The sequence below is a fragment of the Dendropsophus ebraccatus genome, chromosome 4 (genome assembly GCF_027789765.1).
Source record: "Dendropsophus ebraccatus isolate aDenEbr1 chromosome 4, aDenEbr1.pat, whole genome shotgun sequence".
Taxonomy (NCBI): Eukaryota; Metazoa; Chordata; class Amphibia; order Anura; family Hylidae; genus Dendropsophus; species Dendropsophus ebraccatus.
Genome location: NC_091457.1, coordinates 53,024,884 through 53,169,062, shown reverse-complemented (window position 1 = coordinate 53,169,062; position 144,179 = coordinate 53,024,884). Strand labels below are relative to the sequence as shown.

Below are 144,179 nucleotides of genomic sequence, written 5' to 3'. Positions count from 1 at the left end.
CAATAGATGCTGCGGTTGTATTGACCGTGTCGTTTATGGGGTTAACTGCCCGCGGGGAGCGCGGCTCCCCTCCGGGCAGAGGCAGCGGGAGGATGCTGTGTGACACAGCCTCCTCCCGCTGCCCGATCTCACCTAGGGTCAGCGGGGGGAGGCAGAAAAGACATGACGTTTGGGGAACGTCATGTTGCGGGAACTACTTGTCTCCTCTTACCTTCATCTTTGGCCCTGTTCTCATGCACTTAGTCATTTGCTCCTCGGTCCAGTAAGAACATTAGGAGCACTGCTCACCCCCATAGCGACAATCTAGACCACCCCCGGGTGGCCCACTCCAATTAATATAATTAAAAGGGCCGGGCTGGCTGGAAGCGGATCAGCTCTATGGGGGTGGGGCAGTGCTCCTAACAGTTCTCCAGTGCACCTAACTGTCTTATCAACCATAGAGTAAATGACAAAGTGCACAGGTACAGCACCAAGGATGATGGTAAGAGTCATACTTGTGCAGTCCTCTACACAATCAGGGACTATGAATAGGTTAGATTTGTGTAACCTGATGATAGTTCCCTTTTAAACAGTGCACTGACATAGCGAGTAACCATTATCTCCTCACTGTGACAGTACCTGTGACAGGCCACAGGAGGACACTTTCTCCTCCCAGCGTGTGGCGTCACTCGTACAGAGCGAGGAGATCATTGGAGGACTGTAAGAGTGCTGCAGGCAGGTGAATATGGCTTTGTTTTCATTTTATTACACATGGGAGATGCCTACATGGCTAGGGGGGCTAACAGGGGGATTCCTACAGTGGGGTCCTAACTACATTACATACAATGGGGTGGATAAGTGCCAGGGTATTTACCTACTCGGGATGCCTACTGAGGAGGGGGACTAAATTGGGGAGGTAACTAACAGGGAATTCCTACAGTGGGTCCCATCTACATTACATACTATGGGAGGCTTAGTGCCAGGGGAACTACTACAAGGGATGCCTGATGTCTGTAATATGCTAGGGGCCTGATACTGTGGTGAGTAATATGCTGGGGGCTTGATAGTCAGGTCTGTAATATGCTAAAGGCCTGATAGTGGAGTCTGTAATATGCTAGGGGCCTGATACTAGGGTGTGTCATGTGCTGGGGCCTGATTCTGGTGTCTGTAATATGCTAGGGGGCCTAATACTGGTGTCTGTAATATGCTGGAGGCCTAATACTGGTGTCTGTAATATGCTGGAGGCCTAATACTGGTGTCTGTAATATGCTGGAGGCCTAATACTGGGGTCTGTAATATGCTGGTGGCTGATAGTGGGGTATGTAATATACTGGGGGGCTGATATTGGGGTCTGTAATATGCTGGGGGCCTGATACTGGGGTGTGTAATATGCTGGGGGCCTGATACTGGAGTCTGTAATATGCTGGAGGCCTGATACTGGGGTCTGTAATATGCTGGGGGCCTGATACTAGAGTCTGTAATATGCTGGAGGCCTGACACTGGGGTCTGTAATATGCTGGACGCCTAATACTGGGGTCTGAGATATGCTGAGAGGAGAGTCTGTAATATCTTCTTTTGGTACTATCTACCTGTAAGGTCCATATAATGGGCAAAATATTGGGAAAAAATAACAAAAGATCCAACGGTGACAAGCTACACACATAATATGCCACAAACCACACCCACTATAAGCAACTCCCGCTGTTGTCAAAGCTGAAGTGTCCCTAGAAAAAGATTTCAAAGGTTGGCAATTATGCATGTGCCATTCTATGTTTGTGTAATGGAAAGATGACTTCACTACACCAGCTTTGCAAGCACATGTAACCAGATCCATGTGCCTTGGCTCTTCGGCCAAGTGCCCCAGGTCTCTTGGCACCAGCCATCACTTTATTAATTTCCCTTCACCAGCATTGCCGCATGGCACCCAAGGTATATGGCCGTGAGGATATGACATCATACACTGGCACTGGAATTGTCTCTGCTACATGCTGGCATTTCTCTATAGCAAAAGCCTTGTTCATCACAAAATGACCGCAGCTATGCCAGACTTCTTCCCTTCCTTGTATGACAAGTATGTCCTTGATTCTCTAGAGAGTAATTTTGACATCTGGAATAAACTTTGGATAACTTACAATGAAAACTGCAACAGCCACAGAGGAGAAGTCTCACGCTGGCCCCCTGGTCTCGCAGATCTTAGCTATAACCCAATCTCCTTCTTCTCAACACATATCCAGGAAGATCTCAGACCCCGGACTAGTTTGGATGACAAGTTATGTGAGCTGGAGATCCAACTCAAGGAGATGGAGCTCCTTGATATAACAGGAGATTGGTTTGATGTTCGAAAATGTGAGTAATCTTGCTGGGTTTCTATGTTTAGTTCAGTTTGATTTAGGGTGTGTTTTCTTAATGGTCGAGTTTAGAGGGGAGTTACATAGAGAAGCATTGCTGGCTAACTGCCATTTTACTACAAACTGCCAGACTTAAATTACTGCCTGAAACCCATAGAGGAGACTGATAGTGACAATTAGTCCCTTATACTGATATAGGGCTGTTTTTTGTGTAAAACATAACTGCACGTCATACCTTCAATTCCATGGTGTTAACCAGATCAGTTTCACTCATCTCTAGTGTTAACTTTCCACCCACTGGCAGTTGTTTGTTGGGTGGAAAGATGTCCGTTGAAGCATTTACCCTGAATATATACATGAATGTATACCCTTACTTTTGTGTTTATACATGTCTTTGATATATATCTTATACCATCTTAAGAAGTCCACAGACTCCAATAAGGGGCACCTTTGGCTTTTGGTAAGATATAGTTATGTTATAGGCAGTTGCAACCACTCTGGTGCTAGGTTCCCAGTTTCACAGTTTGCTTTAAGGTTTTTACATGAATGGAACGGCACCAGCGCAGGGATGGTGGTGCCGCAGTCTTTTTTTTTAAACTGCCGCCCAGTTCTCACTCAAGGCACCGGTCTATTTTCAGGCACCCCCTTCCCTCTGTGATGCGGCATTATTGATTCGCCGATACATTCATGTAAAAAGCTTAAAGCGATGTACCTGATGGTATATTAGCTTTAAGAGAATACATGCAAATGTGCTCGTTAGGAGGGGCGTTTCTTGAGCACCACAGAGCAAAATTGCTCCTTTTACAGGGGTCCATAATCGGACGGCCAAGGCTGCACAAACATCACTAGCTATGTTAATGCAAACCTTTGCTTAAAACACCTGTCAGCCGTGCATCTTTTAGGGTCCTTTTACACCAGCCAATCATGGGCCAGGAGTGTCACTAGAGACGCTTCTGCGGCCAATAATCGCCCAGTGTAAAAGGGGCAGCGATCAGCCGCAGACCAATTATCGGCTTATAGCAACTTTTGTGCCTGCTCAAGAATCTATCTCGCCAGATATGTATATGTTTGTGTCAGTTTACAGATAAGGCCCTGTTCCCACTGAGCAAAACTAGCGGAATTCCGCGGCGGAATTGTCCACCGCGGAATGCCGTTAGCCTCCCGCTCATAATGGGAGTCTATGGGAGGCGCGCGCTCCTGCTCTGTCCGCGCTGAAGAATGAACATGTTCATTCTTCAGCGCGGACAGGGCAGGAGCGCGCCTCCCATAGACTCCCATTATGAGCAGGAGACAAACGGCATTCCGCGGTGGACAATTCCGCTGCGGAATTCCGCTAGTTTTGTTCAGTGGGAACGGGGCCTAACATGTAGCAGTCTATACATACCAGCCACGCTGCTTGTTATCTGGCATTTGGAACGGAGCGCCATCCGCAGCGTGGTGTCGCGTGACCCCACCCCACCTATCACATTACCCCACTCCACACATACTTAGGCCGGGAGCTCAGTAAGCCACACTCAACCGGACCACACTCCTTCCCTCAATATGACGCAGAGGTCCGGGTAGGACTGAAACTTTGCTACATATCCCATAGGACTTATAGTCTCATTATCTGTACTCACAATTCTGGTTGGAGTAAAGACCTTATTGTTCTACCTGCATTGTAAAAAAAAATTTCACCTGCATATTTGAAGTGTGCCGTGGCTTATCTACCGTTCCATGATTGATGGCTGAAGAACCAGATGCTAAAGAGCACGTTTACTCTGGAATACATTTTACTTCAGAATGATTGACAGCCAGAGGAGGTGGGGCATGAAGATACAGTCGACACAAGGACTGGAGAGCCAGAGAGCATGATCACAAGCAGCATGGCCGATCTGTATAGACTGCTGCTTGTGATCTGGAAACTATATATACATATCCTGTATACATATCTGTGCTGTCAGTTTCCAGAACTGCATGAGTGATACAAGGATCGTTCATGCAGCCCATCTGCTACATTTCTCATGCAGTGTAAAGGCACAGCAAACGAGCCGCTGATCTTGCTGATCGGCGAGCGGTTGTGGTCCCCACAGCCAAGAAATCTCCTAGTCTAAAAGGGCCCTTAGTATACAAATAGACATGCTGCAGATATCAGATTATCTTTCAATAAAATAAAAGTTTAAAAATACAAACACACAATGGGTAAAAAATATTTGTCCTGCTACAAGCATCAAACCACTTGAGCACAGGACCAAAAAACACACAGTGAGAAGGGCTTTGCTAACTTTTACAGTAGTGGAGCAACAATTCATTAGTTAATTATTATATTAAATAGGGATGATCCGAACCTGCTGAGGTTCGGGTTCGTATGAACCCGAACGCCCGGCAGCAGATTCCCGCTGTCTGCCCGCACCGTGGAGCGGGCGGATACAGCGGGAGGAACGCCTGGAAAACTGGGATAGAGCCTATGGCTATGGCTGTATCCCAGTTTTCCAGGCGGTCCTCCAGCTGGATCCGCCCGCTCCACGGAGCGGGCAGACAGCGGGAATCATTACCGAGGGTTCGGGTTCGTACGAACCCGAACCGAACTCTGTTCGGACCATCCCTAATATTAAATATCCCATCTGTCATAGAAACATAGAAGATTGCCACTAGAAAAAAAACTCTTGTTCCATCTAGTCTGCCCTTTTAGTATTTCCCTTCTTATTATCTAAGGGTAGATATATGTTTACATTCAGTTATTGTAGATTTACCAACCACATCTGCTGGAAGTTTGTCCCAGGTATCTACTACTCTTTCAGTAAAGCAATGTTGCTTCAGATTTTTTTTTACTAACTTGTGTTCCCCCAACCCCCTTCCCCCAGTTTCTTGTGTTTAGTTTCTTAAATGCCCAAATGCCCTCTCCTGCTAGTATACAGGGGCAGATATACCTCAAGCTAAATATCCTGATCTTGCAACCTAACAGAATCAAAAATGTAGTTAAAAAAATAAGATGGAAAACTGGTCTAATGTTTTAAAATGATTTACTAGAAAAGAAAAAACTGGAACTATACTTACATTTCTCCAGTTGCCAATTATGTCTTCACATCCACCACTGAGAAATTAGTTTAACAAGTACTCTTTGTCTCAGAAGAAAGATGATCTTTGAGGATGTCAAAAAGGATTTCCGAGAGTCTGGCCCAGTATATTACATTGTACAATAGGGAGTAGTTACAGGAAGTTTAAGCAATCGAGGTATAATTTATTAAATTACCTAAAAAGGTCTTTGTAGCAATAGTGCAATTTTCATTATATTTTATTTTTTTCCCCAGATTATTTTTTTAAAGCTTTGAAGGATCAGATAATCCATGAAATGAAGGACACACAGGCTCACAGGAAACCTAAACAGACTTCTATACCAAGAAAAGTTATTTAATATATTTTACTCTATTTGATTGTAAAAATAAAATGTAATTTGTTGAATTCCATCTTTCTTAAATTATTTCTTCCTTAATACATGTACCATACATTTGGAATGTGTATGATTATTTTGAGCATTCTCTGTACAGCAAGTGAGAGTGGGGTGTCTTGTGGGTTGACATTACCATATGCATGAATATGTAGTGTCTCAGTATGGATGGTCCACTAAGTCATATGTCACCCAGGTAAAGGTAACTTTGTCAGGTGTCACACTCTGGGATGATGGGTGCCTTTAGCACTGTTACCACTTGGTGCGTCGCTCTCCTCTGTCTGTTGAAAGCACAGCTGAAGGGTTAACTACTGTGTTTTCTGTGTTCACTGTTTGACCAATTACAGGTGCAGGTACTACACACACCAGTCTACCAACTACACTTCTTTTCTCTCTTTTTTTTTACACTGCCCCACCAATAGTAGGTTAGACCCACTCACCCCTATAAAAAGCTGGTTAGTTCCTGGTGGGAGGTCTTCTTTAGTGGATGGTGGAGATACGGTCACAGACAGAGAGTTCCTGTTGCAGAAGATAACCAAACCTTGTCTATGCCAGGGATCCTTCTTCACACATCCGAATAGTCTGCAAAAGAGAGTAGGGGTGTCAAACTCAAATACACAGTGGGCCAAAATTAAAAAATTGGACAAAGTCGCGGGCCAACCTTCATAATTATTGAAGCGCGAATGCGTTGTTCCTGGCACTGTCAGTGGTAAGCGTCTCCCAGCACTGTGCACTATGATGAATGACATGATAAATTGCTATGATATAATTAAACTTCAACCCATGTAGTAGCCAACCCCCCCCCCCAATATTGCCCCATGTAGTAGCCAACCCAACCAAAATTGCCCAACATATTAGCCAGCCCTCCCAATAGTGGCCAAATAGTAGCCAGCCCCCCAAGTGTCCCATATAGTAGCCAGCGCTCCCCAATAGTCTTATATAGTAGCCAGCCCTCCGCAATAGTCTTATATAGTAGCCAGCCCTTCCCATAGTCTCATATAGTAGCCAGCCTTCACCAATACTCTCTTATATAGTAGCCAGCCCTCCCCAATAGTCATATATAGTAGCCAGCCCTCCCCAATAGTCTTATATAGTAGCCAGCCCTCCCCCATAGTCTCATATAGTAGCCAGTCCTCCCCAATAGTCTCTTTTATATAGTAGCCAGCCCTCCCCTATAGTCTTATATAGTAGCCAGCCCTCCCCCATAGTCTCATATAGTAGCCAGCCCTCACCAATACTCTATTATATAGTAGCCAGCCCTCCCCAATAGTCATATATAGTAGCCAGCCCTCCCCAATAGTCTTATATAGTAGCTAGCCCTCCCCCATAGTCTCATATATTAGCCAGTCCTCCCCAATAGTCTCTTATATAGTAGCCAGCCCTCCCCAATAGTCTTATATAGTAGCCAGCCCTCCCCAATAGTCTCTTATAGTAGCCAGCCCTTCCCCATAGTCTCATATAGTAGCCAGCCCTCCCCAATAGTCCCATATAGTAGCCAGCCCTCCCCAATAGTCTCATATAGTAGCCAGCCCTCCCCAATAGTCTCATATAGTAGCCAGCCAGGCTCTTCTCTTCTTCTTGACTCCTCTTTTGATTCACTGCCTCAGTCGCTGCTGTCAACCACACCTGACCTGGTGAACTGTCAGATACTTTACCCTGTATTGCACTGAAGTTGTTCAGTAAAGGTTACTACTGTACCTGGTTAAGAGCTGGTCTCATTTATCCGCCACACCAATACCCTCACATTGTGCTACCCCTTCAAATGCTAGTGCCCGTGTGGTGATTATTAGGGACTGGTGTTTGTCAGCTCAGCCAAAGGTGTTAGTTGTCGTGACACCAGTGTTAGTCCAGCACACAGGTGTGATGTTGATATCTGCTTGCTTTGCATGGCTAGCTGTATTCCCCAAATGGTCGGTAACGTGCCAGGTTGTTGCAGGTCCCTTGGGCTCTTGTCACAGCAGTCCTGAGTGGCAACTGACCCACCCGGACTGTTGGTACTGCCACCCACAGAAGGGGGAAAAATAACCCAAAGTGTGCGGTGGTGTGTGTATAGGTGCAGAAAAAGATGAAAGAGTTCCGTCCATTGGTATAAAAATATAACAGCTTTACTTTAAAACCCTGCAGGTTACAGTTCACGTTTTCATAGAAAATAATCTTTACACACACTTAAGTGCTTGACCTTATTGCTAGAGGTAGGTGCTTGAGAGGAGTTGCAGCAGTGCTTGTAGAATAGAGAGGAGAGGATTTTGCCAGAGGAGCCCTAACCCAATGTAGCCTTGTACTCCGCCGGAACCTTGAGAGATATCTTGAGTGAAGTGATACTGGCACTCACGTTTAGACACTGTCTTACCCCCTTTTGCCCTCTAGTAGCTTAGAACTAGCCCCAACTAGTCCCAGTAGTACGAGCCCAAGCCCTGGTTATCTGGGTGTCCGAATCTTCCCAGTTACGTGCACTGCGCAGTAAGATATGTAGACCTCTGCATACTGGTTGCTTTGTCCTACTAAGGCCAGTTCCAGGATACTGCCCTGCACTTTTAAATTGTGTTCCTGGTGTGGGTCAGGGTGTTCCTTCATGACTACTCTCCCTTGTGTGCCTAGCACTGCATAGTATAAGTGGCTGTTTGTATAGAGGAACTGTTGGTCTCAAGTTGCATCTGTTTACACTGTTGGCTAGACTCAACTGACTAGTGTCCCTGACAGTGGTCCTGTCATCAGCCAAGCCATGGTTAAACCTACGCAGGAACCAGTGAAAACTCCAGTGAAACTCCTCCTACAGGGGCCTTCTGTGTGCCTGACTGTGAGTGGTGGGGATGAATACACAGGAGAAAGAATGAAGAGGGGTGTCCAGGGGTGGGTAACACCACTCCTGACCACCGTGACAAGTGCTCCAGAGTAAATATCAAATGTCCACCTGCTGTATACCACCTCAGCACCCTGGGCCATGGTGAATATCCTTGGAATCATCCTGGGCCCCAATGCAAAATCTGAATTAGGACCAGTACCTATTATATATCATTTATGCTACTGGTGTCTTGCTATGTGGAAATGTGGCTGATTAACTTTGGCACTTGGTGTAAGATTACAGAGGCTGAGATTAGTGGTTTTTCCAAAGGAACACTATGTTAGAGCTTCTGACTTACAGAAAGCATGGATGAGTGCCAAAGAGGCTGACGGACATTACACCATACCATAGCCTTGCATTATTGTAGTCATCATGGACCTTAGCTTACACCTGTATCTTCTCATACTCTTTGGCGATACATTATTAGATTTTTTTTAAAATTCAAGATAAGATTTTTTTTTTAATTGTAAATGTTTGCTTTGAGATGATCCTTTGACTTTTAACCAAATGCACTGCAAATACACTCCTAGCAGTAGTAATAGAAGTAGCAGTGGTCTGCAAATTTCAACCAACTAGCTACAATCTGTGGCATGTGGGTGAGGTTTCAATGGTATAAAAGCCAGATAAAAGTACATTTTTACAGCCACATGAAATCTTAGAAATCAGATATAGTCAACACAGTATGATTGTGCGATGCTTCCTACTCATCCACATTTATCCAGTTATCGCCACTCATCGCAAGCTGAGAGGGACAGAATCCTTGAACCTGTTCAACGTGGCATATCCCAGTGTTCAGAAGACCAACAACAATGGAATGTGCAATAGGTGCACATAGACAAAACTGCACAGATTGTCAAATTCTAAGAATGGATGTAGTGATTTATTCTGTACTGCAAGGTAAAGGGGATGCCAAGCCTAGTGCATTGAATGGTGTCCAAACAAACCATTAGAAGGCACAACTTTTAAGTGACTCTGTACCCACAATCTGACCCCCCCCCCCCCCCCCCAAACCGCTTGTACCTTCGGATAGCTGCTTTTAATCCAAGATCTGTCCTGTGGTCCGTTTGGCAGGTGATGCAGTTATTGTCCTAAAAAACAAATTTTAAACTTGCAGCCCGTGCCAAACGGGAGTATCTGTGCCCTAACTTCGCTTCACCCCTTCGTCCCTCCTCCCCACCCTCTTCATCATTAGGAATTACACTGGAACATTTTCTCCATGCTGAACATGTGCTTAATGATCCAGCCCATGTGCTGGGCTGACACAGCTGATGAATAGGAGACAATCTGCCTGGAGCATTCCTAATGATGAGGAGGGCAGGGAGGAGGGACAGAGAGGTTGTGCCAGCCTAATGCATACGAAATGTAAGCCCCGACCGTTGGGCACAGGGCTGCCATTTTTTTGTTAGGACAATAACTGTATCACCTGCCGAATGGACCCCAGGACAGATCTTGGATTAAAAGCAGCTATCCGAAGGTACAAGTGGTTTGGGGGGGGGGGGGGTCAGATTGTGGGTACAGAGTCACTTTAAGCCAGATGTCCAGCTACAGGTGTGCCATTAACCTTGTGCCACCACTCTCTTCCCAAGCAACATGTACCCTGGAATGGAAGCTTTTCAGTAATGAGTCCATGGAGACCATGCAGGCAATCTTATGAAGAGACCTTCACAAGGGAATGTCACACCACTTCTACTCCTTGGATTAGGTGTGTAGCGACATAATAAGTGGTAGTAAGACTCCTCTTGTCTTCATTCCTGGCACACCAACAGCTTGGCCTTTTGATTTGGTCCTGGAACAAGTAGCATGGCTATTTCACCAAAGTGTCACAGGAGCAGTTTTTGGCTATGCTATGCTAGGCCACACATTGCAAATGCTCTACAATGTCTAAACATGCTACCAGGGCCTCCAGGTGCATCCACATCTGGGATGTCATTGGTTGGCAATGGCAACCAAAGCTGCCTGCAGCTGATCTTGATGATTCGCAAGTCATAGAGTATTCAGTGTGGCAGATCATTCCTTAGACAACTATTAATAACTTAATTGATAATAAAGCATGTAAGTGGGTGTATTTGTGCAAGTGGTGCTCATACTCGATATTAAATCAAGATGTTTTGAATATTTAGTTTCCTTTTTATTGTTGTATATCATTAACATGTCTATCAATCCTGTGATTTCCATAATTCTCCAACCTTTTCTTTGTGATAATTTCAGGAGTTTGAAATACACAACACCAAGTTACTATGGGACATTACCGCTGTGGCCAGAGGCTGGCTGTAGGATAAGCATAATGAAGAGGTAACATGCTACAAAAGAAGAGGGTGTGAGGGAACATGCAACACAGGACCACAATAAATCATCTTCAGGGTATATAAATCCCATTGTGTTGCACAAAATGCCCTGGTATAAATTTATTCAAAAGGGACTTCAATTATAGCATTGTATTCTGCAATTATTGTCTAAGCAATTTTCTAATATATTCTTGATGTGGATCTCCATGGCCTAAGATTGCCATACACAATGGTCCAGATTTATCAATCTGTTCTGCTCAAATTGCTTCAAAAAAACAAAAGTTGAGTTGCGATTGGTTGCTAGGGAAAAACAGACAGTTCTTAGGCTTCAACTAAGCAAAGTGTGCAGGTTTATGTGGTAGTTGGGATAGATACCTTTATGCTGAACAGCTTTCATTAGGCAACTATCTGTTGTGTGTGGCCAACTAAATATTAGGCTAGCCAGTTTACCAAAGATAAAGTTGAGGGACCATAGGTGGACAACCCCTTTAAGTATAGGCTCAGCCTGGTAATTAACTGTAATCTATGCTTCTAGGGATCGATTTCTACCATTATATTTCAGGCATGGAGGAGGCCACACCTCCTCCCCACATTACCACACCCCCTGCCCACCCATTAGTTGTGTTGGGCGTACATCTGATTTTTGCACCTCTTCGCTGGCATAAACCAGGTTTATTATTCATAAATCCCATCTATTGTTCTTGGATATTTTATTTGTTGTTTAGTTATTGGTGTATATGGTATAATCTCGAAATACCGTACATTGTATTATAACATTTAATAACTGAAAACCTGATATAGTGTGCGTGACTTTTTGTCCAAGCACCTTCACTTTTAGAGTTTCTCATATAAGTATTACATTGTTTTCTGACTTGACTGACTTTTTAAGGAATACCTGATACCCATAGTAGATTCTTGGAGCAGAAATACACCGTAAGAGCATGAAATTGCCTTGAGCTAGGCCTCCTGTCACTTGTGTTCCAGCACTTCTCAGGATATAACAATCTGAGTCTTAAAAGTACTTTTTTAAATTAGTTTGCAAACGGATAGCAGGGGCTAGCTCAGGATGCAAGAAGATAGCAGATAATATACTCTGGTTTCACTTAGACTACTGCATTCCTTCCAGACTCTCTACAATATACAACACAGGGCCACGTCCCAGCATCCATAGAGTTGTTTTAAAGGGATCAATATCCCATTAAGAGTTCAGATGTTTTACCCAGACAGATGAACAGTTAACTGGGATTTGGAATCCGCACAGCTGGTTTGGAGGAATGGGGAGGCAATCCTATTAAACAATCCCAGCTTTCATTATCAAGAGAGCTGATGATAGAAAATGCACTTAGGTATTAGTAAAGTTCCTTTACCGTGGCAAACTGAGATATACAACGGTGTAATCTCTTTACAATTAATTAGCTACAAATATTTTGTAGAGATGAAAATGAAAGTCTGTGCTGCACCAACAGAGCGGACTCCGAGCCTTATCTGTATTATTATTAAAGGGCAGACATGAGAAGAAAATTCAGCCCTGGCATTTATAAAGCATACAGGGGCACTTGCTGTATCATAAATGTAAAAAAATGTCTGTGCACATGTGGATTATGGCTGATCTGCCAAGAACTGCAAAGGACTAGGCTTGATTGAATACGGAATCAAATACGGAAGGTCCGACAAGGTTTGAGTTCGCTCGAACCTAGCTTTTTCAGATGTTCGATAAAGCCTACAGAGGAAAACACCACATGGAATATGAATTTCCCTCTGGTAAATTTTAATTGCTTTTGTTTGGAGGCAGGTGATAATATGTAACAGAGAACACCATATTCTTTATTATACACAAAGAACAATCAGGAACAAGCTTATGAACCAGTAGTGCGGTGTAGCAGCGTGGGGCCTGTTGGCCGGGGTAGCTCTGGTGGTGTTGTGGCTGCTAGGTGGGTGTGGGTCACTTGAGCCCTTGTCACGATAGCCTGGAGTGGCGTTGGTACCCACCCCCAGTCAGACAGGTACTGCTTCCGCAGGTTTGGATAACCGAAGTGTAACCTGGTGTGTAGGTGCAAAATGACTGACAGAGTCCAACCTTTCAGAAGAGCCATGTGTCCTACTGTATTCAGTACTATACTCAGGTATACTGCCCTGTGTAGTGTTGAGTGTATTCCTGGCGTGGACAAAGTGATCCTCAGAGGATGTCTTTTCCTCCTGAGGGGTTCTAGCACTGCATGCTAGCTGATGTTACTGACTCGGAACACTCTCTCACACACTGTCTCCCTCTCCAACTCCTGACTAGAAGAAGACCCTCCCACCAGGAACTAACCTCCTTTTGTAGGGGCAACTAAGTATCCCAGTGATTGGTGGGGCTGTGCATGCAAAAGAGAAAACAAAGGTGATGGGACAGAAAAGGAGGGGAAACAGGCCTGCCCCTGTGATTGGACATGAGAATAGTATGTTACATACAACAGTTAACCCAGTTCATTCCTTCAGCTGTGCATTAGAGAATACAGAAAAACATAGAATTGACACCTAGTGCGGAAAACACAGAATACACTCAGACTATATCCCACTGTGCAATAGAAAGCTTAGTGGCACACCTGTGCTGGGAGATTACAGTAGAACCATTATTGTGCAGAACATTTAATGAGCAGCAAGGTTGGCTACCATGACTGACATGGCAGTGACGCTCCAAAGTGACTGTGGACTCCATGGTTCCTGCCTACACGTGCCACCATGGGACACTGAGGAGCGACTTTGTATCAAGTAGTTCTGTTACTATAGTAGAGCCTCTAATGTAAATAGGCACCTGTCTCTTTAAGGGATGCTCAGGAAACATAGTAGCAAGTTAATAAATGCCAACTCTGTAGTGAAACCCTCAGATTTTATTAAACTGATTTTCTTATCATATGTAGTGAATTTTCACTACACTACATAGATTTCTTATCATATGTAGTGAAGTTTTGGATGCTGATTCCTGCATTCATCAGGTTCATGTCCTGGCTACCTGACAAGGTTTGGGCATGGAAAGCACATCAGTAAGCGACATGCCACCCTATAGAAGAAAATTTATGAAAGTTGCACCCTTGGTGTACATCAAATAGAAGGCGCAGATTTGCCCCTTCTCCCTGGCCTATGCTAGCTGTATCCCCCACTCACCCAATGGGGGAGGGGTGGCCAAATTTACCATGATTTACACCTGTTTGCAGATGTAAATCATGGCAGGAATCTACACCTGCTCAGGAACAGGAGTAGATTTTTGAGCCCACCGTACAGCAGGTGCAGGTCAAAGCAATTTCACTAAGAGGCGTGCGCCGGTCTTAGTAAAGGTCCCCCCTGTGTGCATATTATATGATAAAAGGTCCACAGAAATAACTTCTAAATGTCTACTGGAAAGCTTCTCCTAAAGAAAACCTGTCAGGTCCCCAGGTGAGCAGAGCAGTGTTTCAGGGCTGTTCTTCTCTATTCTATGCAATGATGCACAGAGTTTAAAAAATAACTTTAAATGCCACATGCCATGACTGCAATCCAGTCAAGGAGAAAGGGATGTGGTGGTGTCCAGTCACACCACACCCACCTCCTGCACAGACTAGCTTGATTGACAGCCTAAGTTCAGGGAAAAGCCCTAAGTGGCAATACATTTTCAACTCTTTGCTGTTCTCCTCACCTGTTATGTCCTGGGATCTTTGTGTGAGGCTCAGACAACCTGAAAAGTTCTTTTTAACAAAATATATTTCCATATAAAAAATAAAAATGTGATCGCCTGTGACAGTAATGTCAAGAAAAGCTATTTTAAATGAGATTCTATATAGGTCATAGTCATTGCATAAAAAAGAGATCCCAGAGGAGGCACAAAGCTAAAGATTTCCTATATCCTTCAATCTCACTCAAAGATCCAAGGTGGACATCATTGGCCTAAGTCAGGGGTGTCAAAACAAATTCCTCCTATGCAGACCTATATGTCTCCATGATCCAAGACTACAGCAATCTCTGTGTAGTCAGATACTGCATTTATCTTCCCTTGTATTTCTTTCCTAGTTCTTGATAACATACATTCAGAAGTATTTGCAAAGTGGCTTCATTTTTTCTTTTGCAGAAAGGAATCACAGAGGACAGGCTCTTCTCTCCTGGTTTAGCAATGCTCAGATTCAGCCATCTGCTTCCTTCATGATGTTAATCTCATCTAAAAAAACAGACCATTTAAAATAGCGAATTTCCCTAAACTTTGTCGCAGAGCTTCCCACGTGCTCTGTGTTCTCGTCTGTTGCCAGGCAACACTATGTAGAAGAAATTGATTTCCAGGCTCCCAGGCAGGTTACTAACCTTTTGTTACTGACTTGACAGGATCTAATTGTTCTACAGATGCTTCATGCTCATTCACATCCTTCAAAGAAGGAAATGCATAAAATAAGCAACTTAATTATCACCTATTAGGTGTAAATGTGCCAGTGTGAAGCAGCGCAGGCCCTCCAAGGGTGTTTTTATCGAAAGTATATCTAGGAAAATGGTAATATTTTGACACCAGGAAGAGAACAAACCACCCTCCTATTTAAAGAGAGTTCTCCACTTTGGACAATTGGGGTCCTTGGGGCCAGACTGTTCTCCTCTGTGGACTGTGGGGGTACCTATACTTATACCTGTACAGATACCCTTCTGGGCTCATGTCTCCTGGAGTCTGTATTCACCGGTACACAGCACTTGCTGTGTTTGTGATCGTTTCCTGCAATCTCCACTCAGCCAAACAGCTGATTGGCTGAATGGAGACTGCAGAAGACAAAGTCTGGTGCTGGTAAAGACTTGAGCCCTGGAGGGTAAGTACAGTATAACTACCCCTCCACTCACCCAACAGAGGAGAACAGTCTGGTCCCCAGGAGGTTAAGTGGAGATGCTATGCATCCTCACCTAACCCCCTAGGAGCCAGAGTGTTCTTGCCTTGCTGTGCTGAGCGTATTGCACATGACCCAGCAAGTAAAGAATTAAGTCGCTTAACTGTGCTGGGCCCCAGCAAATAAGGTGTCCAAGTACCTTGCTTACTGTGACACCATTTTAGTTACAGTGATTGGAGCTGCTCTGTTCCCTGACAGCACAGCCCGATCTCACTGACAGTTATAAGAAGATCAGAGCTGTGCCGTCAGGGGACAGAACAGCTTCCGATCACTGTAACAAAACCTGGAAACCTAGTTACTTTAGTGAGAATCTAGTGATTCTCTTCGGTAAAGTATTTTGTTTTCCTACAGCACCACCACAGGAGCAATAAAACATTACATTGTTGCTATTAGTTGCCAGTAGGCTGTGTGACATGATGATTGTAGAGCTCTTTGTTGCATCTCTCTACTATGGTCGTTTGATGAGGCTCCAGAACAGAGCACCCCACACTATTAACTCCTCTATTAGGGCATGTGTTTACCTGTGTATTCTCTGGCATGCAAATGGCTATCATTGTCCTGTACTTTGTTTTTGTTTTTTTGGTGTGGAATCTGCAACAAATCTAATATAGCTGAGCAATGCATGAGCCTCATTTATTTGACTGATCAACAAAATCTAATTCATTTCAATGAGTTCCAAACACAGAAATCAATTTCTTTCCACTGAATTCGGACCTGTGATAGCTAAGATTTATTATTGATTAATCTCAGAGCTATTTCACTGTAGCAATGACCCTGATTTTATGTTCATCAATCCTTTTTTAATTGTATTCAAACTGCACGCACAGGAACAGCAATTTCTCTAACAAATAGCGTCGTCTGGAAGATTCAGGCAATTAAATCTCATCATCGCTGGAGGTCACCTCTAATCAAACCATCAGGTGCATAAGAAGACACAAGCGCATTGTTACACCATCTAGTCTCATTTATTGCTGGTATATAGCGTGTGTACTGATCATTCAGTAAATCATATTATACAATCCCACATCGCACACAAATTTATATGCATTTGCAGTTCTCCATCTCAGATTTATAGCTATTAATCCATCCTCTTCATACGTACATACTATGGCCTGGTAATTGAATTTATTCCACAGAATATATAATGTTTTGCATGAATCCTTGCTTGAACTGAATTTCTACCCTTATATACCAGTTTATTACTTTTTTTGTCTTTTAATAAAAAGATGCAAAGCTCTGTGCAGATTAATTTCTTAATACATCTTTCTGTCAACCGCAATCTAATTTTATTGACGTAGTGCTCCGAATTCCTGACCCAAAGAAAGAGTAAAATGCATCCTTGAAAATATACTGATGTATGAATGTGGCCTAAAATAGTAGTATTCTACTAAGGTGCTATGGAGCTTACTGCAATACATTTATCACTTGTACTCTAAGGCTATGTTCACACTATGTAAAACTACGGCCGTAGTTTTGCGGGGTGGAACATAACCTTACTTTCAATGGGATCCCGGCCAGAGCGTACACACATCGTATACGCTCCGGCCGGGATCTATGCGGCGCCGCAAATAACTGACAGGTCAGTTTTCTGCGTCCGGAATTCAGTGAATTCCGGACGCAGAAAGACCTGTCAGTTCACATAGTGAAGCGAGCGGCTCCGGCCGCTTGCTTCACTGTGTGCTATGGCAAGCTCTGATGCGGGCGCGCGCTGATGCGCCCGCATCAGAGCTCCGCGGCCTAAAGATCATCCGGCCGGTACTTAACAGTATTCCATAAACTTCTATGCACTCACTTAGTAGTGGCTGCAGTCTGCATTTTAATATATACAGGGATTTATTGGGAATTTTGCACTGATGGCCTAGACTTAGGGCCCTATTACACTGGACGATTATCGTGCGAAAAATCGTTATATCATTCGAATTTAAACAATAATCGTTCTGTGTAATTGCAGGCAACGATCAAAAAATTGTTCGTATGTCGTTCATCGTTGATTTAGATCTGAACCTAAGGGTCCTATTACACGGAGCGATTTTTAACGATTAACGACTAACGATAAATGATCGCAAACGAGATTGTTTATCGTTAACCTGAAATCGCTCACCATATTACACAGAACGATGGTCGTTATTACGATCCTTATTGCAATAACGCAATATCACAATAATGACCATCGTTCTGTGTAATATGGTGAACGATTTTAGGTTAACGATAATCAATCTCGTTTGCGATAGTTTATCGTTAGTCGTTAATTGTTAAAAATCGCTCCGTGTAATAGGACCCTTAGGGTAGGGCATCAATATATCTGTGAATATCCGACTGCTTTCATCCCCACCATTTAGTTAAAGGGGTAAATGTTTTATTTTCAAATAAACTGGTGTCAGAAAGTTATACAGATTTGTAATTTACTTTTATTTAGAAATCTCCAGTACTTACAAACTGCTGTATGTCTTGCAGGAAGAAGTGTATTCTTTCCAATCTGACACATTGCTATCTGCTGCCACCTTTGAGTATGACAGGCAGTGGCGTAGTTACCATAGAGGCAGGGTAGGAAGCTGCTATGGGGCCTGTGGGGGAGGGGGGCCCAGGGATGCACAGGGAAGATAAAGAGTCCCCTGTGTCCTTCTGCATTGAGTTGCATGTCCTTTTTTGTGTTGCAGCATGTAATTGAGGTTAGTGTCATTTACACACTTCAGTATATAAGGGGTTAAGCAGAAGGTAGTACCCCTGCACCTATTTATTTAACCATAAGGGCTCCTAATGGGCCTTATAGTTAAATACAGTGGACTGACAGAGCAAGCAGCCATTTTCTCTCTACCATTCAAGTCACCTTTGTAGCTGTAGGCAGGATTCTGTCTCTGGGCACAAGAGATTTTATTTTTTGGTACCAAGCCTATATGTATAGATAGATAGATAGACAGACAGACAGACAGACATACAGACAGGTAGATAGATGATTTGAAAAGAAAAGAAAAAAAAAATCACCCAAGTACCCCTTTAATTGTAGGGATTGCATTGCTTGGGTGAGAGCTAAAGCCTCTTCACCAGTGATGTACATTCTGTAATGGCCGTGCTTGGTACTGCATCTCTCAGCTTAGTCCTTAGTCCTATACCTAAAAAGGTATAGCAATATAACTAAATTAGTTGCTGGGACTAAAAAATGAAAATATTAGACCTACCTATCCAGGTTCCTGACTCCAATTCAATTGCCTTCCAGTCCCACACTGCTCACTGCTTCTCCCTGCTTCTAAGAGATGTCAAAGCAGGACCTGTGTAGTAGGCCAAACGCAGGTATAATTTGGCCCAAAGTATACCACAGGGGATTAACTCTATACTAGGGGGTGTAAAACAACCTAGGCCAGACTATATGCCTTTGGGCCATAATGTTATTACTTCACTGGTTTTCTCACCTCTGGCCCAGACAACAATATACTCCAGGGGATATATTCTATACCTGGGGGTGTAAATCAGACTACGCCAGACTATATCCCCCGGCTATAAAGTTTTCACTTCACTGGTTCTCAACCTGTCTCTAATTTGTTGGAAAGTGCTCAGATCTTACTTATCATGCTTAAGGACCTTTTACATGGGCAGAGTATCATGCAAAAAATTGTTAAATTATTCAAATTTAATCTTGTGGTGTAAAAGCGGCAACCATCAAACTATGAATGAAAATTTGTTTGTATGTTGTTGACCACCGGTACCATGTTGTACAGGTCCCCACGCTGTGCCCGTTTTGGGGGTTGGTCTCTCTCCCAGTGCCAGTGCCCTAGGCCTGCAGCGCCTCTCTCCCCACCTCTCTTCATTTTTAGCACGTCCCCTGGCTGAATGTTGAAAAATTAAGTAATTCTTGTGTATATGACTTAATGATACTGATTTCATGGGGGTATAATGTGGCCTAAGGGGTATGAATTGGCCTAGGACAAAATATAACCAGGGTATAATTTAACCAGCAGGTTCTGCTGAGAAGCAGTGAGGATTTGGGGATCAGGAACTACTACTAAAACTGGAGTGGTGGGGTCCCAAGGTAGGTAAGGAGCCCTTTTGTTATTATTGTAAACCAGCCGCAGCAACTTATAAGAACGCATACGTTGTTATAACAGACTGAGAAACATATTACCAGACACAGCCACTACAGAATATACAGCTCTGTGACCTTTAATGAAGAGGCTGCAGCACTCACTCAAGTGCCCGCACCATTGGATATTGATGTCTATGCAGGGTATTAAGAGCTCTAAAACAGAATAACCAGGCATAACCACCTCCCTATTATAATATACAATATAGAGCATAATTCTTTCAAAAAAAGACATGTCATTGTCCTGAAGCAGAATAAAAATGTGGAGCCAATAAGACACTCCACTGATAGAAGACATCTTATTTTGGAGCTTTTTTTTTCCACACCTGCCTAAAATGTTAGTAATGGCCGTACAGAAGCAGAATGCTCAGGGGAGGCCAGCATGACTGTGGCTTATTGGGACAGTGGTGAGAGGTTCTGGAAGAGGTGGGGGGAGGACTTATGAGGGGGTGGTAGGGTATGTGGGTCGTGATGGCAACAAGGGAACAGGGGGTGGGGGGTTAGAGGGGGTAAACCCCAGGCATTGGTCCAGTAAAGGTGGGGAGAGGAAAAAAGGGGGGGGGTTTGATAAGGGGGGAGGATTGATATATAAAAGAAGGTAGAAGGGGGTGTGATTACTCACTTTTAGTCAGTACCTAGAAGAGCTGACAACCCGTTGCCTTGCTGCTGCATCATGGAGGCTGTGGAGGAGTTATGGGATCGTCTCAAGAGGGCAGCTGAGGGGAGAGATCCAGAGTGGCTGCAGGCTCAGCTTCAAAGCCTGCTTGGGGGGTCGGAGTCGCCTGCTGCTGAGGCGTCTTCATCCCGTCACCGGCCGAGGAGGACCAGGCCTCCTGCGCGCCTAAGTCCTGAAGAGACCCCCAGGGCCAGGCGCCGTATAGGGAGCCCCTCTAGGGACCCTCCGGGCCCGGCCGCAGCCGGAACTTCCTCCGTGCGCCGGTCGCGGCCCGGAAGGAATCCTGTTGGCAGGCGTGGCTTAAACCCAGGGGAGTAGTCCCCCTCCCCTGCGACACTACGATCGGCGGTGGTGGCGGGACCAGGAACGGTCGCGGGCCGCGGTGGCCGGACCCGGCAACGTGAGGTGGTGAATCGGAGGTCGCAGGAGCGACCGTTGGAGCCAGCGAGAACCGGGCAGGATGGCGCTGGCCCCGCCTCCTTTGGCCTCGGCCCGGCTTTCCCTGGAGGACGCGTCACTTCCGGGTCCGCCGGAAGTGGACGTCATGGCGTCGCGTACGCCGCTGATCCCGGAAGTGAACGAGGGAGAGGAGGACTTCCGGCCCGGCCTGCCGAGGAGGCCCGACGTGAGACGGGAGAGGACCGGCTGGAGTCAGGACCGTCGGCTGCTGGGGACACAGCACCCAGGCAGCCAGGTGAGCTAACTACATACCCTGGGGTGGCCAGCGGGGGGCTGGGGCTGCTTGGGCCACCGGAGGGTGGGGGAGCCGGGAATCAGCAGGGGTCGCTGGGGGCATTGCTAGTGGGGTTACAGGGCTTGGTTAAAGGGCTAGAGGCTTCCTTAGGGGTGCGGAATCCGTCACCGGCGGCAGCTTGGGTCCCTGGGGGGGGGCGGGCCGGTAGTGTCTGTCACACGGGGGGGGGTCGCTGGGGGTACCTCAGTGGTGAGTGGGGGTGCGGTTGCTGGTACCAGTGAGTCGGGGGTTGCTACGCCGGTGGGGGAGGGGGAGGTAGTCAGGTTGGACGACACGGCTAAGTCTGAAGTATACGTGTGCTTCGAGGGGCCCTTGGGGGCCCACCTGAAGAAGGAGGTTAGGGAGCAGATATGGCGGGGGGACTATGTAGAAATATTCTCCCTGTTGCCGCTGGAGAAGTTCAATCTGGATAGGGGAAAGAGGGTGGAGGAGAAGATTGAAAAGGAGAAGAGGCGGCGGTATAAATTGATCCCGCGGACGTTTGCCAATTGGCTGCAAGCGTTCGCTATCTTAGCCAGTGTGATTGGGGAAAAGGCTGTTCTGCTACCTCGACGCAATAGGGGAGGCATATCGGGTGTACGGGGGGCAAAGGTGGCTCCGCTATGACGAGCAATTAGTCTTTGGTTGAGGGTCACGGCGCCGGCGCGCCCTGGAGGGAGTTATCAGTTCTTTCCCGGGAGCGCCGGTGGCTCTTCACAGTCAGGGCAATCGGCGGCACTGCAGAAGGGGCTGTGCTTCATGTTTAATGATGGGTCCTGTAAATTTGGGTCAAAATGTAAATTTAAGCATGAATGCTCAGTGTGTGGTGGGGGGTCCCACGGGGCTTCCCGGTGTTTCAAGGCAGGACGGGGGAGGGGTGGCGGTGACGGTGTTGCTAAAGGGGGAGACGCCGGTTCGAGTGGAAGAGATGGTCCCCTTTCTAAATAGATATGCGGATAGGGCGGCAACTGAGTTGTTGGAGAAGGGGTTTCGGGAGGGGTTCCGTATTCCTGGTGTTAAAGGGGCGACGGGGGGTGTTAGGCGTAACTTGCGGTCGGCAGTTCAAAATGCGGCGGTGGTGTCTGCGAAGTTGAGCAAAGAGGTTTCGTTGGGCAGGATGGCGGGCCCGTTCCCTAGTCCGCCAGTACCGGATTTGCAGGTATCCCCGCTAGGGGTGGTACCAAAAAAAGAGCTGAATAAATTCCGGCTCATCCACCATTTGTCTTTTCCAAAGGGGGCGTCGGTCAACGATGGGATCGACCCTGAGCTTTACTCGGTGAGGTATACATCGTTTGATGCGGCGGTTGAGTGGGTTTGGGGCGGGTGCTCTTTTGGCTAAGACAGATGTGGAGGCGGCATTTAGATTACTGCCAGTTCATCCGGAGAGCCAGCCGTTGTTGGGTTGTTTTTGGGAAGGGGGTTATTTCGTTGACAGATGCTTGCCAATGGGGTGTTCCCTGTCTTGCTCATACTTTGAAGCGTTTAGCACGTTTCTGGAATGGGTAATCAGGGACACGGCTGGGTCAAAGGCAGTCATTCATTACTTGGATGACTTTCTTTGCATCGGGCCCGCTGATTCGAACGGCTGTTCGGTTCTGCTACACACTGTGCGCCAGGTTATGGGGCGTTTTTGGGGTACCGTTGGCTGAAGAGAAGACTGAGGGGTCGTGCACAGAACTATGTTTCTTGGGGATTGTACTGGACACGGTTAGAATGGAATGCCGATTGCCGGTGGGCAAGCTAGAGGATCTGAGGGCGACTGTGAAGTCGGTTAGACGGTCTCGGAAGGTCACCTTACGTGACCTGCAGTCGTTGTTGGGGAAGCTCAACTTCGCCTGCCGTATTATGCCCACGGGTAGGGTGTTCAGTCGGAGGTTGGCAATGGCGACGGCTGGGGTTCGGACGCAGCATCATTTTATCCGGTTGTCGGCGGATCTGAAAGATGATCTGGCTGTGTGGGAGGAGTTCCTAGACCGATACAATGGCAGGTCATTGTTTGTGGAGCCGGGGTGGGATGTGGCGGACTTTGAATTGTTTACGGACGCGGCGGGCAGTGGGGGTTTCGGCGTCTATTGTCAGCGGCGTTGGTGTGGGGAGTTGTGGCCGGAGGCTTGGAAGGAGGCGGGGTTAGTCAGGAATCTGGTATGAGTTGTTCCCCATAGTGGTGGCGCTGGCATTGTGGGGGGAAAGGTTCAGGAACAAGAAGTTGCTGTTTCACTGTGACAATTTGGGGGTGGTGTCAGCGATCAATCAGGTGTCAGCTTCGTCCCCCCCTGTAGTGCGCCTGCTGCAGCACTTGGTGCTGCTGTGTCTGTTTGCAAACATCTGGGTGGTGGCGGTGCATGTTCCGGAGGTGCAGAATTGTATTGCTGACGCCATTTCTCGTTCACAGTGGCAGCGATTTCGGGAGCTGGCGCCAACGGGCGAGAAGGTGGGAGAGCACTGTCCGGCGGAGTTGTGGGATCTGCCCTTCAATCGGCGCAGCTCCTAGTTCAGCGGTCTCTGGTGGAAGGTACCTGGGTAGCGTATGGGGCGGCTTGGGAGGAATGGGTTGGCTGGCAGCGCACTGTGGGGGAAGTAGGGGACGGAGGGTCTTTGTTTTTATTGCTGTTGGGTCACTGTGCAGAGCGAGGGTGGTCTGTGGCGAGAATTAACAAGTTGGTGGCAGGTGTGTCGTTTGGATGCAAGGCCAGAGGGGTGATGGATGTGACGAAAACCTTCCTAGTGCGCCAGGCGCTGAAGGTCTATAGGAGGGGGGGAAAAAGGGTTGATAAGAGGAGGCCTGTGTCCTTTGGTTTGTTGCAGCAGCTTGGGGAGCAGTTGCGGTTGGTTTGTTTTTCGCACACTGAAGTGGTTTTGTTTCAACTGGCTTTTTCATTGGCCTTTTTTGGTGCCATGCGGCTAGGTGAGCTGGTGTGTGCTTCTTCCAGGTGTGTGGGGGGGGGGGATTGTTGGCCGAGGACGTGAGTTTGTATCAGGACAGGGTTGAGTTTCGGCTGCGGAGGTCCAAGGCGGATCAGCAAGGGAGAGGGAGAATGGTTGTTTTGTTTGAGGTTCCTGGAGTGGTCATGTGTCCGGTTTCTTGCCTCCGTGCGTACTGGCAGCCTGGTGTAGCGTTGGGAGGGCCGTTGTTGGTGCATGGGGATGGGCCTTTCTTGTCCCGGTATCAATTCGTGGCTGTCTTTAAGAAATGTTTACTGGGCCTGGGCCTTGATCCGGGGGTGTTCGGGGGGCATTCCTTCCGTATAGGGGCCGCCACCGAAGCCTTGCGTCTGGGTCTGGGAGAGGAGGTCATCCGTAGAATTGGGCGCTGGGAGTCAGTGCGTTTCCGGTCCTATGTTCGGTTGGACGGTTAACCCAGGATAGGGTAAGGGGTCGGGGTGTTGTACGGGCATGATGTTAGGGAGTAGGGCTTTGCTTTTCTTGGGCACGGTGTTGGTTATTGTTCCTTGTGTTTTTCAGATGGCTCGCCCTGTTTGGTGTGGATTGTCGGCCACTCCTACGTAGCCTGGGGAGCGGTGAGGGCCGATGTGCGGCCGAATGGTCGTCAGCTTGGATTTGACAGGCGTCGGGCGTTGGTCCGGTGGATCGGAAAGGGGGGGATGGTTTGGCATCAGTTGCTGCCGGAAGTACACAAGTTTGTAAGGTATGATCGCCCCCCGGATGTGTTACTTCTGCATTTAGGGGGTAACGATTTGGGTGCCAGGCCTTTTAGAGAGCTGATCAGAGATATTAAATTTGACTTGCTACGCCTCTGGTCTCTATTTCCCAACATGGTGACGGTGTGGTCGGACATAGTTCCCAGGAAGAAATGGAATGGGGCCAGGTCAGTGTCCCGTATTAATAGGGCTCGCATTAAAGTAAACAGGGCGATCTCCCGGTTTATGGTGAGGAATGGTGCGATTGCAGTGCGGCATGTGGAGTTGGAAAAAGGCCAGGGAGCATACTGGCGCAAGGATGGAGTGCACCTTATGCAGTGGGAATAGATATGTGGTGTCTAGCATTGCAGGATGGCCTGGAGGTGGCAGTCAATATGTGGGGGGACGCAAACGCGTAGGTTTTCTGCGTTTGCTCTGTGGCGTGGGGGGGTCCTCGGAGTCGGTTGAAGATAATTCGGATTGGAGGGAGTTCTGGAATGGAACCAACGGTGGGTTCCCTAGTTAAGCACTTAGGGCCACATATATCATCTAAAGGATGATTTTCGGCGGAAAGTGCCGATTTGCGTATTTTTTTATACGCAAATGGCCGATCTGCGAATAAAATATTCGCAAATCCGCACTTTCTGCCGAGTACGCCAGGGGGGCGGAAAGGGGGCGTGTAGTGGGCGGAACGGAGGGCGCGGACTCAGAGTCCGCGCGATTTACCATCCGTTCCGCCCAAATGTACGCCGAAAACCTACTACAGTCCTCAGCTGGCGTAGGTTTTCGGCGGTGCGCACCGGCGCGCACGGGATTTATGTAGAGGCAGTCCGCCTCTACATAAATCCCCGTAGCCCGGAGCTGCGGGCGCATTTATAAGTCCGGCGTAAAAAACGCTGGACTTAATAAATGCCCCCCTTAGAGTGCGGGTTGGCGGTCACAGGGAATCTCTGGTGGCTTGTGGAATGTAACCCCGGATGGGGTAAAAAGGGATTTTGGGGCCCGCAGGTGTTAATGTTATGCCTCCGAGCAGGTGTTTACCGGCTGGAGGTCCAACCTGTGGGTGGGTGTATTTGGAGGTGACCGCCAATGGCAATTTTGGGGCTTCGAGGACCACCCCGCCGTAGAGTATTATTGTGAATGTTATACAGTTATTTATGGTTATGCATTCTTTGATGTCTTGTTTGTAATAAAGATTCGGCTGCTGTGGCCGATTAAAATCCATATGGTGGCTGGTAGGGGCTGGTATATTATAAGGACTCAATAATACACAGTCATGTATAGTACAATAATATGCCTGCCCCATGTCTCCCATTGTACCTTACTTATTGATTGCAGTAAGGAAGAGTATAAAAGGAGCAACATTTAATGCCTATGGGGTCTAAACTACCGTGTTTCCCTGAAAAAAAAGACAGTGCCTTATATTTTTTTCCCCTCAAAACTATGTCTTATTATTGGGTATCAATGACCTGATGACCCAATTACTTATTTTCTCTCTCGGAGGTCCACAAGAGGATTAGGTGAGTCCTGGACGGCAGCGGGTGGCAACGGGCGGCCTTACTTTCGGGGGGGGGGGGGCTTACTTTTGGGGGTTTCTCTAGTTTAGAGTAGGGGGTGCCTTATTTTCAGGGGGAGAAATACTTACTTTAGGCTAGACGGTAGAGTAGTTGGGGTGTTTTTTGGGGGGGAAACATGGTATGATTAGGTGATAAATGTTGAACAGGGAAAACCTCTTTGAAACTATATCATGTTCAGTTAGGTACATCCAGCTATACAGTATATAGATAAAACTCTGTATCTATCTGACTTTACGGAACTTGTCACTAAATAAGGGTGAAAGAACCAGTCCCAGGGTCATGGAGGCCTTTTTTCTTGCAATTGTCAAAGAGAGTTGGTTCATGACCAGAATGGCACCCTGTTTTCTACATCTCCACATTTCTCTTTTCCTATTTTATTCCTATTCTCCTGGTCCCGATCATTGCAAAAATGGTTGTGAAACAATGTGTATACAATAAGTGTTTTAATATATAGATTAACAAGATCATTATCACAAGCAATGCAGCAAAAGTGGCATGACAACGAAATGAAAGAAAACCAAAAGTACTCGTGTTCCAAGGCAGCTAATACAGAAAGCATCCTCATATCCTGGGTAGACATTGTTCTTTTTGGGTAAATTTCCAAGGTAAATGTCCTTGTGGCTTCTTATAAACCTTGCCCTGAACGGTTCTTTATTCAAGTTAATCATTGGATCAATCCATTGCAGCCTGACAGTTTGCATATATCTGTAATATATGTACAATATATATAGAGAGAGATATTTACAAAGATTAAAAAAATACATTTCAGGTATATACATATAGAGTATAAGACTTGCTTACATGACAAAATATGTCCTTAAAGGAAAAATCAAAAATTAAAGGAAACTTGTTCTAAACACGTGACATAAATGTAATGTCATTGATACCCAAAATTCTGTTTGCAGTCATTTGGTAATATTGTCTGTGAGACTGAAGTCTGCATTGTTGCATGCAAAAAATATACACTGAAAATTAGAGGGGGTGGGGGGCTAATTTTGCAAAGCAATGGTGGTAAAACATTGGGGGCATGTGTAACAATATGAGGCACAGCAGGCTGAAAAATAGTTGTTAGGAATTTGATATATATGGGTGTCAGATATGCAGTCAATGTGGGTGTTCTGCTATGGCTGAATGCTCACGCACATGATATTGACTCATTTGGTGTGACTCTGTTAGAGAACCCATAGACTGCCATATGCCTATTTCTTATCTAAAAATGGCAGAATGCTCCATGACATGCCATATTAGTAGCATTGCCCCTTCCTCATTGCCTGCATGTCTTTAAGGCGGACCCGAAAAGCCCCATAAGCTACTGTACAGGGTCTCTACATCAAGGGACTCCAGATTGAAAATTGTTAAAATAATTCCTCAAAATGTCAAAACAAACCAGAAACTGTATTTATGGCTTATTGCTCATAGAAGCGACAAGAGTAACATATATACATAATAGGGAGACAGCCCACGTGGTTCCTATGGTGCCACTGGAGATAGCTGCCAAGATGGCCTCTCTTTAACAGATAAGAAAACAAGACTTGGCAGAATAGATATCAGAAGCAAATTCATATGTCATAGTTGGTTTGATGTGTGGCAATATCATCCATAAATGTGATACCAGCTCAGCGACCAGCGGTAAAATGAATGGAATAATAACTAACTCAAGATTGTATGACAAACACAAACAACTCTAGAAACACTAGATAGATATTAAAGTATTGCCACAAACTTGAAATGAATTGTGACTATGCCATGTAAGAATGCAGATGAAGCCATAAATGCAGTTTCACTAGTTATGAGCAATGGACTATATGCTGTATATCTGGCACATATCTTCATTATGATACCAGGAGGCTGAACAGAAAAATGGTCATATATACCAAATGCAATATATCCAGATTGCATAAAGGTTGGTTTACATGACAGAATGGTTTCTTACTGTATGTACACCTTAAACGAAGAGAGAAAGCTTTATATATAATAGGGTTCTATCTCCATGCATTCCTGGGCTGGAAAGTAGGCTTTATTAGTTCTGTCGGCTCTGTGGCTCTCTGTTTCATGGCTTAGCATTATTTCTTACTAAATAATAGAAATCTCGGCCGGCAGACAGAGGCTTGTTTGTACAGCCAGCAAGAGATCATGTTCTAAGCCAAATTTACTCAAGGTTCTCAATTTACCTGCTTCGGCCCAGTGCCAGTCTGAAAGACCTTTCAATGTTGAGAGGAATGGGTGCTCACTCAATGCAACTTTTCACCAACTGGACCTCAAGTTAGGATTGCATTGCTATTTATTTATTTTTCATTTTTTAGAAGGAGGTTGAATAATCTTTTGTTTGGTTATCACAGCCTTATATAACCTCAGACCTTCTACCTGACAAAAAACTGCTACTATTATAAGCAGGTGGCAGGAAACGATGGCATACATTAAACTGGTGGTCTTGCACAGAATACTTTATATGGAAATCATTGGGTGGGGGGGGGGCTGTCACTTCTCAGGAATCCTCTCTATGAGTCAAAGTGGAGAGCAACTAACAAAGAGCTACTCTCATTCTTGTGGACCTGGCTCATCCATATGTATATTCGACGAAGTGGACCAAACCTTCTTTACAGCCGTTCACTAGGGGATTCTTCAGTCTGACCTATGGCAATTAACAGTTGACCTCTTTAACTTTGTATATTGGCCATGACAGAGATAGCATAATTATTGGTTTTACAAGTAATAATAAAAATCATGCCACTTTTTTAAAAGCGGTCCTTTTTTAAATGAACTACAATGGATAGAAATTTTACATATAAAAAAAATGAAATAAAGTACATTATCCAGATATGCATTTATGATGTCCATGGATGCCTCAAACAAACAGAAGAAGCAGGCTTGAGGTTGCTTTATACTATATTCATTTTTGAATAACTTGTACTGCTGTGTTTAAAGATAATTACACAAAGCCATCAGCATTGTAAAACACTGTAAGTATGTGCATAAATTATGCATTGGCAACTGGACAACTAACACCATCATCAGCAGTGACTGTAGAGATAGTGGGAGGACAAGGATCTTTAGAGCTGTCAATCACCTTAACTGGAATACAGTCCCGCCCACGAGGAGTTGTGAGTTGCTCAGAAGTGTAAACAGTGGGAGCAACACAGAAATAGTCCGCAGTACAATTGCTCGGCCCATCTTAAATAATCCACACTGACATGGCTAAAGGTTAAGTTCATCGTTTATGAGTATTCAACATAACAAAAAGTAGTTGATCAGTTTGGTGTTGAGGTCAATAGAAAAATGATTTAATAATTTACATTTATAAATAAAAATCAAAATATTAGTAACAGATCATCGTTTGTCTTCATCCATTTCAATAAAAATATCATAAAATCCCATGTAGGTTCTTATTTATTTAGGCACTGTTACCATAACTGAACAACATAGCATTAGGTTCACTGGAGCACATGAGATGTATCCATGGTGTCTTCAGACCTGGAACTCAAACATATCTGTCTGTTTTTTTGCCAGTTTAGCAACTTCTTCCCTTATGGCTTTAACCAGTGCGGCTGTGGATAGGTTTGTGATAGAGGCATCCGGAGTGTCAGTGTCTGCTAGACTTTGTTGAGAAGCTCCAATGGATGGTCCAGTAGCATGGTCTAGACTAGGATGTAAATTAGCTTGCTGGCCAAACTGCCTGGGAAGTCGGGAAGGAGAGTTCTGTGGGTATCTTGACCTTGGATATGCCTCAATGTATCCTGGAAGAGGAACCTAAGGCAACAAAAAACATTAAGATGTTCAGTATTTTAGGCAAGACAAAAACCGGCATGTACTGAAAGATTTTTTTTTAACAAATTAGCAATTGGAGAACAAGGAGCACAAGTACTTTGTGCCAGAGGGTCATCAATTGTCTGTATCTGCCACTGATTTTCACTGATCCTGTAGAATAATGCATGAAAAGGCACACAACAACCAGCTGAATGAGATTATGTTACACTAGCGTTGGACTCTTTTGATGAGTGGGCCTTACTACACAGTATCATGACTTACTATAGTTTTCTTTTTGATATCAAGAGTAATAACAAAATCTTACCGAGTCTGCCCACTGCCCCGGTAAATCATTCTCTCCTGAGTACGACATCCAGGCCTGGTTCCGGTATGAAGCCGGTGGTTGTGGAATGTAATAACCGGAGTATGCAGCTCGGTTCCCTGGTATGGCGAATACAGCAGGCATTGAGTTACCTGACAAAGCAATGCATTGATTGAGATAGAATATGACCTAAAACATTTATGAAATTACAATGACAAAATGGAACCACTGAGAGAAGGAGCTGTGTCTCGGGAACCGGGGAATGATTAGTTGCTATTTAATACATGGTATTACCTTCCTGAGATCTGAACAGAGATCATAAGGACATACTTTAAGCTCCATTGATCTAAATTAACCATAAGGACACGTTTAGCATATATATTGGGAGTTTTCCCAGTGTACATGAAGCTTGTAGTTGTAACAGTCTACTCACTGACTTCAATGGAGCGTATTATTGTATTGAAAATACGGACGTATTTTTACCTCAACATTACGGACGTATTTTTACCTCAATATTATGGATGTGTTTTGATATTATTTTACTGTGTGTGAACATAGCCGAATACTAATGGCCTATATTCAGGACAGGCCATTAATATTAGATTGGTAAAGGTCTGACTTCAAGCCTCCACCAGACTGAAGAGGGTCACAGTACTTCAGCGAGTGCTGCAGCCTCTTCATTGTAATGAATGGGACTGAGCTGCAGTAACAGTCACAGCCAGTGCAAAATGTATGGAGCTATACCTGGTATTGAAGCTCAGTCGCAATCACTGAAATACTACTACTAAATATACAGAGTTTTGCCTAGCAAAGAAGTAAGAGGCCACTGAGCTTGGCGGAGCTCTGAAGTTCATCAATAATTTAATTAATTAAGGTGGAGAAGGACCCTCACGGATCTGATATATGCTAAGGATAGGTCATAAATATTAAAGGGGTTATCCAGCGCTACAAAAACATGGCCACTTTTCCCCTTACTTTTGTCTCCAGTTCAGGTGCAGTTTGCAATTAAGCTCCATTTACTTCAATGGAACTGAGTTTCAAAACCCCACCCAAACTGGAGACAACAATAGGGGGAAAGTGGCCATGTTTTTGTAGTGCTGGATAACCCGTTTAAAGGGGTTATCCAGTGCTACAACAACATGACCACTTTCTTTCAGAAACAACACGACTCTTGTCTCCAGTTCAGGTGTGGTTTGCAGTTAAGCTCCATTCACTTCAATGAAACTGAGCAGCAAAACCCTGCCCAAGCTGGAGACAAGAGTGGAGCTATCTCTGGAAGAAAGTGGCCATGTTTTTGTAGCGCTGGATAACCCCTTTAAAGTCCCTAGGAAAACCCTTTTAATATTCCTAACTCATCAAAAATCTAACAGCTTTGATATAAGAAACCAGTCTGGTCTGACTGATGCCAAGTATTACTCGATCATCTGGTAGAAAACCCAATATTATGTACGCCGGATACTTCCTATAATTGATTGGCCTTTGGTTACACACAGTGGATGGTGGCTTGTTTATAGCTACATCCCATTGTGTCATATGGGTCATGCTGTAATTGTTTCATCTAGGTTACTATTAGCATCTGCTACAAATGGTAACACAGATAATGAACAGTTGCGCGAGAGCTATAGAGCAGACTGTGTATATCTCTTGGAGAGAACTTGGGAATGGTACAAACATAAAATTAAAATAGCAGGCATGCCACAGAGGCCTCCGCATAATACAGGTATTGGCCTGACAGCATAAACATAAACTTAGATACCATAACTATTACTAACAGGTAAGACATTTCATAGGTGACCTTCACCGTATAGGAACTATAAAACTGGTTGACAATATAGGTGGCCAATAAGGCTTCAGTCAATTAAACTGTTGGTAATTTAGGGCAAAACCATTTTAGCAATCATACGCATTGGTTGGAAGAAGCTAGTTATTAACCATATCTGATCATACATGTTGTTTTATATGCCACTATACAGTATCCCATGAATCCCAACCCAAGATTTGGATGGTCAACAGCATGGAGATATGATCAATAGGGAAGAGCATAGAGAATAGCGAGCATAGAGAAGACAGTACTAATGCTGGGACACTTGGTGAAACCATCATTCATCTGACATTTCTATTAACCCTGCATATCATACAAGTAACTATAATCGTAATAGCCACAGCAGCTGTTGTGCGGCCCCGCTCCGATTCATAAACAATATACCTTTGTAGGAAATAAAAAGTTGAGAACTTTGTATGGAAAAATACTTTTCTGCTATCTAGAACTATTACGTGGGTTCTCAGATTTATGGCAATATTATGTATACTTTAGGCCCACCTTCATATAAGGCCCTAAGAAATCTAGCTACAACCATGTCATATATTAATGGGGTTATCCAGCATTAGAAAAACATGGCCATTTTCTTCCAGAGACAGTACGACTCTTGTCTCCAGTCTGGGTGGAGATTTTGAAATGTAGTTCCATTGAAGTAAATGGAGTTTAGTTGCAAACCGCACCTGAACTGGAGACAAGAGTGGTGCTGTCTTTGGAAGAAAGTGCCCATGTTTTTCTAACGCTGGATAATCCCTTAAAATTGAGTGGGAACTGCAGCACTGCTTCATTTAAGTGAACGGGGCTGCACTAATACATTAGTTGCTCTCCATTTATTTAACAGCCTATAACAGTACTGCAATATGCACTGCACAACACCAGAGCTGACTCAGGAATCACAAACCGCCCAAGAAGCCAATATTGAAGGTAACGATTACTACTATAAGAGTTATAGCATACTACTATAATAGTTACTATAACATAATACTATATGACATACTGTTATATTAGTTATTACTAGTGTTGAGTGGACTTGCTGAACTGTTTGGCAATTGACTTCTGATGGCTGGAGTCAGTTCTAGGGAGCCCTGGAAAACATGGATACAGCCAAAAGCATCAAACTTCTCCAGGAGTCAAATGCTGAGCATTCGGGTTCAAAGAACAAGGCCGAAGACGAACAGTTTGGCAAGTCCGCTCAACACAAGGTATGGCATACAATAATGCTTCAATCATTGATTGCCCCCAGATGTAGCATCTTAAAACGTATTCACGATGACATGGTCTCACCTGAATAATTCGATACAGACTGATCCGTTTGGGCCACAGGGACAGGCCCCCTTGAAACTGCTGGGAAGCCCACATGCTCACCTGGACCTTGGTCATTTCCAGCAGGCTCTGGCATTCTGCTCTTGTTTGCCATATCTGAAGTAGACCTGTATAGGATGATACAATAGTGGTTACAGCTTAGCAGTCCATCAGTAAATACTTTATAAAAAAAACATTATTCATACAATTCTAAATATATTTCAAAACTTATCTGGTGCAAAACAGAAGTAAAAAACAGCAGGGTGTTCCTAATGTGAATACTGTCTCCCAAAAGTTCAATTGCTTCCTCAGTAAGAACTCCACTCATCTTAGGTTGCAGTGCAGCAGGGCACAACTACCATACATGTCTCAAATAGATCATTGGAGTGGTGACAGCCGTCAGTTCCTTTCAAGGGTTCCCGACTTCCGCAGCAGTCTCAGTTTGGATACAGAAAATACTTTTAGAACAGAATGGCTGCTTTGTTCCAATATTGAGAAAACTGATTCAGGTGCTAGCTCAGGATTTACTGTGGCTTCCCAACACATTGGAAACCATATGCAGGAGACTGTGTTGATAAGATAACAAACTAATTTATTCCCCAAAACAATACTTCCAGGCTAGGTTCACACCATGTAAAAACGGGGACCATGTTTCATAAGGAAGGCTGCCATTGTGCAACCTAGGACCTAGTGTGAACCTAGCCTTAGAGGGTGCACAACCTACCCGCTTTACCCTCTTCATCATATGTAAAACCCTTCAGGAGATATATATATATATATATATATATATATATATATATATATATATATATATATAAATATTCATAAATATGTGTGAAAGATTGACAAGCTTTGGTTATAGCCATAGAAAAAATAAGAACACACACATGATACGACAAAAACATACGCAATATGCAAATTAATAAGAAAGAATAATGACTAGTAAAAATGGCAGCTAAGTGGCCTAAGTGGCCAACATAAGGTAAGTGGCCTAATGGGGACCGCATACTCAGATGCTAGAGTTTGGGTGAGAATATGTCACAATGATAAAAGAATTACGGATACTAAGGTTTAACTAAATAACAAATACTGTAGCCTTGTTTCTAAGGGCCAGGTAAATGGAGTTGCTGGTTACTAGCAAATGATAAGCGGCAGAGCTCCGGGCTGTGATTGGGAGATGTGGTGCAGACCTAGAGGGGTGAATCAGTTGAGTTATTAGTACACTGGGGTCAACTGTATAATAGTCAGGTCAATACAATAGTTATGGGACCTAAATGAATTATACCCCTTTCGGACTTTTTCATACAGTACAGGGTTCCTTTATTAATTAAAGGGGATATCCAGTATCAGGAAACACAGCTGCTTTCTTTCAAAAACAGTGTCACTCTCATCCTCAGTTTCTGTTTGATATTGCAGCTTAGATCCATGAAAGTAAATGGAGATGAGTTATAATACCACAGGTGTAATGTAATGATGTTGTAGGAAGAATACTAAATACAGGAAAATCCTTTTAAATTATTGACCTGCAAAGTATTCAACTCACATTAAAGCCAGGTTCACACAATGCATTTGACATTAAACAACGGCCGTTGTATAATGACATTGATCAATTACATTACAGTGTATGGAATCACGGCTGTAGTGTATACACCAAAATCGAGGCAAAATGCATCATTAAGGTAAAATTAACAGAATGAATCAGTTTGTTATTTTATGAACCCTTTTCTTCCCTATGATTTCGGAGTTTGCTCCCATTTCCGCTGTCCAGTGGGAGATACAATAAATCCAGAGAGTTACCATCTAGAGAGGTTATTCCATTTTGAGTGTGTCTCCTTCAATGAAGGTTTGGGAAATGTTGTACAAGAGCATTATGAGAATCCTTTGGTACCGAAAGTTGGCACAAACTACATTTCTCACACACCTAAACTAAAACAAAACTCACATCAGGGCTGGCCCTTTAGAGGGGATTATAAGTGATTAACGCCTCCTTTAAGCCGCAGCCCAACAAACTAATTTTTAACATTTTATAACCCACAATGTCTTTTTAGGTGAAAAAACTGCCTTTTTTTATAATAAAAGCCCTTAATAATGATCATTATTTACGGCCATCATTATAAAATAACAGCCGTTATTTCACCTTAAAAAAACTTTGTGGGAACATCGCCTTAAAGTGTAATATTATGGATGGCCACTGGATGTCACTTTACTAAATACTTAAATGTATGATACCCATCTCACTTTTAAAAGGGTGTTAAAGGGGTTATCCAGCACTTCAAAAACATGGCCACTTCCCCCCCCCCCCCCCCCTCTTGTCTCAAGTTCTGGTGTGGTTTGCAATTAAGCTCCATTTACTTCAATGGAACTGAGTTTGAAACCCCACCCAATCTGGAGACAAGAGAGGGGGAAAAGTGGCCATGTTTTTGTAGTGCAGGATAACCCCTTTAAAGGGGTTTTCAAGTGCTACAAAAACATGGCCACTTTTCCTATACTGTTGTCTCCAGTTTGGGTGGGGTTTTGAAACTCAGTTCCATTGAAGTAAATGGAGCTTAATTGGAAACCACACCTGAACTGGAGACAAAAGTAGGGGGAAAAGTGGCCATGTTTTTGTAGCGCTGGATAACCCCTTTAAGCAACAAAACGTTTTGACAGTACAAATCCATTACAGACACAGTGCACACTAAGGCTATGTTCACACTACGGAACAGACAGGCCGTTCCCTTCCATCCGGCCGCGGAGCTCTGATGCAGGCGCATCAGCGTGCGCCCGCATCAGAGCTTACCATAGCACACAGTGAAGCAAGCGGCCGGAGCCGCTCGCTTAATTGTGTGCACTGACAGGTCTTTCTGCGGCCGGAATTCACTGAATTCCGGCCGCAGAAAACTGACCTGTCAGTTTTTTCCAGCGGCGTATGGGATCCCGGCCGAAGCGTATACGATGTGTGTACGCTCCGGCCAGGATCCCATTGCAAATAAGGCATTGTTCCACACCGCAAAACTACGCCCGTAGTTTTACGTTGTGTGAATATAGCCTAAAACTGCACAAACAGAGGAGATAATAGTTACCAGCATTCTGACAAAAACATTCAGATACACCTCTGAATAGGAGTATGAAGTATGTTACAATGCTGTAAAACACTACAAATAGTGTAATATATAGCTGTTAAAAGGGTTCTCCATGTTATGAAACTCGCTTCATATTTTTCTCCCTGCCTGTGACTAGTAAAATCAAAATTCTTTGAGTGTAAAAGTGTAAAACAAACTGTGGGATTTCAGGAAAACAAAATCTGACTGTCTCCATCCCACCAACCATAGGAAACTATGGGAGATCGAGAAAATTTCTGCAATCCCTATTGCCTGCCCATTTTTTGTAAAGTTTGTTGAAATTTTTTTTGAAAGTCTGTCTTTTTGTCATCATGAGAATAAGTTACAGGCATCTTTATATACATCGCATGCTTGTTCAGTCAAGCAAAGAATGTATGTTATTGGGACTGACAGAAAAGGCCCAACATACAGTATGATCTACTTTATATAACTGCCCTGTTCCACTTGTTACACAGGTTTGCTGCTTTCTCCAGAGAAGACACAACAATCTTGGTGCCGTTGTGGGTTAACTAAAAGCTTAAATTTACGGACAGCAACCCTATTAACCACTAGATGGCAGAATTTACTAGGAAAAGAGCAGGATTTGCAGCTGGTGGACCTGTCAATTAAAATGCAGAAACCCGCTCTCACTGTTACTGCAGTGATTTTTTTTCACATCACACAACTAATGCAGATGTTCCCTGTGTAATGTATGTGAGAATTTCTCAGTCAAATCTCATGGAGGGGATGAAGAATGAACCTGACATCCTTCAGCACTGGGAAATGTTAAGAACCATTATCTAAATTTTAGCAAAGATTTTAAATGGTCAATGTATATAGCCTTTATTACTAGAGGCTTCACAAATCCCAGGGGCAAATCACACTATTCCCAGATCTTAAAAGACACCGCAAAAACCAAATGGAAATACATATGGTGATTCTGTTCTGCACAAAGCATTTCTAGGAAATTCTCCAAGAAGCCTCTATGGGGCAATGTACTACAGTTACATTTACACAGGGTGCAAATGAGGCAGATGTTTGCTTTTAGATTTCAACAGGTAAAATCTGCATTGGATTACAGTAGTGGGTAAGTGGGTGAGACTTTACATGTTCTAAGAATATAGGTGCATAGGACCTGCACTTACACGGTTCATATTGGCAACATGCAGATGTCCACAGACATCTATGGTCTGTACCATCTATATGCCGTCTGTAATTTGGGATTGGTTGCCTGGTATTTTTTGCATTGTGGATGTTTTTTTAGCATTTTGCGGACAACTGATTCATAAAAGACTAGATAAAAAGGATGCATGCATGAGGCCTAACAGTTCTATATGCCTCTCCCTCTACCTATAAAAATCAACGGAGTGAAAATAAGACAAACAAACATAACAGGGTATGCTTGCACTTGTAAAACATACAATGCTCCCCCATACTGGGACATACAGGAATCTGTAATCTGTAATTCACGTTTCAAATTAATGAAACTGTTAAATAGCTGGTAGACCAAGGAGACACGTGGAACCTCTTATATGTCCAGCTGAGCTTCCAGAATGTGGAAAAATGCTTTTATCCTCTGGTAGAAAGAGTCAAAGAGGCGTTACTGTGCCGCTGCAAGCCGAAATGCCTCTTCTCCCCTCTGCCCTCCCTGCTTGATTGACACCTGAAAGCTGAGTTCCACGCAGGGTCAGATATAGGGAGGGGGAGGATAGAGATGTTACAGCTTACTGCACTTCAGGAGGTTGGGAACGTCTAACGGCCGGGGCTTACATTTGTATATGCATTAGGCTTGCACAACCTCTCTGTCCTTCCTCCCCACCCTCCTCATCATTGGAAATACTCCACGTAGATTGCTTCCTTTTCCCCACCTGTGTGCATAATGAACATGGGCTGGATCGTTAATACACATGTGCAAAGCTCAAACAGCAGTTAATGTTCCTGGATCATTCCTAATAATGAGGAGGGTGGGGAGGAAGGACAGAGAGGTGGTGCCAGCCTAATGCATATACAAATGTAAGCCCCGGCCGTTAGACACAGCGCTGCAGGATTAAAAGCTGTTTTTATGACATAAACTGCATCCCCTGCCAAACGGACCCCTAGACAGATCTTGGATTAAAAGCAGCTATCCGAAGGTACAAGTGGTTTGGGGGGGACAGATTGTGGGTACAGAGTCGCTTTAAAGTGTCACTGTCGTGAATTTTTTTTTTTTTTTGCAGAAATCAATAGTCCAGGCGATTTTAAGAAACATTGTAATTAGGTTTATTAGCTAAAAAATGCATTTTTATCATGAAAAAGCAGTGTGAAGCTCTCCTCCCTGTCTTCATTGTTCTCCTATGGAGAGAGCTAAAGAAAAGACCAAAACAGGACAACAAAGAGTTAATCTACAAATACCTCACCGTTATCTCCTGGGACAGTCACCACTGACCTGTCTGAGCTCGGATTACAGCTGTCACCCAGTGCCTGTAATCCTCTAATATCTGCTTTCTGCTGTCGGCTAACTCCCTCCTTCCTCCTCCCCCCTCCCCTCTCCCTAAAGCAGACTGGGTACGACTCATGCAACAAGTCACAATTTTCAGATTTTTTGCAGTGGATGGAAAAGAGGAAGGAGGGGGGGACCTGGGAAAAGGCTTTTTACATGCAGATATGGCATATTTGGCTAATAAACCAAACATTACAAAGTTTCTTAAAATCGCCTGGACTATTGATTTCTGCAAAAAAAAAAAAAAAAATACGACAGTGACTCTTTAAGGGTGCGTTCACAAGTTCAGGCAGTGTCGGACTGGCCCACCAGAGGATCCCCCGGTGAGCTCCCAGTTTTGAAACTGCATAACACTGACTGATGTTGTTTCTCACTGATTCTACATTGGTGGGCCCCCAGGATCATTTCCTCTTGTGGGCCCCAGACCAACACTGCGTACAGGATCCACAGCAGATTTGATGGAGCAGATCCACAGCAGGTTTGAGATCAATGTAACTAAATAACTGAACACAGCATCAAATCTGCGCCATTAAATCTGCTGAGGATCCTGTACGCGTGAACACACCCTAACATGTAAAGCAGTGTCAGGACTAATAGAAAGTCTGTATAATTTATCAAACTGGTGTAGATGGAATTGTCTCAGTTGCCCCTAGCAACCAATCAGATTCCACCTTTCATTACCCACAGATTCTTGAGAAAATTAAAGGTGGAATCTGATTGGTTGTCGGGGGCAACTACGACAATTCTACTTTACACCAGTTTGATAAATCTCCCCCAATGTTCTTATTTCATCTTCAGGAAAAGCCAAGCAGAGAAAAGATCAGCCAAAGGGGCACAGAATTCGGCTATGAACTTCAGTCCATTCACTTTAGCAATTGGTGATGCTCTCAAGACCTGGCTCCCCACAAAATTAAATTGCTAAGACAATTCCTTCATTTTCCTGGATGTATTTCTACTAACATCTCCATTTTTTCTGGAAAGATTTTTCGCTTTGCTTCAGCTTGCCCTAATAGCCAATATATGATCAGCTCTATTGCCGTAAAGCCAATAGATCTGATGAAACCTATAAAAACTAGCTTGATCTGCTTCCTTTTCGATCATATAGTCATAATAATGTTGGCTATCCATTATTTCTGAATTGTTGGCCACAGAAAAACAAAAACCAACAGAGGGCCCTATGGTTGGCACTGATAGAAAATGCTAAATGTCTGGCATGTTATTGTTTGAAGCTAGGTTGTATTTCGGGAATGTTCTAGGGCACTCGGCTCTACCTGCATGAAAAACAACGGCATTTGCAAATGCAGATTTATAATACCGCTGCCTGCTGGGCCATGAATGAGCAGAAGGCAGGTGGCGGGTTTTTGCACAACTAATAAGCTTTCTAGGCTGCCCTCTGACATTGGCAAATGTAGTATCCAAGAAAGAACACAGTGGGAGACAGAAATAAGAGCCAGTATGGATGGAATTATCCGTTAATACCTAAAATAAGCAAAACAAATCAGCACTTAGGAAGATGTTTCTGTAAGGAGTCCCTGAAAATGAACAACTTGTAGATGAGTCCTTGTGTTAACACAATTACGTCGGCAATCAGCATTTGCTAGAGAATGTCAAAGCATGTTTCACCAAGTGCAGGTATTAAAGATTTGTTGTCCTAAAGTGATACTGTCCACCTCCCTTACTCTCATTTAATTTCATTGGTGGACAGTGTCACCTAGGCGGGCCTTCACCACAGTTGGGCCCCATGTCTGGCTGGGGAGAGGGCCCAACTGCCGTGAAGCCCTGTCTAGGTGACACTGTCCACCGATGACAAAGTCAAGTTTTATACAGGGATATATCAAATGTGTAACATCTAACCTGGGGATGGTGTGGAGGACCACACATAGACTAAGGGGGTGACAGTATCACTTTAAAAAAAAACACAACTAATATAGAAAGTATATTGGAAAATTGTATTACTTTTCATTATACAAAGAACATATGCTTAAAAATTATTAAATTAATGCTTAAAAATTGCTTTTAAAGGAGACCTGTCACCCCCCGTGCCGGGGTGACAGGCTCCCGACCCCTCGTTACAGCCCCCTATACTCACCTCATCCCGCCGGGTCCCGCTTCCTGATCCGGTCGGGTCACGGAGATATGAGAGCCCGAAGCCCGGCGCGCACGTTCACAGGAGAGTCCGACGCTCATAGAGAATGAATGGGGAGTCCGATGCTCCGTCATTCTCTATGGGCATCGGACTCTCCTGTGAGCGCGCGCCGGGCTTCGGGCGCTCATATCTCTGTGACCCGACCGGATCAGGAAGCGGGACCCAGCGGGATGAGGTGAGTATAGGGGGCTGTAACGGGGGGTTGGGAGCCTGTCACCCCGGCACGGGGGGTGACAGGTCCTCTTTAAAAGCAATCACACTGGGACACAAAATAAGCATTTTTCACCAAAGCTATCTCGTGCCACTGAGTTCCGATGCCCACCAGGTCCCCGCTGATGTCCACTTCCTGGCCCTGTCTCGACACAAAGAAAATGGCTGGAAATGCCCAATTAGCCAATCACTGGCTGAGGTAGGTCCCTGTCACAGCCAAGGATTAGCTAAGCAGGTATCTACTGTGTGTCAAGACGAAACCAATCAGTTGTGATCGATAGCAGCAGGGGATCAGTGAGGTGAAACCCAGTTCAGCCCCCATTTATACAAAAAAAAAAAAAATGAAACAGTTCACTGGACAATAGTAGTAAGATAACACAAAATGGTCTTTACCTCCTTAGAGAGGGAACAGCAACAGGACCCGTGCGAGGAGGTACTGGGGGTGGTGGAGATCCTATGACCATTTCAGGTAGTTGGGAAAATCGGTAATTCTATTGGAGAAGAAAAATATTTAGAAGCAGCACGAGTTAAAGTGATACCGTCACCCCCTTACTCTAAGTGCAGTTCTCCACAAGCACAATCCCCAAACTCAGATGGTGCTCTTATGGTATACTTGTATAAAACTTGTCTGTGTCTTCTTTCTGCTCCACAATTGCTTTACTTTATCGGTGGACAGTGTCACGTAGGTGGGACTTCATAGCAGTTGGGCAGCTAGGTGACACCGTCCACAGATAAAATGAAGCAAGAGTAAGGGCCATATTACACGGCATGATATTGAGGAGGAAGCGAGCACCAACCTGTCAGCTCAGCACTCACTTCCTCCTTGTCCCCCGCTCACTGCCTGTGCTATTACATGTACAGACAGTGAGTGAGGGAACTGCGGGAGGGGCTGCCCAAATGATCCTTAGACTGTCCAGGCGGCCCATTGAAAAGAGCGGCGGCCCTGCTGCCATCGGTCTAATTACCGTCAATAGTTTTGTTAGAAAATGTTGAAAGACAACAATCAGCCGACATTGTCTGATTGTTGCCTTTTTACATGACTTATTACACAAAACGATTATTGGACGGAAGTACGGTCGATAATCATTTGGTGTAATAGGGTTCTAAGGGGGGTGACAGTATCACTTTAAGTGGAATGGAGTGTTTTGTGGTCAATACCAATAAAAACTACACTTACACCAATTAATGGACTGAATGTAGTTTTAAAAAAATTTTAAGAACAAATTAATTTGTGGATATAGCGGACAATGCTCTATAGAATGTTACAGTATGATATACAGGGCAAAGCAGTGAGGGCTTAATCTGGAAGTAGCAGTTGAGTTTCTTATACAGTTTAATACACAAATACCATATATAAATATAGCATTATGCAATGTACATTATATGCAAAAATAGAGTAGGCACCCTGTGTAATTTCTGTAACATATCCAGACAAGCTCACTAAAACTGTTCTAGTTAGCTCTGGGCTATAAGTCGCTTGTCACCCCATTCTGACAGTTTGTGACTCTCATGGCTTCTCCACAATGATCCTATTCTGTCATCTTTCATTTATTCTCTTTTCCAAACTGATTTATATCTTATGTTGTTGAATAAACAGATACCAAAGAGTGCGGTCGTCAACACAGACTATATCAGTCATTATACGCTTTACCTAAAGGTATCTGCTGTCTACAACAATAGTGTCTGTTTGTGCTTCTATACTTTATATTATTTTGCTAGTGGAGCCACTATGTACATACATTACATTCATTATTTTGTACTGAGACAGTTACATCCTTTATTGTACTTCAGAGCTGCACTCGCTATTCTGCTGGTAAAGTCACTGTGTACATGCATTACTTATCCTGTACTGTTACAGTCTGTATTATACCCATTATTGCATTCATAAGCCTCTACATGCAGCAATAGAGTAAGTTTTTCCTACACTAAATTACTATATACAGAGGCTGGGGTAAAGACAGACTAGACATCACTGGAGCAAGCTCTGTGCAGACAATGAGCCTGCAAAAAAGGTTAAGAGATTTCATCTGGTAGTATGATAGAGCAGTATGGTACAGGCTGTAACTCAGGATTAGTAGACGATTAATAATGCAATGTACTGTATTGACATTATACATTGATGAAACACAACATTTCATGGTCTGGATATGAGAATCAGTCCAGGGCTATGATCTATGACTGGTCATGTTGAGGAGAGGGTATGACAATAATACAAAATGGCATGAAAGTAAAGGTCGCCTACACTGGCAGCCTTGCAATAAAACATATGACATCAGGGGTTGTCACCCAATTTATTTTGAATTTATTTCAGCACATTTCTCTGGATACATCACTAACTAAGCAAATATGCCATTTAGCATCTGTACAAGCTGGGGTGATAATCCCTGTATAGAAAATGTACTGGCAGCCATATTAATTGTAACCTATTTTGGTGGAACATCATAGCTACAAATACCAACTAATTATCACCATAATATACCAGCAGAAAATTAAGAATATATTTTATAGACATGACAGCAACTTACAGGTCTGGGCAGACTGTACTGATACATCTCTGGCCCATAAGTCGGTACCCACTGCACACGAGGTCTTGACATTGTGCCAGGGGCACTGGTGACAACTTCTGAATATGGCATATGCTGAACTGAGGCATAAGGATCTGTTTGCCGTTTGGGTCCACCATGCCCTGCAGATGCCAAACTAAAAGCTTCCTCCAACAACATGTGCATCTGCTGCCGGACTTCATCGATAGATGGCTGAGAGCTCAGGGTGGATGTCTCAGAGTGACCTTTAGTTTGACGTGATTTAATATAGGTCCTGGCTTGTTTTACCCGATCAATATTTGTTTCTTCAATTACTTCCGGTTCCGTCTAAGAGAAAATAGTCCAAAAACAGGATAAGTCATATGCAACTCAATGTCCAATGTACTCTATATACAACAAACATATGCAGAGAATAATAAATATAATACTATAATACATTTGTCAAGCTCGTCAAAGACACTAAGTCAGATATAGGAACCATTTCTAAAGTTGGTGTCAACTATCAGGTGAATTTTTTGGTGGAGCATTCCAATAGCAAACAGATATCTGCTGAAAGTCAGATCATATATGTAAATGTAAATGTAGACTTAAAGGGGTTGTCTGGGGAGCAGATGATGGCTCCCTGGCGCTCATTTCCTGTGATCTGGAAGAGTTGGGCATATCTATCAATCATCATGTGCAGGTGAAACCCCGCCCACACATGATGTCCAAAAGCTGCATGATGTTGCTTTAGCCATTAGCTCCCCAGACAATCCCTTTAAAAAAAAGTTTCACACACACACAGTATGTGCTATAGTAGTAAGGGTCAGGCACACATTTTTGCAAAAAGAAAGATGAGATTGACCTGTCTGGTCAGAGTATATATCTATAGTATCTTCCCCCACTGATTTTATTCAGGAGAATGCAGTACCATGTTCACATTTTGCTACAGTAGCAGGGCAATGCATTTTAATAAAGCGTATGGCATCAACAAGACATAGGATTTTCGGATCATAATGGCGTAGGAATGGCGTACCTCTCCGCTGCATCACTACCAAATGTTAACAAGGTGCAAAGAAAGCATTAAATGTGTCCACTGCAACTAATGAGTTAAATGCATTTCCAAGCCAAGTTCTCTGTGGCTTTTCTCAGCCACACATTGATTTTTTGCCCACAGGGAATTTATTAAGTGTCCATTTAAACAGTCACAGCTTTCCAATGAGGATTTACTGTTCTGCATTCCCTCCCCCACCAGTGACCGCTACAATATACAGTACAGAACTGCATTATCATAAGTAAGCCCTGAGGAAAGATAAGATGAGTGAGCACCTACATCTTCTGTAATACAATAACATCTAACAGATCTGATACATCCAACAGATATGAGATAGATAGATAAATAGATAGATAGATAGATAGATAGATAGATAGATAGATAGATAGATAGATAGATAGGAGATAGATATATATGCAGCAGAGAGATCTAATATAGACACAATACAATGTAAGAATAGCACACCGGGAGATAAATAACCAGGGGATATAGCTGGGTACTACAGAAAACATATTAATGACAGAAGATCGATGATATTTACTGCCTGCGTCTCCAACATACAAACTGTCCCACTTTTGCAGGTCCCGGGTTTCTGAGATTAATAAGCATCAGTCTGACCTAGTTCCTCTGGAAGGTGAAGTGTAAATGACTGGAACCGCGCACAACAGAAAATAAATAAAAAATTCACAATGTGAAGGTTGATTGGTCACCTATATAAAAATGCAAATAATATGGTCACTGCAAACCCGGTAGTGGAAGACCTACCAGTAGATGCTTATTGGCCAACCAGACATCCAGACCTCTCTAAACCACTGGTACCATTCAAGCTAAGTATTTTCAGAAGCAATTGCGTTTGCTCTAACTGGTATTCAGAAAGAGGAAGCATCCACCAGCGGCAGTAACTTTACTGGTGGTAATGCTGAAAGGATTATTTTTTTGTTTGTTTTTTGTTTCTTTTTGCAAGAACTGGTAAGTGTAACTGGAAAATTAAAACCATCCATGTGTTCAGACATGATGGGAAGGCTACCAGCAAAGAATGGAGATCTTAAAAGGGCTGTCTGGTAAAAAGAGGCACCATGAAAGTGATCTGTACAGTGAAGGGTAACAACACCTTGACCTGTCCACTGTTGCCTAAATCCATGGAGCGTGCTGTAAAGCATTACTCTAAATCATAGGTCTCCAAACTGTGGCCCTCCAGCTGTTGCAAAACTACATTTCCCATCATGCCTGGACAGCCAAATCCAAAGCTTTAGCTGTCCAGGCATGATGGGAGTTGTGGTTTCGCAACAGCTGGAGGGCCACAGTTTGGAGAACCATGCAAAATGCTCAGGCAAGATAGCTGCACTTAGAGATCAGTGAAGCGTGCTTTGTTTAGCTTCGTATGAACCGAAAGCATTGGCCTTTGAATCCCACTGTATGCCCACTTCATGGAGAAGAAGAGAGATCAAGGACCACCCGAAAAACAAGAATACAGCCATAGGCTATGTTCTCACTGCGTAAGAGACCAGCTGTTCCATGACCCCGACGGTGTCAGAGAAGATCATCCCAGATGATTTTCACTGCCGCAGAATTCGAATGTGGGCGCCCGCATCCAAATTCCCCTCAGTTCACAATGGAGCATGCAGCCAGAGCCGTACGCTCCACTGTGTGCACTGACAGGTTTTCTGCAGCCGCTATTCATAAACAGCAGCCAGTCATTTTTTGCAGGGCTGCTAGGGATTCCGGTGGGAGTGTACACTATGGGGGAGATTTAACAAAGGGTGTAAAATTTAGACTGGTGCAAACTGGGCCCAGCAACCAATCACAGCTCCTCTTTTCTTTTTCCAGAGCTGAAAGCTGAGCTGTGATTGGTTGCTGTGGGCAGTTTGCACCAGTCTAAATTTTACACCCTTTAATAAATCTCCCCCTATGTGTATACACTACGGCCAGGATTCCCTCAGGTGCAGCACTACGTAAGTACCGTAGAAATCACAGCCGTTTTTACAACGGCCATGATTACTACTGTACTTACGTAGTGTGAACATAGCCTAAGGGTACTATTACACGGAACGATAATCGGCCGAATTGGCCCGATTCGGCCGATTATCACTCCGTGTAATAAATGCAACGATCAGCCGATGACAGCGATCATTGGCTGATCGTTGATATAGGTTAGACCCTATTACGTGTAATAGCGGTGCGTGGCCGGCGACTAACGATATACATTACCCATCCACGTTCCAGGGCTGCTCCTGCCGTCCCCTTCTCCCGGGGTCCAGCGCGCTCTCTAGCTTCACATCGGCCTGTCAGCTGGTAGGCCGCTCAGCCAATCACAGGCCGCGGCGGTCCCATCCTGTGATTGGCTGAGCGGCCTACCAGCTGACAGGCCGCTGTGAAGCTAGAGCGCGCACAGGACCCCGGGAGAAGCGGACAGCAGGAGCAGCCCTGGAACGTGGATGGGTAATGTATGCCAGTTTAGCAAGGGCTGCAAGGACATCGGTAACGATGTCCTTGCAGCTCTTGTCAAACGATTATCGGGCCGTGTAATAGGCCCAGTAAACGAGCAACGATCTAGCAGATCGCTGCTCGTTTACAGGTATTATCGGGCACTGCTCGGCCCGTGTAATACCACCCTAAGACTGTCTATTCAAGGAACTACCTTAGAAAGCGTACTTTTTGAGCAACATATGAGCAAATATGTATGAAATATAAATATTGGGTGAATATTTTTAAATATAGAATGACTAGAAATAATTTTTGGTGTAAAAAAAGGTACAGTAAGTACTCTGCTCAAAACATTTCTTGCAATGTAACAATATGGTCTTTGTACCTATAAGAGCTGTACTATATGCCCATGTACTTTATAATCTTCTCTCTCTATTGATTCTAAATGAAATGTAAACCAAGATGGCAAATAGAATGCATTAAAAAGGTCCTATCATTTTGGGCCTCTAGCAGACCTATTTTTTGTCTCTATGGTAACAGACAACAAGCTGTGTAGTCTGATCCTGCAGTCATCTATATGTTTCTTGCTTCTTGCTAACCTACTAAATCTATGTTATTAGAAAGTAGGGGCAAGTGGGGGTGTGAATGCGGGATCAGATTACAAAGGGTTTGTTCATAGCCTGTTACCATGGAGACACATAGGAGCTATAGGTAACAGTACTTGCATTGAAAAATGGTAGGTAGCATTATGTGCAGAATTGTTTTATAATAAAAAGATTGCAAAGGTGGACCTACCCCCTAAAATAAGCAGTGATTGAAATATCAATTATGTCAGCATTGTGTACCCTTGTATGGGTCCATCTGGTTTTGTGTATTCCACGCCACTAATATAATGTTGTGAATGATGTTGTGAGGAGGAGTACAGTAATGTCCTCTATTGCACAGCATGGCTTTCGTGCCGTCATTCAATCCAATACAGGACTCAATTATCTTGTGTGCGTCACTAATTTGAAGCTCAATCCCCCTTGCCAACATCCAGGAGAATGAAAATGTCCGCTATGGTCTGCCATTATTGCCATATGTGTAAATCTCATTTTTTCTAATCTTAATGGCTTATCCAAGGTGGAAGGGAAATGAATCACCACCTCCATTGATTTCTGCATAGAGCACTAAATACAGATAATAAAGACACATTATCATCATAAATGGAACTGATGCCTGCACACGTTCTCGCTTCCGCTATTATAACTGCATTATACAGCACAGCAGCCCTTGTGATGCTAAATGAATCTTTATTTGTCCATGTATTGGATTGCTGAACACCATGCTGTGACATGACGGCTCGCATACAGGTTGACGCCACACAATTGTTGAAGCTCCTGAAGCTCCAAAATGCAAAATCTGCAACATAGATCCCAATTACTGGTGTGCTTACATGAGTCATAGGAACCATTCAGGTCCTCTTAGGGTCCTATTACACCAACAGATATCTGACAGATTTTTGCAACCAAAGCCAGGAACGGACTATAAAATGAGAACAGGTCATAAAGGAAAGACTGGATTTCACCTCTTTTCAAATCCATTCCTGGTTTTGGCTGTAAAAAATATGTCAGATATCTGTTGGTGTAATAGGGTCCTTAGGCTCAGGGGTCCTATATACTACAAAAATAAATTGTTCTCTGTTTTATAATTCCACCTAGACATTTTTCTACATATTCTTTTATCAAGACCAAAATGAAAAGGTAAACAGTGACAACCAAGCACATATTATTACATATGTGGCACGGCTTGTAGAGGGAGAAACTGGCGTAAACTGACTATAGCAACCAATCACAGCTCAGTTTTCATTTACTAGAGCTGAGCTTGGAAAAACCACTTTGACTTCTTGTACCAGAAAATAAAAGCATTTCACTACATTTTGGAAGCACAGCTAGATAAATGAAAGGTACCATGTCCTTGTCCTAACATTTATTTTACAGTGTCAGCAGATTTTTTTGTTTTAAATTAGGCAATAATCTTGACTATAATATCTACCACAGGTTTTTTGTTTGTTTTTTTTTTGTCTATAGCTACCGTGCAGATCTAATGTATGTGTCTCCAAGTTTGCAGACTACTAAGAAATTCTGTGGAATCTAATCTTGTAATTATGTATTTTCACAGAAAGAAGTAACAGCCCTATTCCACGGGCCGCTAGAGGAGCAAACGAGCGCTCTCAGCGCTCGTTTGCGCCTCGTTCCCTGCTCGCTGCTGCCGCTGTTCAGCGCGGCTGCTGCGAGCGGGCGGCGGGGAGCTTTGGGGGGGCTGCCCGGGTGGTGGCTGATCTTCCGGGCAGCCCATAGGATACAGCAGCGTCTGCTGCCGATGCTCCTATTCAACGGAGCAACGGCAGAAGATCGCTGCTATATCAGTCGCTTGTTTTTCAACATGTTAAAAACAAGCAACTGCAACGATCAGCCGACATGAACAATGTCGGCTGATCGCTGCACTCTATTCTACTGGACGATTATCGTCCGTAGCGGGATGATAATCGCTCCGTGCAATAGGGCCTTAAGACTGCAGGTTCACACCACAAAGGATTTGTTGGTAGACTGTATTCTTGGAGGCACATGCTATAGGTTTGCATAAGACCTGTAGACACAAAACAGAAGGATATGCTTAATTGAGACTATTTGCAAAGTTTATGCTTTTTGTTTCAGCGCATACACTTTAAGGCTATGTTCAGTAATTGCAGTTATTTTAAAACAACGGGCATTGTTTTGAAATAACAGTCATAATTTGCCATCCACTTAATTTCAACAGCGTGTTAACATAGTCTTTCTTTGCTTTCAATCCACTACTGGTTTTGGTTGCACAATACTGACAAAAAATACTGCGTGGGAACATAGCCTGAAGGGATATTTCCAGCTGCCCTGTTCACCTTGGTCCCCTGCACTGATCTTGATTCATCTGGCTGAATTTAAGGCGGGTCACTTGTCGCTGACTGAGAGTTCAGGCAAGCAGGGCCCTGGTGACATCATGAGATCGCCCTGCCATTAGCCTGAACACACACACACACACATTTGCTATATTGATCTGCATCTTGACTAAATCAGCATTGAATGTTCAGAAGGTCTGCAGCACACACATGGCAGCTCTGTACCTTTCCTATTCTGTCTGACAGCTCCACATGCAACTCCACATGCCCTGGAGCTGTCTGATAGAGGTGTATGCGGCTGCAGAGAGGTGGCTGGGGGGAGTAAGGGTGGGTTCATACTGAGGAATTCTCGCGGATAATATCCGTGAAATTCCGCTGTCAGTCCGTGCGCACGGCCGCGCGCCTTTCCACCAGCTATATAGACACCATTCTATGGGCCGGTGTATTCCGCTATCCGCCGAAAGAACTGACATGTCCCTTCTTTCGGTGAATAGCGGAATACGCCGGCCCACAGAATGGTGTCTATGGAGCCGGCGGAAAGGCGTGCGGCCGTGCGCGCTGACAGACAGTGGAATTCCGCGGACAAGCACACAGCACACAAGCATTTTTTGCCAGACACTGAGCCATCCCTGCTAGATTGCAGTGCTGACTGTAACCCTAGGCAACAAGCCATAAATAAGGAAGAGAAAGAAACAGGGATATGCAGGAATTTTTTGAAAAAGGAAAGCTGGAAAGAATAAATCTACAAACTCACATCATAGCCACTGTTTCTAATTCCACGTCTAGGTCTTTCCCGGGTCACAAGAAGATCCATTTCAGTTTCCCCTGGGCTTGGGCTGTTGAGAGACTGCCGACTTCTATATGGGTGGTTCTTCATGGAGGCTTGCCTGTGGTAAAATGTATCACACAGTTACCACTCAGATACAGTATACAGTATATATAGAACAAAAAGTAGATAGTGTATGGTTTTGTGCAGGCAACTAAGCAGTTACATATCCAGTCCATGTAAGCAACTTGTAGAGCTATAATTTGGTGCATTCAATATTATTTAAAGGGGCTGTCAGATATAGAATGCATAGTATTCAGAGTTTAAAAAGATCCATAATTCATTAGCTTCATCTATTTGGAGGAGAAAACAGCAACCATGCGCTGATTGATTGATTTACAAGGCTCAGTGCTGGAAGATAAATTCTGTGCACCAATCATGCAGGGCAGGGAGGGTTGAGGGAGGGAGGAGGTGTGCATGCTGCCACCTAGCCTCACCTCTATGACTTTTGAGCTTATTAAAAAAAACAACTTAATTTTATATTGCCAAGAGCTCTCAACTAGGAGATAGGCATCGGCTATCTGCCCATGTCTGCAGCTCCAAGTACAACTGACAGATTCCTTTTAAAGGGATACTCCAATGTCAGATAAAAACTTGCTGCAAAAAAAACAAAAAACAAAAAAAAACATAGCATTGCTTAGCTGTCTGCCCCAGTTTTGAAAGAAAAGAAAAAAAAATCTTTTTGGGTATGTAATTTTCTCCTATACAATGTCCTCTCACTAATTTGTGGTTAAGCAGTTGGCTCGGTACAACAACTACCAGAATGCTTTGCTTTCCGCCAGTTAGGGTGATGAGGACTGCCCTACCACCCTATCTACTCCACTCCCACAACACTCCTGCCAGTTCCCTGACAAGAGCTGTTCCAGAACATTTCAGGACAGAACACATTATTGCTCTACAGTCAGTAAATCTGCAGCATTTGCTGAATGCATTCCCTGTCTGCTCCTCTGCCTGTGGCACAAGGCAGCATGCTGTAAACATCCTTAAAGAAGCAGTTCACAAAAAAATATTATTGGCCCCCTCGGTAGGCACCGGAACATATACTCACCGCAGCTGATTAGTGTCCAGCAACACAGCTTCGCTCCGGTCGCGCGGCATCGTTAAAATCTGGCGCGCACTCACTTCAGCTTCTGCAGTGAGTCCTCTTCTGCCTTGTAATTGAAGGCCGGAAGTCACACACTCCCATAGAGAATGCATGGAAGCGTGTGAGTTCTTGCGTTTAATCACAGGACAGAGAAGAGGAGTCACAGCAGAGGGGGATTTGAGCGTGCGCCAGATTTGAACGACGCTGCAGGAACTGGAATGAAGCCGCGTCGTGGGGCACTGATCAGCTGCGATGAGTATACATTCCAGCGCCTACAGGGGGGGGGGCAATAATATTTTTATGTGAACTGCTTCTTTAATTATTCCCCCAAATGACCCAATAAAGATATATGTACATATGACAAGGAGATGGTGTAGCTTTAGAGTCTGGTCAGAGATGGTGACAGGTTGGATCTCAAAGACAAGATTGAGAGACAAAACATCAGAGGATGATGCATCATCTCAAGAGAGTGGGAGTAGCTGGAGAACTGCTGAGACAATACCATATTACAAATAGAAGGGATACACAACATCCTGTCATTGGTAGGTACTGTAATTCAAGCAAAAACATGCTGAAGCCAATACAATTTGTGCTAACACTATATTAGCAAGTTATATGTCTAGGGGTGATGGTTTTATCTGAATAGAATCTTTTGATACCAAAATACTCCTTTACAAATTTTATAATATATGTGTTTATGTAAGGCATTTGGAGGACTGTATCATAAAAATGGAGCTCCCACCATTATATATTACAAAATTAATCCACACATTGGACCTAAGAGATTTATGAGTATATATTTTGCATTGGCTGGAAGCAGCGGCATCCATGTTTAGTCTATGAAGTATTGATTCTGTACATTGTAAAGTAGTCTCCTTGATGTGTTAAGTAACCAAGCTCTTCTATGATCCAGCTGCGTATTATACTTTTACATAGCCTGTCACCAGATTCGAAACAGTGTCACATTGTTCATTCTCTATGTGAGTATGTTAATTCCTATTGACAGGTCACTTAGCTGTATTTCACTCCATATTGGCAGTTCTATAGCCCCAAGACCGCTGTCTGCATTTTGTCAAAGAAATTGAAACCTGAACAATGGAAAATGCAAGGGAACAATAAAGAATAGAGTCCATGATTGTACTGATCGCCCTTATAATATAGCTATTGTTCAACCTATGGAATACTGCAAATAATTTTAATGTTTATATAACTTTTTTATCAATAAAGAAAACATCAAAAGGCCATATAAAATTCCCATTAATCTTTGTAGTATTATTGCAAACAAGGGGTCAATTTTGGTTGGTTACAATTCCCATCATGCCTGGACAGCCAAAGCTTAGCTTTGGAGCAGTGTGGGTTGAGTAACCACAGTACATCAGGGGTGTCAAACCAGGGGCCCTCCAGCTGTTGCAAAACTACAATCCAGGCACGGTGAGCATTGGAGTTTGACACCTGTGAACTACATGCAACAACTTTTAAGGAAAAATCTCAATACCTATCAACATTACTGAGGAGGTTGCATCAATATGCTCCTCACCCTACAATCATTTGCCTCAGCTAAACATTTGTGTACGGCCGCTACACTCGAGCTGTGAATTATTTATACAAGACGGCATGCACTGTGATACCAGGAATCTGTGCTTACTGAGTCACGAATTAGCACAGTCACTGCTGACAGAGTGAATATATGGGGTCACTGGAGAGGATACTTCCTCTCTGTAGCCTTAAGGCTACATTCACACACAGTAGAAAGACTGCAAATTTTCCATTCAGATTTGTGCCCGGGAAATTCACACCGGAGACTGGGCATCATTGGAACAGCAGTGGAGGGGGATTAGCTTATGAGTACCCAAAAAAAAATATGCCTTTATATTGACATAAAATGTTGACTATATTTGTAAATACACTGCCGTACTTATATTGGCTTGCTATTAAAACTCAACCTTGTCCAGAGCTTCACTCACAAATCTGCAGACTTCAGATATGAAATCTACCAACATCCCTTGCCGGAACAATTTTCTCTCGTTTTAGAGGCCCGAGCGTTTTGTCATCCTGGTGAGCCCAATATTGGCGTATGCATAAGAAATGCATTGCATAATAGAGTAAATCGTAGTTTCATTCCTAATGCACCACAAAGCTTTGATGTAAGTTTAATGATAACGGGTAATACACTGCTATTTAACATCCCATGTGTTCATTGCTGACCTAATTGCAGTGAATCTTAAATGGAAGTAACACAATCTCCAACACTATCTCTAGGAGGTTTCTCATTAGCCCAGTTACTGGGCGTGCTACTTGCCGGGCTTTATGTAAGATTCTGATCATAAGACATGAAATCCTATGGATCCTAGGGATAAGATGCATCATCTTAGTCACCTCTTACTACATGCCTCATCATCATTCCTGTCCCTGTCATTTACATTTCACTGCCACATTTCTATTTTTTTTACCCATGCTCCTCGTACTGGGTGATTTACACATTTTAATAGTTTGTCATTAGTTTCTATAGTCACTGCAGAGCCACAGTGGGTGAATAATGCAATTCCTTCCGGACTAGAAATATTCTGCTAATTCATTACACATTCTGCTCTGCCATTGCCCCTAATTCTTAGTCATCGGTCAACTCAGAGAAAATGTGTTTATTTGCCATTAAATGACAAATAACCAGTAGCTTTTAACTCATTTTATTGCCTGTGATATATTTAATAAATTCTGGTGCGTAAATGATTAGTTTTAATGCAGCAGTGGAATACTAAGGCTTGTAAGGGACATTGATATATTTACAATGCATTTTTTATGACTTTGCACTGTAATGCATTCCCTTTCATAATAAAATAATGTATAAATGATTAATGTTCCCCTTCTTTTTACAGTGAAATACTAGAGCAAAAATTTAATCAGACCCAATTGGGGTAAATAAACATGCATAGCACAGCTGCCAACAGTTCTGATTTTTAAGGGACAGTCCCAGTAAAATAATGTCCTGGGTATGTCCGGGGAAGCCCTGCCCCTGCCCCCCCCCCCCCCATGCGATTAACCGTAAACACTCCTAATGAGTGTTTGTAGTTAAATAGTGCACTGACAGAGCAAGGAACCATTGGCTCCCTTCTCTGACAGTACCTCTTGTGGCTGCAGGAAGAGGGAGGCCACTCTCTCCTCCCAGTTCCCATTGCACAGCAGGTGAGTATGGTTTTGGTTTATTTCTCAGTTACACATGGGGGTGTCTACATGGTCAGGAGGAGGGGAGGGGGAGTTTACTAACAGGGAAGATGCCTAACATGGAAGGAGGGGGAACTAATGGGGGATGTCCACAGTGGGGTCCCATCTACATTACTTATTAGGGGAGTTAAGTGCCAGGGGGATTGCCTAATAGGGAGGGGGGGGGGCTAACTACTGTGGGGGGGGGTTACCCTATGGGGAACACCTACATGGGGAAATACATACTGGGGCGTACCTACAGCAGGAGAGGGGAGCAAAAGAAGCAAACTACTACATGGAAGGTACAGAGGGGGCCTAAGTTCTATTAGGGGCCATAGAGGGGGTTTATCTACTATATGAGGATACATATGGGCAGTTACATATAAGAGGGCATAGTGGGTTCCTACATGCTTCATTGGAGCACAAATAGGCACTGCTAGAGGTGGAGCAATACAGATGGGGAGTTGTGTAGAAGTGAGGGTGGTGTTGATACTGAGGTCTGTAATATGTAATATTTTTGGGGAAGGGGCACCGGTGACCAGCCACGGCCCCAGCAAACCAAACCCACAATAGGCCACACCTGCACAAAGTGTCCCTGGGAAACATTTAAATGTTGGCAACTGTGACATAGGTCCCACTGTACTGGATAAGTGTCCTACTGTATTACTGACTCCCTCAATATCTTCATTTCATTGAAAGGCTCAAGGGTATCTTATAAATAATTAATCTTATGCTCGGATGTCAGCAATCCGTATCATAGAAACAGAAAAGACAGCAAAGAGCCTTCCGATTTTATGATATGTTAGGGTGATCAAAGGTAGGAGGAGGGAGATGATGCCAAAGACCACAGCCAATTACTGCAAAGCACTGATAGAGGGGGCATGCCACCTTCTGACAACCGCTGCTCTTTTCCGAAAAGGAATAACACCACCCAGAGACAATGCATGGTTTCCTCACTTTCTTTTTAACTTTTCCTACTGCCTTTTTCTAACATTGTGCAGTCAGAACAGACAGCAAATGACAATTATTCTGAATACATTCCTTGTCAACACAGTACTTTTTTGGCAACCATAACATTTTCTTTCTCAGGCAAGCCTGCTTCAGAACCAGCATTGATACAACAAATAACATTACCTTACTCATACAGTATATTACCAACTATATCCAGGGATGTAGCTATATGGGGTGCAGAGGTGTCAGTCTAACCTGGGCCCTGAAACTAGAATGCTATATAAATGGCATATGGTAGGTGGGGGCTTTGTATATTTTGCTTTAGGTCCAGTATATATATTATATAATGTCCATTTGCCATCTAATATGAATGAGTTTGAGACTGAATCATTATGTATTATCTCGGAAGGAAAAAACATGACTGAGATACATAATATTGGCAATTTCTCAATCATCGTCAATTCCATTGTAAGATGTTGTACCTGTTCTTCGGCTCCGCAAATGGAGAAGAGGTATCTGTACCAGCGTCCAACACATTGTCGATCTCCATCTGAGTTTTTTCATACACCTTCCTCTTCCTGTCATTGAGTGACTTGCTTTCTATGGGAGGGAAATCATAGTATCCCTTCCTCTTCGCTTTAAGACGTAGTTTGTTGCGATAGTGTTCTATATCCGATTTTTGTTTAAGTGCTTTATTAACCTGGTGGGAGAAAAGTAACTTTAAAGTGTTTGCCCAGTTTAGAAAATTCAGAAACAGAAAGGGGGAGACACCAGTCTTCATCTCTTGACTAGAGTTCAGAGGGTTACAAAGAGGGTATCTCTTTCTCTGAAGGACCTATCCTGTCCTGCTTTACACAGACAACTCGCTGATTTTCAATAAACTCTTCTTCTTTTGTGCCCTGGGTGGCACTGTAGGGATAACATTTCTTTTTAACAGGTAAGAATTATCCAAAAGAAGCCCTTTACGAAAACTGTCTATTGATAATATATTTTATTTTTTTAGTTACAAAAAGCAATTGAAAAGTTGCCACACCCTTTTACCCGGAATCACTTAACAGTTCTTGTAGTCATCCAAGAAAGTATACTCCACGGAGTACCGATCCTGAGAACGGGCCAGGAGAAGACCGCTGTCCCGGCTTTGTGTCACATGATGAGATGGCCTCCTAATGTAAGCCTATGGAGCATGACTCTTTTTACTGACACAGCTTAGAGAGTGGATCGTGCTGCAGCATAATCCTCGCCCCACTCATTCTCACGATCGATATGGGTCTGAACACTCAGATCTGGAGCCGTCCAAAAAATTTATAACAACAAGTACATTTTAACTTCAACCCTTGTGACCACAGACTAATAATGCACTCTCACTTTAGGAGCAATAAATGACTATATGACCAAAATTTTCAAAAGGTCACATATTAAGACAATGCTGTCTTTTCTCAATGAGGGCCAGGATTATAAGGCAGATTAAAGGGGTGATTGACCAAGGTCCCTCCCCACCCAGTGCCTTCCAGCCCTCTCCAGATGTTAGCCAAGCTTATATAACGCTATTTTTTATTTTTTTTCAGCCAAGCAGCATCTACCAGGTTTGATCCAGCCCTGTATGTAATAGGTCAGGTCCTTTCCTGAAGGTCAGAAATGGTACTATAGGACTATCCAATACATAATACGTTTCTATAAAGTATCGTTTCCCTACATGACAGAGTTACAAGCAAACATCTGCCGCACAATGTGGAATGATCTATTTTAAGGATTACTCCACTAATTAGAGAGGCAGGCGATGCAGCCACACTGTTGGTTGGGTAGACAAAGGCAATAAATAAACACAAGGCAAACAATACCCGCAATCTGTATTTGCTGCAGTGAAGAACTATCCATGTTTTGCCTGTAATTCCGAGTAAATTATCAGGATAAGGGTTAATCCATATGTCCATACTATGACTCCGTATAGCTGGTTGTATGGAACTGCAACACTAATATACGTCTATGGGACCATACTAAACCTTCATACAACTCCAATTTCTTAAAGGGGTATACAGAGGTTTTTTTTATAAGGATTCATACAGGATAATCAATACAATGCACCAGTACACAGCTATATTTACAACATACAATGTTGTCCTAAGCGCCATATGGGGGACACAGAGGGACTCAACACAAAGGACGTAATAGAGAAGCATAGAAGATTGTTGGCAGAAAAAGACCACCTGGTCCATCTAGTCTGCCCTAAGTTTTAGGGGAATCTGCTACTAGTAAGGGCATGCTTACCATTAAGGAACCATGAAGGCTCTGGAAAAAGTAATAATGATAGCCCCATTCGTGACCCCAGACAGCACTCTCAGCCATGACAACATTTAAGGAACAATAGAGGGGAGAAGTGACCCATTTAATATTAAAATATGCCTTACCTCACCATTAATGATTGACATCTCTTGATTCCTTTCTGATACAGTAAGAGCCGGCGGTATAGACACTGGTTTTATTGCAATAAGTTGCACCGATCCAGAAGATGAGTCAAATGGATCGGATATTATTTTGTTTTTGTCAAAGTGAATGTTCCCTTCTTCTTCATCACTTATTGGCACTAGAAAATAATGATTCCCGATTAGTTATTACTAGTTCATCCGTCTGACCAAAATCCAGTGCGACCACAATGTATTGTTAAATGATGCACTATGACCAGGATGAGTGCAATGAAAGAATCTCAGCTAGAAGCAGTATTAGGCAACCTGAGGTTAGTCGGCATTTCAGGGATCACAAGACACCGCAAGACTCATGACCCTCCAATGTCCCGCTGCAAAGAAATGTTTTAATCATTTGAAATAGAAAGTAACCTTTAGGAAGGTTTTATATAGTAGAGGAAATGTTACATTTAGAGGGTTACTGTAGCTGTCAGTGTGAGTATTTTTAATAGGCAGAGAAGAAAGATCAGAACACAATAGAGCACAGCAGTGGTGCAGAACTAGGCAAGGCCAACTCCATCATCAGTCTGCTGGTTTTCATCAAAGGTCATACCAATTTTATAGCTATAAATCTACTTAGTACCATCCTCCATTACTTAGAGAGGTGATATTTACAGTAACTCGTCATTCTATTCACTATCCTAAACCTGCAAGGCAAGAAAGTAACCAGAGGAAAAAAATAAAACAAAAAGTATAAAGCCCAAAAGGGCCTATAGTGCCCATACACTAGATTAAAGGGGTTCTCCGGCAAACAGACTTATTTTTATCTGCCTAATAAATGAACATATATTGTGAAATTTTGATGCAAAATATCTGTTCTATTGTCAAGGCAACATGTTACCTGGTATACAGCCTGTAACAGACTTCCTGTTCCTGTGTACAGTGTCTGGTCAGAAATTTAAGTAACTCTATCTCCCTCCCACTACACTTTCTTGATTATAATCTATGGGAGGGAGATAGTAGCGGCTGAAGTAGGTAGAACTCCCAGCTAAGTCTGTTACACCAGGCAGCATGTTTAGCTGTACACAACAAATCAGACAGTTTGCATTAAATGCAAAAGGATAGCATGGGAAACCAGAGAAAGATAATAAAATAATATTATTTACCAATATATATTTATTTATTAGACAGTTAAAAATGGGTTTTACCATCGGACAACCCTTTTAATGTTGCTTCCAGTTTTGGTAGCATCAAACCTTCAAATCTTCCCCAGTGGCAGATTTTGGCAGGAGTGAAGGGTCAGGCATGATGGACTTTAACATGCCTTAACGAGCCGAGCACTGTCAGCGCTCATTTGCTCCTCGTTCACCGCTCCCTGCCGCCGCTCTTACACATGCCGGCTGCAAGCAGATAAGTGCAGGGGAGGTGCGGGGTGATAGCTTGATCACCCAGGCAGCCCATAGAGGATAGTGGCGGTCTGCTGCCATCTCTCCTATTCCACGGAGCAACGGCAGGAGATCGCTGCTATCACAGTCATTTGTCTATCAACATTTTGAAAGACAAATGACAGCAACGATCAGCCGACATCGATGGCTGATCGTTGCCTTCTATTACATGGGACAAGTATCGGCCAGATATGGCTGATAATCATTCCGTGTAATAGGGCCTTTATTCTTCTCTTCTCATGGGAGATAAGCTGATGCCAGATGTGTCCAGCAGCAGCTCCCCTTCCCCCACCTATTTAGAACAAAAACACATTCATCCCTGCAAGGACATGTATGGCGGTCAAGCAAACATTTAAAACCATTGAATATACAGTATATGGGGGGAATGGGACCCTGCTTTGTATAGTGCTCTGCGGCATTGCTTGATCAGACAAGGGCCCAGGAACAAACATTGGGTCCGACACAAATGTTGGTGGAAGCAGAGGGGTCTGTGTCACTTCTTACTGTTGCCACTCAATAGAAGTATATATAAAGGAAAGGCTATATATTTGCAGTGTTCCAGAACAAACCTATTGTCCGATGCTGCTGAATGTATATATGTGTAGGCGAAACTACTTATATCTTTATTGAGAGTCTAAAGGGTTAAATCTGGAGGTGAAGGATGTTATATTGCACTTTGTGTATTTCACTGTATGCTATTCAATGACAGCAAGTACATGTTGAAAGTAAGCAAGGGGTTAACTATGTGACTCAGCACATATTTTCTTGTCTGCCACCTGCTTGAGATATGGTCTGCGAGGTCACCCCGTAGGTCAGGCAACCTCTGTAAAGGACAACAGTCAAAGTAACTATACTTTGATACTCAAGAATCCTACCGGGGCTGCGGGGGACATGTCAGTAATGTATAATTACCTGTCCCATTCCCTTATAGATATCAGATCTCGGGTCGCCCATTCTCCACCACTGTCAGTGTTTTAGATATGTTAGGTGACGTCAGGCTCCCTCCATAAATGCTTTTAAGCATAGACAGTAAACTGTAGGATCCATGAGGAACGGGACGTCACTGGATGTTTCAGAAACACTGACAGTGGTAGAATACAGATGGCCCAAGATTAAGCAGCTGCAGGGGAGTGGGACAGGTAAGTATACATTACTGACATGTCCCTTGCAGCTTCATCAGGATCTGCAAGTATCAAATTATACCGTTGGAAGCTCATCCTTGAAGTATAAAAAGGTGGAGAGTGAAGGACTGAGGATATTCCCAGTCTAGTTTCCTTTATATTGTAGTTTCCTGCTAGTATTGTATCCAGCTATATTCAAGACCAGGGAGTAATATTCACAGGGCCTGGCCTGCCGGCCAGTGCCTGTTGCTGAGGTGCTGTGTTACGAATTTGAATGCTGATCTTTTTAGTTTCCAGTATTCATAAGAGTAGTATAGCTTTATGAAAGGTCATACAGTAAATTAGCAAAAAAAATGATTATATAAAATAAAAGCACCACTACTGCCCATGTATTGGATCTTGTATTGTAGCTCAATCCACATTCATCTAAATGGGATTAAGTTACAATGTCAGTCTTGATTTATGGATTAGAGTGGATAAAAAGAGTGGAAAATAATGCACCTCTGTGGGTGAAAATCTATCTCTGGAACAATATATGCTCATGGGGCACAAGGTGGACTGTGGGCCACCTTAGCTATAGGCATCTTCCTGTTGGCTTGGCTGCTCCTTATGCCTCACCATCACATCTTTTCCCTGAGTGGCTTATGGATAAAATTACCAGTAGCAGGAAGATACCCATCAGCAAGAACTTACATCTATGGGATCCACCTTTCAGCTTCAGCAGGTGGTACTGAAGCTGGGAGGAGATAAAAAAAAAAGAGCAGTGGCTATGCCTCGGCAAGAGTCCATGCCAAAGTGTTTTCTTGTGACATGAAGAGTTTAGATGTTCTTAATACTACTTACAAGTCAACCTCCTTCTTATATAAAGTTAAAAGACTTTTGTCTGAAGTGTTGGCCGAAAACCACCCCAAACCTCAGATCCCAAAGTAAAGTAACTTTCTGAAACCAGCTGATTTGACAGAGAAATATTTTCTTCGGAGTACCCCGTTAACCCTTAGGCGACCCTGGACATACCCGTACATCCAGGGCCGCCTCCATGTATTCAGAGCGGGGCCGCGCCGTGCCCGCTAGTAAAGTAATCGGATGCAGCTGTCAAAGTTGACTGCTGCATCCGAATACTTGATGCAGCCATTCCCTGGTGTCTAGTGGGGTGGATCGCTCCTCCGGGACGCTCCTCCATAATGGCGCTGGTACCGGCTCGGCACTCGATTGCTTCCAGCTGCAGCAGCCGGAAGCAATCAATGTGCCTATCTCATCGATCTATGCTGCATATCTATGCAGCATAGATCTCAATGAGAGATCAGTGCACTTATACTAGAAGTCCCCCAGGGGGCTTCTAGTATAAGGGTAAAAGAAAAAAGAAAAAAAAAAGTGTTATTATCAATAAAAAGCCCCCTCCCCTAATAAAAGTCAGAATCACACCCTTTTCCCATGTTATAAATAAAAATAAATAAATAAACATGTTTGGTATCGCTGCGTGCGTAATCGCTCAAACTATTATTAATCACATTCCTGATCTCGTACGGTAAACGGCGTAAGCGCAAAAAATCCCAAAGTGCAAAATTGCGCATTTTTGGTGGCATCAAATCCAGAAAAATTGTAATAAAAAGTGATCAAAAAGTCGCATATGCGCAATCAAGGTACCGATAGAAAGAACACATCATGGCGCAAAAAAATAACACCTCACACAGCCCCATAGACCAAAGGATAAAAGCGCTATAAGCCTGGGAATGGAGCGATTTTAAGCAACATATATTTGTTAACAACGGTTTGAATTTTTTACAGGCCATCAGATACAATAAAAGTTATACATGTTACATATCGTTGTAATCTGGAATAGACCATTGGACCATACATACAGCCACGGCGCAGGACTCACAAAATAACTACAAGGACCTCACAGGTGTCCATCTTGGGCGTTTATTCACACTAGGCTTAATAATGAGCGACGCGTTTCAGCATTTTTAAGCCTAGTGTGAATAAACGCCCAAGATGGACACCTGTGAGGTCCTTGTAGTTATTTTGTGAGTCCTGCGCCGTGGCTGTATGTATGGTCCAATGGTCTATTCCAAACTGCATTTTCGTGCTTTGGCATCAGGACGGGTGCCGGGAGCAGACAACCAGAGGCCAGGCAGCGGACTAAACCCAACAAAAACTCCTACTAGTGTTGTGCCTATGATTTGCACAACACCACCAGGTTAGTTTGGTCATCTTACAAGTAATTTTCCCACTGTTATTGTTTATGCTACACTATATTAGCGCCCCTCTTTGTCCATATATATATCGTTGTAATCGTAACAACTTGAGGAACATATATAACAAGTCAGTTTTACCCCAGGGCGAATGGCGTAAAAACGAAAAAAAAAAAGAAATGTGTTGGGTTTTTTTTCAATTTCACCACACATTTAATTTTTTTCTGGTTTCACATTGTACTTTATGAAAAAATTCAGCCTGTCATTGCAAAGTACAATTAGTGGCGCAAAAAATAAGGGCTCATGTAGGTTTCTAAGTGAAAAAATGCAAATGCTATGGCCTTTTATGCACAAGGAGGGAAAAACGAAAACGCAAGAATTTAAATTGGCCCGGTCCTCTATGGGTTAATATATAATTGTAGTATTTAGAGCTACAGAGGTAAGGGTATAGAAGGTTGAGTTTCAACATGCCCAATCCTTTAGTTCTCGGCAGTGGATTTCTCCACATAGATGTTTACCTGAACTGAACATGTAAGTGAGCAATAATGCAATAATGGTGTGAATGTTCCCTTTAAACACACTTCTATATACATATGTGCGTAGCAGTTCTGATATATTCAGATCCTTCCAGAACACGTAGATGTTAATTCTATTATAGTTGATAAAGAGCGGATTCCCTGCTTTACTGGATTTGTCACAATGAACTACTCTGAACTTGCAGTATGATTATTTACTGCTATTGTTCAGGGCCAAGTCCTTCCTAGAAACTAGGACCATATTTTTTCACTAACCTTGACGGCCTAAAGCAGGTTATAGCTCATAATCTGAACTGCTTCACAGCCAATAAACTGTGCACAATTGCTGCCAGCAGATTGATAAAATCTTATAGGAGTCCAAACACAATGAAACACCGAGTACAATAAAACACCACGATGGTGCACACACAAACCTAATGTGTACTAAACACATTTGGGTGTAAAAAAACCATTTGTTCTTCATGATAAGATTTACCATTGAATACTATCTACATGTCTTTTGGGGGGAAAAAAATGTTCAATTCTTGTAGGGTTCTAAGGGGAGAAATCGAATCTGTAGTATGGTCCTATGACTGGCCTGTGAGGTACTTTTGCCATAATATCTGACATTTTATACATTGTTACCTTTATGCAATATGACACTAACAATGTTGAAATGTTTGAAAACCCTTCTTTTTGGAACATTGTCTACTTGACTCAGTAAAGGTCACTATAACATAATATAGACAATGCCTTGTCTTAAAGGGAAACTAACAGCAGGTTAGAAGACTCTACCCTCCTTTTATGTTCCCATCGGGCTGGGGACACTGAGAATAAAAGGAAATTTTTGTACCTCCATCCATTGGTAAATGTTTACTTTATTAATTATGCAAATGAGGCTGCTTGGTGAACTGGGGGACAGGCTACATGGGTCTGGCCTGCCACTTCTCTTGAATATACTTAGGGCTCTATTACATAATCGCTCTATGTGATAGAGACAACGATTAGCCAATGAAACTATCACCGGCTGATCGTTTTGTTTAGGCTCTGACCTAAGATCGTTGGGCGCGCATCGCTACATGTAATAGCGATGCACCGCCGACGGCTGACGATTAAACAAATAGGTAATACAATACCTTTTCATACTACCGGCCTTCTCCTGCCCTCTGTTCTCTTCCCAGCAGCAGACGCTTCGGCTACTCTGAGCTGACAGGCCGCCCAGCCAATCAATGATGGTCCAATCACTGGCGAGCCCGGACAATAATTGGCTGGGCGGCCTGTCAGTTCAAAGACCACTGTGAGGCTGAAGCTGCAGCCGTGGGATAGGAAGCCCCACCCATACTGCAGACACTTCTGGAAGAAAGTGGCTATGTTTCACTAACACTGGATAAGCCCTTTAAATCTACATATATGCAGGATATATGTATTGGATCACACAGAGCTGATTCTGGAGATGGCCTCAACCATGTCTTAAGAGATGTTAGAGATCTTTCTCTACCCAAAAAATAGGAAACGTTTAAATATGTTAGTGACAAGAGATCAGTACATGGAAGATCTTACCAATTTTTTTGTTTCTTTTTTGTTTTGGAAAACCTAAATAACAGATAAAGCAAAAAAAAAAAACCTTAAGCAGAAACATGGAATAGTGTTATATAATCTTCATTTATAAGTAGCCTGTGGACTAACGTAAAGTGTGGGTGTTAAGTGTGGGTCTTAAAAACTACCTAATAATCAGAGGCGTAAAAGACACTCCTGGATCCGAATGCTAAATCTGCAACTGAAACCCTCTACATGGGTACAGCCTATGACTGTATCCATGTTTTCCAGGCAGCCTTAGAATTGTATACAACTTCTTTAGCCATCAGTAATCAAATGCAGTGCTCTCAAGGTTCACTCATCTCTCAGGGTCCTTTTAGACACACAGATTTCTAGGCCATGGTGGCCGGAGACGAGCGCCAATCAGCGAGATCAGCAGCTTGTTTGCTGTGCCTTTACATGGCATGAGAAATAGAGCAGATGGGCTGCACGAAGGAACCTTGTATCGTCCATGGAGACCTGGACGATATAGCGAGTGCTTTCACAGGGTCAGCTGTCTAGATAGACTATGCAGTGCTTTGTCCAGCAGCAATTGAGTAGTCATTGAAATTAGAATCATTTTTTTTCCTAGAACCAGCACCGTCTTTGTCAATAGGCTATATCTGGTATTGCATCTCAGATCTGTTCACTTGAACAGCTTCATGAACAAGCGTGGTGCTCTTCTAAAAAAAAGAAAAGGTTTTTCTAATCCTGTACAACCCCTTTTAAATAAGTCCCAGCAAAAGAAAATCACATTAAATTTAATGGTCCTATTAGGATTTGTGCTGTGTAAATTTTAAAGACTGCACAGAAGGCAGCAGAGGGGAATGTGTAACTATTCCTGTGCCAGCCTCCTGCAAGACAAAGGAACATGTAGAGCATTCTGCAAGCAAATACACGATAAAGGAAAAAAGAGAATGATATCAGTTTCATTATGCAAACTATAAATGGAGGTGTTAAAGGGGATGTAGTATTAGAAGTATAATGTAATATTCCTTCAAGGCGCACTATGACAACAGCGCTTATGTGGTGCGGCAGATGATGTACAGTGCTGGCTGCAGAGCCATTAGCAGGGCGCCCTCCTCACCGTTCCGCTTGCAGGCCTCATCCTTTGTCACTCTGTGCTGAGCCATTACTTTCTGCGGAGTGCTCGTGTCTGAACTGGCCTCCTCTGATTCGTTGCTGATGACGGAACCATTTTCACAAGGCGACCGGCTACAGGTTACCATAGCAACAGAGACAAGTGTTAGGCATCATTTCTGCAACTCACATAATGAAAATGTCAAGAGCTCTTGGAAGAAGTGGGGGCTTCTGTGACTGTATTGTGTGTCCGCCATTGTACAGGTTTGCCTTCCATGGATGCAGCAGAGCTGAATTACTCAACATAACTACGATGATGAGTTTGTCATTCAGAACAACTGAGGCAAGTTTGCTAAATGAGACAACTGGAGAAGGAGGCAGGTTTGCTAAATGAATGTATCTGTGAAAATATTTAAAGCAAATTTACCAACTCACTTAGTAATTTTTTTTTTTATACACTACCTAGTTGGTGCCAACACGGGGATCCCAGTGATGCGGTCCATTTTTCAAAACAGCACCTGGTCCCGTCGATCAGCTCTGGTTTCTTCATGTACACTTCGGCCCACTCTATGCACTGGAGGCCTGGCGCCCCCCAGTGTAACAATATCCCCTCCCCTCGATTACGCAGCCTAATTCTAATGGAGGCGCATGACCAAGGCGATAATGTTACACTGGGGGCGCCAGGCCGGCCCCCAGTGCATAGAGTGGCCCAAAGTGCACATGAAGAAACCAGAGCTGATCGCAGGGACCAGGACCGTTTTGAAAAATGGACCACATTACTGGGATCTCTGTGTTGGCACCAACTAGGTAGTGTATAAAAAGAAATTGGTACATTCACTTTAAATTGACCAGTTCTACAGAGTTAAAGAATCACTCCTTTTTTGTTTTTTTTTCCATTTACTCACCAGATGAAGGCTCCCCCAGTCCTCCATGATGAACGCTTTCCCCCAGCGCCTATGTGACATAGGCGTAAGCAGGATCTGAATGGCTTGGAGAACCAGATATTAACACTGCACAACGGGAAAGTGATCATCACAGGTGGGTATACAGAGGAGCCTGCAGCCAGGGAGCAAAAAAAAAATAATGAAGTGCTAATTTAACTATATTAGTTGAGATCCTTTATGGGTCCGTTCACACATACAGTACCTGCCGCAGAGTCAATGTCACAGATTTGAAGATGCAGATTTTATGCTACAGGTATCAATGTAACTAAATGACTGATTGCAGCATTAAATCGGCTGCAGATCCTAAACATATGAATGGACCTTTAGCAAAAATAGTTTGATAACATTGTTACCAGCTCACCTCTGCTACAACGACACTCTTTACATTGGGGCACAATTATGGCTAGTGCTACATGGCGACACAGATGTGAAGTCTGGACACAACTGCAATGTCCTAAATGTCTGTGTTACAGGATCAGGGAAGGTACAGTATGACTGCATGACTGCATTCTGTAGTCTAAGTAAACTGGGTGAACACTTTGTAGGACATGCTGCAATTCTGGGTTGTCTCCCAGGTATTCCAGAATAAGATACAAGAAAGGGGAAATTATGTGATTAAAAAAACGATACAATGATTTTTGGGGTCACACCTCTTTCTATTATCTGAAGACTTGAGCATCTTCTCTGTGCTGCCATCCTTTGTGCTGTCTCTTTCTTGGGATAAGTTGAGTGATGGCACCACAGTCTCTTGGGTAACAGGAAGCACATCCTCGTCCCCTCCTTGCTGTCCAAGGTGCTGCTTTGCGTAATCAAAACCTTGGACCGGCTGTAAAAGGAAAAGTAACATTTCTAAACTCAGTACATCACTAATCCTGATGACATCATTGTCATTTCCCATGGGATACATATGTTAGTGGGTTTAACCCCCATAAGGCTAATAAAAAAGCTACATCTGAATGTTGTGCATGTACGAGTAGCGAGCCATTCCAAGATTTATAGTATTAACCTCAGCCAATATTAGCCCCTAGTAGTAAGAAACTGTAGTACAATACTAAGTGTGATGCAACTTAGTTGTATTGGTGAATATATACAAACAAGGTTTTGCCACTCATAGTGGTAAAGAGCATGGAAAGTTGATGCACTGTTGATATTGGGTGTTATAGATAACCATAGGATGGTGACCTATTATACCCTGCCTGACCTCTATGTTCCCCTAAGTGTGGACATCCCCACAGGGGGACTTACCCTACACTGGGTATGGAAAGTCAGTCTAGTATGGTATATGGGTCCATAGAATCTTTTATAGTTTGCAATGGGTCCCAGCATGATAACCCAGAACGTCACAACAGGAGAATGTGGAAAAGCTACAAGAACTGACATTTATTATCCAAATATATCAAAAATCTAATTCTATATCTACCGTATTTTTCGCTTTATAAGACGCACTTTTTTTCCTCCCAAAGTGGGAGGAAAAACTAAGTGCGTCCTATAAAGCGAAGACGGCTCCCAAGCAGGGCCAAGCACCGCATGGAAGCCGCCCCGCCCGCCCCCTGTATTGCCACTCACTATACATATGCATAGTGAGCGGCCCTGAGCGATAACCTCCGCCCGCCCCGCCCGCCCCCTCTATCCCCGCTCAGCTGAGCCGATCAGAAGCCCGGGAAAGTGCAATGAGCAGCACTTTCCTTGGCTCCTGATCGGCTAAGCGGCGATGGAGGGGGCCGGCTTGGCGGGTGGAGGGGATCGCTGTCCTACTCACCTCTCCGCCCCAGCAGCTCCTCTCCCGACACTCCGGTCTCCCGTCATCCTCCGGGCACAGGCAGCGGGGTACAGAAAAGCTGCCTGTGTCCCGGAAGTGTTCTGCAGCGGCAGTCTCTCTGTCCCCTGCTGCCTGTGCCGGAGGATGACGGGAGACCGGAGTGTCGGGAGACCGGAGTGTCGGGAGAGGAGCTGCTGGGGCCGGCGGACGGGTGAGTAGCCTGTTTGTTGTTTTTCTGGTTGCAGGGGGCATTGGCTACTATGGGGGGCACTATATGGGGGCATTGGCTACTATATGGGGGCACTGTATGGGGGCATTGGCTACTATATGGGGGTACTGTATGGGGGCATTGGCTACTGTATGGGGGCATTGGCTTCTATATGGGGGCATTGGCTACTATATGGGGGCACTGTATGGGGGCATTGGCTACTATATGGGGGCACTGTATGGGGGCATTGGCTACTATATGGGGGTACTGTATGGGGGCATTGGCTACTGTATGGGGGCATTGGCTTCTATATGGGGGCATTGGCTACTATATGGGGGCACTGTATGGGGGCATTGGCTACTATGTGGGGCACTATATGGGGGCATTGGCTACTATGTGGGGCACTATATGGGGGCACTGGCTACTATATGGGGCACTGTATGAGGGCATTGGCTACTATGTGGGGCACTATATGGGTGGATTGGCACCAATCACACTGCTGCTATCTCCAAACTGTGACAATGAGCAAATTATTTTTTTTCAATTTTTCCCCCCTAAAATCAGGGGTGCGTCTTATCAAAAGGCGCGTCCTATAAAGCGAAAAATACGGTAAATATCACTGCAATTTCTGAAGACTGCACTTGGAGAGAAGTCAAGCCATTCTGGCAGTGGCAGTCAATAAGCCAACAATAACATTCTGTCTGTCAATTTGCATCCCATTAATAATCTCGGCAGATCTGTAAACAAGAGACGGTAAAAAAAATTAACTTGAAGAGAAGGAAGCGCTGTGCTCTGCCAAATCAAAGATCCCTGAATGCGGCATGAAAATGAATTGCTAGATGCTGTAATATAAGCTGGAAATCAATATTACAAACATAATGTTAAAGCACAGAACATTCACTGTACAAAATTAAGTAACCAAAACACTCTTACACAACAGATGGCTGCCCCATGGAGTTTATCATTTCATCTTCAGACTGCGCCTTTTTTTTAAATTATACTAGCACAGAACTGACCAATATTTCATGTAAATACCCAAGTAATAAAACTGAATACACCATAGCCATAGCAGCCATAACATTAAACCACCCATTGTATAGCTCCCTAGTTCTGACCCTTTAAGCCATGGATTCCACAAACCTTTTGAAGTCCTGTGGTATCGGGCACCAAGAGGTTATCAGCAGAATGTGTAAGTACTGTAGATTGTGAGGTGCAGCGCCTCAGGCACTGCACCATGGGAAACAGATCACCACAGGGGAGTATACGGGGGAGCCTGCAGCAGGGAGGGGGGGGCAAAACTTTTTTAAATAAGGAGAATGCTAATTTAACTATATTAGTTGAGATCTTTTAAAACCTGTTTGTTCCTGACAGGCTTTTAAAGAATTCTCTAAACCATGACAACTGAAGGAAAAAAGTCTTTAGCAATGTAGAACAAAAAAGACACACAAGGGATGGAATATGGGTTATGATATTTTATAGTCTAATTAATAAAAGTTCCATCTGTCCTATGAGTTCACAGGGCAGAGAAATCCCCACTATTGTGCTGCTGATAGAATGTAACTAGAGATGAGCGAACCTCGAGAATGCTTGAGTCCATCCGAACCCGAACGTTCGGCATTTGATTAGCGGTGGCTGCTGACGTTGGATAAAGCCCTAAGGCTATGTGGAAATCATGGATATAGTCATTGGCTGTATCCATGTTTTCCAGACAACCTTAGAGCTTTATCCAAGTTCAGCAGCCACCGCTAATCAAATGCCAAACGTTCGGGTTCGGATCAACTCGAACCCGAACCCGGTTCGCTCATCTCTAAATCTCTAAATAAGGGAAAGTAGAAATTCTACAAAAATAATTATTTTTTGGAGCCAACTGAGAGTCATTTAGATATTATTGTAAAGAAAAATGTATACCTTGGTCCTGGGTGGGAGGTTGCTGATATTTTCTGATTTGAAGTCACTTTTGTTCTTTCGGCAGAGGACAGCTGTGATGATGATAATGATGACAGTTACGACGGCTATGGGAGCCAGGACTGCTGCAATTATCCAGAGGTTGTTGGGGGGAACTTGCACAACAGCTAAGTGTGAGAGAAGAATGTATTAGAAGTGTGGGATCAAAGAAGGCGTTGTCTAGGTAACCTGAAATAAATGTGTATATATATATATATATATATATATATGCCTTGGATAACAAGCATAATTAGTTCCGGGACCATGTTTGTAATCCGAATCACTCTTAAATTAAAGCAAATTTAACATAAGAAATAATTGAAATGCAGAGAATTGGTTCCACACACCAAAGATAATGATTTTTTTAAATTCTGAATAACATGTAAAACTAATGCAACAAACATTAAGAAACAGCTGAATATGTCATATTCTAAGTTACTGTACAGTATAGCAATCAGCATGTGGAGTATAATGTATAGTAACTGCATAAACCTAAAAAAACAGCAGCAGATTGTAGATACAGGATGGAACTGCAGATCCCCATAATGCAGTAGCAGAGTACAGTAACAGGCTGAATAAAGGTCTGTGTGGTCACATGACAACAATAGGGAAGGGGTGTGTCCTCAGCATGGACCAATCAGGAATTGAGAATCACAAAGCTGTGTAGGAGGACAGTGACAGAAACTTTTCTATACAGCAGTGTAAATGGCTGTGTGTAAGTGCAGGCACATTATAGCAGCATTATATATGTAAGTGCATCTTAGGATCACTTTGAAAAATAAAAGCAACAACTTGATTATATTGATTGCCCTGGGTAACTCCTCCCCCTGTCCTTTACATTAGATCTGATAAATTTCTGTTATGCTATTTGCAAATTAAAGTGGTTCTCTTCATTGTACAATCCCTAAATTAAGAAGGGTTCCTAAATTAAGATGATTACAAGGTGATCTGTGATCTAGGAAGGCTTTCAGGAACAAGTAGTGTTCAGTTCACCTCCAGTGCCACCACAGTAGAAATTAAAACAAATGTACCACCAGGTATATTGCTATGGGCTTTTTACATTAACAGACTGGCGCCAGTGCGGGGATGCCGGTGGTGTGGTCCTTTGTTTGAACTGCTGCCTGGTTCCCATGCCTGGCACCGCTCTATTCCCAAGCACCAGCCAGGAATGAAGCACTGGGGTCGGGCCGGCCCCCAGTGTGACGAAACCCCCTACCAACTTTTTGTATCCTAAAGGATGGGGATGGGTTCCCACTTTTGGATTCCCATTGATTCCAGAGTAAAGGAATTTTGCTACATCAATATCTATAAAAATAAGTATTGTGATGCATTATGATGGACCTAAGAACCATTGTTTAAATGAAAAAAAAAAAAAAAAAAATACTTACAACTTGCTTGTACTTTGACAATATATCCAAGGGTCAGGGCCATGGTCTGAGGGTCAATGGTACTTAGTTGTTTGGCAGCAGCTGTGCCCTGTATTGGCTGCCCATCTTTTAAAGCATAGTAAGTCAGTTCAGCTAGGTTATTAGGACCGTCCAATCGTTGCATTTTCACCATCTGAAAATAAAACAACCAATAAAGCAATGTAAACAGTGAAACAAATGATGTAAAACTAAATTTACTGCAGGGGTATACGAGACAAGGAAACTGATCTGCTTTCGTCCCCCCAAAAATCATGATACTCCTATCTTGTTTTAGTCATGTCTGATATTGCAGCTCCGCCTCATTCACTGAGGACTGAGCTGCAATACCAGTTACAGCCTTTGGACAAGGATGGACCTGTTTCTAGGGAGGGCAAAAACAGACCCTATTTCTAAGCCTTTCTAAAATGGGGGTGATTTTTGAAGTGAACCGTTACCCACCTGAACTGTATAGCTCTGTACAGTGGTTGCTCTTCTAAACCTCCTTGATTGTTGACCAGATATCTGAAAAAGTGTGGCCAATCTTTCTTCCATCTGCTGTGCAAAGCTTTGATTGTTTGCTCCCAGTAGCTGGCTATCAACACCTTGTATCACTAGGGACAAGAGAAAGGATTTATTTAGCATCATTTTAATGTATATACTCTACTTTGCCATTACACTAAAACGCTGACATTTATTTTTTAAACTTTTGGAAGTAAAAAATCAATAAGCTCCAACAGTGATAGCTTTATCATTTTTCATTATACAATAAACACATTTTTTTTTTCAGAAACCTCTTTAAGGGTAGCTTTTATAACTGAACACAGTATCAAATCTGCTGCAGATATGCTGCGAATCCTGTACGTGTAAACGCACCCTAAGGCTAGGTTCACACAATGTCTTTTTTTGGGCCCATTTGCTGCCTTTTTCTGGGCAGCTGAATACCCCTTTAAGATTAGATTTTTTGGATTACAAAAATTGTTGGTGTTTCTTGGAGGCCACACCCTTACTAGCTAAGCCCTGCCCACTTTAAATGACAAGAGAGGTGTAATAATACCAAAATGGGTTGTGCAAAAAAGGGCATACAGGGCATAATGGATTCTTCCTGTAATTTCTGTGTACTGTATGTAGAACAAAGATACGGAAATTATTAACTGTACATATTGGCATTACAGGTACAGTTCAACCTCTCAATAGTGTTTAGTTAGCATCTGGTTTCCAAGATAACTTAACATAGTGGTTTTGTTGACACTGTTTAGGTAGTTTTGTAATCTGTTTCTTCTTGCAATGTGTTGAGAGATGCTTGAGTGCAGTGCGGAATGTTTCCAGGAAAAGGCCAAGGACTTTTATGTGATTGCTATTTGTTCTCTTGGAGGTACAGGTACTCCTCTATAGTGACTTATTTACTACAGTTGCGTAGCATAGAGCCATAGAAGACAAACACACTGATTGTTTTTTGTCTGTTCTATGTCACGTGAAGTGAGCTGTGAATGTATTGTTAAACAGTATAAAAAAGGAATTTTTATTGCGTTTCACTAATGCAATAGCCTGACACCAGTTATATGAACGTTTAACCCCCCGCATAGCTATAGACCTAAATGATAAATTTCTAGCCTCTTTGGGTCATGGTCACCTCTTAAGGAAGCTTACTACATACATTCACTTCAATAATAAATCAGCATGCAGTATATGTCTACCTAGTGGTCGCGCTCAGCAGCCAGAATGTTATCATTTAATGCAGCGCATGTAGATGTTGGGTCAAAAAAACAGAGCTCCCACCAACATAGTTTTCAATGATTATATATTATATGATTTATTACCAATAAGAAAACATAGGACATGTTAAAGGCACATGTTATGTACAAAGTTGTGCAATGGGGACTGCAAAAGCTCAAGTGCCATTTATCTAAAGGGAAGCAAGACAGCCTCTCTGCTAAGAGAAACTGATCATGTCTGAGGAGAATAGCTTCAGAAAGCCTAGGATTGAAGTGTGCTCCTGCAATGACTTTTTTTTTTAGGAATTCCCCTTACTAGTCGATTAATGGAAGAAACATTAGTAGTGAGAAAAGTGGATATGAGATGCCATCCCTTTGCCTCTAAGATGCCTGGTGTTTCCCAGCATTTATATGTAGATTCATGGCAGTACAGGGATGGGATTGCCGCCACAGGGGCAGAGTTTATGAAAACTTGACTGTAAGCACAAAAACTATCCCAATATGTCATCCAATCATATACATTATTAAAATACTCTTAGTCATTGAATAAGGCAAAAGAGATGTCCAAAATGCGTTGTATCGTTGACCTTTTTAGAGAAATACAATAAAGATTTGATGGTTTTATCCACTTAGCTGGTGAGTCGTGTATTGCTTTTTCCTTGTTATCTATTTCTCAAGACCAAGAAGGGACCTGCTTTACTCAGTACTTTAGTTAAAGGAGTTGACCACTTTATAATAAAATAGTTTAGTGAACAGTATTAATAACTGCACTGACAGCTGCTCCCTGTGTACCTCATAGAGCTAAAATAAAAATCCCCTCTTTAAAGCAACTCTCTACCCACAATCTGACCCCCCCCCCCCCCCCCAAACCACCTGTATCTTCGGAAAGCTGCTTTTAATCCAAGATCTGTCCTGGGGTCCGTTGGGCAGGTGATACAGTTATTGTCCTAAAATAACAACTTTTAAACTTGCAGCCCCGTGCCCAATGGTGGGGGCTTAGAGTATCTGTGCCCTAACTTTGCACCACCCCTCCCCATCATTAGGAATGCCACTGGAACATTTTCTCCTGTCTGATCATTGCACAGGTGCCTTAACGATCCAGCCCATGTTCATTATACACACAGGTGGGGAATAGGAGACAATCTGCCTGGAGCATTCCTAATAATGAGGAGGGCAGGGAGGAAGGACAGAGAGGTTCTCCCAGCCTAATGCATACACAATCTAAGCCCCCGCCGTGGGGCACGGGGCTGCCAATTTAAGAGTTGCTTTTTAAGAGAATAACTGCATCACCTGCCGAACGGACCCCAGGACAGATCTTGGATTAAAAGCAGCTATCCGAAGGTATAAGCGGTTTGGGGGAGTCAGATTGTGGGTACAGAGACGCTTTAAGGCTGTGCTGCTCTGTGGTGAGCCTGTCCATAGGATGGCAAACATGGAAGAGCATGTGACCATGCCCGACCCCAGTGTCCAGTGGCGGATTAAATGTACCCTGGGCCCCGGGCTGTCCACCCAACCTGCCCCCCCCACCGGTCAATCTGCCCACATTATAATCCGCTACTGCCCCCCCCCCCCCCTCACGATGTCCCCAATAAACACTGCCTGCCTCCACTCCCTGCTGGACCCAATAAACATAATGTTTGGTCCCTTGCTGCTACCCCCAGTAAGGAAGGTCGCAGGGTCCCAGCGGCACAGAGGATGTCAGGAGGAGGGTGCTGATCTATTGGGGAGGTCCGAGCAGCACAGAGGATGTTAGGAGAGGAGGGCGCTGATCTTATAGGGGAGGTCACAGCAGCACAGAGGATGTAATGAGGAGGGTGCTGATCTATAGAGGAGGTCACAGCAGCACAGAGGATGTCAGGAGAGTAGGATGCTGATCTTATAGGGGAGGTCACAGGGTCACAGCAGCACAGAGGATGTCAGGAGAGGAGGGCGCTGATCTTATAGGGGAGGTCACAGGGTCACAACAGCACCAAGGATGTCAGGAGAGGAGGGTGCTGATCTTATAGGGCAGGTCACAGCAGCACAGAGGATGTCAGGAGAGGAGGGCGCTGGTCTTATAGGGGAGGTCCCAGCAGCACAGAGGATGTCAGGAGAGGAGGGTGCTAATCCTATAGGAGATGGTCCCCCTCTCCCCCCACCCCCACCTTATAGATGGTCCCTCTCCCCCCACCTTATAGATGGTCCCCCTCTCCCCCCACCCCCACCTTATAGATGGTCCCCCTCTCCCCTCACCTTATAGATGTTCCCCTTCTTCTCCCCCCCACCTTATAGATGTTCCCCCTCTTCTCCCCCCCACCTTATAGATGTTCCCCTCTTCTCCCCCCCCACCTTATAGATGTTCCCCCTCTCCCTCCCACCTTATAGATGTTCCCCCTCCCCCCCCCCACCTTATAGATGTTCCCCCTCTTCTCCCCCCCCCACCTTATAGATGTTCCCCCTCTTCTCCCCCCCCCCACCTTATAGATGTTCCCCCTCTTCTCCCCCCCACCTTATAGATTTTTCCCCTCTTCTCCCCCCCCCCCCACCTTATAGATGTTTCCCCTCTTCTCCCCCCCCCACCTTATAGATGTTCCCCCTCTTCTCCCCCCCACCTTATAGATGTTCCCTCTCTTCTCCCCCCCCACCTTATAGATGTTCCCCCTCTTCTCCCCCCCCCACCTTATAGATGTTCCCCCTCTTCTCCCCCCCACCTTATAGATGTTTCCCCTCTTCTCCCCCCCCACCTTATAGATGTTCCCCCTCTTCTCCCCCCCACCTTATAGATGTTCCCCCTCTTCTCCCCCCCCCACCTTATAGATGTTCCCCCTCTTCTCCCCTCCACCTTATAGATGTTCCCCCTCTTCTCCCCCCCCACACCTTATAGATGTTTCCCCTCTTCTCCCCCCCACACCTTATAGATGTTCCCCCTCTTCTCCCCCCCCCCCACCTTATAGATGTTCCCCCTCTTCTCCCCACCCACCTTATAGATGTTCCCCCTCCTCTCCTCCCCCCACCTTATAGATGTTTCCCCTCTTCTCCTCCCCCCACCTTATAGATGTTCCCCCTCTTCTCCCCCCCCCACCTTATAGATGTTCCCCCTCTTCTCCTCCCCCCACCTTATAGATGTTTCCCCTCTTCTCCTCCCCCCACCTTATAGATGTTCCCCCTCTTCTCCCCCCCCCACCTTATAGATGTTCCCCCTCTTCTCCCCCCCACCTTATAGATGTTCCCCCTCTTCTCCCCCCCACCTTATAGATGTTCCCCCTCTTCTCCTCCCCCCACCTTATAGATGTTTCCCCTCTTCTCCTCCCCCCACCTTATAGATGTTTCCCCTCTTCTCCTCCCCCCACCTTATAGATGTTCCCCCTCTTCTCCCCCCCCCCCACCTTATAGATGTTCCCCCTCTTCTCCCCCCCCCCCACCTTATAGATGTTCCCCCTCTTCTCCCCCCCCCCCACCTTATAGATGTTCCCCCTCTTCTCCCCCCCCCCCCTGTGCACAGCAGATAACATAAAAAAACAAACAAAAAAAACCTCACCTGTCGTCCGTTCCCCCGTCGATCCTCTCCTCTGCTGCAGGCTCCGTCTGTCCCCCGGCTGATGTGCGGCTGCCGGAGGGGTCCCGATATATCCCCCGGCAGCGCGCGCATCACAGAGCTCCCCGTGCACCGGAAGTCACAGCCACAGGCGCACGGGGAGCTGTCTGATGCGCGCGCTGCCGGGGGATAGGACAGGACTCCACCGGCAGCTGCACATCAGCCGGGGCCGGGGACAGACGGAGCCGGACTCTTGTGACTGCAAGCAAAACAATGCTTGCGGTCACAAGAGAGTCACCGCAGCGGCGTGGGGGGGGCGGGCCGCAGCGGCATTATAATGTGGGCGGCGCGGCATGGGCCCCCCCGGAGCCTCGGGCCCCGGGCGGCCACCCGAACCGCCCACATTATAATCCGCCACTGCCAGTGTCCTCCATAAGCATATACAGGCTCAGTGGTGGGCACTGGGGGCCGGGGCATGGTCACATGCTCCTCCATGTCGGCCATCTTATTGACAGACTAATCACAGAGCAGGACAGCCCAGCCTGGAGGAGGGGAGTCTGATTTTCGCTCTATGAGGTACACAGGGAGCTGCTGTCAGTAAGTGCTGTGAGTATAATTTCACCATAAAGTGGTCAACCCCTTTAATCATGCATTTGACTTCCCCTTATATCTGCTGTTTTGGGGACACTCAGGGGGCCTCTATACACTTAAATCACTTTCTGCCTTTTCTGTTTGTGTGTGCTAGTTTGTGTGTTGAGTAATTTTGTATCTAATGGGACTGGTTCCATGCACCAGGATAATTATGTCCACTCAGCAGTGGTTTATTTCTTAGTATAGCACCCTCTATAACTATATTTCATATAGAAATCTAAGAAAATGACTCAAAAATTTATGACAGAAAATTAGAAATAAACACAATCCTCATTTGGACGAAGTAAAAAATATAAAGTTACCTGTGTACACCCAGTAGCTCTTAGTGGAAACCGACACATCAATATTCGGATAATACAAGGCTACAAATAAAACAGAGATGGTAAAGTAATTATTACTGACATTATAAAGCAGTGTTTGTAGCTGACTCTCCTGACCTGACTTTTTTAGTAAATGCTTGTTTTTCCTATATAATAACTATTCTGTGCTAATAACTCAGCATTGTTCTGTGGCAAAAATATTAATAAATACAAGGCCTAGATTTCTCAAAGGATGTAAAATAGAAACTGGTGTTAACTGCCCACGACAACTAATCAAAGCTTAGTTTTCTTTTTAACCAGAGCTGAAAGCTGAGCTGTGATTGGTTGTTATGAAAAGTTTACTCCAACTTCTATTTTTTAAAACTTTAGAAATCTGGGCCATGGTGTGTACTACTTACGTTCAGCAATAATTGACGGAGGGTCTCCCAGATAATACCCAACCACTTCTCCAGAGAGGACATTGAGAAGACTGCTAGCTGTCGTACCATTTACCGCATTGCTATTATTCTTCAATACATAGATCAGAGTCAGAATTTGGCTTTCTATGGATGTGTTTAAGATCTGATAAGGACAGAAAATAAAGATATTGTAATGATAAGTAAATAATGTGTAAGTATAGGTGTGCCACAACCATTGTTCAAATGTATATATTGCTAAACTTCTATATGGAACCCATATTTCATGAAGCTTCTTGTGCTTTTGTGACTTCCAGAGATGGTATAGAACTCTCAACTGAAAGGTATAACTGAACAATTTTACATGCCACACTCCCCCGCTTTATAACTCTGCATGGTCTATCTCATTGTGGCCGAGAAGCTATTACTCCTAGATGCTTCTGTTCATTTCAGGTGACTGACCTGTGGCATCCTATAACAGGCTACTTTCAGCCTATGACATCCAAGGTTTGTCTATGGAGATCACATGGCTGTGTGCTTGATTATATGCAGTGGGAGTGGCATAATCAGGTTCACATACTTTCGCCTATATAGTGTGCCTTTCTTTGAAGAACTGATAATATACAATATTTGATTATCCAGGTTCTTACGGTGCATATACTTTTTCTTTTAACAATTTGTTTAATTAAATGTACAACATTGAAGCTGAACAATAACAAGTAAGGGTTAAGCAGATCTGTGGGTAATTTCTGTAGACATTACAGAGCAGAATGTCCTGCCGGTCCGTACACCTGTGAACAGTATAATCATGAAAAGTACCACACGCTCTAACAGGTGCGGCACCGCCGGGACTAGTCCTGTGCCAAAAACCCCATCGTTCTACGTAGACTATTCTGCCAATGTGTATTCTTATTTTCCAGTATATAAAGCCAGAAGAGGAAATGTCTGTCAAACACATGTGACATAAACCACTTTTCCATAATATAAGTATCAGGTAGACATCAGGAAAAATATTGTTATAACGCTGTAAAATTTCCGCTGAATGGTTGTTATATTAGGTCATATGAAGTAAAGTGGTCATTGCAAGAGAATTATCTGCATTGTATGAAGCCCCAAAGGGAACCAAAGTGGTGATATTTTTTAGGCCTTTAGGAGAGTGTTGTAAAGACGTATAAAGGCTTACAGATCATTCGTGCCTCCCTGGGAATTCTGGGAAGAAAGAATATGCAAAGCAGCTCTCTCTCACACCAGTGGAGCATGAGTGGCCTCCAAGTCTCCATACGTCTTTACGACACTCTCCTCAAGGTGAAATATCACCCCTTTGGTCTTGTCAGCACCATGCTCTGTACTGATAAGGGGCAATGACCCCATAATGGCTGTCTGCAGATGGGTAGTCTTTCCTTCTGTAGAGATTTCTGGCTTGGCATACAGTACTAGACATGTTCTAAGACCTTGAATTGGACTAAAACAATTGAAGCAAAAGTGACCTTGAAAAGTATATAAGATCACAAACAAGTTCGTGGTAAAAGGACAGTATATAAGTGATGAAAGAGTCTTACCTGAACTGAGAGGTTGCTGCTCACACCAGTACTGGTAAATTCTGCCGTCTCAAATGCCGTCTGTAGCTTTTGTTCCATGTTTCGGACATACACACAAGTATGGACATTAGAGCCTGTTCCCATCAACTTCAGGACTATCAAAATGGAAGGACATTGAGCAGTGAAAAATATAACATGAAACAATTCTAAGGCTCTCTGCACAAAAAGGCACAAGGACTTCATCAGATCAGTTTTTTGCGCTGACATTTTTTGAATTCTGACAGATCCCATTCCATTGATTCAGAATCCTGCAATCTAAGGTTTTCTTGCCATCAAAAAAACTTGAAACCCCACGATAACTGCCACTGGCTCCCGTCAACCTCCCAAGATTTGGAGGAGGGGAAACTTCACAGAAAGAGGTTAACCAACATATAAAAAACAAGTATCAGCCTAGATTCAAATGATAACATTCACATTTATTAGTGCTGAGCATGTGCCTACCTTCTCAGTGCCGCCATACGTTACAGCCTATCCTGCCTACACCAAGGATAGGGAACCTTCGGCGTTCCACCTGTTGCAAAACTACAATTCCCATCATGCCTGGAGAGCCACAGCTGTAGCCCATTCTTGGCCTACACTTTCTTGGCCCTCCTTTGCAAAGCAAGTCATGTAACACCTAATGATTATGGTAACACATCAATACTGGCAGCAGTCCTGATTCAACCATTTTCACTTGGAATTTTTTTATTCTGGCATATTATTCTTCAGGTTATGGCTTAGTAGACACCAAGAAACTGGCTTTAAAGAACATCACATAAATTACACTCAGGATAAATCATAGTGTCTGGCATCTAAATTGGTCCAGATCCAAAACAACCCTACACAATGGCAGGTTTACCCAGCACTCCAGCAGCATTGTACACCTGCCATCCTGGCAGCACTGACAATAGTCGCTTGTGCGGATCTAGCGTAAAATGCTGTAAAAAAAACTCCAATAAAGTATTTAAAACACAACGACAGCAACAACATGAGGCATAATCCTGGCTACCTGCCAAGAAAGATTAGAAAGGAAGGCCAAGCCAGAGCCCAGACGTTTTCTGCAAATTGAATTGAACTGTCAGCTTCCGGGTAATCTATAGATTACATTGCACAAAGCAGATCATCTAATAACAATAAATTACAATCATTTTATTACTGATATGGGTTATTAATGAGCAGTACATTCTAATGTCAAGCTCTGTTAAGCATATTAGTAATTAGATCTGCTTGTGGGAAAGCTGTGTGGCAAATAAAATCCCTGGTACTGATCTTTCCTAGAGTACTGAATGGCGTATGTGCTTAGATATACCATTCAGGTGGGCCAAATCCACCATTATGGCACATGGATAATTGAGAAAGTAATGTAACAATACAGAGATGATGAAGACTGTACTGTCACAGTACAGAGATAATGTACACAGGGATACTACACACTTGATGTCACAGTAAAGGGGATGATGAACTGGAAGACAGAGTCAAAGTGATCATACACAATAGCACATCGACATTGGCAGCTATGGGGAGCATGGAGAGGTAATGTATACACTTTATTTTCCCTTACACATTTATCAGCCATTGGCCAAGCATCACTGTTACACATAGCGATGTGCAGTCAACGGCTGATGATTTTAGGTCAGAATTTAAAGACACAATCAGCCAATGATTGCTGTCATCAGCTGATCATGTTCTCTATTACAGGAAACGTTAATCTGTCAAAATCGACTGATTTGGCAGATTATCACTCGGGCCTAACACTTTCTAGGTTTAGGCTATATTCACACAACATCTCTTTAATGCCAAATAATTGTCGTTGCTTTAAAAATAATGGACATTCTTCTACATTGACAGCCATCACTTATGATAATGAACATTATTTATGGCCATCATTATCAAACATCGGCCATTATTTTGCTTTAAAAAAGACACTGTGTGAACATAGTCTTAGATGTCTATTAAAATGTCCTGACCTTTTCAAAGAGCATTACAGAGTAATATACATCTCCTTCTGGGGAGGTTCTGGCTTGGCTTACTCCCAGTCATCTACTGAAGCTTCTTAAAGGAGCATGAACATTGTATTGAGAAAAGCTACCTCTAAAAGGAGGCTTTGCATATCCTTTTCCAAAACAGCATTTACAAATTCACTCACCTGTTTTTATCCTAAAGCTGATGTCAGGGTCAGGTTTCCATGGTTCAGCAATAATCGGCACAGACAGCAGGCCTGAAATATTATTTTTAAGTTCTGTAACATCAAAGATGTTGTTTCCTGTAAGAACATCCACAATGGCTGACGGGATGTATACTGAATTGTTCACCGATACAGAATATCCCAACGTCACATTGCGCAGATTCAGCGGCTGTAAAAAGAGAAACAGGTATCAGAATTATACATCAACAAGTAGACAATTGCAACATAAACAGTATGATACACCTTATAGACGTTAACATTTTTCAATTTACAGAGCGGAAGCAAAGAAATGTGCTTTTAATCCAATCTTAATTTTTTTTTAAAGTTTAATTTTCTACTAATAATATTACTATTTCTATTATTATTATTATTATTATTATTTCTATTTCTCTGGCATTGCTAAAGTGTACCTGTCACTAAAAAAAATAACATCTTACATCTTGGGATATGTTACTCCAGTACGTTTATTAGCACTGTCAAAAAAACTTTTGACATGTCATAGACACATACCAATAAAGGAGGATCCAACAGCACCGTAACATTCAGTTCACTAGCCAGGTAGTTAAAGGGATGCACGCAGTAGATAATCACAAGTGTCAGCATGTAAACATTTAGAAGCGTCAAAGTTCAACAGCATACAAGATTTCAGCAAAAATCCAGTGATTTCACTGTATATATATATACAGTATATATATATATATATATATATATATATATATTTATATCCATGTATAGGGTGGGTTCATACTGAGGAATTCTTGCGGATAATGTCCGCGGAATTGCGCTGTCTGTCCGCATGCACGGCCGCGCGCCTTTCCGCTAGCTCCATAGACACCATTCTATGGGCCGGCGTATTCCGCTATCCGCCAAAAGAAGTGACATGTCACTCCTTTCGGCGGATAGTGGAATACGCCGACCCATAGAATGGTGTCTATGGAGCCGGCGGAAAGGCGCGTGGCCGTGCATGCGGACAGACAGCGGAATTCCTCTGACATTATCCGTGAGAATTCCTCAGTGTGAACCCTCCCTTACACAGCAACGTTTTCACCAAAGATGGTCTTTATCATGGGTTTTTATGCTTGATCCTTACGTCATCTGCCACCTTTTCTCTGGTCGAAAAGTTTATACTCAGATATGCAATAAAATCCCTAAATTTTTGCTGTCGGACTTTGCTTCAATATGCCATACAGACATGTCAAAGGATTTAATCAGTCAGGGTGTGAGTGTTTACACTCTAACCGATTGTTAGAACAAGTGGGGAAAGAAGCACACAGATGAGTGCTTCTCTCTCTTTATGCGTGCAACCAACACACCCCTATGGACTTACATTGGGAGCACATCCATACTTACATTTACACATATTTACATACATTTACATATTTACCCACTCTTTTAAGAATCAACGTTGGCATAAAAACTAGAGATGAGCGAATCAGATTAGTTTTGCTTCGTACGAAGCAAAACTGATCTGCACTCATATCACTCAGTCTGCCGGCTCCATGCAGAGAGAGGATACCGCCTGGAAAACATGGATACAGCTATGATGCCAGACTGAGAGATAGTCACGCAGATCAGTTTTGCTTCATATGATTCTGAATCACTCATCTCTAATAAAAACACATACAAGTAGCAAATTGTTCTGCAAACATGGCATAAATGGCTTGATAAATTTCCCTTTCTGACTATCTGGAGCTTTCTGCAGACTATCACCCAAAAGTAATGGGAGGATTATCGCTAGACAAGAAAAATTCTAAATTCACTTTAAAGGGGTAGTGCGGCGGTAAACAATTATTCACAGAATAACACACACACAACTTAATGTATTGTATGTATGTTATGTAACGTAATGTATATTATGTCTGTGAATGGCCCCCTTCCCCGTGTCCCACCACCCCCACCCGTGTACCCGGAAGTGTGGTGCGCTATACATACCTGTCACGTGCAGACTCGTCTCCGATCTTCAGTCAGCGATGTCGTCTTCGGGCCGAATCCCTCCGTCCGTCCTGAGTGCCAGCCGCCCTCTGCCGCGTCATCGGCTGCTCAGCCGCGATTGGCTGAGCATAACTGTGCTCAGCCAATCGCGGCTGAGCATCTGATGACGCTGAAGAGGGCGGCCGGCACTAAGGACGCTCGGAGGGATTCGGACCGAAGACGACATCGCTGACTGAAGATCGGAGACGAGTCAGCACGTAACAGGTATGTATAGCGCACCACACTTCCGGGTACACGGGTGGGGGTGGTGGGACACGGGGAAGGGGGCCATTCACAGACATAACATACATTACAAAGTTGTATAACGTGTAATGTGTGTTATTCTGTGAATAATTGTTTACCACCGCACTACCCCTTTAATGAGGATAGGATGCAATACCAAACTCAGCCTACAGAGGTGCATGAATAATTTCTATTCTCAAATCCCTGACAACCCCCGTTAGTTACGTTTTCCTGCCACAAGTGAGAACACATAGAATATTCTGTACTTACATTTGGTAAGGTGCCATTCATAAATACTTGGATGGGTTTGTTTAAAGCTTGGAATAGAGTAAGACTGAGGAACGCTTGAAATGTTTGCATAATGGCCTCTTTATCTGTAGTCGACGGCGAATACATCAGGGTAAGTACTGAGCAATGAGATACAACCAATAGTTAGCTCATATGCTGCAGTATATATTATACATACAAAGGTTACAAAAGTTACAAAAGTCAAAAAATCACCATAAATATGAGTCCCTGACTCTTTAGTACACAACTGTGGTAAAAGCCATTTTGGACATTGGAATTTTTAGGCAGAATACAGTTCTTCTTCTTAAAGGGGTTGGCCACTTTATAGTAAAACTATTTAGTGTCCAGTATTAGTAAGTGTACTCACTGTATATACTGACAGCAGCTCCCTGTGTACCTCATTGAGCTAAAATCAGACTCTCCTCCTCCAGGCTCTGCTGACGTGCTCTGTGGTGAGGCTGTCTATAAGATGGCCGACATGGAGAAGCATGTGACCATGCCCCGCCCCACAGTGTTCACCATAGGAATATACAGGCTCAGTGTTGGACACTTGGGGTGGGGCATGGTCATATGCTCCTTCATGTCAGCCATCTTATGGACAGACTCATCACAGAGCAGGACAGCACAGCCTAGAGGAGGGAAGTCTGATTTTAACTCTATGAGGTACACAGGGAGCTGCTGTCAGTATATACATTGAGTACACAGGAAGCTGCTGGCAGTCAGTAATGTGAGGACACTTACTAACTTATAACTTACTTATTAATACTAAAGTGGCCAATCCCTTTTAATACCTCCTATGAAGCACCAACTGTAAAGGTTGCTAAGATTTTACACCATTGCCTAAACATTAGTGCCATGATGGCAATAGTGGGAAAGGGTCTGGGTGTACTTACTGCATTACCTCTTTATAATAAAGTGTAAATAGTGCAGACATATTGAAAACCAATTACTGCCACCCCCTCAGTGGCATATGTAGAGGAATACATGCTAACAACTGGTCTCTGTTCAAGTGCCAATGTCTATTCTCACTTGTCAGTCTTATTTAGATGAAACAGTACATACATTATAGCAAATTGTGTGGCAGACGAATGCTATTTATACACTGAAATTGTTATTTTTTTCTATCAGTGTCACAACCGCTGGTAGGGATCTGTCAAGGAGGGGATGAAATGGACACAAGCAGTCAGCCCTTACTTGCCCCTGCCAGCTGTCCCTGTCTACTTCCCTCAGACCAAGGGTTTTCATGTGGGCTTAGGTTAAAATCAAACAAGAAATACGTACAAAAACGGAATCAGAGTAGCATGGTCAGAAAGTACAAAAGCCAAAGTCAGGTAACCAGGCATAGCAAGATAAAGAAATAAGGACACAGGAGGGGCACTATCACACCTTCAAAGAAAGACTAATAGCCAGCAAGGGTTAAAAGCCTAAGGGGAAGTTTTATAGGAGATCAGGGGTCTAGTCTAGAATGTGATTGGACCAGCCCCCTGATCCCAACAAACACTTGGAACAAGCTTGACTGACTGGCAGGGAGGCCTGCGAGTCAGGAGATTCAAATCTCCCGCCTGTTGACACAGTACCACGGCACCCCAGGTTGCCAGGGACGCTGTCAGGTATCCGTGACAATCAGGTTTTTATATATTTCTCAACCTTTAGGAGAAACAGTAAAATAACATTTTCACAATTACTACTGTTTGTATGTGTATTGCAATGAACAGTGTCACTTGTTCTAAATGCAGAGAGCAATTACCAAAAACTGGTACAAAAGTAGCAAAGGTTAGTTTGTCATATAAAGATGAGAGGACTTTATCAATTGGTACAACTTAAAGTTTTATTACATGGCCAAAGCCAACCTATAAAGGTGCAATGATCTTGTTTACAGCGCCTATTACATAGCTTGTTGATCATACAGCTAGGGCGTCAGCCATACATCTCCTATAACACAGGGAAACATATGCCTGACAGCAGACAATTTTTTGACATGCTGAAATGAACTCAATTACACTAAGTGAACAGTAAGACAGACCACCACACTTTTATAACATGTAGTCAAGCTCTATTAAAGGGAATGTCTAATTTGGAAAACCTATTAAAGCATTTAGAGTTAAAGAGAAGTTTTTCATTCAAGACCTTTATCAGCTCTCTGTTGTGGAACCATAGATTACACAGGCAGTCTACTGATTTAAATGAGCACCATTTTTCCTTTGGTAGCGCTAAAGAGACACTGAACATTTGCAGCCAAGTTCATCCACATGAATATGTGAAAAGTTACTCCAAATGGCATTAATGCTTTAAAGTGACACTGTCACCCCCTTTTTGCATTATGACTTCTCTACACAGGTGTAAATGGTAAATTTTGCACTTTCCATATCTTATTTTTTATCATAAGTCATGGTGCTTATTCCAGTAAAAAGTAACCTTTTATCATCTGCAAATTGTTCTACCTGGGCGGGCCTTCAGTGCAACTTAGCCCCACCCACATCACCACTGTAGGTACTGCCCCCTCCATGACATCATAGGTCACGCCCCCTCTGTGGCCTTTGGTATGGGCCGGTCGAGAGGGGGGGCCTAGACCTTTAGGCTGATCCATTCCAATGGCCGCCCAAGGGGCAGGGCCTAGACGGCTATGGCGTCTCAGGGGGCGAGGTCTACTGCACTGCTGTGGGCGGGGCTAAGTGGCAATTCAGTCAAGCACACCCACCCAGGTGGCACAATTCACAGATGATAAAAGATCACTTTTAGCTGGAACAAGCACCATAACGTATGATATAAATAAGGTATGAAAACTGCAAAATGTACCCTTTGTATTGATGTCATAATGCAAAAAGGGGTGACAGTGTGACTTTAAGTCACTTATAACTCATTGTGACTTTATAACTCATTCAGGCCACACAGTGACATGTCTGTAGAATGTCGGTATATAAAATATTCCCCCTCAACATATAAAATTAACCATATGAAAGTAACTCAGAAGTTAATGGAGCAGCTACATTTTGTTTATTATGTGTATTCTCATTTTTGAAATATTGTCACTTTTCACAGACTGAAGGTAGACAGCGCCTCGGTCAGTGATTGGATATGCGGACTGTCACTCTCAAGATAAGTTTGCCTTGGAAGTAAGGTTTAGTGGGGGACCGGCAGTGTGTTAGGTGAGTGTGGGTTCTTTATTATTATCTCTGTGGCCCCCAGCAATATATAAGTCAAGTCCAGAAAAACCCTTCAATCCCATTGTCAGTTGTCTATCAGGCAAAAATGGAAAGAATTAGCAAGGAGTTAACCCCTATGTTCCCTGCAAGAATTTTAGTTTCAGAAGCTTGGGAAAAAATCCTACAGACTGTCAAACACTGTGGGCAAGTTTACCATGTATTTACTTTTTTATCACTGGTTTCTATCTTTGGTGTTAATAACACTGAGGATAGAGTTGCCTAGATGCTGATGGAAAGTGCAGAAAGTTCTCACAGAGTAACTACATTATAACTGCAAGTAGCCTTAGGATGAAAACAAACTTTGCATTGCAGCCTTGCTTTGCCCTAGAGGCATGATTACTTGTTGATGTATTTTATAGAACACAGGAACCTCACAATCTCTTTGTTCTTAAAAGTGGACCCAGACTTTTTTTATTGGTTTGATGTTTCAAAGTCCAAAACAGCACAAGTGATAACCTATTCCTTTTACTAATAAGATCAAAATGCAAACTCTACATGTCGGGAAACCAACTTATTACTGATGGGGCGCAGAACCTCAGTTCTCGTTGACAACCTGGCTGAGTGAGTACCATCTTTTGATAACCAACAATAAAATTTTAGCAAAAATTGAGGCCAGTAGGGTCCAACTTTTCTAACACTGTAATTCTGATATAGAAAACATTTTCCATACAGCTGAACAAGAGCATTGAAAAACCATGAACTTACCAGTTTTCACCATGGTATCAGAGGATGGCTTGCACTCAACTGAAGAAGGTGTTGTAGTTGGAATCAGAATTGTTGTCACAGCTGTGCTATTCACAACAGATGCAACTGTTGTTGGTGTCGCAGAAGCCACAGATGTCCTCAGGGATGTTGTAGTAGATGCCATTGTTGATGAAGTAATGGTTGGAGTAAGAACAGTTGGCGCTTTGGTGGTATCTGACACGGTTGTGGCTGTATCTGTATTAGGTGTATGAGTAGTTGTTGAAGGAGGTGATGTGAGAGTTGTGGTTTGTGATGTTGTTGGAAGAAGGACAGTGATAGAGGTATGTATGGTATGATTTGTTGGTGTAGAGCCTGTAGTAACAACTCCTAATGTTGATGTCTGGGCACTCTTGGTAAATTGAGTGGTCAACAATGTATAAATAATAGATGGGGACACATGAGTTGTAGGAGTCGTGAAAGTCACAGAAGAAAAGGGAGAAGGCTTTTCTGTAGAAGTAAAGTTTTGTGTTGCATTTCCTGTAGATGAAACAGTTGATACTTCAGCAGAAGGTACCACAGAAGAGACTGTAGAAAGAGAATGAGATATGTTTGTTGAAAGATTTGTAGTTGCAAGAGGTGAGAAAGATGAGGAATTAGTAAATTTTATGATTGTGGATGACAAATGGGATGTGATGTTAAGCATGGACATTGTAGTGGCCTCTGTGTGAGTAGTACTTTTATTAGAATTTACAATATCTATAGTGGTTGCAGCTGCCAATTTAGTTTGTGTAGCTGACTGAGATTGTAGTGATGTGACAGAAGAGGGACTATTAGTAGTGGTACTTTGATGACTATCTGATATCACAGTAGATGTGCTACTGGTAGTGTTTGTTTGAAAAACATCTGATACGACTGCAGATGTACTATTGGTAGTGGTTATTTGAAGACCATCTAATGTCACAGTAGATGTATTATTGGTAGTGTTTCTTTGGAGACCATCTGATGTAACCATAGGTGTACTATTGGTAGTTCTTTGTAGACCATTTAATGTGGCTGTAGATATACTATTGGTAGTGCTAAGTTCAAGACCATCTGATGTCACAGTAGATGTACTATTGGTAGTGTTTCCTCGGAGACCATCTGATGTAGTTGTTCTTTGAAGATCATCTGATGTGACTGAAGTTGTATTATTGATAGTGGTTAATTGAAGACCATCTGATGTCACAGTAGATGAACTGTTGGTAGTTGTTCTCTGAAGGTCATCTGATGTAACTGTAGTTGTAATATTGAAAGTGGTTATTTGAAGGCCATCTGATGTCACAGTAGATGAACTGTTGGTAGTTGTTCTCTGAAGGTCATCTGATGTAATTGTAAATGTACTATTGGTAGTTGTTCTTTGAAGATCATCTGATGTCACAGTAGATGTACTATTGATAGTGTTTTGTTGAAGACCATCTGATGTAACTGTAGATGTACTATTGAAAGTGTTTCTTTGGAGACCACCTGATGTGACCATAGGTTTACTATTGGTAGTAGTTCTTTGGAGACCATTTGATGTGGCTGTAGATATACTATTGGTAGTGCTAAGTTGAAGACCATCTGATGTCACAGTAGATGTACTATTGGTAGTGTTTCCTCGGAGACCATCTGATGTAACTGTAAATGTACTATTGGTAGTTGTTCTTTGAAGATTATCTGATGTGACTGTAGTTGTATTATTGATAGTAGTTATTTGAAGACCATCTGATGTCACAGTAGATGAACTGTTGGTAGTTGTTCTCTGAAATTCATCTGATGTAACTGTAAATGTACTATTGGTAGTTGTTCTTTGAAGATCATCTGATGTCACAGTAGATGTACTATTGGTAGTGTTTTGTTGAAGACCATCTGATGTAACTGTAGATGTACTATTGAAAGTGTTTCTTTGGAGACCATCTGATGTGACCATAGGTTTACTATTGGTAGTAGTTCTTTGGAGATCATTTGATGTGGCTGTAGATATACTATTGGTAGTGTTAAGTTGAAGACCATCTGATGTCACTGTATATGTACTATTGGTAGTTGTTCTTTGAAGATCATCTGATGTCACAGTAGATGTACTATTGGTAGTTTTTTGTTGAAGACCATCTGATGTAACTGTAGATGTACTTTTGGTAGTGTTTCTTTGGAGACCATCTGATGTCACAGTATATGTACTATTGGTAGTTGTTCTTTGAAGATCATCTGATGTCACAGTAGATGTACTATTGGTAGTGTTTTGTTGAAGACCGTCTGATGTAACTGTAGATGTACTTTTGGTAGTGTTTCTTTGGAGACCATCTGATGTGGCCATAGATGTAGTGTTGGTAGTTGTTCTTTGAAGGTCATCTGATGTCACTATAAATGTACTATCGGCAGTGGTTCTTTGAAGATCATATGATGTGACTGTTGATGTACTATTTGTAGTGGTTCCTTGAAGACCATCTGAACTTGTCAGATATTCAAAATGTTTGCTTGATGCCTGTACTGTAGGTAGTACTGAAGAATGAGTAGACTGACTGCTTGGTAACAATAATGTACCATGACTTCCATTATTGTCTAAGGCTGTAGTAATCTGTGTTGTAGAGCTCATGTAGTATGTGGCACTGACACTAGGCTGTGTTGATGTAGAAAGGAATGGATTTGCTACACTGCTGGATAACAGTGAAGGCCTTGAGATTTCCCAAATAGTGGATTCTTGCAAACTTTCTGTTTTTGTATCAATGTTTATGGACGGGGAAGACAATGTTGTAGATATGTTTGTCATAACTGGTAATGCATTGGTAGCTGTTTCAACAGCATTATCAGGTATGGTCGACGGTGTAAATGCATTAGAAGGGGAGATTTCTGTAGAGCCTGTTGTTGACTTCTGTTGTGATGTTACTTCTGAAACTCCTGGTGTGATTGATGTACTTTGTTCCCTACTGGTAAAATTAGATTTAGGGAAGGAAGACACCATACTTGTGGCTTGATAACCGGGATATGAAGTCGAATTCCCCTCTATACCATTTGAATTTGTACCTGTTTCTTTAGTAGCAAAGGAAACCCAACTTAATGTAGGCATCTCAGATGCAGTTGACTGGGAAGAAACAGTAACTGTTGATGTACTGGCTTCAGACAATGATGTGATACCAGAAAAAGCAGAGCTATTATCAGTAGCTGTTTGGGTTGTAATTTTACTAACATCAAGGTTAGATGTTGATTTAAGAGTAGTTTCCAATGTACTAAGATATGAAGTTAAGAATTCTGGTTTTGTTGGTGTTAAGCTTGAGTGATCCTCAATGGTTGTGGTTATGTGTGTGGTTTTTCCTGCTGTCTGTTGGATCTCAGTGTTTGTATTGCTGTCATTTGTCATTGCGAAAGTGGAGATTTCCATTGGTGTTTCAGAAGCTAATGTTGCACCTGAATGGGAATAAAGTGTTGTTGATATGCTTATTTCTAGCTGGGATGTAACATTTGCAAATGCATTAGTCCTTAATGCCATCTCGCTTGTTTTGTCAAGTGATATAGGCAATGTTGTATTCTTCAGTGATGTATGCTGGATCTCAGTGTTTTTACTGGTATCATTTATCATTGTGATCATGGAAATTTCCATTGGTGTTTCAGAAGTTAATGTTGACATGCTTGTTTCCAATGGGGACGTAACATTTGGAATATCATTTGAAGTCCGCAATACCATGTCACTTGTGTCAAGTGGTATAGCCAATGTTGTAGTCCTCACTGATGTATGCTGGTTTAGAGTATTTGCAATAGTGTCATTTATCATTGTGAGATTTTTGGTGGTGATTTTCGGTGGTGTTTCAGAAGTTCTTGTTGCACTTGAATGTGGATAAATCATTGTTGACACTTTGGTTTCCAATGAAGATGTAACATTTGCAGAGTCATTAGAAGTCAACAATGTTGTGTCACTTGTTGTGCCAAGGGATATAGGCAATGTTGTGGTCTTCACTGATGTCTGCTGGATCTCAGTGTTTGTTCCAACGTTACCTATCCCTGTGAATGGACTGATTTTGGGTGGTGTTTCATCTGATGTTGTCCTTGAATGTGTATTGAACACTGTTGCTGTGTTTGTTTCCAATGGGAATGTAGCATTTGCCATTTCACTCTTTGTGTCATGTGATATAGGCAAGGTGGTGGTCTTCAGGGATGATTCTACGTCTAATGACAAAGCTACGTCCATGCTTACTGAAGTTGTTGTCTCTAATGTTGACAACATAGGATTTGTGTTTAGTGTATGACCTGTCTGGAGCATTTCGGTCACAGTATTAGTACTATATGCTAGAGCGGATGTTTTAAAAGAGGAAGTTACTCCTGGTGGGGATTCTGAACTAGCCACTGAAGTACTCAATGAGGGGATGTCATCAGTTACACGTTCTGTTACATACAGTTGTTTGGTAGAAGTTGAAGACATATTGCTACTTGGTACTACAGTAAAAGTAATTTGAGAGTTTGTTCCTTCAGGAAATGAGTTAGACTGTGATGGACTAATACTAGTACTTACTGTTGTCATGCTTTGAATGTGTGAAGTACTGGTTAAGAGATCTGTAATGTTAGACATTGTGGCATCAGTAATTCTATCAATGTTGATGGACAACCTATCAGACAAAGTGGATCCAAAAGTATGTTCAGCCTCTGTGTTCTCAGTAGGTTGAACAGAAATGAATGCCATTGATGAGTTAAGTGGAGTTGATGTAGTGACAGACACAGTGGACATCATGGCACTAGGGGACGTATTGAAGACAAGTGTAGAATTGGTTGCCTCCACAGATCTTTCTTCTGAGCTTGCTATGGTTGGAGTATCAGTAAAGGAACTGGATTCTATCAATCTTGCTGATGGTTTTTCTGTTGATATTGGTGAGAGGGATACAATTTCCTTTTGTGTTATTGGAAAAGATGTAGATGTAGATGTATTAATATTCCTACTACTTTCAGTAGTGTATGTCTCTACCTGATGGGATGCTAAACTGCCTGTATCTAATGTGTTTAGAGGTGTTGTAAATGTTGTGTTTGATGGAGTAGATGGTTTATCTGATGGAGAAAATGGGTCAACTTTGTATTCAGAGCTTGTTGATGGGGCAACACTTTCATTGGGAAGGGTGTAGATTGTTTTCATGGAAGACGGTTTCAGTGTTAGGGATGTAACAGCTACTGATGCAGATTCAGTTTCATTGCTGGTTAGTCCTAAAGTGTCTCCTATTGTTGCCTTTAAAGCCGAGTCTGTATGCGACGGTGCTTGAGTAGCTTCTAGAGACTGATTTTCCTTTGCCAAATCAGTGGTGCCATTTTGGATCGCCTCCCATGAGCTGGTGGAATAAACATTATTGCTGTCTGCTTTAGAGCTAACATGTAATACATTTGTTGTTGTGTCCTGAGTTAACACTTCCTCCTGAGTAACTTTATCGAAGTAATGCAAAGCAGATGACTTATAATCAGTTACTGATGAGGAAGTCTGGTAAGGTGGAGATGATGATGGTGATGATGGTATTGATAATGAAGGTGGAGGTGATGGCAATGATGAAGTAAAACTGTCTCCTGTAGAAAAGAGGTTAAGTGATGGATGCAAAGTTGATAAAGGCAACATGCTGGTATCATTTAGACCTGGGTTTGTAGGCTGGACTGTAGATAGGATCAGAGATTCAGAAGGACCAGGTTCTTCAAACTGTACAGACATATTGCCTGGAATGGCGCTGGTTGGACTTGTATGATTGAGTTTGCTGGTGGTGGGTGTTGTATTATAAACCATAGTATTATTTTCTATCTCTTCTTGCATATATAAACCAAGAATTTCACTGGCTGCAGAAGATAATTCTTGAGTTGTCCAGGATTCACCTATGGTGCTTGCATCTGGTGGAACTGTTAAGGAACCTAAAATGATAAGGACATAGCTATATGTTAGTTTAAATTCTTTGTGACTTGGCTTCAAGAATATACATATAACAGCAATGGGAAATCAAACGGTTTAATGTTTGTCAGTCAGTGAGATAATTACACAGATTTTGTAAAGGAGCACTCAAGAGTATAAAAACGTGTTTAAAGGGGTACACCGAGCAAGGGTCTTTTTTGACAAATGCACATGAATGGGTTGTTTAAAAATAATAAAGCATACTTACCTCTGTGGTGCCCGCATTGCCAGTATCTTACCACTCCATCCTGCAGTGCAGTTGCTTCCAGGTTCTGGGGCTAGAGTGATACAATACCGGCGGCGCAGGACCCAGGGAGGTAAGTGCTTTGTAACAACCTATTCCAGGGAATATGTCAAAAAGGTCCTTGCCCCGAGTACCCTTTTAATACACTGCTTTAAAAAAGTTATACTACTTTAGGCTATGTTCGCACAACATATATTTTCTATTAATTACGGCCATTTTTACAAATTCGGCCGGGATTCCTAGTGGCCGCAGGAAAAACAGATCTGTTTTTTGCGGCCACTATTCATTAATAGCGGCAGCACAGAACTGTCAGTTCACACAATGGAAAGTGCTGCTTTGGCCGCACTATTAATTGTGTGCTTTGGTGAATTGGGATGCTGGCACACCCAGATGCACCGGCATCCTAATTTAACAGAAATTAAGTTCATCCAGCTGGTACTGCAGTACCGGCCGGGATGAACTACACTGACACGAGCTGTTCTGTGACACCGCTGGTGTCTTACTGTGTGTGAACCCGGCCTTATAATATACCTGCAAGTCTTGATACCCTGCTCAAGACAGAGCAGGGTCCCATTCCCACACATATACAGTACCTGAGGGGGGGGATGGGGAGGGTTTCCAACACAACCACTGTGTCCAGCACCCACTTGCTATTACTGCTCACTGTAATAGAACTAGTAGCAGTGCAAGCGCTGACCGTACCTGTATGCAACTAGACAGCTCATCCATCAATACATGGCTGTTGACAGAGGACAATGAATGGAGTGCAGGCGCTGTCGGAAGGCATGTATGGACAGATGAACCATCTGGTTGCATACAGGGATAGGCACTGAGCAGAATTCTGCATTCTTAGAGCTATTACACATATAGATTATTGTGCAAAAAATTGTTACATCGTTCGAATTTAAGCAAAAATCTTTCTGAGTGTATGCAGACGACAATCACATGACTAACGAAAATTTGTTAGTATGTTGATCGCATCTTTTGAGCTGACCATAAAATCATCATTAATTATTTCCTAATTGCTTGCAAATCATTCGGTGTATGTACACATCATTCATTCGTAATTACAATCATTCATATACTACGAATTGCTATCGTAACAAACAACTATCGTTCCATGTATTATGGTGAATAATTTCAGGTAGTTCCCAAAAGCGCTCACTTGCAACCGTTTATCGTTAATTGGTGGAAACCAAAAAAATGGCTTCATTTAATAGGACCCTAAACAGGGGTGCGGAGAGAGACCAATCTATTAGAAGGTGATCTGCTACTTACACTGCAGTGGTATGAAAAAAAACAGGGTAATGATATACTGGATAGCCTGACACTTCCACTCCTGCCCAAGCCCTGACCACCATTGCAGCAATACAACTGTACCTTCATAAAACACTTCACAACTTCACTAAAAAAATATTCAAAAAAGTGAAGATGAAATAGATTTATGAAATACCAATACAGTCAATTTCAGAATCAATAAACATCCTTCTTGGAAAGGAAATCAATATATTAAATAAACTATACATAGAATGAGGTGTACACAAAGTGGTTAGGTTTTTATTTTACAGTTTTTATAGGTAAGGGGCATGGTTGAGAACAGGGGCTGGTAGGCCATGTTCTCTGGGTGCTGTATGCCAGGTGGGCACCAATAAGCCACTCTTCTTGATCACAGCATTTAGCTACAACCCTACATAGTTCCCAAAATATTGACACCCCCAATTTTATTGACAAGTTCTGCTCTCATGTTAAATGTGCTATCTATGAATCATTATATTTTATGGTTCCTATTATGACCATTTGTGCAGTTTCATTAGGGAAAAACTTATAGAGTTACATGTTTATGCTACAAAATATATATCTACAATATATAGGCTATATATATATAACTTTTTTAAAGTATTATAGAACTTCATATGTAATGTACTAACAATGTATTAGTCAAGCAGCCAGTCTTTATGATCATGACTACTTAACATAAACGGCACAATGCCAGGAGCTAGGTCCACAGGAAAACAGGGACATAATATGCAGAAGAAAGGCGAAAGAGACTGAAGCGCTGTGTTATATAAGCATTTGATCTGCAAGCAGCAAAAAAATAAAACCTACAGATTTCAATGTGTAACAATAACTTTACTTCCAGTGTTTCGGTGAGTCATAGACCGTCAGCTCATTTGTAGTTTGCAAACTTGATGGTTCTTTGAGTCATAGACAGGCAGCTTCAATTGTGTTCATTTATCAAGGACGCAGCCAACAGAGTCATTATTCGCCAGTTGTCATGGAAATGAGGCGAGATATCCCTCAAAAGCCGCGATTCAGACAAAAGACGGTTTATATCTTAATTATAACCATCAGGATGCAAGCTATTCCTTGTTATATAATGTCCTATAGTTATTTTGCAAATTATATCCTAAAAAATGATCTAAGCATAGGGAGTCCATAGGCTGCAGCCCTTATAGATTGCCTTACTGTACATGCATGTACCAGAAGCAATCCTACCATGGGCCTTTAGGCCTATGGCCAACATTTTAGAGCTGTTTTTCTAGGGTATTTTTTGTTAAATAAAGTGATTTACAAAAATGTTAAGAACCACAAAGGCTTTCAAATGGAAGGAAGTTCTTTGGAATGATAATGACCATTTCAAAAAATCGGCTCTGCATTAGTTACCTGTTCAGTATGGCACCATGATCTACCTGAGCAGTATAGGGTTATGTAATAGAGTGTCTATTCATCTGCATGTGTATATATGCTGTATATGTATAGCCACCCTAAACAAAGCCCTAAGTACGACCCGCGCCTCAGTTCACCTGAGTAGAGATGATCGAACATCGGAAAATCTTAGGTTCTATAGAACTCGAACCTTGTCGAACCTTCCGCTTTTGATTCCTGATGCCTTCCCGGTCCACAGAGAAGGAGGAGACAGCCCGGATATCGCTTGGAATTCCAGGATTCAGCCTAGGTAATAGGCTGTATCCCAGAATTCCAGGCGGTCCCTGAGCTTTCTCCTCCTTCCCCACGGACCGGGAAGGCATCAGGAATCAAATGCGGAAGGTTCGACAAGGTTTAAGTTCTATAGAACCTAAGATTTTTTAATGTTCAATCATCTCTAGAGCTGAGGTCTAGCTTTTGAACATACAGTGCAACCTAAACTTCATATTCTACCATCACAGGACTACTTTTTATTTCCCTTGTGGACATCCTGGCACATCATTCGGCTGCCCGTTGCATACCCTTAGCCAGTCTTGACATACCCATATCTGTATCTAGCATGTCCATGTTATTTTATTGGAAATCAACCACACATCAGGTTGGGGCCTCTATATGTCAATGGCACATGCATTTTAATTTGCAAGTTACAGCAAAGAAAACAATTAAAAATAGACATGTATGTGCCGCTTTCTAATTCTGGAATATGTAAGGTTGATGTACACAGTAAACAATTGTTTTATGAAAAGGTATTTTTCCTCCATCTGTTCTGTATAATCACAACCGTAAATTACAGATGGATCCTGTGCCAATCTATCCCAGACAGCAGCAAAGCAGATTCATCAAAGTCTGTCTGCTAGGCAATGTGTGCAATATATATGAAGGAAAAACAATGTATTTAGATACCCCTCTTTAAACCCCCCAAATGCTAGTTCTTAATAAACCTCTCCCCACAATTGCAGGCAATTTTTATTGTAATATTTGGACAGTGTTTTATACACCTATGTAGTGTCCGAGAGCAGGAGTCCACTGCTTTCTTAAGCACTTATAGGTTGGTACTATATTTGTCTGTATGCTCTTAGACTGAAGCTGTAGTTTGCTGCTCCCACCACCAGGTGTCACTGTGATTTGCACCTTATGTTGCATGGCTGAATGAGAAGCTGTATTAAGGGTTAACTGATTTCTGTATTGATTATGTGTATTTCATGCCACTGCCTGATGATTTATGTCAAACCAATCCCTGAGCTAGCTACCTCAGAGGTCACTACTCACGGAGGTCACTGTCACGGAGGGTTATCTTAGTTACCCCGCCCAACTAGATGTCCCCTGAAAAGCCATATATATAGTGGAGTTAAGACTAGTTGGGGCAGATTCAGTGTGATTCGAGTGAGAGAGAGTATATACAAAGAACATGCTAAAGAGATTCTTCATTTACGGGACTTTATAACGGTTTTTCCTTCTTCAAGCCTTATATTCTTAGCCATGTCCATCTATGCTAGGTGGTTATTCTTTTTTTATCCTGAAGATCGTTCCAGGTACAAGTCAGTAGTTGAGCTAAGGGCAATCAGCCGAGACTTTACTGAAAGCTGCTAAGTTTCCTAAGAAGTCACCCCAATGTCTAGCTCTACCCAGAAAGTGATGCCTACATCACTGGATCTGTGTCACTCTGTGACCATAGACGGCATTAGGCGGAAGTTCATACACATGTGTAGGTAAGTCTTCTCTAAAGGCCCCACAGCTGAGAATCCTCAAATCTATACATGGTCCCACTACCCTGCCTATGGCTACAGCCTATGGCATAGTAATATCTGCTGTACGGCGGCTGGGCAGTGTTAGGGTACATTCTCCAGACTGTCCCTGTACCCAGAGATGGAGAGGCGAGAGCAGCATCTAGACCATGGTCGGCTGTGACACTGTAAGTGCCTGCAATTATCATAGGAACAGACTGGTGCATGTGCAGTAACACGGCCCGGACGCTATACAGCTGATATTACTACGCTTACACAGGATCTTAGAACAGGATCCCTTAAGTCACAGCAGGAGAACAAAATGAATATGCCTTACAAGGCATGGAATACTAGGCAGACAGGCAGGTGGACCAGTACACTTGGGGGCCGGGGAACACCCTGTGCTACAAATGATCTAATGATCTAATTTGCATATAACTGTTTATGAACAACTAAGCAAACTAAAGGTATCATTACAATCTGCATAATAAGCCCTATACCAACAAGAACAGGTTCACATGACAAGTGGACATTGAATCTCTACTAATACAACAATAGCCTGACTATACATTAATGTATGGATGATGAGTGGACATTGAATCCCTACTAATCCAATAACAGCCCAATCATATGACTATACACAAGTGCATACACTGACTAGATCATTACTCACCTGACGGGATACCTACTTAACCTCTTAACCTACACTGAGGGTCGGACAAGTGGACTTTGTTCCACTACCAGTGTAGGGTCATTTCCGCATGGTGAGGGAGACACCTATCCCAGCGGCCCCTTCTTTTACAGATTAGGCGGGGAATAATAGACACACATATTCTTTAACCTGTCCTATTGGTTATCAAGACTTGCGTATGTGTGTGTGTGTGTGTGTGTGTGTGTGTGTTTTTCACCTGATAAATATTTTTTGTGACACTAGTCTGTGTGTCAGCTTGGGGGGCAGTCCACCACTTTGTTGCTTCCTAAATGTAATACTATGTTTGTATTCAAGCAGTGGGGACAAAAGTTATCTCTTCTAGTATCCCTGGGACTACATTGAATATTTGCTCCTTTTAACCCCTTAGCGTCCCATGACGTACCTCGTACGTCATAGTGGCACAAGGGCAGTACAGAGAGGGGTTCAGTCGGAAAATTATGATTTTCACTGGACGTCTTCTTTAATCCTTTAATTGAGAACTGGAAAATGTGGAGGCCAAGTCACTACCTTAAATTCTTTGTCATGTTGGGCCATAGATGTGCCTGTATTGTCAGTAATATCACCGATATCAGCAATTTTTCCTGATGACAGAAAGCAATAGAGAATGCAAAAAGTAGGTAAAACTGACTTAGTTTAGTGTTCTTTTTAATATTTAAATACCAGCAAATAGCTGGCAGCCACCTGGTGAGCAGCTCTTGAATACTTCAACATGCAGCGATTTCAATGATGCATAGAGAATATTATCTCCTGGTAATTTCAGGCTGATTTCACCCACCACCAGCTCTCATGTTCTGATTTTCATGCCAGGATTAAATTGTATTTAGTGGAACTAAAATAACACAGTTATGTAGATTAATGGTTTCTGTCCCAAACAAATAAATAAGCAAAGGCGCTGCGTCACTCATCCGATTTCTCAGATGCTGATTCTATCATTGACTTGGACAGAGCAATATTATGAACAGGTGTCAGAGCTGGAATCCTCCGGGGTAGCTTGGCATAATTTTGTTATTTAGTGATGAAAATCAGCTTCAGTCCAAGAAATGTCTAATAACATGTCAGGTTGATGATTCCATAGGCATAAAATGACAGCAAAAATGGCTATCATCTTTGTAATCATGAACAAACATGGAGGGCTGGGCTCCTGTCCAAGAGAAAAGAAGGATGGTATGACCCTGCAGCCAGTCTCTCTCTCCATTGTTTGCTAATAATAAGTGTCTGTTAGGTGAAGCCCTATATCATTTCATACTGCCTCTGGAGAACAAAGTATTAATTTGGACCCTCTACAGACCCCATAGTTACTATTGTTTATACGTCAGACCATAGAAATACTAGTGCTAGTACTGCTGCCAGTTATTGCTGGTACCACAACTATTTGGAGTGTGCTCGGATTGGAATGGCCCACCGCACTACCAGTGGGTATTCTGGTTTGTGTTCTTACACAATAAAGGGCTCCAAAGTTCCAGTGGAGAACAACTCCATTTAGAGGTGACTTAAAGGGGTTATCCGGGTAACAAAACAATATTCTAAACAATTCTCCTTCCCAATACCACCCTATGTCTAATATACATGTATAACCTAACTTGCAACTTTTCCCTCAGACCACGCTCAGCTCCCTCTTCCTTCCTCCCTTTGTGGTCTGAGGAAATGTGATCTCCTCTCTGGGGGTCGGGTTAGCTTGTCTATTGACTTTGTAACCCGAACCCCAGGAGACTTAATCTGCATCATCTCTATGCACCTGTGCTGCTTTCATAGACTTACATGTGTCCCTGAGCCTAGGTTTCTGTAATATGAAAAGTTCTAGTTCTATCTCTGCTTGCTGTCAGTATCTCAGCTCTGCATATTGTAAATGTTATAGATGTTCTTAGAGTCTGAATTGAACTAGAATGTTTTCATTCACAGTCAGCAAGCAGAGATCTAAAACTACACTACACCCCCGGTAACCAGATGCCTGGTATGCAGCACATAGCTACGTAATGCGTGCGTCAGCTCTGCTACATCATCAGCTAGCATGAAATACATATTGGGGTTATGCGATGCAAAATCAGTGGAAAAAACAGTCCTGTGTTTACTGTGCAATAGTAATGACAGCAGTGGGCAGGAAAGAAAGCTGAGGGGGCGCAAGTGGACCAATCAGGGAAATGCATGATGGGAAATGTAGTTTCCTATCTTGAATATAGATCGGCTTTTAGGAAAACTTGTAACTCAGGAATGGCAGCAGCTAGAAAGACGGGAGACAGTTCAAAATACTTAGAGGGACTTGGTGGTTAAGACCAGCTAGCATTTCAAATTTTTGCTCTTAGCTGGATAACCCCTTTAAGGGAAAATTATTGTCACTAGGATCTATTTCTTATAGGGTAAATCACTAATAACCTATTAGATCTTTGATTATGATTAGATGGAAGTTGAGCTCCAAAGGCCGTATTAGACAGCCCGAAGCACCGGGTAAGTGAGCCCCTTTTCTGCTAGATTGGTGCTCACTTATACAGCCTAGTAAGCAGATTTATAATCGTTTGTGTAGCCATTGCTTTAATCAGCTGTCGGCTGCACATCAGCTATTACACGGCGTAATGCAAGGTCGGTGGCTGATGATCTGCAAACAGGTTGAGAGGCAACAATAATCCGACGATGAGTAAATGATTGCTCACTCCTCAGCTGATCATTCTCAGTATGACAGGGGTAGGGATGGTCCGAACCGAGTTCGGTTTGGGTTCAAACGAACCGAACCCTCGGTAATGATTCCCGCTGTCTGCCCGCTCCGTGGAGTGGGCGGATCCAGCGGGAGGGCCGCCAGGAAAACTGGGATACAGCCATAGCCATAGGCTGTATCCCAGTTTTCCAAGCATTACTCCCGCTGGATCCGCCCGCTCCACGGAGCGGGCAGACAGCGGGAATCTGCTGCCGAGCGTTTCGGTTCATACAAACCCGAACCTCGGCAGGTTCGGACCATCCCTAGACAAGGGTCAATAGCGGCCTGATTTGGCAGATAATTGATCCGTGTAATACAGCCTTTTTCTTAATGGGCCAAAGAAATTGATTTCAGACCCTAAACATAGGAGAGTACATGAAACTACAGTGGAAGAGAGTAACGCAAAGTTATTGGAGCCCATAAAAAAGTCAGGAAGCCCCCAAAGTAGAAAACTACCATCTGTTCTTTTTATCTTCAAAGAGCAACAGCATTCCCTCACCTTAGTAGGCCCCCCTAAACACCTCTAATTTGCAGTAACTCTATGGCTACTTTGGTTGTAGCCACATCCATAGCAGAATGACAGCCATACAAGCCACTGAACCACAAAGTTGCAGACAAGGTGATGGCCAATGTATCAGCTCCACTCCACAGTCCTTGTAGGGTGCTGTCTATACCTGTGCATATGAGGTAGAAGTAGATCATCATACTCATAACATAGATGTCAGACATCTCCCAGCAAGCCAAAACACTGCATCACTAAACTGTACCCTGTCCATGATGAAAACTTCAGAGACCATCATTAATTAACCCTTTGTGGTCTGTCATTTGATGGATTTATTACCATCTTGCTCAACCAGTGATGTTATTAAGATATGCAAATGATCTTCTTGATGTCTTGAAGTAACCAGAGGCAGCCTCGACTTTCTTGATTGCCAAGCAGATAATTAGAAAAATTTTGCAAGCTAGCAGGCTCATATCTAATAGAACATTATGGATGACAGCGAAAGAAAGGACATCAAAAAGGTACAGTGGGGAATGGAAGGCCAAGGTTTGTGATCCTTTATGTGGTCAGTATTTCATAACAATGGACGCTTTTTTTTTATAGCAGAGCTACATCAAAGCTTAGCAAACTGTATTATTGTTAATTCTGCAACATAAAGGGAATGTGTCATCAGAAATCAATGTATCAATTAGGTTTTTATAAATAAAGTTTTGATAGAATTTTGTATGGGATGAATATTGAAATATTTCACATATTCTGGCCAACAGGCTAACATTTCCTGTTTTCTGTAGCTCGCTTTCCTGTATAGAAGAATTTTATTATTGATAAAGAGTAGGCCCATTTATAACATCTCTATAGTACTACTTCTATACACACAGGGAAATCTCTATATGCAGCTTCTCTATTTGCTAAAAATCCAACGTATCCTTTTCTTGTAGTTATATCCCAGGTTTATAGCTATATTGATTTACAGAATCAAGCTACTCCCTCCAACATAGTGGTCAAATTCCACCACCATTGTGCAGTGCCCCAGCTACCATAGGTCTAATGTTTTGAGGAATATCTTGCTAGGTATCGTAAGTTACTAGTATGTGCTACCATTTTATTTGCAACACTGTTAAACACTACTACAGCAGCATATACTGAGGTATATTGACTTTGCAAGTGTTAAAACTGGTGTGTATTTACCACATGTCAAGGAAGTAAAGATTCTGGTCACCTGACACTCCCACAGGCAGCTCCAGCAAAACCATTTAGCTTGTCCTGCTCTGCTGTCTCAGTAACTCCTATTAACCTCTATGGGAGTTAAATAAAAGCATAAAACAGAACATTCTACTGTTCTGTGATTTCCAACTATTCCCAGTGACTTCAAGCAGGTATGAAGGGGCCGAGGGAGGGTGCAAGATCCCGAGATACAGAGAGACCAGTATCTCTCAGACATTTATAGTCTATCTGAATATTCCAAAACTATCTGGATGGAAATACCCATTTAGCTGCCACAGAAGTCTAAGAAAAGAGGGGATGCTCAAGGAGGCAAAAAACGTAGCTACTAAAGGAAGGAAGGAAGCTGAAGGAAGGAGAAGCCTTGAACACAAGCAGCTAACTTCACAGGACAAAGACTACAAAGAGTTACTGCACAGTACAATTAAGTTTCCATTGTTTGTTTGTTTTTTTTTGTTTTTTTTTACATGGGTCTCAGTTAAACATGTCTGGTAAGATGAGCACACAAAATTCTCTGTGTGCCATCACGTGATGAACCTACTGGACAATAAAGTATATGCTTGACCATGACTAGAAGGGGTTATGCAGCTTTGTAAAACTGATGTCCTATCCTCAGAATAGGCATCAATATCATATCAGCAGGGAACTCCCAGCACCCCCACCTATCAGCTGTTTGAAGGGGCAGAAGCACTCGTGCAAACACTGAAGGGTCTTCAGTATCTATTGCTGCTTGTTTAAAGGGAAACTATCAGCAAGTTAGAAGCATCTAACCTGCTGATATCTCTCGAAAGACAATATTCGCCCCCCCCCCCCCCCATCCCCCTGATCTAATTTACCAAAAACTGTATTAACGGCAAACTGAGTTTAATACTTTAGATGGGATGGCAGGGCCTCCCAATCAGCTCTGGTTGAGATGTCTGTAAGAGCTCAACACACATTTTATAAAAACAAACTATTTCTTACACAGTTTTTTTTCACAACTTTTGTCGTCATGGAAACTGCCTGGAAATTTTATAGACACTGCAGTCTGTGTTTTATCATTTTCCTGCAGGGAGGAGGTTCCATTAGGTTGGTTGCTACATGATGTATAGAAAAGTTTGTTCTACAGTAAAGCTGCATGGAAAATAATTTTTTTCCTCATTTCAAAAACACATATATAAAGATTTAGAAAATGTGTAACAAAAAAGTCTCCAATAGAAAACAACCTGACATTTAAAGGGAACCTATTATTTAACCCTTAATAAGACATGTTGTACATGTACACAGGGCCGGCTCCAGGTCTTTGCGGGCCCTTGGGCGACAGAGCCTCAGCAGGCAATCCTTCATCCATCCATTCACTATGCACAATCACTTTAGACACCATTAAAAGGGAACTCCAGGTAAAATGAAACTTCTGCAGAAGCATAAAGCATTACTTACCTATCTATTCCATTTTTAAAACTACCAAAAATCCATTTGTTTTGGGGGGTTTTGTTCTGTTTTGTGTTTCTGCACTTCTCGGTTGAGCAGTTGTACACAGTACTACAGGTTCCAGAATGCAATGCTTTCCCTCAGCTGTTCCTCACAGTCCTCCACCCTGCCTATTCCTCATCCAAAGCTGTTGCAGAACATCTAGGCTGTGATCACACATTGCAGTTTCATTGTGTTACTGAATTATTTGCAGTAATTTATGATTTCTTTGTGGTCTCACCCACACAGCACACATTTACTACCTGTAACACCACACAGCACGCTGTATTCTCTACCTGTAACACCACACAGCACACAGTATTCCCTACCTGTAACACCACACAGCACGCTGTATTCTTTACCTGTAACACCACACAGCACGCTGTATTCTCTACCTGTAACACCACACAGCACGCTGTATTCTCTACCTGTAACACCACACAGCACGCTGTATTCTCTACCTGTAACACCACACAGCACACTGTATTCTCTACCTGTAACACCACACAGCACACAGTTACTACCTGTAACACCACACAGCACGCTGTATTCTCTACCTGTAACACCACACAGCACCCTGTATTCTCTACCTGTAACACCACACAGCACACTGTATTCTCTACCTGTAACACCACACAGCACGCTGTATTCTCTACCTGTAACACCACACAGCATGCTGTATTCTCTACCTGTAACACCACACAGCACACTGTATTCTCTACCTGTAACACCACACAGCACGCTGTATTCTTTACCTGTAACACCACACAGCACACTGTATTCTCTACCTGTAACACCACACAGCACGCTGTATTCTCTACCTGTAACACCACACAGCACGCTGTATTCTCTACCTGTAACACCACACAGCACACTGTATTCTTTACCTGTAACACCACACAGCACGCTGTATTCTCTACCTGTAACACCACACAGCACGCTGTCTTCTCTACCTGTAACACCACACAGCACACTGTATTCTCTACCTGTAACACCACACAGCACTGTGTATTCTCTACCTGTAACACCACACAGCACACTGTATTCTTTACCTGTAATACCACACAGCACACTGTATTCTCTACCTGTAACACCACACAGCACGCTGTATTCTCTACCTGTAACACCACACAGCACATGTAACACCACACAGCACGCTGTATTCTCTACCTGTAACACCACACAGCACGCTGTATTCTCTACCTGTAACAGCACGCTGTATTCTCTACCTGTAACACCAAACAGGGGCATGTAATACATTCCTATGGCTTCACTTTTGCGCTGAGGAGATGATGAGAGTTCAGTTGTGGTGCAAAATTTTAAACAAATCTACTCACAATTTGTATCTAATGCACTGGAAAAAGTCCACAAGGCAAACCCAATATGTGTAAACATACCCTCATACCAAAGCAGTCATAAGTATTGTACAGCTAACTTTATTATAATCAGGGACGATGCATTTCAGGCCTCTTCGTCAGGTGGAGCACAGTGGAGATGCATCTCCTTAAAGCATCTAAAGAAGACACAGTACTAGTACAGTCTCAGACTATGTTCCCACAGCGTCTTTTTTGGCTGTCAAAAGCCAAATAATGGCCGGTATATCACAATGATAATTAGTACAATAACGGGCTGTTACTATGAAATAAAAGCTATTATTTAGCCTCAAAAGGACAAAAAAGACTTAGGAACATAGCCTTAAAATGCAATGTAATGTTGGCTAATTATAATTTATTCTAGGAAAAACTCCATTAGAGGATTGCATATTATTGCCCTCTCTTCCTAGTATACAAGTGAGTGGGACTGAGCGGCAACACTTAATGACACACAAGTCTAGAAAACCTTAGGCCTTATGCTCACGTTCAGTATTCTTTCATGTCCGTGGATTCCTCCCACTATCCACCCATACAAATTACGGATTGGGCATCTTTAGTGCATCCGAATTTCCGTAAATCAGGGTTTTTTTGGGAAACACAACCTTTGAACATGTGACTAATGACTTATCCTTATTTTTTTACAGGAATACGGATGCCAGAAGGTTACAATCTGTAAAAAATAGCAGATCCCATTGATTTCTATGAATCTGCAAAAAAAAATCAGGGTCCGCACTAGGAAATTTCTTTTTTTTCCCCCCAGGATTGGTTTGCGTCCTTGTAATCTACTGATCGTGTGAAAAGCCTCGAGAACAGATACGGATCTGCAGATTACAGGGCATGTGAATAAGGCCTTAGTCATTGCAATGTAAATGGAAAGAAATATACTGTATATGCTATGTATGTCAATATGGGTCTAGATCTCTGGAAGTACGAGTGTTGCAGGAAAAGACAAATAAGTACATGATCAAGACTAAGAGGTAAACAAAAGTAAAACTTGTAGGCAACTTCATCATCATCCTCCTTCTCCTCCTATCATCTAGGACAGTTAGCTGGCTTCTTGGCCTTTAATTTCTCATAAATCCCATGTTAAATTCTACAGAGATAATAAGCATCAAGCTTCTCCATTAAAAGCCTATACATTACAATATAACCTGTTTTTACATAAGTCTTTCCAATGCTGCAGCTTTAAGGAAACTTTGAAAGCCTTAGCTTGAATAGAATGGGGATAATGATATGTAAATCACAGGCTTAGTCATTTAGACTAATTCAACCTTAGGTCAATATAGGATTATGAAACACTCCAGTTCGGAGTCCCTTGTCAATCATGGGATTTTCAGAAGAAGATATTGACACTTTACATACACTTTCCATCGTAATCACAATGTTCACTAAGCTTAAAGGGAATTTGTCACTAGTTTATACTACCCTTAGATAGGACAGCATAAACCTATTGACAAGAGTCTCTTTAAAGTGTTTTTTTATAACTTTCAAAATCTAAATCAACAGGGGATGTGATATAAAGCAAGTTTTTATTTTTTTTTGTTATCATGCTTTATAACAAAGCTATACTTACCAGAAATCCAGGTCCAGACTCCTGAAGGCAGCTTTTTAGGGCCCTATTCCACAGTAACGATAATCGGCCGAGTATTGTTCGGTGAAATAGAACGATCAGCCGATGAACCGCGCATCGCTACGGTTGAATAGCGGTCCGCGGCGGGTGACCAACGATTTGACAGCAGCATCATACATCACCTGTCCAGGCTTCTTCTCCGCGCTGTCTTCATCCCCGGGTCCCGCGCTCTCTATCTTCAGAATGGCCGGTCAGCTGACGGAGCGCTCAGGACCGGGACCGCCGCGGCCTGTGATTGGCTGAGTGTGGCCTGTCAGCTGACCGGCCATTCAGAAGATAGAGCGCGCGGGACCCTGGGATGAAGACAACGCGGAGAAGAAGACCTGCAGGTAATGTATGATGCTGCAAGGGCTGCAAGGACATCAGTAACGATGTCCTTGCAGCCCTTGCTCAACAATCATCGGGCCGTGGAATAGCCCCAGTAAACGAGCGGCGATCTAGCAGATCGCCGCTCATTTACATCGTTGATCGGGCCCTCCTCGTCCCGTGGAATAAGACCCTAAGTCTTATGTTGGTTGACAAAAAAAGACTTAACACAGAATGTCCTGTGTTTCCCAGGTCATCTGAGCGCTCACAGAGAAGGCAGTCATTTGAATGATGGACGCATTTAGCTATGACTCTCTGTACTGGCTGGGACTTCATGTGTTTAGTCTCTTTTTTACAACCAGCACAAGACGAAAAGTCTGCCTTCAGGAGACTGGACCTGGATTTCTGGTAAGTTCAGCTTTGTTTTACAGCAATAATAACTAAAATAATAATAATTAATGTAAATAGGAAATTTTCTTTATATCACATCTACTTTTGATTTATGTATTGAAAGTTCTAATCACAGGTACATTTTAATGTGAATTTGTCATCTCTAATTCACATTTCAAACCACTGAACTCTTGGATAGCTGGTCAAGGCAACACATAGTACCTTTCATATATCTTTCTCTGCTTCCAGAGCGTAGACAAAATGCTTTAATTTTATGGTACAAAGTGTCAGAGAGGCTATCTTAAAGGAGAAGTCCGGCAAAAATTTTTTATTAAAGTATTGTATTGCCCCCCCCCCCCCCCCAAAAAAAAAAAAAAAGTTATCACCAATATACCAAAATATCACCAATATCACCAATATACACTTATTATGGGAAATGCACATAAAGTGCTTTTTTCCCTGCACTTACTACTGCATCAAAACTTCACTTCCTGGATGATAAAATGGTGATGTCACTTCCTGGATAAAATAGTGATGTCAAGTCCCAACTCCCAGAGCTGTGCGGGCTGTGGCTGCTGGAGAGGATGATGGCAGGGGGACACTGAGGGACACAGGGCACTGGAGGGACACTGAGTATCCCCCTGCCATCATCCTCTCCAGCAGCCACAGCCCGCACAGCTCTGGGAGTCGGGTCGTGACATCACCACTTTATCCAGGAAGTGACATAACCATTTTATCCAGGAAGTGAAGCCTTGATGCAGTAGTAAGTGCAGGGAAAAAAAAGCACTTTATTAGCATTTCCCGTATATTTGTGATTTGTATAACTTTTGGGGGGCAATACAATATTTTAATAAAAATTTTCGCCGGACTTCTCCTTTAAGCTGCTAAAGTGCTGAAGGCTATAACACTATCAGCAGTCAGGGACCACAACCATTAGCAGGCACGGGCCAATCGCCTCACCAACTAAACTTAAAACCAGCTGTCAAAACTGACAGCTGCATTTAAATGTCTTCAAAAGCCCATCGCTGGTGGTATAGGGATACAATCGAGGAGGGGCGATCCACTTTTCTGCCCGGAACAGGCCTTATCATTGCAATGACACTGATCCCGGCACGGCACTTCATTGCTCTGTGCTCCAACAGCCCATAGCAATGGAGCACTGATATCATGAATCAATGCAGTATGTATGTATGAATGTATGTATGTATCTATGAGAGATGATTACAGTTGAATTAGAAGTCCCCAAGGGGGACTTCAAATTACTATGTAAAAAGTTTTTCCAATAATAAAAATATCCAATTCCCTAATAAAATTTTAAATCACCCCCCTTTTCCATTTTATAAATAAAAATAAATAAGTAAAAAACATATTCGGTATCACTGCGTGCATAATTATCATATTCCCAATCTTTCATGGTAAACAGCATAAATGCAAAAAAATGGCAAAAATGCTAAATTGCTGAATTTTTGTCACTTCAAATTAAAAAAAAATGTAATAAAAATTGATCAGAAAGTCACATATATGCAAGCAAGGTATCGATAGAAAGAACAGATCATGGCGCAAAATATGACACCTCACACAGCCCCATAGACCAAAAAATGAATGTGTTATAAGAATGGTAATAGAGCAATTTTTGAACATTTAGTTTTTTTTTCCAGTTTCTTAGCATATTTTACGGAAAAGGTAAGTCTGCAGTTGCAAAGTACAATTGGTTTCACAAAAAATAAGGACTCTGTAGGCTACAATATAAAATCGCTATGGCCTTTTAAACACAAGAAGGAAAAAACAAAAGTGCAAAAACAAAAATTGTCTCTGTCCTTGAGGGGTTAAAAGGAAACCTGTCACATTGAAAATGCAATCCAATCATCAGACATCATGTTATAATGCTGGGCAGACTGATAAGTAGTTTTGTTTTCCAGAATAACACTGAATCTGAAGAAGGGATGACACACTGCCAAAACACATTTGCTTTGTTATATGGATTTTAAGTAAATAAATTGTCTTATTACTTTACCATATTGCTGACTGCAGCAGATTTCGTGGGCAGCCCCACCACAGTGGATTATATTTTGCCAAATACCTATCATCTTTGTAATATATCTGTTCTACCAGTGCAGTGTGAAAAATAATAATCACCTGTTCTACCTGCAAACAGCAAACAAGTTGCTGTAAGTGGATCATCTGTTTATATTATGTGCTTGTATTAGGTAATGATACAATTGTGGCCAAATGCATCAAAAACGTAGTGGGGAACCACAGCCTATGTGCATAATGTCAGTCTTCTCTTATTAATACCTATACACATGTACCAATCTCAGCAATAGCACATGAATACCCCCCAAAAATATGATGTAATAAAATATCTTGACTTGAGCAGCCACTGATGATCCAAGTGGTAATAATAGGACTGGAATATTTCTTCTCCCTAGGTGTCCAGCACATTAAATGGCAAACCTATTTATGAAACGGACATGCAGGACGACTTCTTTCCTGCTCTGAAAAAATATAAAAGTGGCTGGTGAGGGCGACTTCTAAACTGCAGAAGGGAAATGGTGCTTTTTATAGATACATTTTGGACCACATAATGATAGAGCTGTCTGCTGCTAAACACAGCTGAGGGCTTTGCTGGGTCATTTTCTTTTTACCATGGAGGAAACAAATTTGACAGAAAAATATCACTGAAAGCACAATAATGCAAAATAATGTGGATGCGTAAAACTTGTTTCAGTGTTGAATGAGAGGAGTGATCTAAATTGATATGGTGCACTTATAATGATTTTTCTGCATATATAGTAAAGCTATGTTCCCACAACTTCTTTCTTGTCCATTTATAATTTTTAAAATGACGTCCGTCACTTTGAGTCAAAAATGATGTCTGTTATTTTGAGGATTGGCCGCCTGTCCATACGGATTGGCCGTACATTATTCTAGTTTGGGGTTACTAATTGCTCTTTGAATATGTCTTTATTTGAAAAGTCCATTGAATTTAATAGTAAAAATGGAGAAAAGACGGTGAAAAAAGAAAAACTGTGTGTAAACAGCTAAAAAAATAACGTCCACTGTTAGCAAAAGACGTCCGAAAATAATTGACATGATCATTATTTTAACGGCTACGCAGATAACATCCATCATTTTATACACTGTGTGCATTGGATGTCCATCATTCCTTTGACTTCAATGCATTGCATTGCAGTCAGTTAAATTGCGGCAATAACGGACGTCTTTTCTATTTTTTTACGTTGTGTGAACATAGCCTAAAGGAGATAAAGTTATATAACTTTGTAATATGCTTCAATCACCTATCTGCCCCCTACCCTATCTTTTCCCCCCTCAACCCACCACCAGTAAGAGAAGTAAACTCATTCTTACCTAATGACTGTTGACCCCAGGCTGTTCTGTGGCAGCCATTTTGTGACAGTGACATCATCAAGAGGGAGGCGGGTCTAAGCCCTGTTAAGCCAGCCTTCCTTCGTCAGAGGACTCAGGTTGCTCAGCTGTGATTGGCTGAGCAAGATGTAAGCCTTCTAACAGTTTTACAGAGTCAGTTAGACATCACAGGAGACAAAGTGCATCATGGGAAAGCCTAAACCAAGGAAGTGAAGAAAAAATGAAGCCACCAACTGGAGCTTCAGGGACCTGCAAATAGCGGGCAATTCAAACAGAGACAGACTCAGGAGGGATGGTAAGTGGGAACACTATGTTTGATTGATTGATTTTTTTTTTTTTTTTTTTTTTTTATCAGCGCCAGAGTACCCCTTTAATTAAACTGCATACAGTGACAGCATTGGTTTGGGAACCCATGGCACTTTTCTTATGGGCACAGTATGGTACTATTTATTTGAACAGTTATCTTGGAAGGTGTAATTTGGTGTCAGTGTGAACTTTTGATTAATATTGGCTAGATTTCTTTAACATTCTCCTTTTTTCATAAATTTTTTAGTTCAGGAAATCTCTAAATGCTGCCTGGAAACCAACAACAAGCAGGTGAGTAAATCCTACAGTGATTTATTTTCAATCTAATCATAACTTGAGGGGGAATCTGAAACATCTGGATTGACATATGAATATCTAACCTATGACTATCTTTGTAAGACCTATGGATACCGTAGGTGATCTAGGTTATGATCTTGGGATAACTTCTTTAGGCCAATTAGTTTTCCACCACTGTATAATTTATAAGATGTCAAAAGTTTGCATCAGTGGGAAACCAGGTGTTGAGACCCCCGCCAAATGAAGGGACTAGATGTGCTAAGCATTACATGCTCAGTCCCTTCTACTCTGCTATAAACTACGAGCGACCTGCGTTATAATTTTATACCATTTTCAAGCGATAACCAAGAGCCTCATTATTTTTATGGAAGTTTTTTTTTGCAGTTAGGGGGGGGGGCTGCTTTTAACTATTTTTATGTCTGTAGTGGATCTGTATCTTGCCATTGCGAGAGCTGTTGCATTTTTCTATGTTTTTGTGTGTTTGCAACTCCAGCCATAGCAATGTGCTCCTGCCTAGTGTGAATGGTGTTCTAGGAGAGCTGACCAAATTTGTCTTTTTTTTTCTGTGTTCCAGATGGAGGGAGTGGTTGCCTCTACTTGGTCGTGCACTCCACCCATCCCACCCAGGTGGTGCAATTACTTGTGCCGGTATAAGACAGATCTTGCATGCCCAGAGCATAGGCGTATTTCATGCCATGGAGAGGCCATAGTACAGTGTAGGACAGTCCCGAGCATGAGGCCACCGTAACGTGGTGGGGCAGTTTATACCATTTTCAAGTGGTAACCAAGAGCCTCATTATTTTTAAGGAAGTTTTTTTTTTTGGCAGTTTGGGGGGGGGGCTGCTTTTAACTATTTTCCTGTCTGTAGTGGGTCTGTATCTTGCCATTGCGGTAAGCTGTTGCATTTTTCGGTGTTTTTGTGTGTTTGCAACTCCAGCCATAGCAACATGCTCCTGCCTAGTGTGAATGGTGTTCTAGGAGAGCTGACCAAATTTGTCTTTTTTTTTTCTGCGTTATAATGGGAGCCTATGGAGCTTCAAGTAGACGGAATTGCCGGAAGTTCTATAGTCTCCCATTATAATTACACAGACTGCTCTTATAAGCAGTTACAGCAGAATACGTTCACACAGAGCAAAAGGGGCAAATTACGCGAGGAAATATTTCCGCCTGAAATCAACTGACGCTGAATTCCGAGCAGAATATAAGCAGAATGTAAGCAGAATCCCTGCGTATTCCGCTAGGAAAGTGTTCAGCTCGTAATCAGCTCTTAACAAATTCAGCGCAGAATACTCGAGGAATCCGCGCTGAATCCACATGTATTCAGCGCTGAAATTCAGCGAGTATTTGGCGAGTAAACTAGACTATACCAGAATATATACTAGAATCCTCCTCCCCCCCTTTTTCCCCATTTCCGTGCTGATTCAGCGCATAATTACCGCTTGTATTGCGCGTATTCCACGCTGAAACAGATAATCAGAGCCCTATTAGTTTGTATAGGCTTCCGCTAGCGGAAGAATGAACATGCTCATTCTTCTGGCGGAAAGTGGATTAGTTCAGTGCCGAAATTCCACTGTGTGAACTGCAGAGCAAAATTTGCATTCAACACAATGGAAATTAGCTCTGCACCTATTTTAACGGCTGAAATTTCAGCGCTGATTCAGCGCAGAAATTCAGCTGCTTTTGCTCTGTGTGAACGAGCCCGAAGGGGCAGAGCGCATGCTGCTGAGCATGTCTGCTCCTTCGTTTTAGCGATCAGCGGGGGTCTCAGCACCTGGTCCTCCACTGATGCAAACTTCTAACATGTCGCTATAACTTGTACATAGATATGATCAACTTTGAACAGTGAACAGAAAAAGACATGTAAATACTGATCTGTAACTGTGCTGTTTTGTCCTTTTGTACTGTATATTACTTAGTCCTTGGATTATTTTCACATTCATGTAGACATGACTTATTTTAAACCATGCTTATGCAATGTGTAACACTCCACCGCCCTTCACTAAGGAGGTGTGATTTCTCCGTGCCAAGGAACTTCACCTTGTCAGGGGGACATCTTTCAGTGCCTTCTAAAACTCTTTACGGTTTTATAACTCTCTTATCTTGTTTTTCTTTTTGTGTAATATAATGTATTCAGTGTTCCATAGCCTTTAAGTTTTATAGAGAGGTCGCCATGGTTACAAGGGATCGTGATGTGTATTTGCTGTGTGCTCCGTATTGTCTGGGTATGTATACTAGGTGAACATAAAGAGACATATTGCACCTGTTGATGTAAGAAAATTGTGTTTTAAACAAGAAGACCGAAGCTGTAAGGGGTTTACTGAAAAGAACACAGAACACTGAAAGAATATTAAAGTACTGTATTTTCCTGCGTATAAGACTGCTTTTTAACCCAGGAAAATCTTCTCAAAAGTCAGGGGTCGTCTTATATGCCGAGTGTTGTCTTATATGCCGGGTGTTAAAAAACTCCAAAAAAAGACTGGAGAATCTGTGGTCGCCGCATATGGTGGGGGGAGCTAAAAAACGGCTGTATCCCTGATGTATGTGGCGACCGTATAAAGGCCAGAGCAAGCTGCAGGCATCCGGGGTAAGGAAAAAAGAGATACGGTAGAGTGGCGCTGTGCCCAGAAAAACACTCCTCTTTCACCCGTCTGGCCGCCCTTGTATCCTACCGGTATTACTGTCCCTCCTTTCTTGCCTCTCAGATCTCTCTGCTGTCTGATGGTTTTTATTAGTTTTTAATTGGTGTGCATTGGAAGAGGGGTAGTCTTATACAGTATGTATATCCCAAACTCTATATTTTAACTAGAAAATTTGGGGGTTATTTTATACGCTAGAAAATACGGCATGATGTATTGCTACACTGTCTGCAGTGCCCCAATACCCGTATCCCAGCTACTAAAAGTATATTGTTGTCGGTGGGTGGTTGCAGGGGCGGGGATGTGGTACTGGGATGAAAAGTGTAACTTTTTGTTATGCAAAAAAACTAATAAAAATTATCTGATTAAAATAAAATATATATATTGTTGTTATGTGATTGAAGAATCTCTCTCTAAATCTGTGTATATGTATTGTGAGTTAACTTGTATACATTGTAGTTTTTCTTGTCATACTGCTAAACACTGCCAGTACTGCATAAACTGAGGTATTACAGATGTCCAAGGATCACATATCAAGGATGCATGGAATTTGGTCACATGATCATCTCTCGGGCAGCTTTGATCAGAACTGTGGTCTGAGGGAAGTATCTCCCAGGTTTACCCCTTTTTACTGAGTTAGAACCAATAACTGCAAGCTTCTCTCCAGAGGACTGGGTCTTTCTAGTGGGTCTGCCTCTGGCCAGGACGTGTAAACATCTACTCCTGTTAGCTAGGTCCAGTGAAAAGGTTTAGGCCAGCAAAGCACCAGGTCCAGTTATCACCTGCTAAAAGCAAGATAACCAAGACATGCATGCTACAAAAGCGGAAATCCTGTTCCAGGAGCTATCTTCACCTAAGACAGATTTGGGTTGAGATTGCAGTGACCACTGCCCCACACAGAGTTTTAGGAGCAAATTACTGAAACTCTTGATGCAACAGGGAAAACTGGCACACAACAGCAGAGGGAATATAGCTGTGCAAGGACTCTGCGACACTTAAAGAGCACCTATCATCAATAAAAAATTTCAACAAGTTTTTACATTTCGAGACCCCCACCGGTCAGAAGAACAAGCTGGTAGAGGGCAGGGGTGGGCTGCAGCCAGACTGCTCTAGCGCAGGCTTATCCCTCCTAGAACAAAAGGGTCAGGCAGTGAAAAGGGTAAGGGCCCTATTACACGGGACGATTATTGTGCGAAAAATCATTAAATAGTTAAAATTTAAACGATAATCATTCTGTGTAATTGCCGGCAGCAATCGAAAAATCGATCGTATGTCGTTGATCGAGATCTGAACCTAAAATTATCGCTAATCGTTCGCTGTAATTCCACATTCGTTCTCTCAAGTTCCGCATTTGTTCACTAATCGCTTAGTGTAATAAAACATTGTTCATTGTTTTGCTGGGATCAGAAGAAGTAAACGATCACAGAAACGATCGCAACAATGATCGTAGTAACAATCGTAACTAACGACTATGGTTCCATGTAATATCGTGAACGATTTCAGGTTAGCGATAAACAATCTTGTTTGCGATCGTTTATCGTTAGACGTTAATCGTTAAAAATCACTCAGTGTAATAGGACCCTAAGGGTATGTTCACACTACTAAATGGACAAAGAATTTCAAGCAGAGTTCGCGCCGCAGACTCTGCTTGAAATTCTACCTGTCCCATTTATGTCTCAAGCTCAACCCGCCATCTGCCCAAAGAATTGACATGTCAATTCTCTGGGCGGATGGTGGATTAAGATTAAGAAATCCTATTGAATTTATGGGATTTACAGAATTTCACACGGAGTCCTCAGCGCCAACTCTGCTTGAAATTCCTTGCCGATTCCTTAGTGTGAACATACCCTAATTATAGAAGAAAATTGTCAAAATACAAAAATCAAGAAGTGGTAAATGGGTGTGGTCCTGTATTAGGTAATTTAGGGCCCTATTACACAGATTATCTGACAGATTTTTTTGAGCCAAAACCAGGAATGGACTATAAACTGGTAATAAAGGAAAGACTGAGATTTCTCCTCTTTTCAAATCCTTTCCTGGCTTTGGCTTCAAATCTTTGGCAGATAATCTGTCAGATTATCTTTCTGTATAAATGAGCCCTTAAACCAGAAAGGGGTTCCAGTAAAGACAGCACAATTGAGTTGAGTTGTTGAAGTTATAGCCCTGTTAGGCATTGATTTCTAATGTTAATCTTCTGTTTTCCCTTAAGGCCCTAACGTTTAAAGATTTGCTATAACGATCGATCGTCAGTGAAAACTAGCAATTTTGTAGCGAACAATTCTGAAGTTTTACATTCACCGATTACTTTTATGAACAATCGTTTTTTACGTCATTATATGGTTGCTAAATATCATTCCTCAGAACAACACACGGCGAAAGACTTATTACACTAACAGACATGCAGACGATTGGCGAACTACAAACGATAATTTTTCAGCATGTTGAAAGACAAAAATACACATTTTTTCGTTCGTCGTTTGATCGTTGGGTGTTATTACACAGAAAGATAGTTGCTCATTTTTAATAGTTATAGTGAATTTTTAAACGATAATGGCTCAGTGTAATAGGGCCCTTAGTTCTTCCAGCAGCATAATAATGATGTATTTCTGCAGGGTGGGAGAAGCCTAGATGACCTTGTATAGCATGCGTAGCTCTAGTTAGTTAATTAATATTAACCTAATTCAAATTGCCATCTGTCCTACTAGTTCACAAGGGCAGTGATACCCCATCATTGTGCAGCTGGTTAGGATGTAAGAGAATGTTGTATTATTCTGTAACATTCAAGAAATGGTGCCACCTTGTGTAATAGCAGCAGCTGAGCTTGTGTGTTTCTTTGGAGAATAGGAATGCGTTAAGATTGCTGGATCTCTGTGTGAAAGAGTTCAGTAAACTTGTTTGCCTGAATTACATTCATCTGCACTTGTCTTCTTTTAAAGAGAAACCAGCGTGAGGACAGATCAGAACCACACGCTACAAGGTTTCTGCAAAGTCTGCAATTTCCTCCCCACATAATAAATGTCAGATATGTGATGAAATCTAGGAGTAAATCTAAAGCGACAGCTCCATCCCACTAGAACATTCCCTGTAACCATACATTATAGTATTTGGAGGATGGAATACACGGTTCTGCTTGTTATATAGTACAGTGCGCACAGCAGGGACATAGGCTGCGCAGATGTGAAGCCGTATCACTCCTGCAGCCTGAGATTGTGAGATCGGGGGGAGAAAATCTCTGTCTTGCAGATAACTATAACCTGTGCAGCACATTCTGGATATCCTCAGGGACGGCCTTTATTACCAATCACAATGCAAGGTGTTACGTGACCTCACTGCAGTACAGTAAAGAGGGAATGGGCTCTATACACATACAAGGGACATTCAGCTTATCACTCAGCATCTCCATCACTACAGGGACATCCACAGCTGATGGATAGGCTCTGGCAATGTATTTTTGGAGCTTGAATCAAATAAATCTAGCTAAATACAAGTATTATGGATTTTATTATTGTGATTATCGTTATAAAATACATGGACATAGGGTATAGCAGTTAGCAGGCGGACACAAATGGACACACACAGTACTTTGATGCACCAGCAACTAGCAACAACCCTAGTCCTCTCATTATCTACATTCCATGTGGGAGGTCACACAGTTTTTTTGGATGAGCCCTTCTTTATTCTGACACTGTTTTGGGGGTTGCTCTCAATCAGTTAATTAGAATGTATTGTAAGGGTGCGTCCACACCTACAGGATTCGCAGCAGATCTGCAGCAGATCCGCAGCAGATTTGATGGTGCAGATTTGATGCTGTGTTCAATTATTTAAATAAAATCTGCTGCGGATCCACAGCAGAAAATAAGCTGCAGGTCAGGTAAGTGTGAACGTACCCTTAGGGTGCGTTCACACGTACAGGATCTGCAGCAGATTTGATGGCGCAGATTTGAATTTGCAGCAGATCTCCAGCAGATCCGCAGCAGGTTTGATGGCCCAGAGTTACTTTTCATTGATCTGCCGCAGATCCTGTACGTGTGAACGCACCATTAGGCTGGGTTCACACTACGTATATTTCAGTCAGTATTGTGGTCCTCATATTGCAACCAAAACCAGGAGTGGATTAAAAACACAGAAAGGATCTGTCCACACAATGTAGAAATTGAGTGGATGGCCGCCATATAACAGTAAATAACTGCCATTATTTCAATATAACGTTGTTTTAACAGCAAATATTTGCCATTAAATGGCGGCCATCCACTCAATTTTAACATTGTGTGGACAGAGCCTTTTTTGTGCTTTCAGTCCACTCCTGGTTTTGGTTGCAATATGAGGACCACAATACTGATTGAAATATACGTAGTGTGAACCTAGCCTTATAAGGCTGGGTTCACACACAGTATATTTCAGGCAGTATTTGGTCCTCATGTCAGGTCCTCATAGCAACCAAAACCAGGAGTGGATTGAAAGCACAGAAAGGCTCTGTTCACATAATGTTGTAATTGAGTGAATGGCCGTCATTTAATGGCAAATATTTGCTGTTATCTTAAAACAACAGCCGTTGTATTGAAATAATGGCAGTTATTTACTGTTATATGGCGGCCATCCACTCAATTTCAACATTGTGTGAACAGAGCCTTTCTGTGTTTTTAATCCACTCCTGGTTTTGGTTGCTATGAGGACCAAATACTGCCTGAAATATACTGTGTGTGAACCCAGCCTAGGGTGCGCTCACACGTGCAGGATCTGCAGCAGATTTGATGGTGCAGATTTGAATCTGCAGCAAATTTGATGGCCCAGAATTTATTTGCTTAGAATCTGCAGCTTCAAATCTGCGCCATCAAATCTGCTGCAGATCCTGTATGTGATACGTACAGGATCTGCAGCAGATTTGAAGTTGTACATTCAAAACAAAGCAAATCTGGGCCATCAAATCTGCTGCAGATCTGCTGTTATATGTGAATGCAGGGTGCGTTCACATGTAAAGGATCTGCAGCAGATTTGATGGTGCAAATTTGATGCTGTGTTCAGTTATTTAGATGAAATCCGCTGAGGATCCGCACCATCAAATCCACTGCGATACGGTATGTGTGAAGCTACCCTTAAAGGGGATCTGTCAGCTGCAGTTCACCTTAAGACCCTATCACACAGGCTGATTATTGGGCAAATAAAAAGAAATTTCCCAGTGATCAGCCGACGAAGAAGCAAATATTCATTCGTCAACTGATCAACCAATTCTAATATGCTTAAAAATCATCGGCCTGGAGACTTGCAGAGTATTCACACTAAAGGAGAATGAAACCCTTACAAGAGCAATAGAACAAACTCCGGTAACTGATAGGAGAAAGTATCCAGCACAAGACCGTCCCATTAAGCCTTGTATATGAATGCTGTATGTCCATTTAGGTAAAGTATTCATTAGAAACAATGACACCTGCATAAATCCTGTGGCTTTGGCTGGGTATGTAGCATAATGATAAGGATCAGATTTTCTAATGACTGCTTTCTAATGACTGCTATGTAATTCTATATGGCTGCCCTGGCTTCTCACATTCACCATGCATTGTATGAGTTCAATGAATTGTACAATTCAGTCCTTACACAATGCTGTCTTATACCAAGACCACTTCTGCCTATATGCATGGACATTTCTTGCTATATTGAGCCTATAGGGATCAATGAAAAGGTTATCGCTTCCCAAAATCTAAGTTAGTTAAGTGTATAACAATATTAAATTATGTGAATTACCCTGCTGGCATTGTTTGTAGGGTGTTATTGTCTTCTCTGTTAATTGAGGCACTTTGGCTGTTATAATGAGAACAGGACGTGCACTTATAGGCAGTGTTTACATAAAAACTCGAGGGCCACACCTGAAGTCTCCCAGAACCGCAGTCTAAGGGTACTATTACACCAAGCAATTTTCCGACGACTAACGATTAACGATAAACGATCTTAAACGACCGCTAAGGCAAACGACCCGAAATCGTTCGCCCAAGTACACTAAACGATGATCGTTATTTATGATCGTTCTTGCGGTCGTTTAGTCGTCGCTATTGTGTACGTTTCAGCTGTGAATTCTTATTCCACCGAACGATATGCGAACGATGTGCGAACGATCAAACGATAAAAATAGGTCCGGATCCTATTAAACGATCAACGATTTCTCGTTGGTCGTTTAATCGTTGCCTGCTATTACACAAAATGATTATCGTTCAAATCCGAACGATTTAACAATTTTTCAAACGATAATCGTTCCGTGTAATACCACCCTAAGGGTGCATTCACACCTACAGGATCCGCAGCAGATCTGCAGCAGATTTGATGGTGCAGATTTGATGCTGTGTTCAGTTATTTAAATGAAATCTGCTGCGGATCTGCAGGAGAAAATCAGCTGCGGATCAGTTTGTTGACAATTTTGCATCTTGTCCAGTAAAAAGTGTATGGCTATGGGTCATAAAATGTGCCACATTTATTAAAGGTTTGCAGCAGTTTTGTGCCAGAAAATGTTGGTAGAAAGTAAAAAAAAAAAGGGATGAACCTGTTGATAGTAAATGTGCCCATACACCTTATACTAAAGTTGGGCCAAAAGTATAAAGTATATATAAATCTCCAGATAATGTTGGTGGTGAGAAGGGTCATGTTTGATTGGAACACTTGACAATAATTGACCTCTCAATAGTTTGATTCAATCAGTTTTATATTTGTTCATCTATGAATGCACAAGGCAGCATTATAGGTTTGTGTGGGCACCATAGCTATTACAGTGCCTGCTGCACTGCTGGTTACACCTATTACACATATCATCAATTTGTCATACAGTGTCTTAGTCACCTTCTAAGAGTACTAGTACACCAAATGATTATGGTCCATACTTGGCCGATTACCGGCCGATAATCGTTTGGTGTAATAGGTTATGCTAAGGGTCCATTTACACAGTAAGATTATCTGACAGGTTATCTGCCAAAGATTTGAAGCCAAAGCCAGGAATGGATTTGAAAAGAGGAGAAATCTCAGGCTTTCCTTTATGACCTGATCTCTGTTAATAGTCTGTTCCTGGCTTTGGCTTCAAATTTTTGGCAGATAATCTGTTAGACAATCTTTCTGTGTAAATGGACCCTTAGGGGGACCCTTAGGCGGACTGCCTCTACATAAATCCCATGTGCGTCAGTGCGCACGGCAGAAAACCTACACCACCTGAAAGGTGGAGTAGGTTTTCGGCGTATCTTTTGCCGGAGCAAAAGATAAATCGCGCGGACTCTGAGTCTGAGCGCGGAATCTTTGGCAGATAATCTGTCAGATAATCTTTCTGTGTAAATGGACCCTAATGCTACGTTTACACGAAATGATTATCAGGCGAATTTTCGCGATAACGATCTAATTCGAACGATAATCGTACGTGTAAACGCGGCGAACGATCGAAAAATCGTTCATTTTGATCTTTTAACATGTTCATAAATCGTCGTTCGCCGATCGCAAAAAATTTGCCAATCGTTCCAGATAAACAGTCGTCACGCGATAGTCCGGCCGCGCGCCGCCCGCAGCCCCGCCCGCCACCCAGCCCCACGCTCGCAGCCCGGCCCCCCACTTATCCGCAGCCCCCTGCGCCGGCTCAATCGCTCCGTGTAAACTTAGCATTAGAGGCAACAATCAGCCGACATGATGCACAATGTCGGCTGATCATTGTCTTAAAGCTTGTCTGTGCTCCCCGCCCTCCCCCCCACTCCATGTCTGTGTGCGTGTAACAGCAAAGCCAGCGAGCAGGGAACGAGGAGCAAGCGAGTGCTGACCTGACAGATCGGCGCTTGCTTGCTTGGGGTCATGTAATACGGCTCTAAAACCTATACCTTTAAGAAGCCACATCTACAAAACTACTACTGAAAACAGGGGACTTCATGCGATCTCATGTTTATAGTCATGCATTCTGGGTATAGGTTAGCGTAACCTGTCTATGGTTGCTATAGCGTCTGACATGCAAGCTACAGCCATGTCTCCTGGTTTCCAGGTGTCACTAAACAATCAGCATGTTCTGGATTCATGTCATTGGCCTTTGATGTGAGCTATGTCGTAGTACAGGTTTTTTGTGTGTGATGATACCTACCTGTCATTAATGGAGCCCCTACCCACACTAACAGCCATGCATGTACTAACATGCCAAAAATTGATTCTTATCAATTCCAGGTCACCGGAAATCCCCAAACTACCTAAGCATTGTGTAGTCGTGTAGCCATAGACAAGGCACGACTTTTGGCCAAAGTATCTTTGATCTATGGCTATAGACTACACAACTTACAGAGAAATGGGATTTGTGTGTGTATAATGGGGGGTAGATTATCAAGTGATGTAGAACTGCTTACGTCTAATAGACAGTCCTTCTGCGTCCACAGCATCAACTACTGAGGAAAGTTATGGTGGCCCCAATAGTTGCTCGTGGTGTATCCACATGTGGGGGCACAGAGATTCACATGTGATGTAGAGGGCCCAATGGTCCCTCTATGGCATAAGAACACAGTAGAACAGTAATAGCTCAGGTCCCCTTTTATACCTTTGGTTCTATGTCCGGTGTGAGAATTTCCCACTGCTTATAAGACACTCACCGCTGCTTTCTCTTGAACTGTCTGGATTTTTACCTCATAGCTGTAAAGAACTCGGGTATCTCCAGCACTTCCATAGACAAGGCAAGGAGCTCATGCTAACCCACTACTCTATGCAGCTGGTAGAGATGGGGCCCCAATTTGAAGACCCCTCATCATTAGACACCTGTATATGTTTTTTAGGGGCTGGAATACCCCTTTAATAATAACAAAATGTGGTGCTTAGCATTAGTATAGATTTATTACAAGACTCCCCATGGAAAAGGAGAGTGAAAAACCCACAAGCACCGATATCTGGGGTGTGAACCCCAGATTTTTGGCCTGGTGCCCTGGATTCCTCAATGACTTTTACACTTGGATAAAGATGTATTAGAATGGTGGAGAAGGAAGGGGGTGGTGCAAAACATATGCCTTGGGCCTCCTACCCCAGATATTCTTAGATCCTGGCAATGTCACTCAACAAACTCCTGGGGGGCCTCTATGGTCAAAGTTTACCTACAGAGGAGATGAGGGTGAACTTTAAATCAGCATTGTATGGGAAGGGATAGGTGATTCAGATGGGTGAATTTATTGCACTAGGGAGGAATTATTGAGATGTCTCTTTATTTATTCTTAGTTGACATTGATAACAGATACTGTGCATATATTTCTATATGTTCCTATTGTTTCAAGAACACATGATGTTTACCCATCAATTTGGCATAACTTAAATGCGTCAGAGACGACGTAGATTGACAACTGTTGTATAACAACTTCCTATAACCTGACAACATAAAAACAATGCCACTTGTCTTCTCCCAACAGATGTCAATGCAGTCATTTGTATAACAGTTGTGGAAACCAGTCACTTAGACTATAGAGGGACCTTTACACAATAGTTATAAATAGTGCTAAAGTAGTGTCATAGTCACATTCAGTTGCATAAATTATTGCAGAGGTGTGGAAACTATTGGCAACATTGTACGACTATTGGGGGAGAACTGATGGCGTGGTTTCCACAACATTCGGAGTGTTCCTAGAATGTATAAAAGCACTTGTCTCAGAAATTACACTGCCTTTGCCAGTGGTATTACCATCTGAGAGGGTTGGCTAACAGTTGTCTTTGTTGTGAGAATTTAGATTCCTATTATGTATACTGAAAATATGAAGAATACCCTTTCGCTGACTAGCATACTAGAGAAGAAGTTGGACAGTAGTCGGAAAAGCAGCACCCACTGAATATTCAGAATTAGCACAATGGAGATTACATAACTGCCAATTGTTTCAATATTAACTGGATAATCCGAGGAACGGACACACGTGTTTATTCAAACACCAGCGAAAAGTGTCTGCTATGGGGTCGATCCCACGGTTCTCGGGCAGGGCATAAATATCCCAATTTTGCTGTTGGCAAGTATGAATATTATAGAGAAAAAATGTAAAAATAAAAGAAGGCTACTGTAATAAATTGATTAGGAAAACATAGTATGGAAACAGGATCTCTTTAGGGCCAAGGCTATAGACTTTTTGCAGCTTCAATTTCAGCTGAACCCTGACTAATCTGTAATCTGAGTAATCTCAGGCATTTGTGGGTGAGTAATGACAATAGGATTCTACTTTGTCTTGTCTGGGAAGGTGTCCTGCAAATGACAATCAGAGAATTTACTGTATTCTGTTACTATGGTTACAGACTTTCAACAATCTGATTAACTTCCCTTGGCAACCTCTGCTGAGGAGCACATGGTTGATGGTTTCCGATGAAATATTTCCCTCTCGCCTGATGAACACAGGTGCCTGACCCCTAGAACTGGCCGCTATGTCATTGTCAGTGCAGTGACATAATGCTCTGAGCAATGCAGGTGCAGGTGAATACAGCACCATGTGCATGCCATTGAGAACTATGATGCTTACAACAAAGAGCGGTTCCCAAATTTAAAAGGAAACATCACTTAACCTTTATGGTTCCAAATATGAGGGTAACTTGAAGCTCTAAAGCATCTGTGCTACTGCCCTCAAGTATTATAAGAACCACATCACTATTATATATTCTGTTCTTGTCTCCTCACCTAGGACAAATGAACTGTTTGGGTTTCTTCAGGCCCCTGCTGTAACTACACCATTTGCATGATATATATATATATATATATATATATATATATATATATATATATATATACATATATATCATATCTGACTCCAGAATGGAGCTTTGTGTGCAATGTGATTTATGTGACAAACATGGACTGCTCTGCAATGACCAATTTCCCAAGGAAATAAAAAGATCGTTTAAGACACAAAACAGATCTGACCCATCAAGTCATTGGGGGGGTGACTTATCAAAGGATGTAAAACATACACTAGTGCAAACTGCCCGCAGCTACCAATCACAGCTCAGCTATCATTTTACCAGAGCTGAAAGCTGAGCTGTGATTGGTTGCCGTGGGCAGATTGTACCGGTGCATATTGTCCAACCTTTGATAAATCTGGGCAATGGACTCTACAAAACCACAGAAGTTGTGTTATCTAACACCAAGACAACTGAAGAAGAGGTTTTACTATCCACTGCACACCAGAAACACCCCAAAACACCCCATTTTAGAGATGCTCCAGTCATCATCCTATCACAATTTGGCCCTTATCAGAGTCGCTCAGATCCCTGTAGTTTCCCATTGTTCCTGCTTCTAGCACATCAACTTCAAGAACTGGCACTTCACTCGCTGCCTAATATATCATATCCCACAATCAGTATATACTGTATATATGGTACCTATAGATATTAGGCAAAAAAAGAGCTCCTTAGTCTGTTCCCTGATAGCTGAGGGAAGAGAAATTGTTCAGCCTGCAGAGCTATATGATAAATGTGTCTAAGATGAGGCAACTAGAGCCAGATGTAATAGAGCAATGCAGAGTTCAGACACTGCTGCAATGTTTTATAGCTTTACACTTAGCAAGGACAGCTTATAAAAGCGTTGGCCTAAAATCATTAGCCAGCACTTTCTACAGTGGGTCTGTGGGTCAAACCTGGCCTGTGTGTGTGTGTGTGTGTGTGTGTGTGTGTGTGTGTGTGTGTGTGTGTGTGTGTGTGTGTGTACACAGTACTGAGCAAAGTGCTGCAAATATATGCTGCAAAGTAAAAATGCTTTTAAAAATTGAAGCGTCAACCGTTTATTTTTTTTATCAATTAACAAAAACCAAAGTGAATAAACAGAAGAGAAATGTATATTAAATGAATATTTGGTGTCACCATCCTTTGCCTTAAAACAGCATTAATTCTCCCAGGTAACCTTATAGGTACACTTACTTAACTATATACAGTGGTACCTCAGTTCTTAAACTGCTTGGAACTCAAACTGTATTTTCAAGTTCGCTTTGGTTCTCGAACTCTTGCTCGGTTCTCAAACACTTGTCGGGTTCCCAGTCTTGAAGTATTCGGTATCTGAACATTTTTGTGAGCGTGGATGGTGGGTTGTACCTGGTGGGTTTAGCACTGGTGAGGCTTCACATACAGTACAGTGCTGTATAAGACTGCTGGAGTGCATACACAGTGCAGTAGTAGTACAGTCAGAGCACCACCATCTCCCATCCTGTACAGTGCTGTATAAGACTGCTGGAGTCAGGGGCGGGCTGGGCCGGGGGGCAGGGTGGCATCTGCCCCCCGGGCCGGCCTTCCCCAGTACATTACAGGGCCGTGCTGAGGCTGCTTACCGCCCCAGCGCTCTCCTCTCTGCCTGTGCTGCAGGGCCGGTCTGTGATGCCAGTGGCAGCTGAAGCTGCTCCCCGCCCCCGTTAAGCCCCGCCCCCTGTGTACCGTCCCATGTTCCTCCTGGCCCGGGACTTCCTGTATTACACTGTGGAGATGAGGAGGCTGGGCTGGCTGCTAACCTCCAGCTACACAGCGTCCTCCAGCTCCAGGCTCCTGCTCCCTGACCATCCCCCTCGTGTCCTGCTCTCTGCTCAGCAGCTATAATGCAGGTACTTCGGGTTGTAGATAGGAGGGAGGTCGGGACAGAGAGGAGAGGGCTGTCTGCTGAGCTGGGCTGACAGAGACAAACACACACACACACTAGCATCTGTTCCCCCAACCCCCTGTAGCTGCTGCCCTTTACCCCCTATAACTGCACCCCCTTCCACAGGCTGCATTGCCCCTCTGCACCTGTAGTTGATATGTACCACCTAAGGCTGCTGTGTGAGCCTTCCCCCCAGACTGCTGTGTTCTCCCCTTCAGGCTGCTTTGTCTCTCCCCCCCCCCCCCCCCCCCCCCACTCCATATACACACTTCAGACTGCTGTGCCCCCCCTTCAGGCTGCTGTGCCCCTCCCCCCCCTTTCAGGCTGCAGTCCCCCCCCCTTCAGGCTGCGGTTCCCCCCCCCCCCCCTTTTCAGGCTGCTTTGCCCCCCCCACACACACACACACACACACACATTTCAGACTGCTGTGCCCCCACACACAGAATGATACACACTCATAGAGAACAATATACGGTCATACAGAACCATACAGATCAAAACGCACCCATACAGAACAATACGCACCCATACAGAACAATACGCACCCATACAGAACAATATATACCCATACAGAACAATACGCACCCATACAGAGCAATATATACCCATACAGAACAATATACACCCATACAGAACAATACGCACTCATACAGAACAATATACACCCGTACAGAACAATACACACTCATACAGAACCATACAGAACAATATACACCCATACAGAACAATATACACCTATACAGAACAATATACACCCATACAGAACAATATACACCTATACAGAACAATATACACCCATACAGAACAATACGCACTCATACAGAACAATATACACCCATACAGAACAATATACACCTATACAGAACAATATACACCTGTACAGAACCATACAGCACAATATACACCCATACAGAACAATATACACCTATACAGAACAATATACACCTGTACAGAACCATACAGAACAATATACACCCATACAGAACAATATACACCTATACAGAACAATATACACCTGTAAAGAACCATACAGAACAATTTACACCTATACAGAACAATATACACCCATACAGAACAATATACACCCATACAGAACAATATACACCTATACAGAACAATATACACCTGTACAGAACCATACAGAACAATATACACCCATACAGAACAATATACACCTATACAGAACAATATACACCCATACAGAACAATTTACACTCATACAGAACAATATACACCCATACAGAACAATATACACCCATAAAGAACAATCTGCACCCATACTGAACAATATACACCCATACAGAATATACACCCATAAAGAACCATGCAGAACAATTTACACCCATGCAGAACAATATACACCCATACATAACCATACAGTGCAATATACACCCATACAGAACAATACGCACTCATACAGAACCATACAGTACAATATACACCCATACAGAACCATACAGTACAATATACACCCATACAGAACAATATACACCCATACAGAACAATATACACCCATACAGAACAATACGCACTCATACAGAACAATATACACCCATACAGAACAATATACACCCATACAGAACCATACAGTACCATATACACCCATACAGAACCATACAGAACAATATACACCCATACAGAACAATATACACCAATACAGAACCATACAGTACCATATACACCCATACAGAACAATATACACCTATACAGAACAATATACACCCATACAGAACAATTTACACTCATACAGAACAATATACACCCATACAGAACAATATACACCCATACAGAACAATCTGCACCCATACAGAACAATATACACCCATACAGAATATACACCCATAAAGAACCATGCAGAACAATTTACACCCATGCAGAACAATATACACCCATACAGAACCATACAGTGCAATATACACCCATACAGAACAATACGCACTCATACAGAACCATACAGTACAATATACACCCATACAGAACCATACAGCACAATATACACCCATACAGAACCATACAGTACAATATACACCCATACAGAACAATATACACCCATACAGAACAATACGCACTCATACAGAACAATATACACCCATACAGAACAATATACACCCATACAGAACCATACAGTACCATATACACCCATACAGAACAATATACACCCATACAGAACAATATACACCCATACAGAACAATATACACCAATACAGAACAATATACACCCATACTGAACATACAGTACAATATACACCCATACAGAACCATATACACCTGTACAGAACCATACAGAACAATATACACCCATACAGAACAATATACACCTATACAGAACAATATACACCCATACAGAACCATACAGTGCAATATACACCCATACAGTACAATATACACACATACAGAACAATACTCACCCATACAGAACCATACAGAACAATATACACCCAAACAGAACCATACAGAACAATATACACACATACAGAACAATATACACCAATACAGAACAATATACACCCATACAGAACAATATACACCCATACAGAACCAAACAGTACAATATACACCCATACAGAACCATACAGTGCAATATACACCCATACAGAACCATACAGTGCAATATACACCCATACAGAACAATACACACCCATACAGAACCATACAGAACAATATACACCCATACAGAACCATACAGTACAATATACACCCATACAGAACAATACGCACTCATACAGAACAATATACACCCATACAGAACAATACACACTCATACAGAACAATATACACATTTTGTTGGGTATTTTGGAGCATATTATATAGTAGTCAGTATGTTGGAGGTCACCCAGCTTTCCCAGCATCTTGTAGTCAGTAAAATGGAGGTCACCCAGCTTCCCCAATATCTTTCACTCAGTATAATATGGTCACCCAGCTTTCCCACCATTTTATACTCAGTATATTATGGTCACCCAGCTTTCCCACAATCTTATACTCAGTAAGATGGAGGTCACCCAGCTTTCCCACCATCTTATACTCAGTGGCTGGTAGCCTCGGGGAGCTGCATAGTATATCTATACTGTGCAGCTGAAAACCATATCACCACAATTGTGCTAATTGGTTCCCTTTAAGTAACACTCCAGCCCTTACCTATTATTACCCTCCCCACATCAGTGCAGGGACGGTAGATGGCACCCCGGACCTGTACTTCTGCCAGCGGCGATGTTCCAACAATTCGGGTAACGTCTCCTTCCCTTCTGGTCATTTGTGACAGGGAATTCCTACTGCTCTGTGTGAAGGTGCCCCAGAAGTCACCTTGTCAATGTAAGTCTATGGGATGGTTCCGGGTCAGCGCTGAGCCGTCCCATATACTTATACAGTAAAGAGATCCCCGACCCCGTCACAGCGAGCAGTAGGAATTCCCTGTTTACAAATGACTGGAAGGGCTGAATGTGTTATCCGAAGTGTGAGAACAGTGCTACTGGAGAAAGTATTGGAGTGGGTGGCATCTACCTTCCCTGCACTGATGTGGGGAGTGTAATAAGTGAGGGCCTAGAGTGGGCCTTGAAGGATGGGCCGCTAGGCGGCTACTCATGGGCCAGTGCTGTGTGCTTGCCCCCCAGGCTAAAATTTGCCAGCCAGCCCCTGGCTGGAGTACATATACAGTACAGTAATAGTACAGTCAGTGCACCACCATCTCCCATCCTATACAGTGCTGTATAAGACTGCTGGAGTACATATACAGTACAGTAGTAGTACAGTCAGTGCACCACCATCTCCCATCCTGTACTGTATACGACTGCTGGAGTACATATACAGTACAGTAATAGTACAGTCAGTGCACCACCATCTCCCATCCTGTACAGTGCTGTATAAGATTGCTGGAGTACATATACAGTACAGTAGTAGTACAGTCAGTGCACCACCATCTCCCATCCTGTACTGTATAAGACTGCTGGAGTACATATACAGTACAGTAATAGTACAGTCAGTGCATCACCATCTCCAATCCTGTACAGTGCTGTATAAAACTGCTGGAGTACATATACAGTACAGTAATAGTACAGGCAGTGCACCACCATCTCCCATCCTGTACTGTATAAGACTGCTGGAGTACATATACAGTACAGTTGTAGTACAGTCAGTGCACCACCATCTCCCATCCCTTACAGTGCTGTATAAGACTACTGGAGTGCATATACAGTACAGTAGTAGTATAGGCAGTGCACCACCATCTCCCATCCTGTACTGTATAAGACTGCTGGAGTGCATACACAGTGCAGTATTAGTACAGTCAGTGCACCACCATCTCCCATCCTGTACAGTGCTGTATAAGACTGCTGGAGTACATATACAGTACAGTAGTAGTACACTCAGTGCACCACCATCTCCAATCCTGTACAGTGCTGTATAAGACTGCTGGAGTACATATACAGTACAGTAATAGTACAGTCAGTGCACCGCCATCTTCCATCCTGTACTGTATAAGACTGCTGGAGTACATATACAGTGCAGTAATAGTACAGTCAGTGCACCGCCATCTTCCATCCTGTACTGTATAAGACTGCTGGAGTGCATATACAGTACAGTAATAGTACAGTCAGTGCACCACCATCTTCCATCCTGTACTGTATAAGATTGCTGGAGTGCATATACAGTACAGTAGTAGTACAGTCAGTGCACCGCCATCTCCCATCCTGTACTGTATAAGACTGCTGGAGTGCATACACAGTGCAGTAGTAGTACAGTCAGTGCACCACCATCTCCCATCCTGTACAGTGCTGTATAAGACTGCTGGAGTACATATACAGTACAGTAGTAGTACAGTCCGTGCACCACCATTTTCCATCCTGTACAGTGCTGTATAAGACTGCTGGAGTGCATACACAGTACAGTAATAGTACAGTCAGTGCACCACCATCTTCCATCCTGTACTGTATAAGATTGCTGGAGTGCATATACAGTACAGTAGTAGTACAGTCAGTGCACCGCCATCTCCCATCCTGTACTGTATAAGACTGCTGGAGTGCATATACAGTACAGTAATAGTACAGTCAGTGCACCACCATCTTCCATCCTGTACTGTATAAGATTGCTGGAGTGCATATACAGTACAGTAGTAGTACAGTCAGTGCACCGCCATCTCCCATCCTATACAGTACTGTATAAGACTGCTGGAGTACATATACAGTACAGTAGTAGTACAGTCAGTGCACCACCATCTCCCATCCGTTACAGTGCGGGGGTGGGGGGCACTATACAGTAAAGGATGAGGGAGGAGTTAGTGACTACTGTACTATAATTGCTGGCTATGTTGAATGTTTCTTGTATATAATGTACTGTATAGTATAGTGCTGCTCTGTACTATACTGTGGGGATTAAACTAGGCACTTATCAATGTAATATATGATACTGTAGGTAATTATTGTTGGGTGCTGGAACCAATTAAACACATTTACAATGGGATTTCTCGTGCGCCTCTGCTATCCGTCGAAAGAAATTCCACACCTTTTGCTCAGTGTGAACGGGCCCTGAAGAAGTCCTGGAAGTGATGATAATATGGCCTGCACAAAGCCCTTATCTCATCATCCAGTCAGTCTGGGATTACATGAAGAGCAAGCCTACATCCACAGAAGATCTGGGGTTAGTTCTAGCTGCCATCAAAAATTGTGTACAAGTTAAAATAATTTATAAGCAAAGGGCGGCCACACCAGATATTAATGTGATTTCGATCTCTCTTTAGTTCATTCACTTTGCATTTGGTTGCATTTTGTTTTTTGATAACAAAAAACTTTTAACACTTCTAACATCTCACATCTTTACTGATTTGGTAACAAATCAATGAGGAATTGTTACCAAATATTCATTCTATACCATAAGCCTGTGCTGAAGCCCTAGGGTAGTTTGTGTGACTATTAACAGATGTTTTATGAAATCTTTGGTTCTAGTATTTCTTTTAATTAGGAACCTGCACATTAGCCAACAAGACAGGGCCCTGAGTAACCTGCATGGTTTGTAATATCACAGCATGTTATCTGTCTGAAACCCACTTGTAATGTCACAGCACCTTAGTGGCCAAAAAGCAAACTGTGATGTCACAGCAACCTACCAGTTTAAAATGTATGATATCACAGAAGCCTCCAGAACCAGTGTAAGGATTTCTTGATTTTTACCTGAAAATTTTTAGACCTCCCCATGAATAGGAAAATAGTGAAGCTCCTAATGGGACCCTTGTCTGCAGGGGAATGGAGCCACTAAAGCAAATACCTATCATAATACAGAAATATAGTAAAGTTTTGCATGTATAGTAAAATTCCTTTTATCTCATATGCCACAAAATTCAACACTTTACACCTGAAGATAATCTGAAATCACAAAACAAGAAAGAGATGGTAGGATATTTTATGGTAACATGGAGGTTCTCTACCCTTACAATTTTCCTGCGATAATCTAGAATATTTTACATTCTGACACCTTTCATGTTACCTCCCGATTAAAGCCTTAAAGGGGTTATCCAGCGATACAAAACCATGGCCACTTTCTTCCAGAGACAGCATCACTCTTGTCTCCAGTTCAGGTGAGGTTTGCAGTTAAGCTCCATTCACTTCAATGGAACCGAGCAGCAAAACCCCTCCCAAGCTGGAGACAAGAGTGGGGCTGTCTCTGAAAGAAAGTGGCCATGTTTTTGTAGTGCTGGATAACCCCTTTAACAGCCAAATCTAACTTCTTGTATCTGGGACCATCTTTTGACCGTACCTATAAAATCCTGACTATTCAGGTGGGGCAGCAGTTATGACATGCATCCTACAATCCTGCCAACACTAATATCATACTATGTCAAAATTAGGGTTATTCCAGGAACCAAAATTGTCCCCTATCCACAAAATCCCAAAGATGGGGAACACTTGTCCCCTGGGCAGTCTCCATTGCACAGTGTGATTTTGGTATAAACCTTCTATGAATTTTTTTTTTAGTGCAGACACACCACCCTCAGCTCTGATAGCAGTCAGAACTGAGAAATAGGGGGACAAATAACCCCCTGTGGGATAGTGTATGTCTTAGGAGATCACAATGCTAGATCCACCTCAACACTCTCTATGCTGACTACTTTACACACTTAGGGTATAAACCCACACACCGTATACGCAGCTTATTTACTGCTGCGATACGCAGCAAATACGCAACAAACACGCAGCAAATACGCAGCAGATTAGATCTAAATAACTGAACACAGCATCAAATCTGCACCATCAAATCTGCTTCAAATCTGCTGCGTATCTGCTGTGTATACGGTGTGTGGGTTTGTACCCTTACACTTTTTTTTCTTTTTTTTTTAAGGCTGGGTTTACATATATACATTGCATGCGGTTCTGTTTTTTGGGAAAAAACTGACCACAACGGATGTAACAACTGATGCCAAAAAGGCATCAGTTGTCATCAGGTTTTCTATCCTTTTTTCCAATAAAAACCATTAGTTGGCATCAGATGCAATCAGTTGCCATAAGTTTATTACATCAGTTGTGATCATTTTTTTCTTTACAGCCGGTCGGGTCACGGAGATATCAGCGCCCGAAGCCCGGCACGCGCGCTGAGAGATGAGTCCGATGCCCATAGAGAATGACGGAGCATCAGACTCCTCATTCATTCTCTATGGGCATCTGACTCTGCTGTCAGCGCGCGCGCCGGGCTTCGGGCGCTGATATCTCCGTGACCCGACCGGCTCAGGAAGCGGGACCCGGCGGGATCACGTGAGTATAGGGGGATCTAACAGGGGGTCGGGAGCCTGTCACCCCGGCACGGGGGGTGACAGGTGTCCTTTAATTGCAAACTGTATCTGAACTGGAGACAAGAGTTGTGCTGCCTCTGAAAGAAAGTGGCCATGTTTTTGTAGCACTGGATAACCCCTTTAAGAAGCCATGCACTGGCAAGAGCAAGGGTACGCTCTCCTCTGTCACTCAGCAATGCAGGTGCGATTAGCACTGCCTGTATTCACAGCAGTCAGACCTGACCAGAGGAGACAGAACAGTGTGGGAGATGGGATGAGTTCATTTAAGGGTACCTATCACTTTGTCAGTGCGGCATACGCTGTAAAAAAGGAATTGAATTAGTTAATTAAAATGCATTCTATGGTACTTCCAGATACCCTTTAAGAGTCATTGTTTCCCAACCTGTGGCTTCCCAGTTGTTGCAGAACTACACCTCCCATCATGTCTTGCTGTCAGATTGGGGGCACGGTGTCAGAGTTAATTACAGACACAGTTTTTAGGGAATAGTGGCAGTGTTTAGAAGGCCATGGCACAGATCATTAGGTTATGGTGGTGCAGCGGCATCATTAAATAACTTAAAGGGGTGTTCTCATCTCCCTTGGATTCAGCTCAGCTCCCCTGCATCCCGCTCTCACTTTATGGTTTGGCAGGTGTGTGGGGATAGTTAGGGTGGGGAGCAGCAATACTGAGCTGAATCGACTCTGCGTCTCCCACTGAGATTACACACACCTCCAGGGACAATCCACAAGCCCTGGAGATGTGTGTGATCTTAGAGGGATAAACAGAAGCCCGAAAATCATAATTACCACCTCCCAAGGTCTCAACCACCATGTCATCAGCCCGGCCACCACTTACAGAGCAGTGGTCAGTAACCTAGGCAACGAGCTGTCAACCACATGGAAGAAGAAGAGGGCCAAAATGCTACAGTAAGTAATATCGCTAATAAAAAAAAAAAAGCATTGGCAAAATATTTACATTATCTATGAAGTATTAAAAGTTTTCCAAAGATTTTTATAAAATTTTCTCAGATAAGGACATACACAAAAATTCACCTTGGCTAACATCAAGGCCAAATGTAGCCCAGCATAAGCAAAGAACGGCCAAAGTCTCTCCTCAATCATTACAGTACAAGTCTATAAGAATTCCACTTCAGGAGTGGACCACAGACCTGCTTAGTGTTTAAAAGGGGTATCCTGCTGCACAATCCAAATGAGAGGTTATTTATTACAGTTCCAAAGGCACCTGGGCAGCAATCTCTGCATAACTGAGACATGACAGGAAGAAGTTTTTATGGCAGCCTACGTCAGATGGAGAAGGAAACAACAATGAATGTCACCTATCAATCTCTGGATATAACTGTTTGACTGACTAAAACATGATGGTCACCACATTTCTTCCTCAAGAATAAATCCCAGCAAATCATTATTATTCTTCAGGTCATGCTGGGAGTTGTAGTTTCACGCACATAGCAGTATATTTTGCCTTGACTGGCTGTAGATTCATTATGGTAGTAGTTACCACTACAGCCAGAACTCCACGCAGGGAATTATTGCCAGCAATGTACCTAAACGTTATAGGCAAGCCAAGCCTATAGGGCCCATAAACCCTTTAACACTTGGGAAGACCACCCAGTTGTCAATGTATTAAATCATTAACATAACAGGTGCCATGACTACCAGCACTAATTGTAGAAAATAGTGGGGGGAGGTGCTCAGGAATCAGGGAACCACAAGCTGTAATGGTTTGTCAGTTCTATTTTTGGAGGACATGATAGAACCTCTCTAACCAGTTAAAATAATATAGTTTATACCTAGCCTTTGGTTTCTTAGGGCTGAAACTGACTATTGCCCACACTTACATTTACTTCTGTCACGCTTAAATAATCTTTGCTATGCGCGGAACATTTACCTCAATAGGACCCCACTCTGATATATGTGGTATATAGACAAATGTCCCAGTGTCTGGCTGTGGCTGAATTATTGGGTCTATAACCAGTTATTATCTGTATTACACAAATCAGAATAAAGCTGGATTCTAATATTACAGGCACAAGGACATCCTAGCATCCACCATACAGTAGGTAATGTGATACTATCAGCAAAATGTGTACAATGAATGCATGGATTGTGTTCCGGAGATGGATACACAGGGAACAATGATACATATAACAACTTAGCAATTCATTACATATATTTATATATACATATACAAATACATAGAGGACAGATCTGCATCTATCCACATAATTCTCCCTTATATCTGTCTCTCATTCCTCACATTGCATCTAATATTATATCTACCTACATCTTTTTTTTATATCTGGTCTTCTATCGCACACAATGTTACTTCTAATATTCAATCAATCAATCTCACTCTTCTCTCATCTATCTATCTATCTATCTATCTATCTTTGTATCTATCTCTTATGTATGTATGTATGTATGTATGTATGTATTATCTCTTATCTATCTATCTATCATACAAGGAACCACCACTGACCACTGACTATGACAATAGGTGGCTGTATTCTATAGGTGACTGCTGCCATGCACCTGCATACAATCTCAGTGTCACGGTCAGTTGCCCCTTACAGTGATAGCATCTAAAGTGCATATCTACACCTAGAGAGCAGGATCATATCCCCCTGGGTCCACCCTGCCACTTCCTATAGGCTTTGTGTAATAGAGCCCAGGTGGATGGTGCAGTATGGCATTGCTAGCAGTTTTTGCACTGGCAGCAGGCTGCACCCCAGTGTCCTCTCCTCTTACCTTGCACTGGGTGCTGCAGAGCTGAAATCAAGGCCACCAGCAGCAGCAGCAATGCTGAACATCTGGTCCATGTTGCACCTTGAGGTGGGCTTCTGCATACAGTCCTTTCCTGTGCCACCATGGAAGAGAAGCCTGGACCTGCTCCACCACACCACTTCTCAGCAGGAGACATTAGTGGGGGTTAGGCAGGTACCTGATGCCTGAGAAGCAGTCACCCCTTGGATCAGGGCTGTCATTGGTGCATCTATCTGGGAGAGGTCCCTGGGGGGCTTGCGGGCTGCTGCTGCAGTGCTAGGTGCTCATAGGTGCTGGATGTGGGCACTGGATGACCCAGGTGGACCTGCTCTGGCCAGCTGGAGGTGTGGTCACTCAGTGTTTCTGTTGCTCTGGGGATGCAACTGTTATTGCAGCTTGGAAACGTCTTTTCATTGAGAAAGAGATCACGTAGCAACCAGCTAAAAAACGCATTTCCAGCAGCCAGTGCTGGCAGATCCGTGGCGACCTCTGCTGGTGGAACAGAGGAAGGTGAGGAGCAGGACCCCGGAGATGACAAGGAGCAGCATAGATACCGGACCGGAGGACATGTAGTGACTGAGGGACCCAGAACCTGAGCTGGGCGAGAGGGGAAGACCAGTCACACACAGGCATCCATCCTCACAGACGTCTTCTATCTGTGCTGAGGCTGCTGCCATCTAGTGGTAGCTCTGACACGTGACAGTCTATGTATAAATTCATGGCAGCAGATTGATTGTCCACTACAGCTAAACAATAAAACATACTTTCTAACTTTAAGATAAATTAAACTCCTTCATATGAAAATGTTCAATATCTAAAAATCTGTATGTGTATCTTTAAAGGACGCTACATTGAATTACATCAAATTGTTGACTTTTTTTTTTTTTTAAATAAAATGTAAATTGAACAATAAAAAATTCAAACAATTTTAATTCAAAATTTTGTTATGTAGTACTGTTATTAGGTGTGCAAAACACCATCACACAGAATAGAATTTTTAGGAGAAAAAATCAGCGGAATCTGTCAGCGTTATTCAAATAAATATTGATATTAATATTACTATCAGATTGGCTCCACCTTTAGTGATGAGTGAACACGTTCGTAAATGTCCGTATGAACATAACGCTAATTGTTCCTGTTCGCCGATCACAAAAAATCTGTTCAATGATCGTAATGGTTATAACAATGATTTTCGAACATATTCAAACTTGCATACGACGTCACTGCGTAATTTACGCTGGGTGCCTGATAATCTGTACGCATGTGCATAACTTTAGAACAAAACATATGCATCTGTATTCGGGATCCGAACCGAACATTGGGATGTTTGCTCATCACTACCCACCCTTAGCCTTCAGAACTGCAGCAATCCATGGCATGGATCCCACTAGAAGCTACAATTATTCTGCAGGAATATTTGTCCATGCAAACCGGATGACATCTCATTTATACCGTAAATCAGATAAAGATGGCATGCACTGAACAGCCTATTCTACCTCCTTCCAGGGTTCCTCTATAGGAGTAAGATCTGGGAACTGTGGGGCCAAGGGAGCAAGAAAAACTGGCTTTCATGTTCCTGCAAACAATTCATGACTGCACAACCCTTGTGACATGGTGCATTGTTTAGCTGACAATGTCCTGGCATAGGGTAAACAGCTGCCATGAAGGGATGGATTTGGTCAGACAGAATGCTTAGATTAGTCCTAGGGTCCAAATGTCTGCAGGCAAGTATCAGAGGTACCAGGGTCCCTACACCATTACACCACCACCAGCAGCCTGAACATCCATCAATAGAGATGAGCGAACCTGGAGCATGCTCGAGTCGATCCGAGCCCGAACGTTCGGCATTTAATTAGCGGTGGCTGCTGAACTTGGATAAAGCCCTAAGGCTATGTGGAAAACATGGATATAGTCATTGGCTGTATCCATGTTTTCCAGACAACCTTAGAGCTTTATCCAAGTTCAGCAGCCACAGCTAATCGAATGCCGAACATTCGGCTCAAGATCGACTTGAACTCGAACCCGATTCGCTCATCTCTATCCATCAATTCATACTAAGGGTATGTGCACACTACGGATAACCTACTGCGGATTCCACCGCTCACCCCCACGTGCATCTCCGCCCGTACCATAAACTCCATTCTATGCACCGGTGTATTCCGCCATCCACCCAGGAATGAACCGTGGGCGAGCGGCGTAATCCGCCCGGATTCCGTGGTGTGCACATACTTGAAAAGTACCAAATTCTGGCCACTGCTAAGTGATACATTTCACGTTCTTTTCTTGCCCACTGGAGTCTTGCCTTCCTGTTTCCTTCATAGGAAATGTTTCTCTCTTTTACTAGACCATCTGTGCCAAGGAGTGATTTGGTAGTTCAGACATATTGGTTGGAACACCAGTGCCGTATGGGTTGCAATATCCTTGACTGTGCTTCAGCTGTACAACACAATGATTCCTGGCATCCTCCTTTGACCATTTTTATCGATGAGTATTTTATGTCCACAGGATCTCCTTTGTGGGATGTTTTTTCTTCAGCACACCACTCTTACTATTCTCTCCATACCATTGTTTAAGAGAACTGCATACGTTTGACCATTTCTGATATCCTAGCACTGATGACCAAGCCTCAAAGTCACTGCCGTCCCCTGATTTTCTCATTCTGAAGTAGATGCCTGCTTAGGCTAGATTCAGAGGAAATTTGTTCGTCTGATTTTATGCTGATTTTATGTTGCATTTACTATGTAGTAGCTAAATTATATTACAGTAGCTATTATAATTTTGTTTTATGATCTCAAATTATAAATACTAAATTAGAGTCTATTTAATGACTGGGATCTTTATCAGGCTTGATAAAGGTCCCAGTTAGGGATGGTCTGAACCGAGTTCGGTTCAGGTTCCTACTAACCCGAACCCTCAGTAACGATTCCCGCTGTCTGCCCACTCCGTGGAGCGGGCGGATCCAGTGGGAGGACCGCCTGGAAAACTGGGATACAGCCATAGCCATAGGCTGTATCCCAGTTTTCCAGGCGTTACTCCCGCTGTAGCGGGCAGACAGCGGGAATCTGCTGCCGAGCGTTCGGGTTCATACGAACCCAAACCTCGGCAGGTTTGGACCATCCCTAGTCCCAGTATAGTGGACAGAAATACATTACCTGAATTTTATTTGAACAAAGAGCACCATGCAAGTCTACTCAGACTATGACATTCTGGGAGCTATGCAATAAAAACCCACAAGTGGCCAAAGGATCTCAGACTCTCTAGAACAGTGCTTCATAAACTATTTCTACTGGAGCCTCACCTAACACCTCACCTAGTTTCTTTAAAAGCTGAAAATAATGCTAGGACTACCTTTCACTTGTCTCCCAAGCTCTATATACTAATAAAGCAAGTACAAGATATATAATAATGTAGCTAAAATGGAGATTATGGAGGACTGTGCAGATCATCATTACTTTTGTGAAAACTGGCTCCCCAGCTGGGCCTCACCAACAACTGGGGGACGCCTCACTGATGAAGCCCGCCTCACAGTTTGAGAAGCACTGCTCTAGAATATAACCTGGTCCTCAATGTGGATCCTGTGAGGGGGACTACGGATATCACCGGGAGGAGCAACCATGGTGGATTGATATATACCTACAGTAGAGTTGTGTCTGTCGTCCAGCACAACATCAGGTGGTCAGTGTCTATTTACAAACTAGACTTCTCTTTTGTTTTCTTCTTACAAATATTATTAA

The 144,179-nt window shown here is 42.9% G+C and overlaps 1 protein-coding gene and 1 long non-coding RNA gene across 2 annotated transcripts; one reads left to right on the top strand and one right to left on the bottom strand.

Moving 5' to 3' along the window:
* Positions 1 to 1,798: 1,798 nt before the first annotated feature.
* On the top strand, positions 1,799 to 5,768 carry LOC138789644 (uncharacterized). The gene is made up of 2 exons (XR_011362746.1): positions 1,799 to 2,325; positions 5,618 to 5,768. It is a non-coding gene; the product is annotated as an uncharacterized lncRNA (long non-coding RNA).
* Positions 5,769 to 28,533: 22,765 nt separating this feature from the next.
* On the bottom strand, positions 28,534 to 140,788 carry KIAA1549L (KIAA1549 like). The gene is made up of 21 exons (XM_069965792.1): positions 140,431 to 140,788; positions 89,876 to 95,737; positions 85,950 to 86,086; positions 83,427 to 83,634; positions 81,263 to 81,396; positions 79,707 to 79,869; positions 79,291 to 79,350; positions 73,571 to 73,722; positions 73,094 to 73,265; positions 71,670 to 71,833; positions 68,445 to 68,620; positions 66,858 to 66,985; positions 65,756 to 65,788; positions 58,929 to 59,104; positions 57,006 to 57,223; positions 51,219 to 51,351; positions 44,076 to 44,420; positions 41,944 to 42,041; positions 33,618 to 33,763; positions 30,521 to 30,669; positions 28,534 to 30,198 (listed from the first exon to the last, which is right to left on the bottom strand). The coding sequence occupies exons 1-21, from the start codon at positions 140,600 to 140,602 to the stop codon at positions 29,917 to 29,919; spliced, it is 9,108 nt and encodes a 3,035-aa protein (XP_069821893.1). The 5' UTR covers positions 140,603 to 140,788; the 3' UTR covers positions 28,534 to 29,916.
* Positions 140,789 to 144,179: the final 3,391 nt, after the last annotated feature.

What these genes read in the sequence shown, in the direction of transcription:
- KIAA1549L (XM_069965792.1), bottom strand. Translation starts at nt 140,602, where the DNA reads ATGTCTCCTGCTGAGAAGTGGTGTGGTGGAGCAGGTCCAGGCTTCTCT. An exon ending in TCTGCAGCACCCAGTGCAAG is followed by an intron (nt 95,738 to 140,430) that starts GTAAGAGGAGAG and finishes TTATCATTTTAG; the next exon opens with GTTCCTTAACAGTTCCACCA. An exon ending in TCTTCAGATAATAGAAAGAG is followed by an intron (nt 66,986 to 68,444) that starts GTGTGACCCCAA and finishes GGTAACCTGTAG; the next exon opens with CCGGTCGCCTTGTGAAAATG.